Source organism: Camelina sativa, chromosome 16, assembly GCF_030686135.1.
Source record: "Camelina sativa cultivar CO46 ecotype springtype chromosome 16, ASM3068613v1".
Lineage (NCBI taxonomy): Eukaryota > Viridiplantae > Streptophyta > Magnoliopsida > Brassicales > Brassicaceae > Camelina > Camelina sativa.
Window position 1 is genome coordinate 17,419,284 of NC_141895.1, and position 138,590 is coordinate 17,557,873.

The following is a 138,590-nucleotide window of genomic DNA, read 5'->3' on the forward strand; positions in this document are numbered from 1 at the left end:
TTCTTTGTTTTATTAAAAAAATATAAACAAGATTTTTGAGAAAGAGAGAATTGAAGAGATGGTTTTGTGAGAGATACGGAACATCATTGCTGAGTACCAAAGCATCTCTTTTATAGGTGCTGCAGAGAGCAGTGGAGCAAAAAAAACAAAAACGATGATAATATAATATCTTTTACTTTTTCAAAAATGTATAGTACTTTTCAAAAACTACATATTTATTAGTTTTTTTTTGTTCTCGACTTCATTTTTTCATAGATATAAACACGTAAGGAGAAGAAATTCGCCGACTAGTCGTCGCAGATCTAATTTCAATTTTAATTATTATAACTGATATTGTGGCTGGTGCTATATATAGCTTTTCGATTATAATTTAAAGATTTTGGCTGTAAGTAATCCTTCAAGTTTTGTTTATGATAACTAATATAAGTATGATAGTTGAAAGTTAGTTGTTAATATTAGTTTATTTGTAGTTAGATTTTTTTTTTATAAAGAGGGGTATACACTTTATAATTATTAATCACTACTAATCAAAAAATTTCTCCATTCCAAATTGGACCAGTGCTAATATTTAACATAATTCGATAACATAATAAAATTATTATTTTGTAGAAAACTTTACTTAAATGTATGATCACAGTATCACACCAATACTATAAATTAGATTAATAACTGTATAAACTTATATTTATATTTTTTTCAAAATAAATTAATACTTACTTTAGTCCGCACATTATTAATTTCTAGAGGTTAGTTACTATAGTTGAGAAACTGGGTTTTTAATAATATTTTTAAAAATACTTTATATATATATAGAAAAACTTTGCAACATAAGTATATAAAGATATACATAATAAATTAATCCATTAAAAATGTTGGGGAAAATGTTTTTGGTTCACAAGTGGGGTCACTCTGATACAAAACACTAATCCTAACCGTAGACAAAGAGAAAATCAAAGATAGAAACATAATTGAATTACAATTTGAAATAGAATAAAGCTTAGAAATCTTCATTAAGTGATTAATGAAGATGAAGAGAGATTTTCCCCAAAAAGTTACGAATATGAGAACAATGTTAAGAACTGAGTAGAGAGATTGTCCTTTTTAGTTTTTACTGATCGATGTATTTTAGCCGAAATACATTTCAAGGTGATAAGGCAATGCCTCTTGTGTCTAGAAACGTTGGGTATGGCTCTTTTGTTTAGTCATCTAAATAAACATGAACTACGTACCGTGGATTATTTGGAATGAATATTCCCGGTTCCTGAATGATGACGGGTCATTTTTGATGATCATAATGTCGTCAAAATGTGCTAGTGAAACAACTGAACATAGCTTCGATTAAAAATATATTATATACGTATAATTAAATTGGGTCTATAACATGGATTTTTTTAAAAAAAAAAATCCTATTTTACCAAATACATATATTTTTCACAAAATTTTGAAAATGAAATACATAAAAATAAAACAGTTATATAGATTTTGCCACTAATTGTATTTGTAACTTATACAGTTATACTCATTACTTTGTATCAGTCCTGCTTTGTATATATGTATTATTGATGTTCTAACTTAATTATAAACTTTATTGCTGCTTATCAAGTGTCAACAAGTAGATAATTGTAAAACACTAAGATTTCTGAATATATTATAATCCTAATTTATTCTTTTAAAGTTTGTCTAAAGAATTGTTGTTTTTATAGGTATGTCGATTTACATACTTTTATGATTAGAAAGAAGATTTTCCGTCAAATGAGAAAAGCAAAAGCAGTGATGGGTAAAGATTGCGTATCTTGGGAAATTAATATGAAAAGCAAATAATAACTTGTATACATCATAATAATCTCGAGAAACCTAGCTAACCAGATTTATACAATCCACAGGAAAAAAAAAAAAAAAAAAGAACATATCTGTATATTCTTTCCAATATTATCTTACACTGTTTTAGTTAACTTTTCACGTCACTTTCTTTTCGGAAGAACATGTTTGACACAACCCTTAAATCAAGGATACACATATCGAGCTTAATTCGTGCTATCTTATATAACAAGATAACGTTTTTTCTAACATTACCTAACAGACATTTGACACTCTACTTTTGTGACACATATCATTTTTATTAATTTCAAATTTAACATTCTATTTTTTGTTTAACTTCATTTTATTTTTATCTTATATAGTGTATAGTTTGTTAAAAAAAAATTATTGTATAGTTTGCTTTTTGAATTTCAACATTGTTACAAAAATATATTCCTTCCGTTTTTTTGTTTTAGCATCTAATATATTTCATAATGAAAACACCCACCATAGAGCCTAAAAAAATATTGATCAACCCAACTAAAAAGATATAAACAGATTGAAACCTAATAAAAATAGAAAATGGTTTCATACTTTTAAAGTAAAAACTGAAACCAAATTAATTTATGATAGACTAATTTAAGAATATAAAAGATTTTCAAATATATAAACTAATTTAAGAATATAAAAGATTTTCAAATATATAGACTAATTTAAGAATAGAAAAGATTTTCAAAAATTTATATATATAAAAATCATATTATATTCAGTAATCATATATAATGTATTAAAGACACAACTCAAATTTGTATTTAATAGTATTCTATAAGTTACAGTTTGACTGTCTTTAAAACATATACACTAAAAAATGGTCTTATAACTTAATTGTTTTATCTCCCTCAAGAAATAATAGAAAACAATAGTTTCAAAATTAATTTATTGTTAAATATACTATTTATATTAAAATGATTAGAAAGAGAGACAATTTATAGAAGAAAAAAAGATGTATATTAAATTTGACACACTTTTATTTTCATGAATTATTATAAAAAATTAGTTAGACTTAGAGTATATATAAAATATATGTTTTGTGATATCGTTTTAAAAAAATATTTTAAAATTGACTTATCATATTATAAAATTATTTGTTGTTAACTATTACTTTTAGATATGAATATGAAATTAATATCTAGGACAACATAATTTATCTATAAAGTAAGGTATTACACTTTCTTTCCTTAGAACACTTATCAATGGAAAAAAAAAACTTAAAATAAATTAATTTATCATAATTATTTAATGAACATACAAAAATTAATTAACTTTGCTGTAACTAATTGTCTATTACTATAAAATGGTTCCATACATTTCAAAGTAAAAACTGAAACCAAATTAGTTTACGATAGACAAATTTAATATAAAAGTTTTTCTAATATATAAAAAACTCACATTACATTCAATAATCATATATATTGTATTAAAGACACAACTCAAATTTGTATTTAATAGTAGTTTATAAGTTACATTTTGATTGTGTTTAAATTATATGTACTAAAAAAACATAATAATATCATAACAAAATTAAAGACATATATAAAAGTTTTTCTAATATATAAAAAAACTCACATTACATTCAATAATCATATATATTGTATTAAAGACAACTCAAATTTGTATTTAATAGTAGTTTATAAGTTACATTTTGATTGTGTTTAAATTATATGTACTAAAAAAACATAATAATATCATAACAAAATTAAAGACATATATAAAATTTTTTCTAATATATAAAAAAACTCACATTACATTCAATAATCATATATATTGTATTAAAGACACAACTCAAATTTGTATTTAATAGTAGTTTATAAGTTACATTTTGATTGTGTTTAAATTATATGTACTAAAAAAACATAATAATATCATAACAAAATTGCTTTATCACCCTATGATATAACAGAAAACAATAATTTCAAAATTCAATTTATTGTAATCATGCTATTTATATTCAAATGATTAGAAATAGAGACAATATATAGAAAATAAAAATTATATTAAATTTCACACATAAAATTATTTTTTGTTAACTATTACTTTTAGATGATGATAAGAAAATTAATATATAGGACAACATAAAATTATTTATCAAAAGAATTAAATAAGATCTTACACTTTTCTTTCTAGACTATTTAAATAATTTCAACAATACATTGGAATAAAGTAACATACTGTTTAAATAATTTCAACAATACATTAGAATAAAAAATATTTAATAATATTTACTTTAACTTTTCTCTTTTTTATGATCCTTCTATGAAACACTATATAACATATATAAATTATAAATTATAGTTGAACCGTCGTATTATGAATATTATATTTTAAGACATATATTAACAATTACCTGTACATTTCATATATAATTGAATAAAAAATTTATTTAATATTTCAAGTTAATATTATATATATACACCACGCATCGTGGGCTACTTTCTAGTATATAATATACTAACCAATGTTGTAAAAAATCGTTTGTCTTGAGTTTGTGTAGAAGTTGCCTAAATTCTACTAGTAATTTAGTAAGCTATGGACCTACGGTGATGTGTTTTTTTTTTTTCTTCTTATTTGATGTTAAAAAAATGAGTACATAATTTTCTTAAAAGTTTCCTACGTTATTCAGTATGATCTCTATCATCATAACCTAAACAGAATATATATTTTTCTCATGTTCAATAACTCATCGTGTGGAAGAAACTTCTATAAACAATCCACTAAAAGATACTATACAGTACTATGATATATCACAAGGGTAAATCAATGTCATATAATTTATCAAATGGACATATCAGATAAAGATCTAGCGGATCATTATCGTAGTGACATCCAAATAGATTATATCTTTAGATTAGATACATCAACATTCCATTAAGAAGAAAAAAAAGATCTGTGTAATTAATATATAATTAGTGTTATATTTAGTCAAAGATTGCAGAATCAACAAAGATGATCACAAAAAAAAAACCTTATTTCTAATTCGAAGTGAGACTGAAAATTCCTTTCCCACAACGTGCAACACAATCCCATTCCCATCGCATGCCAGCCAAGTTTCAAAAGATACCTCATAATCTTCTTTGATATAAATACATAAACCCATTTTATTTGGTCAAATCAACAAATGATCATTATTCATTCTCTTTCTTTGCCATGATAAAAATTCGTCGGTAAGTACTTTAGTCCCCCAATTAGTGTACCAACAACCATACTAATCAATAAAAATTAAAAACTTAATTCCGATTAATGTTTCCACTACTACATAATTTGCCGACTGTTTTCATAGACCTCTACTTGTTTAGGTTTTGTAAGAACTTTAACAACTTCAAACTTTTTCTTTTATTGCATTGCTAGCTAATAGATTTTGCCTTGCTCATATTCTTGGAAGGCATTTTTTGCGTTATATTGCATTACCGTAATCGAATTCATATCCGGATAATAACACATATCACTACTAGGCTACTACATATATTGCATTAAATCGTATTTGTAAAACTTTTAACTCAGGAAAAAAACTCTTGACGGAAAGTATCAAGAAGAGTCATATGTATACAGTGAGTTGATGAACCTAAAAAAGTGATCCATGTGACTTAAGTATTATATATATATATATTTTATATTAGTGAAGTTGCTTCTTCTCTGGTCAAAAGAAAAATAAAGCTATGTGAATAAGAGAAACAGAATATGATTGTTGGAAAAAAAAACTGAAGTAAATATTGGACTTTTTGTGTGTGAGATTTCCCTCCCTATCATTACGGTTCAATCTTTACTTATAGCGAGTTATACATTCGAATCAATTACGATAATGTGCAAGAAAAAAATTGTGTACTTAAGCAGGTTGTAAAAAATACGAATACCTAATTGCAGGTGAATCTAATATAATAACAGTTGCGAGAAGCTGAAAGAGAAGAGAATGGGGCCTTTTTCATATATGTAAAGATAGTGTAGCAATAACAGCCAGCATTTTATGGTCTGATGTGTGATTAACTAAGGTTATACAATGTTATACAAGTGTAGAGTACTTCACAAACTAAGTTAAGTTACGTTTTTACAGGTCCTCGACCCTTTTCTCTTCCACCAAGTGTTGTTCAGTCCCGCGAGTTTTGCATCAGCTCGAACCACTGCAAAAGCAATAACAGAAGTTGTCAGATTTTAAGTATGTATTTGACATTGTTTTCCCTTTCTCCCTAAAAAAATCAAACAGAGAATGGAAAAGTTACCTGTCTCAACACATCACCAAGTGTTCTGGGTAGGGCTTCAATGTCTTTTAGCACAATGTAGTATGGGAAGGGGAAGGAATCCAAGTAACACTTCTTATAAGGTCTCATTTCACTATCAAATCCATAGTCCTGATTGGATTAAAATAGAAAAAAAAAAAAAAAAAAGGCAGTCTTTAGTATCTTGACAACTTCTAATTTCAATCTTACAGATGAGTAATAACATAGCAAGTAATGGAATTGGACATACCTTTAAATCCATAACCGATTGCTCAGCGTCATCGAGAAGCAGATAGACCACCATACGTTTCTTCTGTAGAAAGCTTCTGACGGATCGTTTCAATTTCTCCCGCTCATGGAATTTCCCATCGCCGATTATTAGTACAAGCTGTTGAAGCGGGTTGCTACCGTAAGACTGTCGTCTTGTGCTGGCCAAATTCTCTAGCATTTCATTCATGTTTCTTAGCAGATTGACAACTGGTTGATCTTCAATGAGATTTTCTTGGTTAAATGTTAAACCTGAGATCATCTGGCATCACAGAAACGAGAAAAGAGGTGTTTTATAAGCACTCAGAAGACAATTCACAGTGCAACACATGGGAAATAAAAGATTTGAGGTCACTAACCTTAATGCCGGATTCTGTGGTGAAAGACTGACCAAAATCATGTAACATCTTTATGCTCCCTTGCTTCCCGAAACTTGCAACAGCCACACTTCCCATCTCAAGCTGTGACATAGCTCGGCATACAGTTGCCAAGGCTCTAATTGCAAAATCACCACATCCACTTTCTGACATGCTACGCGAATCATCCACAGCAATAACAACTTGGTAATCACGCTTGTTTGGTTTCGTCCTCCTCAACCAGATTTTATCTTTCCGATAGTGACTTGCTATGTACGGAATAACCTTTTTCATGTTTATCCTTTTGCCCGTTCTGTAGTCACCACTGAGCTTGCTAGCAAGCGTGGGTTCTAATACAAGGCGTAGTTGCTCAGCCAGTTCCTGAGATGGTTTTGCAGTAAGCAATTCGCATTTCCTCCAAAGAATAACAGCATTATTTTTGGCATTTGGATTTTCTTGATTATCCTGATTGCTTTCCGAATCATTATCAGTCAATTGCATCCGTTCCAGATTATATGCATCATCCCCCAAGAAAGTGTTGTCAACAGAGACCACAGAATCCATTCTGCTGTAACCATCACCAGAATTATGAAAAGGCGAGTTCTCTTGGTGGGTCCTGTCTGTCTCTGGTTTTTGGACCTGTTCAGTGATGCTATTACTGATCAATGGTTTCGATCGGCTAGCAGGTTTGTTTTCGGGGTTCAAGTCATCAATATCCATTGGAGAGACTTCATCCTGATTAGCTGCGAGTTTTTCTTCTTCGGATTCCCCTTCTCTCATATCTGTGTTCACTTGCTCAGGCAACGCAGGTCCTAGAGCTTGGGAAGTTCCTGCATCAAACTGAGACGCAAATCCATATTCACCAGTATCAGGGTCTTCCATCTCGTTTTCAGCCTCTTGATTTTCTCCAAGGTCCGAGGAGACTCTAACTCTTTCTTTCCACTCCTTCAATGCATCACCAACATTCCTATAAGGATTCACCTTGGTTTGTTGAGCAGTAGATGACTGGTTTTGAGGAAATTCCATCTTTGGTATGTTGTCCGTCAATGTCTCACCACTAGCCAAGCTAGACATCATGAGGTTCATCTCAGTGTTACTCCCTGAAGGCACATCCATTGAATCCGTGAGTTCATCCGTAACATCAGTAGCAGACAAATTTTCTTGTGGTGCTGTACTTCCTGCACCCGACACATTAGATCCATGGGGATTTTGTGAACCAGACTCTACGCCAGAATTATTCTCATTACGGCAGTTCGGGTTCTTCATGTCTTCTGACATAGCTTCTTTTCCTTCTATTGGTTCTGTTTCTGGTTTCTGTTCAAGATCATTGCCAGGTTCTTCTTTTTGAGGTGATTCACACACATCTTCAGCCCCATCCTCCATTTTTTCCTCAGCTGGCACTTGAGTTTCTTGATCATTTTCACCTTCTTCAGGGTGATTTTGATCTTCTGGACAAGGTTCTTCCTGCTGATCTCCATCTTCCTCCTCTGTTTCATCAATCTCCATGTCATCGTCGACCTGTTCATTGCCCACATCAGGAGTTAGTCCCGGTGTATCTGCAAGTGCTTCTTCCTTGGTCTGGATTTTATCTTCTAAATTTTCTGTATCACCAACACTATCCTGATCCACATCCTCATCTTTTCCTTCTCCCGGGTTGTCAGACTCCTCAGGCTCATCGGCAGTGTCAACACCATCATCCTTAGCTCCTAGCTCCCTTGATCTCGTGTCCTTGTCGACTATCGACGGTCCAGATTCATTCTTCTCATTCAAGTTTTCTTCTTCATCCTCTTCATCCTTGTTCCATGGCTTTTCATCAGCCTTTTCAGCATCAGATCCCGCATCTCCCATTGCAGAGTCCAATTGCTCATCCTCACTTTCCTCGTTCTCCTTGTCTTCTTCTTCATCCTCGCTGACGCTGTATTCTTTGCCATCAAAATCATCACTCATCTCAATGCCTTTGTTTTTTCCCAGCACATCATCTGGAGTATCTTGCTCTTTCTCTTCCTCTTCCTGCAGAGACAACGAGAGAAAACTATATTGGTAAAAATCCCATGCAAAAATTCAAGATGAGTGGAAAAAGAAAAGCGACGATATAAACCTTCTTGTCTGTGCCACGCAGTTGATCTTCATCTTCTATTTGGTCACTTACATCTTTCGCCCCCACGCCATCTCCCATGCCAGTACCTCCTGCAGCTTCTGATTTGTCATCTTTAGAGCCATCATCTTCATCATTTTTAGAGATGCCAAATCCGTTTGTAAATAGATCGGCAAGAACACTTGCAAGAACATGGGTTATCAATGACACCTACAGACCAAAAGCAAAAAGTACCAAATAATTGTAAAATATCCAGTAAACGAAGTCATGATGTTGGTCCTATTGTCTCGACAGCAGGTGAGCAAATGCCGAGATCTCGTCACACTAATTAAGATGCTTGACATTAAGGAGGTCGTTGAAACATAATATATTTAATTAACAGGATCAGTGTAGAGCCCAGGCGAGTATATTGTCCTGAATGTCTCTCAAAGAACAACATAAGATAAAAACATACCGTTTTACTTATCGCCAAAAACTCTTTGAGGTAACAATCCCCGAAACTCAATAAAAGATCCAAAAATGCTTGAAGTTGCTTCAACTGGTCTCCAACACAAGCTGAAAGGACACCTGACGAGTTCAACAGTTTTTCCTGTGAAGAAACAGCCTCAGATCAACTCACGCTTGAAAATAAAAGGAAATAGCATCCCCGTAATTCAAAAGGCAATTCAACTTACGATGGAACCAAATGTTTCTGACAGCATTTTACATAGGTTATCAAGGTTCAGGTCATTTTCTGCCTTCTTCACCAGATCATCCCATGTAGTAATATTCCCTTCCGCTTCCTGTGAAACACTTCCGTCTTTATACGTGCAAAGCTTTCCAATCACATCCTTGACATTTGCAAATATACTTGAAAGATTTTCTTCAAGGAAAAATTGTTCCTTCGGTTCCATTACAGTTGGTAGGTCTCCCACGTTAAGCAAACAGTTCAGATTTCCAGCCAGCAATTTCCCCTGCATTAAGTACATTTCTTAAATCAGACTCTAAGGACCCTAAACACAATCTATTTGCTAGGCTTGCATCTGAAAAAAGGTAAACAGAATCCACAAAGCTTAGATAAAGACAGGAATACCTCTTTAAACACAGGGGAAAATTGTCTGAGAAGTACTTCTCTAGCATAGCTTTTTTCATTGTCTTCACAGAAAGTCGAAATTTGATTCTCAAGGTCTGTAAGTTGATCAAAGTTCTGGCGTAGCAGCTGCACCATATGCTGTGTGACAAACTGATTAAGGCAGCTACTTGGTGTGACGATATAACCGTTGCAATCAAGTAGAAGCCTATCCAGTGAAGCCTGATGACAAAGACATATTAAGACTCCTACAAAAGAAAATAGAAAAAAAAAACAGACAAGAAAAATTTAGAAGAATTTGCACCTTCGAATTTTGAGCGATGGGAATTAGCTTTTCTATAAAGCTGAGCAAACACTGTGATGAGGTTTTGAAAGCTTGACAAGAGTCCAGGTGTGTACTTGCAACTGTTCTCAGTAAGGCGGACTCCTCAAGAAGCATTGCAGTAATGTTATCAAAGAGTTGCTGTCATATCACAAAAAAAAAGTAACAGCTTAACTGAGTGTTAATGCAGAAGACGTTTAAATGCGCACCATTCAAGTTAGAAAGCTTCAGTACCTTCTGTAGCCACAAACAATTAAAGATGGCATGCTGATTTGTGGGAAAACTGAACACAGAATTATCCTTCTCATCCACACCAACTGAATCCCCCAATAATTTTGCTAAAGACAAAACACACTGGCGAAAGCGGTTTAGAAGTCCAGCAAAGCCATAAGCAGATTTTCTTTGCTGCCGTTGTATTTCCACAAGATGGTTGAGAAATGAGACTGACCGCTTAACCTGTTCACATAGGATATTTAGTGCGAGGACTCTAAAATTTTAAAACAGCTGGTTTAAAAATGAGACTCAGAAAAGCCCAGATTACAAGCTCCAAAGTCTACCTGCTCAGATGTAACATCCGAGTGTTTTCGGTCAACATTCAGCATTAGTTGCACTGAAGCCAAGCTCTTAAAATAAAACTCATTCGCCACCCTCCACTCAACTAGAGAATTCTCCTTGTTTTCCTCTTCTACTGCCTTGGAAGAATGCATGCTACTTTTGGTATGTGTTAACAGCAACAGATGCTTTGGATCATATGCTGGCTGATATAGCAACCCTTTAAAGTGATTTGACATCTATAAAAGAAGATCATCAGAGAATATACATTTGATCAATAAATAAAGTATAAATAGAAATATAAACAGAAATATCGACAAGCAATAATATACCTCTACATTTTCAAACTTGTGTTTCTGCAAACCACTAATTTCTAATAACTTGAGAAGTTCAATCAGGCCCCTCTTCTTTCCAAAATCTCTATCACTGTTTCTCCATAGATTTGAACAGTCAGCTACGGTTTCACCAATCCTTGAAACTGTACTCCACAGAGTTTTCCAATCACCCTGATAGACAGGGGAAGAAAACTGATGCTCTGCAAAGATATTATGCACGCTTAAGAATATGTGGACTCCCCAAACATAATGGAAAACAATGAAATAGAACCAAGAGTAAATGGAGCTAGTGTACAAACGAACCTTCACCCGTCAGCAATGTTTTAAAGTGCATTTCTTGGTGGAACCTTCCGACCGATTCCTTTAATTTATCCCACCAGACAGCATACCAAGAAGACCTAACAAGAAAAGTGTAAAGCATAAATGATGGAGACTTCAGCTTCCATATACTTCTAACAAGTAACAATTCATGCAGACAGGTACATGATGCAAATGTATACCTGTCATTCAATTGTTCTGCATCTAAAGCACTAACTAGAACCTCGATCCTCATGTCAGATGCTCCATTCAAAAGATCCGGACATAGTAGAGGGAGAAATTGAGCTCGCTCCTTCGCTAGGTCTGGCCTAACAAGCATTACAGGGACCCGCAGCATGTCCTGCTCAAGAAAAAAGATGCCATTTAGAAAACTCTGAAATCAGGTTCTGTCATTTCAACTTAAGGCAACAGATATAACTTACAGTAAATTTCCCAATGAGTTTCTTGACCTTCTGCCTGGTTCTCTTAGTGGTCTCATTGAACAGATAATTATCTGGCCTCTCCCACCGACAAAGTTTTAGAACCTCCTTTAACTCAGCTTCAACATTTTTTCTATTTAACTCTAACTGCTCCATTACACTGGTAAGAGAAATTTAAATTGAGAACACTACTGTGGCAAAACAATCTTGAAATGATAAACTCCAGAGAGAACTGGAAAAGAGCTTACAGAGGCAGGAACTGAATATAGAATCCAAAAATATTGTAGCAAATTTCCAACTTTCTCTTGTGTGAATCACTGTCAACAAAAGCGCGAGTTAAAGCAAAAGACAAACACAGTTGAGTTAGAATTCAACTGTTAAAAATAGTGGAGGAGCAACCAACTGTGATAATGAAGTAAATAATACTGAAGCCCCTTTAAATCCTTCAAGAATAAAACCGAAGAGGAATCAGGCGATTATTCATACAAAGCTAACCTTGAATATATTCCCAACGAGCTACCCAGATATAATTGAAGAAGGAAGCAAAAGAGAAGCTGAAGACGTCTCTTAAATTCACCAACATTTGACGTTTCAATGAACTCCACCAAACTGCAACAAAGATATCTTTTAGATGACCAGATACTTGCAAGAATGAATGTTATGTTGTGGTGCCCACCTTTCAGAAATGGACTCGTTTTCATGTGCTGAAATTTCAACACCATCTTTCTGAAACAGAACTGAAAACAAAGGAAGCCACAACTGCAACGAAAAAATAAGTGTTACCCTTAACAGTCCTTTTGTTCATAACAACAAATTTTTCTAACTATACCGACCTTCCTAGCGTTTAGTTCATACTGATCCTGAACTTCATCAAGCAGTGTAGGCCAACGCTCAAATTCCACCTTCTGCCAAGAGCTTGCGAGGGAAATAATTGGCTCCAAAAGATCTGTAGGATACAAAAAAGAAGAACACAATATAACACCTAAGATTGGTATTACTGAGAGAGGCCATAATCAACCCATTGTACAAAGATTAAAATCCATACCAGAGATGGGCAATTTACATCCCTCTTCCTGTAACTTGTGAACCTTGCAGAGCAGAAATTGCAATCCTGAAAGAGCCTTTACAAACAATGGCAAACAAGAGCATAATGGTTCAGTTAATTAATGCTTATGATGAACCAACAAAATATAAGATCAAACAGTGACAGCAATGCCCAGCCATTTCCGTGGGTATAAGTTGCCATTGCATTAATACTTTCCATAACATTGTTACCACAGAGTTGCTTAGTTACGAACTGATACAGTACCTTTTATTACTGAATTGAGTATATAAATAAATAGTAATACCTTTGCCAGAGGAGTACTTGACGAAATATCCAAGAGCATCCGAAGTACATCAGAAAGCTTCTGAAGACCAGAATGGTCCTCCCGTTCTTGCAAGAGCGAATTAATTCTCCGTTGAAAAGCAGTGAGAAACTTGACCATTTTCCCCAACTCAGGACCATCGAAGTCCTATAAAAGACAGTCAGAACAAAGCCGGACGTAAAATTAAGAGCAGATGAAATTCTTCAGGAAGTAAAAGCTTTGCAGACCTTATAAAAGTTATATTTACTGGCAGACTGATAGTTTGAAGTGAAGGTTTTTTTGTTCTCCAAGCAAAGACGAAGAAGGTGTTCTGGAACAAGTTTTGCATCCAAACTCGATGTAAATAAACCCCTTAGCCCTGGAATCAAGATATAATCCAGTAACAAAATTAACAAAAGATGTTAACAACGTTAAACAATAACGACAAATAGTGTCAATTGGTCACCTTTGATCATGTGGACTCCAAGTTCATAGGAATCAGTAAATGAATCCAGCCTTCTACTGTCAGTAATACATAATCTTCCAGACTGAATAGAATAAATTGTCGTGTCAGATACAATGGAATTGTAACAGGACCTGATGCAACAACTGCAGATTTGAATAATGTTTCCATTACCTTTTCAGAAAGATCACAGAAACCAAATAACTCGTTATGTGTGCTATATATATTATCCAAATGCTCCTGTATCAAGTTCCAGTCATCCTCCAAATTTTCCTCATCCTGGTCCATATGTGTCTGTTGAGGGCAAAACAAAAACATAAGCGATAAACAAGAGAATTTACATTTTTTAGTAGAACATAGGACTTAAGAGTTTACCATTTCCTTCATATCATCATCAGCCAGATACTCTTGCCACTCTGAGAAACTATCATTTGGGAAATATTTGCCAAGGGCGGATATATCTACTTCCATGACACTCTCAATTTTGAAGTCTCGGGAACGGAATTTGTACAGCCCAGAAAGATTATCAGCCTTTGTTTTTGATTGTAACTTCATCTCCATCCAAATTCTCGCCAATTCAAAATATATTTTATCCAGTAACTGCGAATCGAACTCTTGTGACATTAGATAACTTATATTAACGTATTCAAATGCATACAAATAAGCAAATATTTTACCTCAAAAGAAGCTTCATCCATTAGCCCAGCGTTTGCAACAAATTGCAAAACACGAGCATGCAGGTTTTTATATAGAGCAACTTTTAGTTGCAATTCAGATGCCTACAATAATCAACCAAAACATAAAGATTTTGACAATCTTTTCATTATGTGAACGGGAATCATAACTCTAAAATTGGAAATTATATGAAACATTACTTTTCTTGTATCTTCGGCACTTGAGACAGAGATAAGTTTGTGCAGCAAGCCAACATCCAAACCTAAGGACTTGGCACGAGAATCGGCACCATGAGAAAGGTGCAGAGGTGGCAAACATTCGATGTAGGTAGTTGAAGCTAAGGAGGACCCCCTCGGAAATTTCATTAAGGCATAAACAGTTTCCTGCCAGGCGGATGAAGTAATTAAATTTTACAACACGAAATGACAAATTAAAACATTTCTGAAAAAAAGAAGAGGTAAAATACCATGACTGAGTCAACCATGTCTATGCCAAATTTGTTGAGAAGTTTTCCCAAGAGAGCCCCAGATACAAAGAGGGATAAACCCAATTTCATCTCATATACTGAAACTTGGATTGGCTGAGTTATATCAACATATTCGGAATAGTCACTGGACAGCCGATCAATAAAAGATGTTGCTGTCTCCTGCAGAATCCAAGGATTATAAATGAAGCCACTAAAATACAATTGATAGTCATGAGGGAATACAATTGACAGTCATGAGGAGAAACATACCTGCCAGTTGAAAACCTGCTCAACAGTCTGATTCCAATCAAGCATTTCAATTTCGTTGACGAGACTTATGGGACGTGTGAGAAATCCAGCAAACTCATCCAGCGCTCTTCTTAAATCCTGGTACTTTTTAGGATCAGACCGAAAAATAACCTGTTTCAGAAGGGGTAAAAAAGGTGAACATGGAAAAATGAGATACGTCACATACTAATCACACTGCCAAGAGGGGGAAAATGTACAGTAGCTGCTATATACCTTTCTTTGCAATCGTTTATGCTCAGTTTTGAGCTTATATAATGTACGTTCACTTTTTTCGTCATTGTTTTCAGAATAAAGTATTCCAGACAAATACTCGCATTCTCCCCGGACCTGGTAATAAATTGATATAGGCCTATCAACAAAACAAACACAGACAATATGCAACTGCTATTGTGAATCTACATAATGCGAAAGAGAAACCACCTTGATGTTTAGCTCAAGCGATGAAATTTTCTTTTCTAGTTCTAACAGCTTGCAAGTTATCTTCATTGCGGGATCTATAACATCTAAGCTATTTAAAAGATGGAAGCGTATTCCTCCAAGATAAAGCCACGCCAAGCCAAGATTGGAGTAGAATTCTATAAAAGTTGAGGATAAAGCTGTAAAATATAATTACAACAGTCGAGGAAGGTTTACCTTGTCAGGACTCAAACTATTATAGTTTATATATAACAGTTAATATAGAATAGATGCACTTGATGTAACCAAGGTTTTTTTGATCATTAAAAAAAAAAAAAATTATATATATATATATATATATAACAGTACCATTCGATGCGCACTCAGAATAGAGATATTTAGCTAGTGGTCCGACAAATGAGTGAGTAACGGATTTTAATTTCTCATGGGTTGATGTGCCAATCAGTGAGATGAGAGACCGTATGCCATCCACCTGCATAAAAGAAAGAGAAGCGTAAACTGATGTAGATATGATCACAAAGAACCTAAACTGTTGAGAAGATTCCAATCTTTTTTACAGGAAAGAGGAAAAGAAGAATTGAAGAATCATACCATGTTCTGCTTCTTCTCAATTGCAAAAAATGCAGACTTAATTGCCATATACATTTCTGGCTCAAATGACTTTTGGTGCGCATATATCATCTACAAAGGTTGAAATTAAGATTAAAAATTGCACAGTTGGCAAAAAAAAAACAAAATAGACTAATCAAATTTATCACAATTTCAGTACCTGTTGGAAAAGGGAACGTGCTATTGGCATTAAAGAAGCAGGCATCTCCTGATAGGGTTGTAAACTTTTCCATAGATGTCTTGAAGCAGAAAAAAGTTTCATTGATTGAACAGAGTAATCCTTAACAGAAAATACATTTTCCCTGCATAAAACATTAATAAAAAAGAGCTTTATCATACTGTTGATGGAACCACAGTTTCCATCGTCAAACATTTTTAGTATTATCCTGGAGAGCAAGCATTGCAGTCTTGGTGGTACAATGTATCAATGTGGCATATGAATGTTAGAAATATCAAACTGGAAGCAAAAGTATTCAACGTGTGACAAAACAAAATAAAGAGATCTCTTACAGAATCTGAGCAACAGTAGCTGTTTTCACAGGCTGAATCAGCATAGAAGGTGACAGAAACCGGCAGTTGTCAGTGTCTGAGATATTCTGTAGGCCCCGGGAACATTGAAAGAAAGATGTTATAAATTGAGCAATCTAAGTAACGTTGTGAACAGAAGTTATATAGTTTAGTATCTAATACCATGAGACCGATTTGACTATCTTTCCACAAAAAAGAATGCCACCAGTACCACATCTCGAGAACAAAACTAGTAATTTTAGCGTCCACTGCAACATAGCCAAAGTTAATCAGCCAGTTCACCTAAGTACACAGAAAAGTAATGGAATATCCAACTTTGTTTACCTCCTAGTTGAGAGGCACGTGCATCAATTGCCCACATGATTTTTTGATGAGCTACAAGAGTCTGTGGAGGCCTTGTTGAAGATAAAGAATATTCGATACTCGGTTTAAGCAGTTTTCGAATGTCCACAAAATCCTTCAACTCAAAAAAGTTATAAGAGTAGTCTTAAGAGTAGTTTCACATACATGTTTTTTCCACTAAATAACATAGAATTAAGAAAAAAAAAAAAAAAAAAAAAAAGCATATTCCAACTTCCACTAACCTGATGTTCCGTAGGTTGAGCCACCAAGAGGTGCTGAAGTGCACCAAGTAACTCTACATCTAAAGAACAACTTTCACTGCTAGCTATAAAACATATTTCCACCCAACTGCTGAAGCCAGACTTTGTAGCCACAATTTCAGGGCTAAAACCGCAGCAGCTGGCAGATTTATTTTCAGTATTCTCATTCTCACTGAAACACATTCTATCCTCAAGTCTCTTCTTCTCTAGTTTAAGCCTCTCCAAAAACGTCTGACGATGATGATTAATTGTGAGTAGCAAATCGAGAAATCTCATTAGTCATTACACATAGCATAATAAAGAAAACAAACCTGATAGATCTCATCAAGCTGAACAGCAGCTACATAATCTACATCATCTTCGTCAGCAATGTATGATGAAATGCAAAGACCTGCATATTTTGGACGACATAAGTAGAAAAATACAACAATATGAATCACATAACAATCAGACAATCAGAAAAAAGTGGGTTTCCTTTCAGCTAAGACTTTTAATAAATTTCTTAAGCTACTTGTTCACAAATTCCAAAAGGATATCAAACAATCACTATTTCTTGGTATGCTATACAGTCAATGAATTCTAATTCAGTTCCATATAGTTCTACATAAAACCACAACAGTCAATTAAGCCTTGCTTGAAGACAACAATATATGTAGGGTTCAGAACATATTGATTTATCTAGGTTTTATTGTACTTGTATTAGAGAAGCTACGTAAAATGAAACAAAGATGAGCAAATAAACATTAGGCATAATTACCTTCCAAGGCAAGCCGACATAATTCAGGGCCAGAAAATGCAATGGCTTTGGTAAGATGATTATCTGTCAATACGCAACAACTATCAGACAAGAGTTGACGTTGTTTAACAAATCAAACGTGTAGTATCTAAACGTTTCAGATATCAGACCTTGTTCATCCGATTCTGATTTCAGTGGCCAAACTGTGCTGCAGAGCCGTAGAAATTCCTGCTGCTTATGGAACAACTCTGCAGATATAGGCAAGGAAGGATGCCCCCCATAAGCCCATAGCAAAGACTTTTCCGGGTGACCATGCAAGACTATATTGTTAATATTTTTGCTTTCCTCCTACAGAAGAAAGGCAATGTTATTTTCGAGCAACCAGTATGATAATTTTAGAAAAAGAAAATGGAATAAATGAAAGTTAGGCTTACCAGAACCACTTGAACTTCTTCAGGAAAAGAACTGTGCAACTTTTTTATAGCTTTTATCAGTGACCAAAAGGAAAACAATAGATACTCATCTGAAGATGAGACCAAACTAGACCAAAAGAATGAATGTTTTTCAATAACTTCGGTGTACAACTGAATCAACACACTGAACGAAGGTGCTCCAACAATTTCGCGAAGAATTTTTTTCTCCAGTACGCAAAGCGAATCCAAAAACCGAGTAAAGGGGGATACATGGGTGCGGTTGTTGTTACTCTCTGCAAGCCACTGCTGATAGGAAAGCCGAAGAACGCCAATTGAGTTGAGAGACTCAAAAAGGGATTCACTGTAAGGTTTTGACTGGTCATTTGATGCAGCTACATTAATCAATTTGGAAGACAACATAGGAATTGGAACAGCATCTGGATCCAATTTGCAGAGGGATTTCAGATTTTTCCGACAACTAGATATATGCTTCCAAATTGGATGCTTAAACTCATCTTTCAACATATTGAGAAAACACAGCAAAAACGGACAGTATTGTTGTAGTCTAGAACCAAACCAACTAAACCATGCAAGATAGAGTTGAATATCCTCTTCGGTTGCCTGTTCTATTGTCCAGTTGGCAGCAAAAAATAGCATTTTTGTGGGCAAATCATCTTCAAATTTGGCTGCATTCGGTGCACAGCTTGACCCAATTAAAGCTTTAGGAAACAAGACTTTTTTTAACCTCCAAGAATCAATCGTATAAATAATTCTTGGTTCCTCAGCAGCCCACTTCATATCTCTCAATTTGACATTGTAGCTTATTTTAGACTGATGTGATGCATACTGAGCTCCTAAGAACTCCAGATACATGCAATTCTGTCTAACTGTTGTTTCTCTCGAGTACCATGTCAAGTCTCTCAAGTTGAAAGGCTTTGGCCATCCTCCAGGCAGGCACAGACCCCCACCAATAAATGTATCAAGCTCAGAATGTTCAACATCTGACAAATATGTATCACGCACAAAATCAACAACTTCTTTTCCATCACTTACCCCAAGCGAAGAGAGATAGATGTGTTCCCAACTTAGCTGTAAGCTCCACAGAAGTTGATTGCCATTCATGAGCAACAGTTGGAAGAGGTGAACCCACTGTTCAAGCTCAAGATATGTTATCCGTACACCAAATGTTTGACCATTTACCCATGCATGAACATGTGCTTTCGCCATGGAAGTAACCAGCTTATAACCTGGTATACCTGACAGAGAAAGAAACCTTTCCACACCTTTCAATACAAACTCTTCACAGTTTGAGCCTTCCTCATTGAGCTGCCAATGTGGCCCCATCATAAATACCTCAACGCCTCTATTCCTCATTGCTCTTGATACTTCCCCAAATTTTGGATTTACAGACAGGAACAAACGAAAGTTTGGGTGCGGAACAACAGTGACAGGTTCACCATTAATAATCCCACATTCATTTATAGTGATCGATCCACACGGTTCCACCAAAGAGTTGATCCTATCGAGTACCTGAAATTTAAGTTAATGATGGATATTAGCTACAAGGGAAATTAACGGAATTGTTTCCAACTGGTAACAAATTTTGCATGCAAACCCATGCGAGATTATAATATTACCGTGGGATTGCAGAGATTAGCATTTTTGAGGACAACCCACTCTCCTTTCTCTATTGCTTTTATCAGCATTCCTGTCACCCATTCAAACTTTGTAGACTGCTTTTTCACATGATTTTGCAGCTGCAATATCGTCTTCAAGATTTGGTCTAGATACTTTTTTGACAAACTAACGGGTAAAACACCTTCCTCCAAGACCTGTTGCAGATTTTTTACAATGTCTTCTAATTCAGAGAGTGTTTTAGAATCGTTCAAGAAGAATGAAGGGTTCTCCACGAGAGAGGAATCAATCTTGTTTAAATAGGAAAGCCAACTCGAAACTAAGGTACTCCTATTGTTCAAAAGGGCATCCTGAGAAGACTGTGATAACAAACTGTTATACTCATCGACAAGATGTTCAACTCTAGTAACCACCAATCTGAAATTACGGAAGGCATTGTACTGCTCAAAGCATCCGAGTAGATCAGAGCTGTCAGTCGCAGACGAAAGATTTATTTCATTAAGAGGAAATCCTGTTAGCTGAGCCAATATTCTGATTACCGAAGTCTTTCCAGATGACGATGGTCCAACTAGGATGCACAGCCATTGATTCTGCACACAATGTGCAACAGCTTCCAGATTTTGACGGATTTCAGGCAGAATCTTCAACTTCTCACCGGCAATATTAGACTGAGTCAAATTTCGTTTAATGGCAGCAGTTCCAACAACTAAGTACCCAGGATTTAGCTGAACCCGAGGATAGGGATTTATAGAAGGGTTTTTATCAAAAATAGCCTTGTAGATACTCAGAACTTCTTTACGGTCGGTTGCAGTACGCATTCTTTGAACATACAGAACATTGAGAAAGCTTTCAACTTCTAAGTCATGTATTGCCTCTGGAACGACACGATAACTCAAATTAGTCGAAGCTAAAATGCTATTATGAAAATTTTATATGAATCTAGCTACTACCTTGCATAAACTGGCATGATCTGATCACATCGCGTAGATTGAATTCCCATGGTGAGCCATCCTGACCAAACTTTCGATGTAGCATAGTACCATCATGTAACTGTCTGTTAAGAGCAATAAACTTTGAAAGCAATGGACTAGGAATAGATGGGTAAAGTGAGCGACAGATGAAGAGGTAATCCTCTTCCACTAACTCGTCCACATAAACCTGAAAACATTTGAGGCGGATTAGATGAAATTTTCAATTGGAAATATAATAAAAATTAGACATCATGAGCATCCATAACCATAAAACGAACAGTGGAGCATACTTTTGTAAATCGGTTAAGGAAAGACTTGGGAAGACCTTTCCTGCCACCACCTTGAGAAGAAGGATTCTGACATGCAAAAACTCTAAATGTTGGAGGGCATTCAAAGGTACAGCCAAGTTCTGGGATGAAGACTTGAGCACGATGATCCAAAATCGCATTCAAACCCTGGAAAGATATATATTCTTAACACTTACCAGAAGAAAAAATGTGGAAAGGTGACAGAATTTAACATGTTCTACCGCAAGAAAAGTTTTACTGAAATATATTTAGTGGCTTGTTGCTCACCTCTAGAACAGATTGTGGGGCAAGGTTCAGTTCATCTAACAAAACCCAAGAGCCTTCTTTTAGAGCCTGTAGGAATTACATAATTAAGGGTCTGCAGTTTTTAAATTGATACATACTTTAACATCAAATAATCTTTAACCTGCAAGAGAATTCCATCAGACCACGCAAACTTCATGTCTGCATCGCTTTCAACAGGTAAATCTGATCCCAGCAAATCCATCATGTCAGTCTGCATCAGAAGAACCAAAGTTATAGTACCCAACAGACGCCCAGCAGACGAAGTAGCACACACAGTATTGATGTCTGGTGAAGAAATTAACCTGCTCCGATAGATTTATGCGCACAACCTTGTGGCCAGAATATTTTCCCAACGCCAATATCAGACTTGTTTTTCCAACACCAGGACTACCTTCTAATAAAACTGCAACAGTAATACTCCAATATTAAAGCCAAACATCAATCTCCAATAACTACCATGATAACCAAATTTAATGAGACATACTTGGTTTTGACAGCTGCATTGCACGCAATACTCTCAAGACATTCCTGTGGGTGGTTGGTGCTAAAAACTCGAATCCACCAATCTCAGGATTTTCATCACCTGACCAGGTAAGTTGTAGGTTCCAAACAAGATATCATAAATGTCTATAATCATGTTTGCTATACTTTGACGATATAAACATAACCTTTGCTAACCTTTGCCTATAAAAAAAGGATCAATGCCAAACATGTCCTCATGTCGAACACTATTACTTTCTTGACAAATTGTTTTGGTATCCCCCCAGCCATATAGCTCCATTCGTGAAAGCTCCAAAGGGAGTGTATCGCTACCAAAAAGCTGAACCAGAAAAGTCAAGTGAACGAGTATCACTATCAATTGGAGAACTAAACACAGTATAAGTAACACGGTTTAAGAATTTAAAGATGCTAAGAAAACGTTTTTGACCTATAGCAAAACAGAACTGTTTTACTAGAATATAAGTGAAGCGACACATTGTGATATCATGATGGAATTTACCTGAAGTTGTTGTAAAAGAAAAGCGAAGCATTTTTCTCTCAGATCTTGACCATCTCTTCCAGAGAAACCAGTTCCTAACAAAACATAAAATAAAAAATAGGTGAACAAATACACTCTGGGTAAAAAAAAAATATAAAAGCATGACCACTCTAACTCAGTTAATGAACATGAAATCTCAATAAAGTTGAATACCCTAACATCAGTAAATCCAACGACATATTCAGCCAATCAAGATGGAATACCAATATATTTGAATACCCAAATTCAGCAAAGCACATACCAAACACAAGTACATAACATTGTTTGTATGTACAAGTGTTCCCGTCATTGCCATGAGTTTAGATTACAAAGATATATATCGCAAACAATCTAGGTAGGCCTATTTATTTTTTTAGATGTTAAACATATTCCAGTGTACTTATATTCATTACATCAAAGAAAGAGATGTCAATAAAATGTAAAACTGTAGATGACAAAGGCATTTGATAGAGCAATCAATCTAAGAAGCGGCTAGAGAAACATAAAGAATATGTTTTAACGGAACACCAGGCAATAATCATCTTTCTGTAGGGATGTGAGGGATTCACTATAGCCTAAGCTAAAATTAAACACCCAGCCACAGATATCAATGACTAATCTTATTGACAAATTCAAAAGTCAGCTTGTTCATACAAAAATGCAATCAAATAAACATAAAGCTCCCAAGAGCAGATAAAACTTGGCTACAAAAGGGAAGAATAAGAGCTGAATAAGTGAGTATAGCAATCAATCTTCACAAATATAAGAATTTGGGAAAGACCTACCAAGACTTAGACCATCAAGTAACACTAGAAATGCTCCATGAAGAATAGCATATGCTGGTCCTATACTCTCATTTATCATGTTGACAAACGCAACCCAGGAGAGGAGATCTCTGACAGTAAGAGTTCTTCCAGTCTGCAACCTGTTGAACCACTGTAGCAAAGAAAACTAAACTGAATCTATGTACAAAACATATAATACAGTACAGTTAAATAATATCACGTATCATTGACAAGATTATAAATGATAATTACAAAGCGCATAACATTTTGTGCCTGACGAGAGAGGAAAGAGATGCCTGGAGTAATCAAAGCAAAGCAATCAAATTGTTTTCCAACAGCACAAATATGTGGTCGTGTTCATGTTGGTTAACCGCAAACCATTGATTACTTTTAGGGTTACAGAATTTAAGGACATATTGAGTAAAAGGATAGGGAAACTACCTCCCAGAAGTTGATAATGGGATCTACAATATTAGATTCCTTGGAACCGGAAAGGCTACGAAAAGAGAAAATCAGGAATTAGCAACAAGATAACTATTGACTTGTATCCTTTTGAGTAATTCAAGGAGAACACATACCAAGAAAAGGCAATACGTCTGAGCTCCTCAGTATCTGTAATAGGAGGGACCCATATCTCAGTAAAACGATTGCGAAGGGCAGGTGACAATTCCTTCTTTCCATAATCACCACCCGGGTTCATGGTGGCAAGAACAAAAAAATGTTCATGAGCTACAACGTCCTCCAAGACGGGACCACCTTTCTCAGCTAAGGACTACAAAGATAAAGTGAAAGTAATAATAAGATATGAGAGGAAAATTAGACAGACATAAAAAAAATTCTAACAAGAGAAAGAAAACCAGCGTGGAGAACTAATGAAAATGATAAAGAGTGGCTAGCTGATGGACGTGAAGGTAGGGTAGCTTTAATGAATTGGTCAAGTACTAATAGCAGTGAACTAATACTCACCAATTTCCTGTCTGTCTCCAACACACTATTCATTCTTTCTAATACACTGTCATCAGCCAAAGATATCTCATCCACAAGAACGATATTTCCAGCTCTCATCGCTTCCACAAGGGGCCCATCTTGCCAAACAAAAATTGAACTCCACTTTTGATACAGCATCACCATATTGTTCCTTATCTTCTCAAGAACATCAACATCCTGTTGTGTGACGGCCGCTCCTACGACTGAATCATTTTTGTATTTCTCCAGAGCTGCCTCTATAGATTTGATCAACAATTCAGCTCCACTAATATCTGCACAAATACCCTGTACATAACATGTTCAAGAAAATATAGTATCAACGTTAAAAGAAATACGGGTGAAATACCAACATCAATGGTGGGTATTAGGATACTAACAATATCTTGGCCAGAAGGCGCCAATGCCTGAGAGAGCTCCAACTGTTTGACTTGATTCTCGTATTCAGTGACTAATTTTGATCTGTCTCTCACAGGAAAGAATCCCTAAGAAAGAGGCTGACATTAGAAATTGCAAATGAAAGAAGTAACAGTGTAGCATTGGAGTTCGGAAATATAAGATGAAAAAAAGATAAGCCTACACCAAGGAAATCAGATGTTTCTGTGTATTGATGACAGTTAAGGATGTGCAATCTTTTCTTCTTTAAGTCGCTTAGTATTTGGCAGATTGTTGTTTTGCCTCCTCCAGTGTCACCAACAAGAAGAACAGGCTCGTGCAGTTCATAAGAACGGTTGATGAGAAAAAATAGTCTCCGCATACTTTGAGTCCATGTGAATTTTCTGTTTTGTCTATATAAAAATTGAAAATAATAGCACCATAAAATTTAAATCAGACTGTTCAAGGATTAAACAAACAAGCTCGAAAAAAAATGATTCAATTATAGAAAAATTAGGAGGGGAAAAGAATTTACATGTAATCCAAACTTGGAAGCTCCTGGGGTAAGACAACAAAGGCAAAAAACAAAAAAATACAGAAACCATTATTTATATCAGAATAATGTAAGAATAGCAAAACTTTGTACTGATTGAGTAATAGTAAAACTTAATAATAATGCAGTGAGACCTACAGCTTCCTTTAAAAATAATCTATCGGAATGAAGGTAAGTGGCTCTATAAGTGTAAAACAACAGATCAAGAACAAGAAATTTTCATGAAACAGGCAGTTCACAATTGATATATAAAGTTAAAAGACCTACAATATAAACTAATTTCAGGAAACCTAAAATGAACTAGTTCCAAGAAGAAAAGACAACTTAGCTAGATGCATGACATGCTGTTACATCATCAATTATCTGAAAACAATTTTAAGAAACGTTTCAAACTAGACAACATAACTTACCATTTTGTACAAATCATCTTTGGTAAGACTGACACGGAAATGTCTCTCCAGCACCTCTTGAACAACTACCTTCTCAGTGTCATCACGCAGCCTCTCTGCAAGAATGTAATACCCTTCTCTGGCTAGTTCTTCATAAGATATACCGTCTCTATAAGTCCTGGAACGATATGCCCACCGAAATAAATCTCTTGGAGTTATATATCCATGTTTTCCAGCAAAAGCTTTGCTAGTCTGCCTACTGCGTTGCAGGTCTTTCATCACTTCAACCATTTTCGAAGCATGACTGTTGGGAATAATACACTTCCTAGAAAGAATTTCAGTAAGTTCATCTTCTGGAATTTCATCAACATGAATCTCCACAAACCGATTGCGAAAAGCTCGGGACAGTATTTTTCGCCCACCATATAAAGTTGGAGGGTTCTGCGTAGCGAAGAGCATAAAATTAGGATGCGCTGAGATTGTTTCACTCAGCTCAGGCACAAAAAGCTCCCTATTGTCATCAAGCAGTCTGTTTAGTGCCTCTAAGACATCAGATGGAGCCAAATTAAGTTCATCTAATACAATCCAATGCCCACCCCTGACAGCCTTCACCAACGCTCCTTCGTGAAATACAAGCTTCCCTGAAGAATCAGTCATATAGGAACCTAAATACTCTTGGATATCAGTCTGCTCATGATTATTGATTCGAACAAATTTGTTTCCACTTATTGCTGCAAGATATTTGACAAGGCTTGTTTTTCCACTGGATGTTGGTCCTTGTAAGAGAACAGGATATCTTTTGATAAAAATGGCATGCGCCAAATGATTGAGATGCTCTATTATACTCTTCGTCTGAACATAACTCTCAACAAATTTATCAGAACTGCCCTTTAATTCTCCCAAGTATCTTTGAAGTGGTTGGCTTCGGATATTTCCCCCAGAGATACGTTTTATTATTGGTTCCATGATCTTAGCACTGGAAGCATCCAATAGGGAGAGAAAAAACATGGAAAATCCATCGTATAATGCTTTCTGAAATCCACCAATACCTTCTGCTTTTATCGCATATTCTAGCGCACGGTAAAGAGACCTTAAGCTATACTGTGGCTTCTGATTAGCACCATCTTGTAAGGTTTCTTCAGATAACCTTTTAGCTTCTTTGTAAAAGCAAACGATGCTGCCAACTAACTTACTGTCAGATTCACGTCCACCTAAAAACCGCCTCACGAATATCTCCAGGTCAGCATCAGATAAGTTCTCATCCACAGCATACTCTGTAAATCTGCTTCGGAAGGAGAATGGCAAGTCTCGCTTACCAGCATCTGTGGCTGGATTCATACAGGCAAACAAACGGAAATTCAAATGTCTGGGAATGCCCATTACATCCCCTCTCTCAGCTAAACAAAGTGATCCCCTCACTCCTTCAAGAACACCAATTAGCCTGCCCAATATCTCCGGTGGGGCTAAGTTCACTTCATCTAGTAAAACCCAATGCCCCTCCCTGAGGGCAGTCACAAACGCACCTTCAACAAAGGTAAAAACCATTCCACCTGAAGATATCTGGTGACGAATCTTCTTCACTTTCTTCGACAAATGCGCCCAGTTCACAATCTCTTCGGGTTTCTTTCTCTTTCTACCAGACCTTTCTTCCCTACAATAACCTTCAATGCCATCAGTAGCTTCCATTAACCGTTCTAAAAACTTATCCCACTTCTTGGCTCTAAAATGTTTTTGCAGATATTTCATAATGCTTGCATCATCCTGGATACCAAAAATGAAGAGGACTAATTACTCGAGCAACATGCTAAATTTCTTCCAAAACATATCTCGTTAAGAATGAGTGAAGGAGGAAATCAATGCGTGACTAAGTTTGAAATGTAAAGCTACCTTAATCTTCGAACTTCTTGCCAATTCATTGAATTCATTGTACAGCATTGTGCACATAATCTTTGCATCAATAGGCTTAAAACCTCCCAATAGATCAACTATATCACTTTGCTGGCTCAAATTCTGCAGAAAAGTAAAATAGAAATTATAGAAAACACTACGATAACTAAAAGAATAAACTATAAATTATAGAAAACCACTATGATAACTACTACAAAACTCTATGTCAAAACATACCAAAACAGTGAGTTTCTGTCCGATCCAGTGTGCAAGATTTTGAACTAGTGTTGTTTTCCCAGTCCCTGTTTCTCCTACTAAGAGAACTGGCTCGTTGTACTCGACAGAGCGAGCTATTTTCTCAAGTAACCGTGTAGATGTGCTTGTTTCAACAAACCTAGACCGATCAGGTGACTGGAAAACAAAAGTAGATCAACAAGAGGCTGTAATAGATAAATAATTGTATCAGGAAGAAGGAGATGCTTATAAACTAACCGCAGTTTGACCAAGTGGAAGAGAAACTCTGCCAATTTTTAGAATCCCAGAATATTCCTGCAGTTCATTGAAATATTAGAAAACAATCTCAAAGCATCAAGCTAAGACATTGGGTTCAAGGATCTAAGATACCTGAATTGGGGGCTTATGCTGAGTTTCTGGAACGGCGACATTCCAAATGTTAGCCACAATGTTACTTACTGTCACTTGGTTTTTAGTTGACATATAAGACGCAGAGAATATATCAGCTGCCTGAGGAAAAAGCACAAATGGCAAGTTTAATAAAGAAATATTAAAATAAGAGACTAATCCAAGCAAATTAAAGAAACAGACCTCCTGAAAAATTGCCTGGCCATCGAAGGAGGACATGCCATGAACCCGCTCACACCACTTGAGCAGATCTCTGGAAACGATGACCATTTAGAAAGAAAAGAATGACCAATCATTAATAAGAAGAATTTTCAAACATAGATATATGCCTACCTCAGTGAAAATCTACTTGGAGAACTGAAAGTAGCTGAGTTTTCAGTTGTTGAACCAGAATACTGGGGACGAAGAGCAGAGTTGACAGTTTCAAATGTTTCTGCAAAGATGGAATAGTTTCACAGTTAGTACAGATTCCATGTATAGAGGCGTATGTGCAAGAGGAACTTACCAATAAGTTTCTCTGCAACAGGAACCAGGTTTTGATACCGAGCGCTGAGGATACTTTGCAAGCTTTCACGATCTGGTGGATATACAACTATTCTCCTCCATAAAGGACTTAACGAATTTCCAGCTACATCCAAGATAAGCAGACATAAAAATAATAAGGTTTCTTGAACTGAATCTAATTTGCAAATAGTAAAAGATGGGTTTTTCTCAGGCTCTAATGCAACGTAATAATACAGATAGTATACCTCATAAGAGATTTAGTGTTGCAAACATCAATAAAATTGGATATTTAATCTATCATGCACTTTGAGCTAGATTGGTTAGGCAAATTGGCCATGTTAATCAATCCCTATATCAGTTTTGTTAATTAGGAAAAATAGCAAGCATGAATATTCATTATAACACCAGTTAATTGAGCCTCTAATCCCACTGGCATTTGATTTGATGCTTCAAGCAATAAACTCCATACAAGTTTCAGGTTTCAAGCTAAGCATACGAAAATACCCTTCAACCTATTTTGCAACCACGTCACCCCTAGATGACATTAAATGTAGCAAGATCATAGTTATCATGCCCTTAGAAATGCTGAATGGTTCTATTGCGAAAATAAGCCAACGAAAATGAAACAGTAAGGCTGTCAAACCAATCAGTGTCTGCAAGACATACCTTCCCTGATGTGTGACACACTACATTCGGGTGTTGATATAGTTGAAAACAGTTGGAAACTCTCCGCTATCCGTATCTCCTGCAAGCAGATTTAAAGTTAAGAAGCTCCGAAACTTGAATCATTCTCTCAAGGAAACAATACAAGTACCTACAACTGGAGTTATTCAAAAGGTGTGGGTCCTACAATATTTCCCCATATAGGATAAGTAACGGAGCAGCAAAAAGAGTGTTTACCTCTCCTTGACTGGTCAAGAATGAGCCAGACCCTCCCAGCAAAGGTGACAAGACGAGGGGAACATCTGATGGAGCTTTGTCTATGTCTTCAAGAACGACCCAGAAACCATTCATAATCGCCTGCCAAGATGGAAAACATAAAAAATATTGATGCAATTGTAGGAGGATGGATAAATAAATAGGCTGCCATCTGAATTTAATTACACAAACCTGGGTAAGTGAGCCAGGCTGCCATTTGAATTCGCCAGGTTGATCGGTACACACATAAGTGCCAACCAACGTTTTCCCATCAAGTTGATCATCCATGTGGATAAACACAACTATCAAAATTAAAAGAGACAAAAAAAAACAATATATAGTGAGAAATAATTTAGTTTAAGGCCTTAATTTTAACAGTGGAAACATAGTATGCACAGCATCATCTCCAGATAGTTATTTTTCCCTTCCAGTAACGTACAAAGTTGCTTGAACCTAGCCAACTAAAAAATTATTTGAGACCAATATACGTAGATATTAAAATTATAACATACCATGGGTACCACTTTCATCAGCCAACTTCCTAATGAGGGCAGACTTTCCAGATCCCGAGGGACCATACAGAAGAACAGGTCGCTTTTGACTAACAGCCAATGAGACCATTTCAAAAGATTTCTCCACCCTAGAGTGTATTTCAAATGGTTCAGAGAAAGATTTGACATCCCTGAATTGAAGAGAAAGGTGGAATTCAACCCGAATAAGAGAAAATTAACATTAATTACAAGTGGCATTAGTGTTGAAAATTATTTCGAAAGAAACATAAAGAGAACAGACCAGGTGTCCAGCCTCCGAATCTTCATCAATGGCTCATTTGTTTCTAAGCCTGCTGATTGTCGCTTGTGAATCCCAGGTGCAAGTGTGTTAAATTGTTGCAAAGACTTCACAGCTGTGTATGTAGGCAACTGAATGTATAATCCAGCCTTTTCTATTTCTATATCCTGACAAAATTCCTCCCAGCTGGATGTATCAAAGAAAACAAATCATTAGAAACAAAACTTCAGATGAAAAGCGAATTAAAAATCTTGAGTATAGCTAAGACTGGATTACCGTAGCAAGCACGAAAGTGCTTCTTCCACTTCAAAACCAAAACATCCAGCTACTCTGTCACTGCATCTTAAAACAACAGAAAGAATTTGAATCCCACACCACACAGCGTCTCGATGCTTTTCCGAGAAATGCCTTTTTTGTGTAGGACATTCTGAGAGCCTTTTCATGGAGTCCAAGTAACAAGACCAATCCCACAACTTAGAGAAAATCTCAGGTCTAATGACGAGAAAACGATATGATACACGAAGACAAAGCATGTACGCCGTTGTAGCCTGGTTCAGGGGAAAAAATAATCAACATAACTGGCCAAATACTAGGAAGTAGATAAGAATAACAACAATGTCATATACTTTGCATATGATGCTCTGACATCAGTAAACGTCAAATCTAACAACCATACCTCCATGTGCAACTGATAAATTGTTTCTTTCACAAGAATTCGCTGGTATGGTGGTGGAGCTTCCTTAAAATAATTAAGAATAGACCTAAAAATTTAAGAAATCTTCTGTTAGTAAACTAGTCTCGAGCTGTTTTTACTAAACCAAAGTAACTTCTTTTCACATTTCTCAGCTTTATCGCTGGTTCAGATGACTGATCTCATCTTATATACTCTTTCAAGCTTCAAAAACATAAGCGATAAAGTAAATAGTCATCTTACCCTAGCAAAGACGAATTCAAATGAAGTGCACGACTGAAGGCCAAGCAAGCACACTCATGAAGCTCCAACCTTTGTCCACGCCGAACATAAAACTCAGTCACACTAGTACCTTCCTTCATGGCATTATCCAAAACTGATGACACATCGTCTGAGTAGTCAGTGCTTGACTTCAGATCACCCACTAGATGAAGAAGACCCACCACTTTATCTACAACCCTTCTTATAATAGGAAGGAAGCAATGAACCAACGGAATTGTACACTCCGGGTGAAGAAACACATCCGACAAAGCATGAATCACCTCTTTGTTAACCACCATTTCTCCTCCCTAAACAAACCCATCACCCAAAAAGACCAAAAGATAAAAAAAAATTGTTCAAAACAAACTCAAACCCACCTTGGGGTAACGTTTGATTAACAATTACAAGACTTTACCTTGCTGAGAACCGAACTGAAAAATGGAAAAGCTTCCACCTTGGGGCAACGTTCAGAAAAAGTCTCCAAGGCAAGTTTAAGGTTGAAACTCCCATCAATAGCCATCGATACCTGTTGATGGATGAAACCACAGACACTAAAAGTAGGGTTTCTAGGCAATCCAGGGATTAATTTTGTCACAAACACAAAACAAAGGGGGAAAATTTAGGTTTAATCGTGCCTACACTCAAATCCTCCGAAGACGATCGAAACTTGAAATCGACACAAGAGCTGGAAAGGAAGTACCTTTAGTAGCAAATCTTACGTTTTGAGAGAACGGAAGGCTATGGAGAGAGAATTGGGAGGATGAAGGACGAAGAGAACGCGGCGCAGTCACAGGTTTAAGGGTTTAAGCTAAGCGCCTTTTTAAGGTTTTTATTGCAGTCGAAAAGGCGGTTTGGGTTTTTAGGAGAGAGTCGGAAAAAATGGAAAGAATAATTACAAAATGAACCCTTTCATTTACCCAATATTGCATACCTAATCACTTTATTTTGTTTGTTTCTATTTTCCCCAGAAAAGATGAAAACGTAACGTTTCGATGATAACAAATAGTTTTTCGGTAACCAATATAGCCTAGGCTGATGAATGAATGTTCGATGCAGTTTGTCTAGTAATTCGAGTTGAATTTGGAGATGGGATACTAAGTCATTGCATAATAAACAATTTAATTATAGTTTTTGGTTACTAAAATTATGTTTTACATATGAAAAAAGTAGTAAAATTTTTGGTTACATAGCCTTGGTAAATTTTAGATAGTGACAAGATGATACTAAGTTACTAACACAAATTAACTGCTCTCTCTCTTCCAATATATAAAAAACATTTTAGGCTTTTTTTCTTTGTTCTATTTTATAGATTTTTTCAAGTTTCTATGTAATTTTAATATTAATTTAATAGTTTTTAACTATTTAAATTGTATTGTATTTTTCTCTAATGGTTGAATTTTGTTAAGTAATACAATATCTATTGTTTCTTAATTTTTATGCTTTTACCCAAAAACTTTTTATATTTAGGAACAGAAGAAGTACTATATTTAGAAGTTGTAATAATTCAAGGGAAGTCAAAGTTATTTGAAGTAATGTTTATCTCACATAATATACATTGTCAATTACTCAATTGGTAATGGTGTAAAACAGCTTGGCACTTTCGATGGTTAAAAGTTAGAAACTTTTTTTTTTTTTTGACAACAGGGTACAAGATTGGCTCAAATGAGCCAATACGAAGGAACATTGTTTACATAGGTAACTAGGTGCGGAACAGTGCGAATACGTCGCGCCAGATTATCCGCTTTACCACTTTGAGAGCGAGAGACATAGACTAGGGAGAAGGAGACAAACTCCTCTCTATCCGCCTGGATGTCCTCCAAATAGGGTGTAAAAACTGGCCACTCAGAAGGCGAAGACACCATCTTCACTAAGTCAGAGCAGTCGGTGAGGAAAACGACAGATTGATTATCCGCTCCAATCATGCATCGCATAGCCCAGATAAGGGCTTCAACCTCGGCATGAAGAGGAGAGAGACTGCGGCGAAAGTTGGCAGCACCCATGGTGGGGGCATCGTCCCAAGGCGACGTGCAAAACCATCCTCTTCCCGCAAAAAAATCTGTTGCTTTCCACGAACCATCAACATAACTTGAGAAAGGCTGAGAAACCCCAAAACTCATCCTCCCACAGGGGACCGCCGTACCAACAATAGCCGGTGCTAAGACCACATCATCCGTCTGAGCCAGAGCCCATGCTTTGCTTCATCCGCAAGATGGCTAGGGGATTGGAGTCCATATTACTAAAAAGCTTATCATTTCGGGCTATCCAGACATACCACAAAATCCATGGAAAATATTCCTGATTTTGAACATTTGGGAATCTCCAAAAAAGAAAATCCATATTTGTGAAAATTGATTCCGAGGGGATAACACCCTGAGCCGTCGGAAACTGCGACAAGGCCCAAACCTGACAAGCTGGGGGACATTCAAAGAGGGTATGATTAATCGTCTCCTCCCCAATACCACAGAGCCCACAGGTAGCATCACAACTCAAACCATGTTTTCGTAGATTAGTAGTAACCGCCATACAATCCGAAAGCACTTGCCACATGAAGTGCCAAAGTTTTGGAGGACACCGAATTTTCCACACAAAGGCTTGAAGGGGTACAAAAGTCGGTCCAAAAATCTTCGGACCGGCTGAAGCGATCGAGTGATTTTCTAAATATCTCTCTAATAGAGATTTTCATTAGAGAGGAAAGAGAAATGCGGACTTCTCAAATTTGTTTTCAAATTACTTGTTAAAAAAACTGTCCACTTTACCAATTATGTCATATGTTAATTCTTGATATTTTATATATATATATATATATATATATATATATATATATATATTTTTAACGAAAGAGATGTCTTTTTTCTTCTTAAAACGACATTTACAATAAATGAGCAGATGAGTCTGTAGAGTTTGTCAGTATGTGCGGAGCTTACTGCTTACACAATGGATTTCCTTGGTTTAGTGAAGATCAAAATGGTTCCGGTTTATCTTATATATTATACATCCTCAATAAAAAACCTGAATCTACTATCCAAACGATGAAAGAAAGAAAGAAAAAATTTCGATAAAATGAGAAATTAAGGTCACAGATACAAACACCACTGTTGGCAGAGATCCCCTTCCGTGCCTATGATGATGTACAAAACAAAACTCTGGTGGTTTCCAAAAAGTTGAACGGATTGACATTCTAGATTTGGCAGACAGAAGCAACATGTAGGTGGTTTCAGTCTGATTTTATGCCTGACTGAACCAATCAAAGATATGAGCATCATCATATCACAATAAGACCCAAAACAAAGATGAGGACTTTTCATCAGTTACCTGTTTGTCAACTTTTTTTGGTGTGTACTTCGATCAAATCATGATCCTCCATATCAAGTTCAGCAGGAGTGGTCGATGGATCAATCTTATCACCGTCAAAAATAAATACAAGATTTTGCAGGTTAAGCTCAGCTTTCTCTGCATACATTTTGAAAACCTGCTCAAACTTCTCATCCTACAAGAAAACGGGAAAGTACCAATTCTACATCAGCACACAAAGGCATCTCATAATTTACACATTGTTAAGGACAGGGACACTACTCAAAAACTCAACCCCTTTCAATATTTAAAGTGATCTCATCAATCCCCAATCTATATTCATGCTTTCCTAGAACGCTCTGTAAATATCTAGCTATCCGGATGTTAGGGAGGGTGACATAACAACTAACTCTTATGCCTACTTATCCCACATACAAATTTTTCCTAGCAAGCTACATGTTGATGGCAGGTTGGGTAGTGAGCCGCAAGCAGCAAAAAAAGACTTACCGCAAACACACGGCATTGCTTCTTTTCATCTTTGTCCTGAATTGTAATGACAATCTTGACCCCGTCATCCGTAGGCTCTGGTGGTGCCTTATCAGCAGCCTCTAAAGGTGGATTGAGTGATAATTCAGAAGCCATCGCTCAAAGGTACGTTGCATTGAGCGAGACGAAACAACGCAAAAGAAGCGTTGATCTTGGCGGGTCTCTCGCAAATTCCAACAAGAAGAAGAAACTGGTGAGACCGAGATGTGTATCCAAGTTTCCAGTTTGGGACCCTAGGTTTGATAATTACTCGGGTGAGCAACTCACGGGACTGGTTCAGTCTTTGGAACGTAACCTAACCAGATTACAAGATAGGTTCCGGGATCTTGTTGAAGTTCAGAAACAGAGGAACATGAATCAAGGACCGAGTAGTAGTACTAGGAATACGATCAATCAATATCTGCTTCCACAACAACAACAACAACCAAACCAGTTTTCTATGTTTCTGCTTAACCATGAGAACGGGAATGTCGCGCAAATCCCATTAGGTTTGATGAACCAAGGGCGGCAATCTGTGCCGATGATTCCGCCTGAACTACTGATGAATCCTGATGTGGGAAACTACAATTCGGGCTCACTTGGAGCTTTTGGTCCTCCTCTTTATGATCTCTCACAACCCCTCTTTTCTTGATTTGATTTCATTAGTGCAAATTATCTAGTGTGTTGTAATATGATTTTTTTTGTTGGATTATGACTCTGTCTAGTGTGTTGTAATATGATTCATTATTTGTTTGGTGACTTGCTTGTAAAGCCTTAACTGGCTATTTTTAATCAATCGATTTAATCAAATCTTGAGCTAATTCATCTTGTTTCTAGATAAGTCTAATATGATTTTCTTTGGATTATGTCGGTCTGTCTAGTGTGCAATAGATTCATTGTTTGGTCACTTGCTGCAATCTGTACTCTCTCTACTGCTATCATCTACAATTGTAAAGCCTTAACTGGCTATTTTTAATCAATCGATTAACAGCTAATTCATCTTGTTTCTAGTTTACCTGCAACAAGTTACAGTGAGCAAAGTTACAAGGGATCGTCAAGTCGCCCATACGAATATACGATACGAGAATTAAAACCTGGTTTGGTTCAAGTTAGAGAAATTTTGTTGGTAAAGTTTCTTTCCACATTCATGCTACAGAGCGACCAATGATCTTTTTTTTTTTTTTTTTTTTTTTTTTTTTTTGCAGGCAAGAAACCTCACCAAATCCATTTCTATCTTTCTTAAAATAAAGTATTGAATTTTAATTTAACTTTCTCTACACTGTCGCTAGTAAATTACATGTTTACTTGTATATTCTCTACACTGTCGCGAATTAGCACTTGCGCAGAGATTGAGAGGAGTTTTTTTACAAAAAATCACAGTAGAAAAACCAAACAATGTAATAAACCAATTTCAAGGTTTATCCCCAAACCAGAGCGCATTCACAGCAACTGAAATGACGCATAAAGACAAACACAAATGAATCATAAAAATGTTTACAGTTAAATTTTGTATCACCAGTCTCCTAAAATATTTAATCCTCCTCGCTCTTATTTTCAGCCATTGTCTGTTCCGTCGTTACGATAACATCAGCCCCAACATGTTCCTTGCTAGATTCATCCTCGAGTGACGTTTGAATTTGTTCAAGATCATCATCTGGTGCCGGTGAATCTAACTCAGTTGAAGCAAGTTTGATATCAGTTCCAATATCTTCAGATTCCAAATTCTTACTTTCAACTGATTGTTCCATCATTTCAAGAGGATGTTCATCAGATAAGGTTTTGTCATTCTGGTTTGTAAGAGCTTCTTCTATGAGACATGGCTCTACTGTTTCCTCTTCAACCTCTTTGCTTTTGTCAACCGAGTCTTCTCTTGTCGTGAAACATGACTCCACTGTTTCCTCTTCAACCGCGTTGCTTTTGTCAACCGAGTCTTCTCTTGTCGTGAAACATGGCTCTACTGTTTCCTCTTCAACCTCTTTGCTTGTGTCAACTGAGTCTTCTCTTGTCGTGAAACATGGCTCTACTGTTTCCTCTTCAACCTCTTTGCTTGTGTCAACTGAGTCTTCTCTTGTCGTAAAACATGACTTTACTGTTTCCTCTTCAACCTCGTTGCTTTTGTCAACCGAGTCTTCTCTTGTCGTAAAACATTGCTCTACTGTTTCCTCTTCAACCTCTTTGCTTTTGTCATTTGAATCTTCTCTTGTGGTGTCTGTGGCATGGTGGTCAGATGCAAGATTTTGATCAGCAGCTTCTTCTGCTAGTAGTGAAGTATTTGATTCATTATCCTGTATAGAAGAACTCCCAGGAAGATCTGGCTCCTCTACAGCGACATTTTCTGTCTTAGACTCTGGCCCTTCAAGATTTGTGGAAGCAGGAAAAGACTGGAAAGTGTCCCAATCATCATCATCATCTTCTTCATACTCCTCGTCATTTTCTTCGCCAATTCCACTTTCTATTGTGCTAACCTGATTGAATGATGTTGGCACAGTGGGCAATACTTCTGCTTTAACCATATCAGCAGTAGAGCTAACTTTTTCAGGTGTTGCTACCATAGGTGCTGGTAATCTGATATCCATGGGTGGAACCAAGGATTTTGGCTTTGGAAGGGCACTATCTTTAGAGACGGAAGCACGGATGATATCCTAAAAATCAGAAGAACAAGGACATAAATTAGATAGTTCAATTTTTGCATACAAAAAGCTTACAACACATCAAAGGAAAATAAAGAAAAAAGTTAAGTTGATTAAAAGGATGGGGGATTTGGGATCCATTAAAACTTTCGAACACAATGTTTTCAGGTGAGTAAATCAAATTGAATGCATTCACGAACCTGAAGCTGCTGCCGGTGTGTTGCTGGCAGCGACAGCAAAACTTCCTTAAAGTGAACAGCCGACAAAGGTAACTGAGCTAGATGGGAAACAAGCCGCACAGCTACATTTCTTAACTCAAGGACTTCCTGGTATTATCCATGAAACAATAAAAAAGACGTTTAACACTGGAGCAGAAAATTTGTAACATAAACTTCACCGGTCGGGCAAGGAATGTAACCTGAGAAACACCATCTGAAGTCTTGGAGAAAACCACAAGAACCACTTCAAGAAAAAGGCTCATGAATCCCCTCTGAATTTCATCAGTAATTGAGAGTGTCTGAAGTAGCATTATGAACCGCAAGCATTCACCAGCTATGACCACTGATTCCTTATTCATAGGTTTCTATCCAAAAAAATAAGAACGAAGTCAGTTATCATAATTTTTATCTAAGAAGACGTCAAAATTGCTCTTTTCTTCTAAAATATAAACTCTGTTGAAATTGGAAGGAAGAAACGAGAAAACAACCAGAAGCGCCCTCTGCATTAGACTGCCAACATCTCCAATAAGTTCGCCGACAAAGAAAACCGCAAAACTTTTCTCCTCTGGGTTTTTGTAACGCTGAACCAAGCTTTTTAGCACTTGTAAAACAGTAGCTTGAACCTACAGATATTTGAACTTATACTGTTAAGAGCTTGATAACTAATGATAGAACTAGCATATGACAAGAGGGCAAGTCTCAGATACCTGAACATTAGAATCTTTCATTACTGCTGCTATACTAATTTGGCAACTCTTCAACATGGCAATACAGATAGAATTGGTATTAGTTTCATCTACTGGACAGTCAAACTCGTAGGCAAGCTTAGCCAGTGAGAAAAGTTGTTCCAGACAGAATACAAGCTTCAATTGAAGAAGCTTGCGTAACCCTGATCTCTTGTTGTCCACAAGATGGATACCATTGATACAATCTTTAGTCAGATCACCAACCATGTGCAGACAAGCACCAAAAATTGCTCTTATATGGACACTACTATCGGCAGCAAAATTAGGGTCATCTGCAATAAAACGTTTTGATTAAGAAGCTTCAACAAGCTTTTCAATGTCCCAATAAAGGAAGCAAAAGCTTTCAGTTGCAGAAAATCAACTTCACAATTCTGCATTTGCAACTTCGGGGCTTACATAAGACAGACAGAAAGCATACATGATCTACACTGAATGTACCATCAAGCAAGTCCAACCTTTCACAGAACTTTGACACCATCTAATAACCACCCCTAAACAGCCTGGTCGACCAAAGATTAACCCAGTTCCAATTCTATATAAACTTACTATCTGTTCCTCCTATACAAACTCCTGTCATTTTAGCTTATTTTAGGAAGCTAAAATGACAGCGTCCTTTACTTTATCATATTATCACATTAAATGTGAATACAATTATCATACCAGTTAAAGGTTTTTGTGATGAGGCTCTGGTAAGCTCAAGCAATAACTCATTGGTGGACTTCACAATCTCAAGAGCTTTTGATAGGTATGCGTCAGTGGGGACTTCCCGGATGCACTTGTAGCCACTTAATAACAATGCCAGAGATGCAGAATTTAAATGATGCTGCATCAACCAACAATCATCAGTTAGATGTAAGGAGTGCAATGAATAAAACAGAGATCCAAAACTGCAACATATAAAGCAAAGATCCGTCAAAATTTACACGTTACCTTTAACTCAAAACGTGTCACTAGAGTCTTTATGGAGATAAATAAAGGAGAAAGCAAATTATCCCAAATGTCATCATCTGGTGAAATTTCATTATGCCTGAAATAGAAAAGAAGTGATCTTTGTTACGGTTGTTTCCAGATGTAGTCAGTATATTTCTCTCTAGAATTATCAGGTTCAAAATAAACAAAAATGAACACAGCTTCCAAAAATCTCCTGGTAAAGTGCACACCTGTGGAGAATTTTGGAAAGGTACCCCAGGCAGAGTTCAATGGTCGAATAGGCAAACTGATCACTTTCAAGAAAATCTTTTGGACAGTTTTGTGAAATCTGTTAAAACGTAAATAAAAACTTCGTCAGAACTAGCATCTTTGCTAACGCATAAGGACTATATACTCCTGGTAAATGAATCAGAAATCAGTTGTTACGAGGAAACTCATCTAACAGAGTTTAAACCATTCCTACAAGGAATAGTATGGCATTGTTCCAATTTCCAACTTAATAAAGGTAAACAAGAACACAGAAAGAATACATATATACAAATGTTCTTGAACCTCATTTCCAATCTTAGGGAAAGGTGAGTATATGCAAGCCAAAGATAATGTTTAGGACCTAAAACGATGGTTTCAATAAAATCAACAACTCTTGTACCTACCTCTTGCACTACTGATACTGCAAGAATATCCCAGGAACTGTCCATATGAAAGGAATACGAGAAAACCTGGATGAGTTACAAAAGGAAAGTGAATCCAATCAGAGTAGTGAATGACTAATTAAAGCTTACAGTCTATTGCGCTTGGACATGGCTAAATCATAAGCCAGTTAGGAAAAATATGAAAAATGTGGGGTTGAGTAGATGTGCAGAAAATATGTGCCAAAGAAGAAGCATGTGGTTACTCAAAACCTATATTAAATTCTTTTAGTAGCTGATGATAATAAGAACTAAAATAGAATTGCATGATAAATATTTCAAACGAAAGAAATATTTTTAAGTGGATTTACCTGCAAAAGTTCTTGGCAGAGATCTACGCTGACAAAGCCACTGGTGAAAAATCTTTCAGCAGAAAGAGACTGGAAAATTGGTAATACAATTTCATATAACTCTAGGCCTTGGAATGAAGATTCATTGATGGTGGAGTTCCCACTACATTTGATTTTAGCTGAGCTAAAAGGTATTACTTGCGTATTAGAGGCTGGATGCATCCCCTGAAATAAGACAAGTACAGCAAATCCCCATAGAAACTGATAATCTTCAACCTCTAGAGTAACCATGCGATGTCTAGATATTAAGGAGCTATCAGAAAATTCTTCCACACTATGATAAACAGGCATAGCATCCAGGACTAAAGCTTGCAGGATGACAGGCCATGCCTCTTCCAGACAAGGCCGTAGCCTTCTTGACACAGTATGTGGCGGGATTTCGTCTAAGAATGAGCACTGCTGCGACAAATCAAAGATCTTATTAGAAGATAGGGGAGCAGAAGGATGGAAGTGTTCAGCTAAAGAGAGACAACAGGACTATTAAGTGTTGACTCACACTTCTTTTCAGATTCTGACATAAGCAACCATAACTGTAGCCCCTTAGGACCTGAATCCAGTACCTCCCAAGCAGATCCGAACTCTTGGAAAACAATGGCAACAGTGCTTCAAATTCTACTGGCATCTCACCATGGTGTTTCCTCAAGAACGTAAATATATAACACTTAAGCGAGGCATGTGCAGCAAGAAGCCTGATCTTGATCTACGTTGCAAGAATAAGTCTAGTCAGTGAAAGCCAAATAAAATTAGAAAATTAAAACTTTTGTTGCTTATGCACCTTGCTTGTGACCCATTCAGCAAACGAAGGATAATATAATTCGTTGAAGTCAGTGAGTGGACGTGAAAGCAGAGAAAATATGCGTTTGACTGCAACTTGATCACTGCTTATTATTCCACTGGTCATTATCTGGTTTTAAACACATTAATTTAGTAACATAATGGCACAAAATCTGAAGGAAGAAACGAATGTCATGCTCACCTTTGTGGCCAATTGTAACCCAGCTTCCAGAAGAGCAGGGCCAGAATTTGCATCCAAGGCAGTACGAACAGCAGACACAAGTTGAGCCTAAGTTTGAAAATTGTCAGTAACTATTATGTTCATTAAAAATTTAAATTAGTCTTCGTTGAGAAATGATTTTGCATGGGGAGCACCTGATATTGTTCCAGAAGAAGATGTCCAGGAAGTTCAGGGTCGGCTACCAATTTAAACTGCACAAGTATCACAAAATAATAGATTATTTTTTAATGTAAACTACCACACCAGATCAACAAGGTGAATATGACGAGGAAGCTAGCAAAATATTGGTCAAAAACACATGTTGTGAGGAAAAGAATCGGGTGGTGGTGAAGAACAATCAAATAGACAACTTTTGAAGAAAGAAATAAACAAACATATAAAAGTGGTGGGAACCACATGTAACTACAATTCAGAAATCTTCTACTACCAGAAAGTCTCACCTTTTCAAGAATAGTACTAAGAAGTCCAACTCCAATTGGCCTCATGTTTTCAAACTGAATAGTGCTTATCTGAATAATTTGGTAGATCATGTCAAAATTCTCTCAGAACATTTTTCAGATTTCTGAATATATACAAATGGTTCTTTACAAAGTTAATTTCTTTTCTTTACCTGATAAGCAAGAGATATCAGCTCTTGTAGTTGAAGGACTAACCAGTCACCTGAGCTTTGTCTATCGGCATCAAGTTTCCTCGCCAATAAAATATCAAAATGAGCAGCATCATTTCCTACAGCCTCTGGCAAAAGACTCAAACACCTACAGTCGAAAATCAATTGGGATGATTTAGCTAAAAAGGACATGCTTTAGAACACAGAATATATATAAACTCTTATGCAGTTTGACTAGAATTGCAACCATTACGCTATTAACTGCTCAGGATTAACCAACAGTTCAGATTTCTATTATCATTGAGCCAATGATGAAACATTTCACATACACTTTTGAAATCTCAGGTGGAATATTATTTTCCATCAATTTTAGTTATATGGTTCCAGAGCATTAATTGAAAATATTGATGTCAACGATATTCCGTAGAGAGGTAGGGTAAAAAACAAAGAAACATTTCCCACTTACTCAGCTGCAAAAACTCTGGTTCGATATCTCAAGGTTTTGTCTTTATCAGGATTGGCACGTCTAGATTTCCCAGTAGAGCTAGAAACCATGTCTTCATCATCATCTCCAATGTTCTCTCTTGTGTTAGCAGGATCGCTTTCTGCAATGTTCGTTTCAGCACTCCTTCCAGCGGATGCTGCAAGGGCCTGTTAGCAGAGTAAAAAAAAAAATCAATTGATTTTGGGGACAAGAAGGCAGATCTGGATATATAATAACACAAAAAAACAAAACTGACAGTAACATTTTGAGCAAAATGGAAGCAATCATGAGAAACAAATAAATTGACCTGGTCCCATTTCAGATTCATACTGCATCAATGAAAAGTCCATAAAAAACCAAGAAATTTGTATGAAAAAGTTCATTGCTATTACCATGTTCCGGCATATTGACATCCATCGAGATGGGCGTGATGGGCATGTTGCATAAAGCAGGCGTATCAAGGTACTTCGGATCAGATTCCCAATCCTACAAGAGCACAACATTTCCAGAGTCCATAAATAAATCAAGTTAATCATAAGCTTACATAAGAACTTAACATTCAATAAGACGAGAACATTTACAGAAAAAACAATTTCTTACTCCGAATCAGTTTCTTCATCCAACATCTGAAATAAGTTGTCCTCTATCTGCTCGTCAATGACAGAAACCTAAAATCACAAGAATGCGATAAATTTCAAGGATGCCATTAATTCCAAGATTTTAGGAGTCTGGAAATTAAAATTTGGATCAAAGCATGCTGTTTACCGGGTCCTTCTCAATCAAATGCCGAAGAGTTGACACAGATAAACGTCTAATTATCGGCTGTTTCACAAAAGATGTAACTAATGTTCATCAGGGGAAGCCCTTGTAGACTTACCTACGAAACGAGAGAGAGCAAAAAAGAAAAACCTGTCTTGATGCCAGCGTCATTAGAAGATTCGTCACATGTAAATGTACTGAAACTGCTTGTGGAGCAAAAAGAATAAGCTGCTGGGTAAAACAGACGCTCCTGAAATTGTTAAGATGTAGAATAACAATTAAGCTTGACACAGGATATAAATAATTAATATAGTGGTAACAATGGATAAAAATGATGGTGGCAACGAGAAAGGCGTTCACATACTCAAGTAGTGTTGGAATTTCTTGCCAAGAACTAATCTCTGCGATAACAGACTGCAAAAACTTTTAATTAGAACAAGCAAAACAGACTACCTTACATACAAATGCATGCATTACTGTGATGCAAGGTTGGAAGTTTGGGGTGTACTAAATCCCCTTAAAAATGCGTGCATCTCTTTTTTTTCGAAAGACAAGGTTGGAAGTTCCAGAATAGTACCTTGCATCGTGAAAACAGAATACTTCCAGGAGAAAGCTCAGGGCCAAGGACAGCAACAATAGCGTTAATAAGGCGTCCAATACCTTGAGAAAGGTCGATCCATCCACTTTCTTCAGTCAACAAAATGTCCAAGGCAAGTCCTAATGCTGCCTAATAATGAATAACGAATGGGAATGATAAGACATAATGGATGGAGATATCAAATCAAGCTGGGGGAATGAAGCCTTATGAACAGTAAGCAATTATAATCATGCACCTAATATAAGGATGATAAACTTTATCAAACATCTTGAGTTGCAGCTATTGAACTGTACCAGAGAATTATTCTCTCTGTCAAGCATTATCACGTTCCGGTGATAACCAAGTAACTAATTTAGCCAAATTTATAGATGCGCTGGATTTCATTTTAGTTTGATGAACCAACAGCCCGAACACCAAAATGAGATCTTTTGAATCGAAAAAGGTAGATATGAAAACTGTGCAGTCTAAGCTTTTAATGAGCTATGATACTGTTTACCTGAACATGAGATACGAATGATAAACCAGCAGCTTCAATGGTCAAAAGAAGCCCATGCAGGGCCCAGATCTTAAGACCAAGAACAGAAGTTTTGGCCAGAGATGAGACTGAACTAACAGTAGCAGGTACTAAGGACGACAATGCCATTCCTCCTGCACTGCACACCATGTAGAAATAAATTCAAAATATAACAGATCAACATGTCGAAGTAGCTTTCAATATGTAAATCAATACATATCTGCAAAGATGGATAGTATCTGTTAACTGCCGTTAAAGTATCAGAACCAGACACATATTAACCTACTTTACAATTTTATATATATTTACAACATATGAAACAAGTTAGAAGCCAACTCCACCTGTGATGAATGCAACCAAGTGCAAGAGCAATTGATCCACCATAATTTGGATCTGTTATTCCACTTAGATCGCCAAGAAGCCCTCTGGTCTATTTATCACCATACAAAAACAAATGTGAGAAACAAAGGAAATGTTTTGTCATACATCCTACCGCTAAAGATTTAGAAACAAAAAATTTAGGAAACAAGTGAATAAAGCAAAAGCAGAGACATGGTATAGGGTCCCATAAGCATCCAATTTTAAGGAACATAAAGAAGGTCACGAACGAATTTTATGTAGAGAACTGCATCGTGGACAAACCATTCTTGCTGTAAAGATGTCATTTCCAAGACGAGCTAGAAGACCTAGACCCTCACAAGCTGCCCTGCGTTGCGACGCACAAATGTCTCCCTCTGTTAAAATATTCTACAGCAACAGAAACATCAAAAGATATATAAAAGAAAACACGAGAATCAATTCTGAGATTAGATTCATAATTCTGAACTACCATCTGTATTGACATAAATACCTGAAAAATGGCTTGCCCTGAGCTTAATACTTCCGTTGTTAGTTGCTGGGGACGTAGAGCATGCAAAGCCTGAGAGATAAAGAAACATTAAGTTCTGAACGTAGCAGAATCATATTTTGTTCATTTAACAGAAAATGATCTGAACTCAGATAGAGATGATTTATGCAGCACAATAGTCTTTACATTGCCTAGGCTAGTGCTGGTTTGAGCTCAGATACAATGATCTGAACGGTAGCACAACCGTTCCATACTAAAAGAATAGTGCTGGTTTCATTCTTTAATGAAACAAAACTCATTAGCTCTACATATAGACCACAGATGTTTATGATCCTTGATATAATGTCATGCTATATGTGTATATTCTAGCTTTCCAACACCACCTGAGTTCAGCCCTAAGTACACTCATACACGAGGTAGACCCAGAACATGGTTGTACTTTTACCATACTACTATCTTGACCAATTATTCTACTACGGTTTGTAAAAATGCACAAAAATCATATACAAGTATTGGAAGCACCTTTAAACCGGCAAGAAGTCCAGCACAAATGTTAGTCAAACTGGCTGTACGCCAATGTTGCTTCTTTCCAGCTTTCATACACTGTTGTATGACCGAAAGAAGTGAGAGCATCCCTTGGCTATCCTGCGAAGAAAAGGTTACAATCATTTTAGACTACCAAAATAGCAAATGTCATAGCAAAACAAGAACCTATCTGGACATATAGTAATCCCAAACCTGAGAAGCAAACATGATACCAAAGCAGAGAACCATCTGATTCACCAATGTCTTTTTCACAGTCTCTGGCTTCATGATTACAGAAATTTTGCATAAGAGTTGAGAATAAATATAAAAAAAGACAAGTCTGTAGCCAGAAAAACAAAAACAGCTCAACCACTAAGAACAAATTCCACCAAGAAGCCATTGCGCTTACCAGCGGGAAACTAGAAACTTTACTTTCCCATACACTTGGTGCTAGACCATTTTCCCCACCTTGAAAATAGCGAAGCTCATCTTCAAACCAATCCCTGGATAAAAAATTCATAAGAAGTTACATCTCCTTGCATGAAACATGTGAGGAAACAAATACCGAAAAAATCTGTAGGGAATGCAAACTAATAAATACAGATGATCATATAGGCACCTGCCAGGAATCCAAGGACCAAGCCATGCATCTCTTTTGTCAAGGAGCGCCTTCAAGCACGAGCTTTCCTCACATCCAGAAGGTTCCCTTTCAATTAACAAACATGAAGGAATCACTAGTTCAGTGATTAACAAACATGAAGGAATCACTAGCTATGTCCTTAGCATTTATTTATAAAGGGAAGTTAGAAAGACAAACAGTTTGGGATGACATTTCTTTTACCTATATGGTGTTGTGCATAGCTGAATAATTTGTTGATGCTCACTTTTATAGGCCAAGGGATCTGGGATAGACTGATAAGCTATCAATATTCTTATGATGAGTATGTCGACGAAAGTTTTGACATCAGAAAACCGTTTGTTGGCCATTGTCGATACACTAGACAAAGCGCTGTTTAGAATAAGGTACTGTCAATTAACTCATCATACAGGTAAAGGATATGAGAACTTATTCTCAAATAAAAATAGCCGAATTATTAAATTGGCATTTACATGTAGACAGAAACTGTAGGAAAAATCAGTAGTAATGCCATACCTACGGAGGTTTGCCAGTACAGGTTGGAGCAGGATACCATCATTAAAAGATACAAAACGTCGTACAAAAGCTGTGAGTGCGTCAATTGCAGCGGACCACACACTACCAAAAGGAAAACACTGATCATTTACTTGTTATCAAGAATAAAAATATTTGAGTCATCACTTTCGTTCCTTTTAGACATGAAGTTCAGAGAGAAGTGAGGACTAAGCCCTCTCAAACCAGCCACTAATGTGTCAAAAATAAACTAAGAAAATAAACACGGTTCGCTTCCAGGAGCTTAGATAAACTAAGACAATAAACACGGTTCGCTTCCAGGAGCTTAGATAAAATATACAGCATAGGGAAAGAATATTGAAACCTTCGCGCTTAAAGAAAGGCTTGATGTATCAAGAGCCAGTTACCTTAACGTAGATTTTAAGTCTCCCTGTTGTTTGATCAAGTGTTCTGGATTTCCAGTAAAGACGTCAGTCCACAAGATTAGAATATCAAAATCTTGGTCCCCGAACTCCTATATAATCAAATAGAATTGCATAAGACAATGCATGCCATGGACACCGCAGTTAAAGACATGCGGATTATAGATTACCTCTTTTGGCATAGAATTTAATAGTGATGATAGCAATAACCATCCTGCTTCCTTTTCACTTGAGGCAACTGTAACATTTCTCCTTGATTCTGTTAGCATCTTCTTTGAAACTTCAAGCACCGACTTTGGCAATCTATGAACAAAAAATTACAGAAAAGTATTGCAACTGGATAAAATGGAAGTTCTATATTGGCAATTATACAAAGTCGTGGCAGATTGAGAACTTTTTTGACTATCTAGCACAAAGTATCCTCCGAATTTTTCATGATACGCAAAAAGGTATGACCAGGAACTAGTTTGATTAGGAAAAATAGCAAATAACAAACGCCCAGAAACTATTAATCGTACTAAGAGTTTGAAGGTTTCATCTATTTGTCTAAGGCAATGAGAAAGGTAGCAATATACAGGATTAGTGGGAAGATTTCTTCATCGGCTCACAGAGACAATAAAAACTATCCGCCTAAATGTATGAATTAAATGCCTAGTAACTAATTTATCGAAAACGAGTATTAACATTGAGTTTGAAGTGCTGAAACAGTGAATATGATGTGACCATAAGGAGTTATTAAGACTATTACCTAGCAGGATAACCAAGAGATAGTCCAGGAGAAATGGAGACTAGAGCTGCCAACGTTGCTGCTTGCCCATGCAAAGAAGCAAGATCAGTTTTCAATTTTTCTCCCTACAGAAAACAACAATGGTTACTTATTAAGTCATTCCCCGTCATGAAGTTGCTGCAGCTCACAATAGATAATGTCTATTTATAGAGACTTGAAGATGAAGAATTTCAATTATATGAAAGCCAAAGATGTCATAAGCATAAAAAGGGGAACTATGATGTCTTTCATGATATTTTTCGATCTTCAGTTTCACCATATGGTGTTCTACATTCGGATCAGAATGACCCTTCACATTTTCATTAATATTGACGTTTTTGTTGCCACACCTCAGTATCATCGTACTGAAAGAAGAAAACCCAACTCAGTTGAGATGAATTCGAAGCACTAGTATTACCTTTTCAAAAGATAAACTTTCCCGTAAAGCATTAAGAGTGGTTACAGCAAAAGATGTCAACCCACCAACGCACGTAGGATCAACCTCAGCCAAAGCACGTAAAGTTAAAGCGGCCTCAACACGTACCTGAAAAAATCAAGTTTACGTCTATAAATTATGCATTTACAATTACCATTGGGTTGTCATTTGACCCAATGTACCCAGACATAGATGTTGCATGACAGGTAAAATTAATAAACACATAACCAAATGTGAAAATTTCGATATATCAAGCTACTACATCCAGAAAAGCAATCACAAATTACTGTCTAACAGCTTCTTCCAACCCTCTATTTCTATGCATCAAGGTTTTGTTGACCTACCTATAGATTACTGTGATAACGCCATTACTGCTTATTCCAACCCTCTACTTCTTTTTATAAAAGTTTTGTTTACCTAACTTTTAAAGCAGATGAAACAGTTTTACATCCAGTGGTAGCAAGAAGTTCAAACGAACATGTCTTTCAGTGCAATTATTGGTACTAAACAAGATCACGTAGATAAGGAATATCAGAGTCTAGAATTTCTGAATTTCTGAATGCTGGAAAGAAATTTATTTCTCTGACAAATATTGCCAGGAAAAAAATATAAGGGATGAAAAGCACTCGTGTTGAGAGTAACTGTCAAAAGAAGATATGTGAAAGCTTACAAGGTCCAAAAAATGTGATAATGCTGCACCCACTGTATCATCGAAAAATTCCTTGAATTCATGGGGAACCTGCAGGCACGCAAATAAAAATCGAGCTTAAAAGATTAATTAGTAAATTTAACTAACAGCAGTTTCATGAAAAATATTTAATCAGAAGGGTTTACGCCAGTAGCAGCCTCACCTCTCCCAATGTTTTCAGCGTGAATGACAAAGCCCGCAAAGCAACTATTTTCATTGATGGACTAGCATTTGAAGACTGAAGCTGCATTTATTTCGGAAAATACATAACTTGTTTGATTATGATGTAGGACCAAAAATTAGTTTTTTTGAATATGTAGATCTGACTTGCAGGGAAAAAGAGTGATTCAGTAAAACTGCAAAACCTGCTTTCCGAGAAACACGGAAAAGCTTCTTTGGCTTGGTTCCATCATTTGATCAATTACGCCAACCCGTAGGATGTAAAGAACACATGCCTTCAAAAACAAGAATACATATTTTAAAATATAGAAGTATGTATGAAGAACTTATGCAAGACAAAAATGACAAGGTTGGAATTGCAAGGAAATGAAACAAGTGTGACTTACAAGTGCATGGGCATCAATTGAGGAGCCACCCCGCAACATGTCCATGACGTGCAAAGAATAGTCTTGAAGCTCACTATCTGAATCCAAATACCTTATCCGGTTGGCCTGCAAAGTATATTCAAGACTTTGTAAGTTTACAAGGCCATGGTGCCGATCTGAAGAAATGTATGTATAAAAAATATAATCACTGGAATCTACAAATAGATTCACATTCACTACTAGAAGAAAACTGCAGGTCTTATGATATGGCAATATAGGCAGTATAACAATTGGTTTGATTGTTCATGATAATATGTCTCAATGTCAAGTCAGAAATGCAAAATCTAATCACACAAGGACAACACAAAAACTGAAAAGATTCCAGCAATTGTTTACCTGTAAAAAGAACACCCATGACAGAGCCAAACCGAACCGTGTATTCTTTGCCCGAGATCCAATCGCTGCGATTATTAAGTATTTTTGTATAACGGAATTAGTGCTTCGCAAAACGAAAGAAAGCTCTACTGCGAACCTTTTTTAAAAAGATGTATATATATCCCAAGTCTGAAGATTTAACGAACCAAAAATTTACACACAGAGATCTTGTCTTAAGACTACCTTTTGTAAAGGGCAAAATTAAATGCCTCTGCAGACCACCTTCCAGTTTCTTTGCTGGTGGAAATGGACCTTTACCTCTAGGTTGGACCTAACAAAAAAAACAAAAGTTCATAACCACCAAATTATGACGACAAGAAGCACGCAAATTACTAGTAAAATAAGCCTACATGCACTTCAGGATGCATTCCTAGTGCAAGCAATGAGCCCAAAGCCTCCGCAAATGCATCTCGGACAGATGATTCTGGATCTTCAATACCCTACGTTAACATAGGCATATATACATATTCAGAGATAGACATCAGCCCAACAAGAAATTGGAAGAAGAACGGGCTAAAAACATACAAGTTTTACTAGCACATCAAACTGACCTTGACACAGTAAGAGGCTAAAGTATCAAATTCGCTAGTACCAAGACCTGGTCCCCCAATGTTGGAAAAAGCCTTCAAACAACGAGCAACAGCAATTCTCACAACGAATGATTTGTCCGAAGTGGAGAATCTTGTGAGGAGACGGTATGCTTCTGAGTATGCAGTGGCCGCAGCTGTACCACCGCAGCCTTCCAAAGCACTTTGAAGCAAGATAAAGGCTTCTTGTCTCACAAAATCCTGAAACAAGGGAAACAACACAGAGTTAATCAAGAATTAATAGCTGTAGTGACACAGGTCAGTTTTCTTTGATAGCCCAAGTTTCTTCACAAATTCTATATAATAATGGCTGAGTGGAAATAAAATCAATAACTGGAAAAATCGAAGCAGCAGACTTAAAGACTAGGAATAGTTAAATTAGTTTATACCAAACCATATTCCCCAATAAATATCAGGACACAATAGCAATAGTTGCAGAGCTTTAATTCCTCCCTTCACGGTCAACAAATCAGATACCTATTTGATATTTTCATACCATATAGTTCTTTCTAAATATTACAACTGGGGAACTGATAAAAAGACATGACCCACTGAAGTAGATTAAACCAATCAAATTACTTTTCCGCATGACAGAAAGAACTTAAAGTGTAAAGTTGAACTGTGATACCTCATTAAACTTCACTAATTTTGTTACAATAACTGTTGTTTCGAACAAGCCAGACGTAATTTTTCTCCCAAAATGACGATACAGTTCTCCCAAGCATTGGGCAGCACCTAGAAAAAAATTGTATCTATTAACTTTGGAGGATAAGACCAAATAATCATAAAAGAAAAAAACTTCCACATGGATGAACTTTATGAAATGTATGGTTACTTAATGTGCTCGACAGAATACCAAACAGCAGATCAAAACTGATAATTATTATTTTGCTAAGGAGGGTGACGAATATAAATCTTTATTCCAAATCAACACTAAAACCTACACTATTTGAAAGTATTATATGAAAATAGCAGCTGAATAACAGTTTGCCAGTAATCTTAACAAAAAAAATAGACCTTACCTGCAACTCGCTGAGGATCACTCTTCTTCCCATCGGAAAGAAACCCTTGTAAACTGCTAGCTCTAGAGTATATCGAAATACTATCACCACTTGAAATTATTTTAGCCATAGCCACAGACGCAAGATGACGTACTGGTCTTCGAGCACCAAGAGTAACCAGAGAATACAAGGCATCTTCGCATTTTCTTTGCGGGACTAACAAAGACTCCTGATATACACATGATCGTTGATAACCCCATCAGAAGTATCACAAAAAAAAATGCCAAAAATATTTATACACAAAGAAAGGTACTTGAATCAATGTAGTGTTCCCTAGTTATAATAAACTCATTCTCAACATGAATCTAGAACGAATCCGACGCTAAATAAAAGAACAAAGCAATGGCCGCCTGTGAAAGTAACTAAGAAGACTACTAGTAGTTGATCACACAGATCAAAGTCTATGACTATAACAAAGACTTAATCATCGTTGTTCCAGATAAATTCTTCAGATGCAAAAACAGACGACACTGAGCATGATTCGAGAAAAAAAATATTAAGAAAGGATCGATCGAAAAAGGGAAAGGAGACCTTGGGCTCTTTATCGATGGCGGAAATAAGATCAGAAAGGATCTCGAAACAGAGGAGAGGGTCAGGGTTTTTCTGTGAAGCTGACGCCACAATCGACTCAAGCTGGGCGACGAGAACGCCGAATCGCGACAGAGGAACGTTGTCGATGGCATTATTCTTCGCCATTATCACTGTAGAAGAAACATAGAGCGAAGAGAGCAAGCCCAGACAGAGTTGAGGAGAGGAAAAACAAAAAGAGTTGTGTGAGAGAGAGAGAGAGAAAGAGTCGGAGGAATCAGATCTATTGGGGTCGGAGGAGGAGAGAAGCCGGATTTAGTTTCCGGGTCGGGTTTATTTAGTTTCCGGGTCGAATTAATTAAAATTATTAAAATTCTTCTGTTAACCATTGAGGTGGTAAACTATCATCAAAATAAATAAAATAAAAACAGAGTTTATGCATCCATATTTATTTAACTAGTAGGTGGGCTGAGTTTTTACAATGGCGCCTAACAAAAAACGAATTGTGTCAAGAAGATCCCAAGACGTGATGTCGTGTTGTTGTTGTTGCTGCTTCTATTGTTGCATTGTTGTTGTTTCAAAACTTGTATTGTTGTTGAAAGTCTTAGTATTTCCTTGATCATGTACAAAAGATCTTCCTAAAATGTTGTAGAAAATATCTAACTTGTATTGATTAAGTTGAGAACAGAGTTTTGAAGACCAAATATTCTATATTCGATCACCCGGACGGTTAAACTGGACCGGAAATCATTGAACAGCATAGTTGGAAGGCCCTTAGTGAATATGTCGGCAAACTGCAGTGAAGAAGGAACATGCATAACTTTCACCTGACCCAGAGCCATTTTCTCACGAACAAAATGCAGGTCTATCTCTATATGTTTAGTCCTTTGATGTTGAACAGGATTGTTAGAGAGATAGACTGCACTTACATTATCGCAATAAACCAACGTTGCTGTCCGAATTGGTATATGCATTTCAAGGAGAAGATTTCGTATCCAACAAGTTTCAACGACAATGTTAGCTACCCCTTTGTACTCTGATTCACCAGAACGTGACACTGTTTGTTGACGTTTTGATGACCATGAGATTAAATTCTCCCTGAAATAGACACAATATCCTGAGGTAGAGCGTCTAGTGTCCGAGCAGCCTGTCCAATCTGAGTCAGTATAAGCAGTGAGGGAGCCTATACGACCGCGAAACAGTTGAAGACCATGGTCGATGGTGCCTTGAAGATAGCGAATGATTCATTTTAAGGCTTGAAAATGTGGTACCCTTGGATCATGCATAACAGGCAAACTTGTTGAACGTCATAAGTGATGTCAGGCCTTGTAAACGTAAGATACTGCAGAGCACCTGCTAAGCTTCGATATTTTGTGGGATACGAGATTATCTCTCCAGATTCACCCGTGAGCTTTGAGTTGACATCAACCGGAGTATTAATAGGCTTGGAGTCTTGCATTTTAGCTTTGGCTTTGATCTGCTTTGTGTAATGCGACTGAGAAAGGAGAATCCCCGCCTTGTTGTACTCTGCTTTTACACCTAGAAAGTAACTTAAGCGACCTCCATCTGTGATTGGGAATTCACTCTTCAGTGCATTGGTGAGCTTCTCAATGAGCGACTGTCGCGATGCTGTAAGAATAATGTCGTTGACATATAAAAGGAGATAAGCCATATCGTTACCTTGCTTGAACACAAACAGAGAATTATCACTCTTGCTCATACTGAATCCTAGCTTCGACACAAACCCTTTAAATCTGGCATTCCAAGCCCTTGAAGCTTGTTTGAGACCATAGATAGCCTTGTTCAACTTGCAAACATAATGAGGAGTTTGTTTGTCAACAAATCCCGAAGGTTGATGCATATATATAGTTTCTTCAAGGTCTCCATGCAAGAAAGCATTTTTCACATCTAGTTGTTTAGTTCCCCATCCTTTCGCGACTGCTACATGAAGTACATCACGAATTGTTATAGGTTTAACCACTAGGGCAAACGTTTCAAAGTAATCGACCCCTTCTTCTTGTGTTTTGCCATTAGCCACTAATCGAGCTTTGTACCTGGCTAAATTGTCATCTGCATCATATTTATGCTTAAACAACCACATAGAGTTAACAATGTTTGCTTCTCTTGGTGGAGGTACCAAATTCCAGGTCGTATTCTTAATTTGAGCATCATATTCATCAGTCACTGCAGGGTTTCAGTTAGGATCTGATAAAGCATGTTTGTGAGATTTTGGAAGTGGTGATATAGTTGTCGTAGTGAGGAGGGAGAGAGGTTGTTTTGTTTTTCGAGTTCCGGCTTTACTTCTAGTAGTCATTGAATGACTAGGAGGATTCTGAACCGGAACCGAGACTGCAAGAGAGGGTTGAGCTTGAGAGATAGCAGGATCAATAGATTGTGGAGGTGGTGTTTGGGAGATAGGTGATTGTAGGATATCTTTGAACATGGCTGAAGGCTCATCAATCTGCTTTAGAAAATCGTAAGCAGTATGGTTTCGAGACATCTCTGCTTTTGCTAGGAAAATGTTTTCATCAAAGATAACATGCCTTGATATAACAATTTTATTTGTTTGAATATCAAGACATCTATATCCTCGATGTTGAAGGGGATAACCTAGAAATATACAAGCAGTAGATCTAGGAGAGATTTTGTGTATGGTTGAATTGTTTAAGTGCGGATAACATAAGCAACCACATACTCTTAGATGATCATATTTTGGTGCTTTGTTGAACAGAACAGAGAAAGGAGTTTGAAGACCAGTAGAAGAGCTAGGGAGGATGTTCAACAAGTGAGCAGCTGTATGTAGAGCTTCAGCCAGAAGGAAAGTGAGAGATGAGCTTGAAAGAGAAGAGTTCTAATAGTATTCTTTATTGTTCGTATCATCCGTTCTGACTTGCCATTTTGTTGGGAAGTGTATGGACAAGAAAAACGAACTTTAATACCATTAGTATCAAAATGATTTGTGAAGGAAGTATTAGGGTATTCACCCCCATTATCACATTGAAAGGATTGAATGGATGCATCGAATTGTGTTTTCACATAAGACGAAAAGTGGAGAAACTTTGTGAATACTTCACTCTTTCGACGTATGGGATACACCCACGGAAAATGTGAAAAATCATCAAGAAATATGACATAGTATCGAAGATCACTGATACTTGGAACAGGAGATGTCCAAACATCAAAGTGAATGAACTCAAAAGGTTTTGTGGTAACAGAATTTGATTTATGAAAAAGAAGTTTAACATGTTTCCCCAATTGACAAGCATTACATGATGATGGTAAGCTAGTCTTATTACAAAGAAGATTATTAGAAGAAAGCAAATATTTTAAAGTCTCGGTATTGGTGTGTCTGAGCCTCATGTGCCATAGGGATGGAGAAACTGCTAGACAAGTAGATTCAGAACTTGTTTTATTGATGGAAGGTTGATAGGGATAAAGGTCTCCAGTACTGTCACTGCGGAGCAGAGGCGTCCTTGTGAGAAGATCCTTCACAAGAAAACCAAATGGATCAAGTTCGACAAAACAAGCATTATCTTTTGTGAACTTTCATACTGAGATCAGATTCTTGATAATACTTGAGGTAATAAGGATATTTTGGAGTTTAAAAGGAGGAGAATTAGACGGAAGGAATGTGTGGGCAAAAAGAGAGACAGGAATAGAAGAACTGTTCCCAACAATGACTGATTTAGTGTTGTTCAAGTTAAAAACAGAGTGGAGTGTACCTGGTGAGGAAGCCAAATGTGTCGTAGCTCATGTGTCCATGTACCAGTCTCCTGCAGATGGCTCTGTGAGAGTCATAGTGTTGAACACTTCCGCAAAGTCTCGTGTTGGTTGCAGTTCTGCAGCGTGTGCTTCAGCATTGTTCGCCCCAGCTGGTTTAGGTCCTGGTCCTAGCAAGCCACGGTTCTGGAAATTTGAAGGATACTGTCCTCACGGTGCAAACTGAGGATTCGGCCAAGGGTTGTATGGACTTGGCCAATAGTTTCCCCAAGTTGGAAACTGATGTCGCTGCTGTTGGAAAGGAACATTGTTTTGTGGGTGAAAAGCGTTGCGACCTTTGTTGTTGAAATGATTGTTGCGACGCCCTTGACAATTGTTCCTCTGCTATGCGGTGTGATTTGATTGACTCTGATGAGTGTTATGTGTCATGACCAACGCTTTACGGGAGGAAGCATGAGCCGAATGAGCAGCAACAGTCTTGTGAGCCTTCTTTAAGCGAACCTCTTCATCTTCAAGCATGGACTTGGCATCATCAAAGGATGGAAAAGGCTTATGGTGTTTGATAACATTGATGATGTTATCAAATTTCTCATTGAGTCCATTCAACATATACATCACGAGATTACGATCATTGACTGGAGCATCCAGGTTGGAGAGTAGGTATGCCAATGACTTGAGTGATTGACAATATGCTTGAATGGATTGGTCACCAATCTCCAAGGTTTGTAGCTCATTGTCGATCTTCATAGCCCTCGCATCTTTGTTGTTGCGGAATTGGTTCTCGATGCGGAGCCAATTATCACGAGCAGTGCCACCGGTCTTGAACGATGACTTGAAGAGCAGTGGGGCAAGAGTTCCATAGATCCACAGCTTGACCAGTCCATCACGTTTCAGCCACGTTTGATCATTTGCATTCGCCGGAGTAGAGGTGCCATCAACATGTCCTAAGACATCAAAGGTTAGGCAATGAGTGAGGAAGAGTTCTCTCCAGGCATCATAGTTGTGATCATCCATGTCAAGAATTAACGGAATGTGTGATTTGATGTTGGTGACACCAAATGCACGCTCATTAGGGACAGCCATTGAAAGAAGGAAGAATAAGAAAAGCTAAAAGAGCTGAAGAAAATACGAAAGAACAGCAGAAGAGATTGAAAAGAGAAGAAAAATTTCGAGATATGGACTAACTACAAAGTTCTTCCTAAAATGTTGCAGAAAATATCTAACTTGTATTGACTAAGTTGAGAACAGAGTTTTTAGGACCAAATATTCTATATTCGATCAGTAGTTGCATTTGATGTATGGTTTCATGGGACGCTTCAAGATTGAGTCGTCACTTGTCGGTTTGTGTAACTTCTTGTGAATCATTTCTTCTTGGTGATCTAGTGTTCATGCAGCCATTCGTGAACATCCGCATGTGCTTTGTGAACCACTAGTGTGGGACTATTGTGGGAGATTGTAAAGATTTGATAGTCTCCAAATCATAGTCGCAAAACTCCATTGATAGAAGCACCTGCGTCTCTTACTGGTGTTGTGGCACATATTGCGCCATACGTTCCAAAAACGCTTCATTTGATTCAACTTTCTTGTAGTATTATAGCAAAGTCGTATGGTAAATGTTCTTTAGCAGAGAAAGTAAGCAGTAATCACCTAAGCGGACGATACGAAAAAGGTGAGAATATCAAAGCAGTATAGGTATATCGCAGAAGTACGTGTTACCAATCAAACCCAAAAAGAAAATAATCCACCCTTACGAAAACGACAAAACTTTGATAGTTTTAACACAACCATTTTTCACGAAAAGTGCAAAAAAACCAACAACGAGGAAGCAGTTAGATGTTCAAACCGTTCGACCACACAAATACCGTTACCGTTACAACCATAGCATAGGCTAGTCCCATTGTATCTATGATACTGATCATTACTAAAATATTTGCAATTTCTCATAACTCCATCTTTGGCCGGAACCGTTATTCCTAAATCCAAAAGCAATGCTTCGCTTAATCGCTTGTCTACCGATGAACTTAAAGTTGTATGAGTCTTTTTGGCGGCCAAGGCATGTATGTCTTTTAGATAGCTCTGAAGTTCTAGAGGAATAATAGCCTTTTTAAGCGGTTTTCAACTTTTCATCAAATATATAGTGGTGATGAATCTCCACAGGAAGTAACATTTCGATAATTCAATTTCCTAATTTTGTGGAGAGGTTCTCTTAGGGCAATGGCTTCTGCTTCCAATATATATCTAAACTAAACTAACTTAGGGAAATCAATTGATGCAAAACCCTTAAAAATATATCTCCCACTTGAATCATGCAAAGTCCAACTAATACCCGCTCTACTATTTTGTTTTTTGTTTGGTTTATATAATTAAAAAAAATTATTAGGTTATAAATATATATATATTTTAAATTTAGGACACTTATTATAAATACCAAAACTAAAAAAAATATGTTTTACACCTTAAAATTTTAATTGGGGTACTTTGGAAAAATAAAATCTTTATAGTAGTTTCAAAAAATAAAATTTTTGTTGTAATTTTTTTGAAACAATAAAATATTGTATTTTGAGAAATTTTGCTAAAATTTAATACAGTAGTACTTAAAAAAAGAAAAAAACTATTAACACTAGTATATAAAATAAATAAAATCCCCTGGAACTAAAATATAAAAATAAAAAAATTCACGCCGGTTAAAAATAACAACAACTTCGCCGTCGTCGTTTGCTACTAGTCTTCCTCGCTTCTTTCGCAAACTCAATCAAATAATCCCAGTAAGCTTCTCCGATCCCCCTCTTACTCCATTCCAAGGTACGACTCGATCTCGTTCTATTGAATAGAATCTTTAAACCAAAACCTTTTCAGGATTTAATCGGGATTAGTCAGGATCTTAAATCATTGCTTCGTAGTTGATTTTGGTGATGTTAAAAACCCTAATTCCGATGATTGTTCTGTTCGCCTCTGAATAAGTTTGATTTGAATGTTTCTAGTTACGTGCTTTGATTTTACAGATAAAGGACTTTGAAGCTTTTGATTTGATGGAAAGCAACGGAAGAATCCATCCATCTCATCATATGAGGCGTCCTCTACCTCCAGGTCCCGGCAGTATTGCGCATCCGGAGGCTTTTGTTGGTCACGGTGCTATGCCGCCGCCTTCAGCTGCTCAGGGTGTGTATCCTTCTTACAACATGTTGCCACCACATGAAGTTATGGAGCAAAAATTCGTGGCACAACACGGGGAACTGCAGAGGCTTGCTATAGAGAATCAGAGACTTGGTGCAACTCATGGTAGTTTAAGACAGGAGCTAGTTGCAGCGCAGCACGAATTGCAGATGTTGCAAGGGCAAATTGGGTCGATGAAGTCCGAGAGAGAGCAACGGATGAGGGGTCTTGCTGAGAAAGTTGCGAAAATGGAGACTGAGCTTCAGAAGTCTGAGGCTGTGAAGTCGGAGTTGCAACAAGCACATGCTGAGGCACGTAGATTGGTTGTGGCTAGGGAGGAGCTTATGTCTAAAGTGCATCAGTTGACTCAGGAACTTCAGAAAGCTAGTTCAGATGTTCAGCAGATACCTGCTCTGATGTCTGAACTTGAGAGTTTAAGACAGGAGTACCAGCAGTGCAGGTATTTAATATGGTTGTAGAATTTGAAAAGTAACGCTTAGGATTATAGGAATGGAAGTTTCTAATATCCCAGGCCCTTGACACTCTTTCTATAGCTATTGAGTTTTTCAGCCATTGTATCTTCCTCTTATGAACTGTGGGATGAATTTTATTTCATCTGATTCTGCAGGGCAACATATGATTATGAGAAGAAATTTTACAACGACCATCTCGAGTCACTTCAGGCAATGGAGAAGAACTACATGACTATGGCTAGGGAAGTAGAAAAACTTCAAGCACAGTTAATGAACAGTGCAAATTCAGACAGAAGAGCCGGTATTAAGCTATTCATTTAGTTTCTATTCTATTTAGCTTTTTTTGGTCCACAAACTTTTTCAGTATTTTAAGATTTGTATCTGTCAATCAAATGAAGGTGGCCCGTATGGTAGCAACATAAATGCTGAAATGGACGCTTCTGGGCATCAGAGTGGAAACGGTTACTATGACGATGCTTATGGTCATCAGGTGCACTCGCGCATTGAGAATCCACTGTATTTTTCCAAATTTAACACTTAGGGACTCAAAATTTTTACGACAGTATAACTAGAAGGATGGGGCTCTAGATTCTATCAAAACTTTCCACTTTATTGACCTGCCTAGGAGAAGATCTACATGTGCTTGAGCTATATATGTTTTGTTACTTTTGCAGGGATATATTCCTCAACCAGTTGCTGGTAACGCAACTGGACCAAATCCAGTTGTTGCTGCATCTCAATACCCTTATCCAGGAGTAACTCAGCCAGGGTACTACCCTCCAAGACCCGGTTACAACTTCCCAAGAGGCCCCCCTCCTGGTTCATATGATCCAACAACAAGGTTACCCACAGGACCATACGGCGCTCCATTTCCACCTGGACCATCCAACAATACTCCGTACGGGTCAGCTGCAACAGCCGGTGCACACGGAAACCCTAGTCGCAGATGAAGCCATCAGTACATAATATATAATAACTCACCAGACTGGAATTGTTGCCGGTCTGGATAATTTATGGGTAAAGAGAAGTTGGTACAGTGGTGAACTTTTGAGTGCTATTATCTGTTTTCTTCAAGTTTTGGTGACGTTTGATTGTGATACTAAAGAGATGTAAAAATCGGAACAAAGAAGATACATTTTTTGTTCGTTCTTTCACCAATTCTCTTGTCTATATCTTTCAGTCAGATAAAAGAGTTTACACACTATTGCTTTATTTGGATGCAGTGGTCTCAAAACAAACAGATTTATTTGAGACCACTGCATCCATACTTTATTCTGAATGAAACACGAAGTACACACTATTGCTTTATTTGGATGCAGTGGTCTCAAAACAAACAGATTTATTAGTCTCAAGACTCTCAACCTTATAATGATTAAATAAAAACGGTCCAATTGACAAACAGATTTATTCGTCCCAACCGTCGCAATAATTCGAATTTTATACTCGAAAAATTGTATGATAATTTCTAACAATATTTATGATTACAACAGAATTATGCATATCTAAATTTATAAATGGTGGAGGCTGACAAAATTATGCACACCTAAGAATTTATGAAATAGCTTCACAAACGACGTTATATCTTATGGATTTTTGATCTCTCTCTAGAATCTCTCTCTCCCTCTTTCCTTGGTCCCCGACGCCGGCCTCACACTGGTTGTCGGAAATTTCTTTCCTGGATGACAAAGAAAAAAAGGAAACCTTTTAGGGGAGCCGTTCCTGACTCATCTAAGTTTGCCACCGTCTACGCCCACGCTTCATCTTCCCTCTCCGGTAGGCTGCGAGTAAGTAACTCCTCTGGCGGGGGCATTGATGGCGGTGGACACTCTGAGGGATCTGTTATGATATCCTGCGCGGAATCCCCCGTCCCACACCCTCCCTTCGGCTTAGATCTGAAATCGAGAGCTACCTTGGGAACTGCGCCAATCCCAGATTCAAGCCCAGCGGCAAATCCTCTGCCTGCCTCCACTGTTGAGACTCCCGTCTCCGGTGTTGAGTCAACAGTAACACTGGACCATGAGTCGCCTTCTATAAATAATGCCCAATTGACGATCCCTGCGACTGTCTTGGCCATTCCGGGTCAGCAAAACCCTCCTGTCACCACCGATACAGCTACAAAGACTCCTCCTAAACCTGCTACTGCGGTTTCTGAGCTCTGGGTTGATCGGGTGAAGGGATCTTCAAAACGCCTCTCCAAGACAGACGATGGCTTCACTCTCCCGTCTGGAGAATTATGTGTTAGCATCCCTAACGAAGTCATCGAGAGGAACATACGCACTTGGGACTTCTTCATTCTTGGTCAGTTCTATTCTGATCCACCCTCTCAAGGGACCATCCACAACATTGCAAATGGTATCTGGAGCAGAAATTACAGAGACATCACTGTCTCGAAGTTGGAAGGAAACGCCTACCTGTTCAGGATTCCTAACTCCCACACCCGGCATCGAGTTCTAACCCAAAGATTGTGGCAGATCGAGGGTCAAACCATGTTCGTTGCTAAGTGGGAACCAGGGTTCACCCCTGAGAAACCCAAACTATCCTATGCCCCAATTTAGATTGAATTGAGGGATGTGCCGCTGCAGTTCTTCCATGAGGAAGGTCTGCAACGCATTGCCAGCCTCGTGGGAGATCCTAAGAGTCTCCATCCCGCAACAGCAAACAAAACCAACCTGGACGTGACTAAGGTGCTCATTGTCATTGATCCGAGGAAACCGCTACCGGAAGCTGTAAACGTGCAGTTTGAATCCGGCCAAATCAGTAGGATACTGGTCTCTAGCCCTTGGATGCCGCCAGTGTGTACTCATTGCAAAGAAATTGGACACAACATCAAACACTGCAGGTTAGCGCCAATCACATGTACATCCTGCTCCTCTTCATCCCACACCACTACAGCTTGCCCGAAATCCAAATCTGCACCTTCGAAGCAGCGACGGAAACAGCGAAGGAAGAGATCAAAGACTCCCGACTCTCGTATTCAGACAGAACAGAGTGGCATAGAACAGCGCTGGCAGATAAAACCAGCTCCGACAGAGCCTAGCTTACAATCACATGCTTGCGTTGTCAACACCGTCATGCGTCAAACAAAAGATCTGGTAGTGGTGTCTAATGGGCCGCCTGCTCAGAGTTTGGTTGCGGGGACATCTTACAAGCCCATTGTTGCCAGTTCATCTGCCGCGACTCAACCTGTTCCATCAGAGGAAACGGTATCTGCGGCCTCTTCTGACATCCCTTCATCGGACTCGGAGGAGGAAAAGTTTATCAAAATGCTTTCTAAGCGGAAGCAGAAACTCCTAAGGGGAAAGGGCCTCAATCTCTCTCTTTAAATATGTGTACAAAGGAAATTTTTTGTTGGAATGTCCGGGGATTTAATATAGCATCTCACCGGAGCGGATTTAAGAAGTGGTATAGGGCAAATAAGCCTCTTTTTGGTGGTCTAATAGAGACACACGTCAAGCAGCCAAAGGAAACGAAGTTCATTTCGAAGCTTCTTCCTGGCTGGTCTCTGGATTCTAATTATGCCTTCTCTGAGTTAGGGAAGATTTGGGTTGTCTGGGATCTTGCGGTCCAGGTTGTGATTGTTGCCAAATCCTTGCAAATGATTACGTGCGAGGTTCTTCTACCGGGTTCATGTAGATGGATTGTCGTCTCGATTGTCTACGCGGCGAATGAAGAGGACAAACGGAACGAGCTATGGACTGAGATTGTTGATTTGGGTGATTCTCAGGTTGTTGGTGTATGACCTTGGCTTGTACTCGGAGACTTTAACCAAACGCTTCATCCTCAGGAGCACTCCCAGCTGACATCTCCAAATGTTGATCGCAGAACAAGAAACCTCCGAACCTGTTTGCTTTCTGCAGAGTTGTCGGACCTGGTGTACAAAGGGAACAAGTTTACCTGGTGGAATAAAAGCAAAACTAGGCCAGTGGCAAAGAAGTTGGACCGTAATATGATCAACGAAAGTTGGTGTATAGAGTTTCCATCCTCATTGGAGATTTTTGGTGAACCTGATTTTTCTGATCATGCCTCTTGCGCAGTGGTACTGGAAAAGGACAAGATAAAGAAGAAAGGACCCTTTAGGTTCTTCAACTTCCTCGTCCAGAATCCAGATTTCCTAAATTTGGTTAGTGATAGTTGGTATTCGCTTAATGTTGTTGGCTCTGCCATGTACAAAGTTTCCAAGAAGCTGAAAGCCCTCAAAAAGCCGATCAAGGAGTTTAGTTGACTAAGGAGGTTCATGAACTGCTTCTGAGCTACCAAAACCTCACTCTAGCCGACCCCTCCATTACAAACGCAGAACTAGAATTGGAAGCACAACATAAGTGGAGCCTTCTTTCCACTGCTGAGGAGAGCTTTCTCCTACAAAAATCTAGAGTGCTATGGTTCGCAGAAGGTGATGGAAACTCAGCCTATTTCCACAGAATGGCAGAATCCAGGAAAGCTATAAACACGATTCATACTTTGTATGACGGTCAAGGAGTGAAGATTGAAACGCAAAAAGGGATCACTGACCATTGTGTGAAGTACTATGAGCAACTTCTTGGAGCTGAGGTAGGTCCTTTCCAACTCGAACAGGATGACATGAACCTGTTGTTGTCGTATCGCTGCTCTCCTCTCCAAATCAAAGATTTAGAACGTCTTTTCACAAAGGAGGAAGTCAAGGAAGCATTTTTCTCCCTGCCAAGGAATAAATCGTGCGGACCTGATGGCTACTCTGCAGAGTTTTTCAAAGCCTCGTGGAGCGTCATTGGTGTTGAGGTCACCGAAGCCATTGAAGAGTTCTTTAGCTCAGGAAGTCTGTTAAAGCAATGGAATGCGACTACTATTGTCCTCATCCCGAAGACCTTGAATGCCTCAACAACCGCTGACTTTAGACCTATCTCGTGTCTAAACACACTTTATAAGGTCATAGCAAAGTTACTTACGGGAAGACTTCAAAAGCTGCTTACCCTTGTCATATCTCCGGAGCAGTCTGCTTTCCTTCAGGGTAGGTCACTTGCTGAAATTGTCCTTCTAGCAATGGAGATGGTCCACGGATACAACTGGAGAAACATATCTCCCAGGGGAATGCTCAAGGTCGACCTGCGCAAAGCATTTGACATTGTACGTTGGGATTTTGTAATAGCTGCCTTGCGCGCCCTCGCTTTCCCCAAAAAGTTTATAAACTGGATTCATCAGTGCATATCCACAACAACTTTCTCAGTCGCAGTAAATGGCTGCAGCGGAGGTTTCTTTAAGAGCTCCCAAGGTTTAAGACAGGGAGACCCTCTTTCACCATACCTGTTCGTTCTTGCAATGGAGGTCTTCTCAAAGTTACTTCAATCTAGATTTGACAGTGGTTATGTTCACTATCATCCCAAAGCTATTGATCTTACCATCTCCCATCTCATGTTCGCCGATGACGTTATGATCTTCTTCGATGGTGGTTGCTCCTCCCTACATGGCATTTGTGAAACTTTAGACGACTTTGCTTCTTGGTCGGGGTTGAGAGTCAATAAGGATAACAGTCAGCTATTTCTTGCGGGACAAGACCAAACAGAAGCATCTGTTGCTACCTCCTATGGCTTCCCGCTAGGCTCCTTACCAATCTGATACCTTGGACTCCCTCTAATGTGTAGAAAGCTTCACATAGCGGAATACGAGCCTCTGCTTGACAAGATCACTAGAAGATTCCAATCATGGTCCATCAAAGCATGGGGACAGATGAGATCGTCTGAGTGTTGTCTATGTACGATCGAGACGGAGTCAAGGGATTACTTAATGCTCGTGTGTGAGTTCTCAGCCCAACTTTGGAGGATGATCTTCAGCAGACTGTGCCCCCGTCAACGGCTATTCTGTTCATGGAACGAACTCCTCTCTTGGACCGGACAATCTTCAAACTTTGCCCCTGCTCTGTTACGCAAAGTGGTCGCACATGCAGCTATCTATAACATTTGGAGGCAAAGGAACAACCTTCTCCATAACTCTTGCAAGCTCGCCCCGTCCATCATCTTCAAGATACTCGACAGGGAGGTACGTAACATCATCACAGCAAGAAGACTAAGGAAGCATTGGCAAAACTTAATGCTTCTTTGGATCTGTTAACAACCCAAATCTTTGTAACTCTATAGCAGTTTTGTTTTATTTTTTTGCCTAAGCTGTTGTTGTGTAGATATTACCTTTTGTAAAACCTTTATTTATTACTAATGATATTTACATGTTTAGAAAAAAAAAAAAAAAATTTATGAAACGATCAAAAATTACTTTTTTTTTCCTTCAAAAATTTGATATTTTAAATTCCCGCCAGACTCCCATCTAATTTTCGCCTCTCCTTTTAGCTATTTGGCTTCCACTGTTTACAGACCACAGAATAGAGAAAGAGTAAAATATTGAGGCAAACGAAGGAGACATAATTCCCAAGACAAGAGAGATAATTGCAGCAGATTCGTATCAAATTAGACCAGGTAATACAATTCTAGTCGAATTAAGAAAATTTTAATTTCTAGGGTTCCATTTCGATTTCTGTAAAAGGGATATTGATTTCTCGATACAATTGCCGTAATTTAAGTTTAGGGTTTCGCGATTCTGGCCCATTAGGTTAGTCTAATACAAAAAATGTTAGTTTTGATTCTCTCGGCGATGTTGGGGTTGCACTCCCAATTTTGGTTTCATGTCGAAAGTTTCAATTTTTTGTAGCTTTTGTTTATTGTAGGATATGGAAAATGTGGTCGCAACTGTGAGTGGTTACCATGGATCTGAGAGGTTCAAGCTCATCAAGCTTATCTCTCATTCTGGAGCAAGTTATGTTGGGGCAATGTCAAGATCCATTACGCATTTGGTTCGTGTGGATTGTTTCTCTGTCTTTTATGAGATTTTAACTACTATGTAGAAACAAAGTCACATACCCTTTTTTGTTGTATTGTGTATTTGTGTAGGTATGTTGGAGATTCGAGGGGAAAAAGTATGATCTTGCAAAGAAGTTCAATACAGTAGTAGTAGTAAATCATCAATGGGTGGAAGAATGTGTAAAGGAAGGGAGACGAGTTTCCGAGACTCCTTATATCTTTGAAAGGTTTTGCTTATTGTTGTTCTGTTTCCGTATATGAATTTGTGTAGGTGAGCTTCTCGGTTTACTAAATGATGATTGATAAAGCCTTAATTTTTCAGTGGGGAAGAGGTTGGACCTTTGATGATGGAACTTCCCGCGGTTTCAGGGGAAGCTAAAGTCACTAAGAAAGTGAAGAGGGCTACTGAAACTTTTGATAAATACTTTAATAATGGTGAAGAAAGCAGGAGGGGATCCACTTCTGAGCTTGCCACTTGGATGGATTCTGTCTTGTTGAAAGAGGTAATACTCGTTCTCTTCATATCTATTTGCATTAGATACAAGCAAAATCTAGAGCTCGACAGATTTTAATTCTTTATCTTCCATCTATCAGTTTAGTTTTATTGAATTTGAGTATTAGTACACTCGTTTTCTGTATGATTTAAGAGAGAGACAGGGTAATAATATATACTCATTAGGTTAGTTTCATATTGTGATATAGCTACCAAGATTAGCAATAGGTGGTCATTGTGGAATGTTTGAATTGCATCACTGTTCTGTGTATGGTATATAATAACTTTGATAGTTCCTGTCTTTAGAAAACTACAGAAGCAAACAGACAGTCAGTGCGATTAAGAACAAAGAGGCCGAGTAATATTTTTGAAGACAAGGAAAACACTGGCGTGGCTGAATCTTCAGGGAAAGGAAAGAGGCGGTTAGTACAGAAACGCTTGTGCAGCAACCTTATCGACCTTGAATCTGATAATAGTTGGCTTGACAATTCTGACGAGAACCGAAATAAGACTCAGGATACTAGAGAGCCTGATGATGAAAATGTGAGGGAGTGTGTTTTCGAACCAGGAGAAACATCAGCTCTTCGGCATCCTGGAGACTCTGCAACACAAAACTGGGACGTGGATGAAATAGAGGAGTCTGAAAATTGGAGTCATTCAGCTGTTTTTAAACGTCCGAGATCAAATAGTACAGAGAGAAAACTGCAAGAGGATGGGTCAAACTACAACAAAACTGATTCAAGAAGAGAAGAGACAGAAGGAACTGAGAAGGTTCCTCCTGCACAGGTTTCTTGTATCATATGCTGGACCGAGTTCAGTTCCAGTAGAGGCATTCTCCCTTGCGGCCATAGGTTTTGTTATTCGTGCATCCAGAAATGGGCAGACCGTTTGGTGAGTTTATCTTCTCCGCCTTTCAAATTAACACTCATACAATCCGATTAGTGTAATTAATGCAAACGCAATAATCAAATTACACCTGCAGGTTTCAGAGAGGAAGAAGACAACATGTCCATTATGCAAATCCAATTTCATCACCATCACAAAAATAGAAGACGCTGGATCATCTGACCAGAAGATATATTCACAAACAGTCCCTGACCTATCTTCAACAAATAACACTCTTGTAGTACTCCCTGAAGAAGAAGAAAGACGAGGCTTCAATGCACTGGTACTGCCATCTCCCTGACTCTGAGAGAGTCTTGATTTTCTGCATATGCGCTCTTGATCTTGACTACAGCCTTCTTCTTTCTTATGTTTATTGTTTTGTGTCTGCAGGCTCGAGCTTCAGGTTGCAGCAAATGCTTCTTGACTGAGCCGGAAGAGCTTCTCATAAGATGTCACCTCTGCAATTTCCGGCGCATCCACTCTTATTGTTTAGACCCTTACCTGCTTCCTTGGACCTGCAAGCATTGCAATGATCTTCAGATGATGTACCAGCGTCGTAACTATTAAATAAAAATATGACCATTATGTCTTGGATTTGAAATTATGAAATATGAATGTTAACAATATCTCCCGTTGTCGTTTACATGAAATAAACTGAATTTTAATACCATACACAATCCAAGTAACTTTGAATTTTTATACATAATATTTAAGAGATTTCTCCTTCATTTTTTTGGTGAAAAATTAAAATAAAATTGGTACTATGATATTAATTACACAGATCGAACCATATCAAATTAAAACAAAACAAAATAGGACTGTTGGAATCAATTTAATGAAAATTTCTTAAAATCCAATTGGTTAAACAAATGTATTCTAAGTGATTTGTATAAAATTTACAAATCTTATGTTATTCAATTATGAATTTTAAAAAGTTTATTAAAATTCGTTGTTATTAAACTGATGATTTAAAAATTTATTTTAAAATCCATTGTTATTCAAAACAGTTTGTGGATTTGGATTTTAATAAGTTTTAGGGATTCGAGAATTTGTTTAGTTAAAAAATACAGAATTCCAAATTTCATAGTTTTATGTGAGATTTAAAATATTTTTCTCATAAATCATATCAATTTCCCTAAAATCTATCAAAATTTTAAATTTCATAAATTCTATAAATTCCAAAATCATGATTTCAATATACACCTCTTTTTTAAGTCACTTTTTAACAATAAATTGCAAAAAGCAATTTTCCTGAAAAAAATAATTTAAAGCTTTGTTTTCAGTACGATGCCGTTTACTTTTCACCTCTCCTGTTTTCTTCTCCTTATAATAAACCAGATCGCCTCCTCCTCCAATCTCCTCTTCCTCCTCCTCGTAGATCCACCGTCGTCCTCCGTCAATCTCTTCACACCGAAGAACCAAAATCGGTAAACAGATGTTTGACCGTTGCTTCATTCATCATATCTGTTAAAATTTCGATTAAAATTGATTCAGATTCCGTCTCTCCCAAACCTGATTCTCTAGACTTCGATGCTTTCATTAAAACAAGGATCTATTTGTAATTTTGTTTGTTTAATGTAGTTTGATCGAAACGAGAGATTTCATCTTCTTGCTTGCTTGCTTTTGTAGCTGCCTTGTGGGATCCTTTTGTTTTTGGAGTTGTTATGGACTATCTTCCTGTAGAAGTTATTGGAAACATACTCTCACGTCTCGGTGGAGCTCGAGACGTGGTGATTGCTTCCGCCACCTGTAGAAAATGGCGTGAAGCTTATCGTAAACACCTCCAGTCCCTTACTTTCAATTCCGCTGATTGGCCGTTTTATCGAGACCTAACAACCAACCGTCTCGAGATCCTTATAACTCAAACCATTTTCCAAACCACGGGGTTACAAGGTCTCTCCATTGTGATGGACGATGCTAACAAGTTCTCGGCTGGTACTGTTATGGCTTGGCTTATGTATACTAGGGACACGTTGCGTCGTTTGTCTTATAACGTTCGAACCACTCCTAATGTTAACATTCTTGAGATCTGTGGGAGGCAAAAGCTTGAGGATTTGGTTTTGGCTCATAACTCGATTACTGGTGTTGAACCTAGTTTTCAGAGGTTTCCTTGTTTGAGATCTCTTTCGTTGAGTTATGTTAGTATTTCGGCTTTGGATTTGAATCTTTTGCTTAGTGCTTGTCCGTTGATTGAGAGTTTGGAGCTTGTGAGTCTTGAGATTGCGATGTCGGATGCTCAAGTGACGATTGAACTTAGTAGCCCGACGCTGAAGAGTGTTTATTTCGATGGGATTAGTTTGGATAAGTTCATCTTGGAAGCTGATAGTATTGAGTTCTTGCATATGAAAGACTGTGTTCTTGAGCTTTTTGAGCTTATAGGAAACGGGACTTTGAAGCATTTCAAGCTCGATGATGTTAGTGTGATTCATCTTGATATCATGGAAACTTCTGAAAGCCTTGAAGTTGTTGATGTTAATCACTTTACGATGGTTTGGCCAAAGTTTTACCAGATGATCTCAAGATCACAGAAACTTAGGAAACTCCGTCTGTGGGATGTGGTCTTTGATGATGACGATGAGATTATCGATCTTGAGTCCATTGCTGCTGGTTTCTCTCAACTGACCCATCTTTCTTTAAGCTACGACCTGAAAGATGGAGCTGCTCATTACAGTTTGCAAGGGACGACTCAGTTGGTGAACGTGACTGTGCTGGAGCTCGGATGGACCTTGATCAATGATGTTTTCTCAATCTGGGTCGAGGAGTTGCTGAGAAGATGTCCGAATCTGAAGAAGCTGATCATTTATGGGGTTGTCTCAGAAACCAAAACACAAGGAGATTGTCAAATTCTGGCTACATTCACATGGTCCATTGTTCAACTCATGAGGAAATACATTCATGTCGAGGTACAATTCGAGTACGAGTAAACGATTCTTCTTCTCGATGTTGTTATTGAAAACAAGTTGAAACATGTGTAAAAAGATTTGAATATTTGGATTTTTGAAGTCTTTTTGAACTTAATGTGAATATATCTTCATTCCCTGCTCCTTGCTTTGTTTTCAAAACTCGCTCGATGGAAAACTGGATTTTTTTAATGCACGGAACTGGATTTTAACCAGACTGACCCCGAACTAAAAACAGCTGTTCAGTGTACGTTGGTTTTCAATTTGCAACCCAACCCTACAAAAGTTTTGCAATTGAATTCTAAACCACCAAACTTTTAAAACTTACCGACACAAACATTTTAACTTCATCAGTTTGGTAAAATCCACGTGAACCGTTGTCTCATTTCTTACCAACACAAACATTTTAACTTCATCAGTTTGTCGATTAAAAAAAAAAATTTGTTCCAAGCTATAGACATTCATAAATTTAATCTGTAGTAAATATGTTAAGGACAGCGGTTAAAATATGAAGATTAAAATAATTTTTTTGGCTATATTATTATACGAGAATTCAGCCAAAAAAACCCAAACTTTTCAAATTTGCCAAAAAAAACACGAATTTATGGTCTAACCAAATAAACACTCAATTATTGTTGACTTTCAAAAATATTAACAGGCTTTTCGTTGACTTGCCAAATCAACACACCGTTTATAAGGTTAACAGAAAATTTTAACGCCATTAATAACATGTACGACGTCGTTTTGAAATTCTTATTTAAAAAAAAAAAATCTACATCATCAAGGCTCGAATTCGGGTTCTAGGAATGCATAAGAGAGAATTTTTACCACTGAACTAGTGGCAGCTTTCAAACATTAATATAATATACATGATTTTATATGCGTACACGGAATTAAAAAAAACTGCAATCTACGAAACTAAGAAAATTGAGAGAAAAATCCCCAAATATGGAAAAGAGTACAAAGCGAAAGAAATTAGTTTCAATAGAAAAATCAATTGAGTAGATTAAAATGAGAAACAAAGTGATCTATTTAATCTATGAATTGAAGGTTGAAAGGAAAAAGAAAAATCGATATGCTTGCTCTACGCCAAGGTCTTCTTCTCTCTCGACATCGGCAAAATCTGATTTTGGTAAAGTAGTTAAAGTCTGATTTTTTTCTTTTTTTAATTATGTGTACTCATATAATAAATGCTAGTATATTACATTAACTAGATTATGACCCGCGGTAAGTTTTTAATTTTTTTTTTTGTTAATTTACTATTTCAATACTAATTTTGCTAATATACTCTTTTGTTAATTTTAGTGATTTAATATATTGATATATCATGGTTTTTACGATTTTTAACCATGATATAAGTGTGCTTTTTGAGTTTTTTCATTTGTTTCTAGGTTGTGTTTGAGTCTTTACAAGTTATCAAGGATTTTGGCATGGATGGAGCGAAATGGAGCAATTTGGATCGTTTTGTAGCATTTAATCAAAGAAGTCAATTTGGAGTCTGATCAACTGACCAATGTCGATCGACACTGAAGGAGCATCAATCGACACCCAGTCCAAACCGACGAGAGAGCCAAAAATTGGAAGTTTTACAATTCTGCCCAAACTTTTCCACAATTGCAACACAAGTCCCTGACGTGTTTTTGGACATATTAATAGTATTTTTAGGTTTTAGAAAACCCTTAAGTTTTATTCTAGCAAGTTTTATTTTCTGCAACCCTGTGAGATTTTGAGAGCTTTTGGGAGAGAGAGATCTGAACTGCTTTGAGAGAAGAATTCATAAACTCCCTCTTTACTCTTTTAATCTCAATTGCTTATTATTCAGAATTATGTTTTGTTCTTCGTTGAATATGTCTGAGTAGTTTGCTTGTTAGGTTCAGGGTTTTTCACATGGATTTTATGATTTATTAGATCTGTTTATTTAGGATTCATTATCTTTCTAGATCTTCATCATAGGTTGTTCTTCATATTAATCCTTGATTGGCCATCTAGAATTAATAACCTAGGAAAATAAATTGATATGATAATATAATTGATTTTCCTGATAAAACCTTTTGATAAGCAAAATTACTTCTTGCAAAGAGATTTGATTTAGTAATTTTGTGAACAATCTAAACTTGTTTTTAAAGGTGATTTTTAACCTAGAATTTTACAAAGAGATTTGAATTTTCTGGTTTTAAATTTAGATAATATTTGCAGTGAGAATTGATTTATTTTACAAAAGAATTTAGAGTTCTAGATCTGATTTTTAATTGTTTGAATCCTATTTAATTATTGATTTAATATTTTGTAATTTCCTGAGAAACTCCATGTACCTAGCTTTTTTATATTCTGAATTTACAACAGTTTTATTTAATATTTTGCATTGCTTTTCTTTATTTAAAATAACTTGTTTAGCGTAATCATAAAACTCTATAATTTATTGTGTAATGTAGAGCCATTTTGGAATTCGACCCCTAAGTATTACAGTGACCTCTTAATTTGAGAGAGTAGCTCTAGGGTTTAATTTGAGCATATCAAATTTTGGCACCGTTGCCGGGGACTCTTTGATCTACCATTAAATTTGAGTTTTTAATTTCGTCTAAATTTTTCTTTTTATTTTCTACTTACACGTTTTTGTTTTTCCTCTCTTTGGTGTTTCAGGTGCATGCCTCCTAGACCTCACACAAGCAACAACAAGACTGATCCTACTATGAATCTTCAAACCAAGAGATGAGAAAACTTGAGCGTGAGAACAGAAAAGCATCAAAATCTTTGAAAATGGTTAACACAATCATTCTGGTTTGTGATGAGGATGGTGCTTTGAGAGATCAAGAAAATTCACTTGCGCAATGAGCAGGGCCAAAAGCTTGATGTAGAAGGCAATGTGATTGTTGAAGCTGTTGGCGACGAGCAGGCTAATGGTGTCGATCGACGCCAACTTGGCATCGATCGACACCCCCTTCCAGCAGACGGACGTGGAGCTGCCAACCACATCCACAACCCAGTTCGAAGACAGGATCCAAACCGGGATCTGATCAGGACTATTGCAGACTTCAACAAAGCTGATTTGATGTATGAAAACTGCACTGCAATTGTTCCACCTCCATTCCCAAGGAATGAATTTGAGCTGAAGCCTGCATACTTCCAGCTAGTTGGACAAAAACCCTTCTCTAACCTGCCAAATGAGAAGGCTCTGGACCATATTGAGCACTTTGAAGACCTGGTGACTAGTATCAAAGCCAATGGAGTGACTGAAGACTACATCTACTGCAAGCTTTTCCCATATTCACTTGCAGGAGAAGCATCGCAATGGTTGAAACAGTTGCCAGCCCGTTCTTTGACCTCTTGGCAACAAGTAAATGTGGCTTTCCTCAATTACTTTTATGATGATGCAATGTCAGATGAGCTGAGAGTCAAATTGTCCTCCTTCAAACAAAGACCAGATGAAGCTTTCAAGACAGTTTGGGTGAGATTCAAGGCTTATCAAAGGGACTGTCCACACCATGGATTTTCAAGAGTGCAACTGCTAAGCATCTTTTTCAGAGGAATTGACTGGGAATATCAACTAGCTTTGGATTTTGCAAGCCATGGAAACTTCAAGACAAGATACCGAGAAGATGCTGAAGTTTTGATTGAGAATTTGGCTTCCACCAATAGCACTAAGAGAGCAGATACTGAAAGGAAGAGATTACATGGATGATTTGATTCAAAACAGCTAGCTTCTGTTGATGCCAAACTGGATTCAGTTCATAATCTTCTAGTGGGTAAGAAGTCAGTCCAATTTGCTGCTGAAGTTGAGACATTTGAGCCAGAGCCAGAGAATACAAAGGAGAATGTCAACTATGTGTATGGAGCTGGGTATCAAGGTCAGAGATTCGGTAATCGACAAAGTAACAAGCCTTACAGTGGGAACTCTTCAGGCTACACTCCTAACCCAGATTACCAAAAGCAGCAACAAAACAATGGTCATACTAGAACCTATGGGAACTCTTCTTATCAGTCTCCTCCTCCATAGACTTCTTCTGAAAGCAGAATGGAAGCTATGCTAGAGCAACTTTTACAAGGTCAGGAACAATTATCAGTGACATTCAATGGGAAGATTGATAATGTCTACAATGAGCTTACTGGGAGGATTGATGCTTTGAACATTCATGTCAAGAAGCTGAAAAATCAGGTTGCCTAGACTGTTGGGTCTGTTAAAAGGCAAGAGGGTTTTTTTCCTGGAAGAACTGAATCAAACCCCAAGGATGCTTGCAATGCCATATCAGTGAGAGATGAAGATGATAGAGAAATTGCTTCTGCAGAACTGGGAGAGCAATCAGCCAATTTTTTTACTTCAGACGATGGTGTCGATCGACACCACCTGGGTGTCGGTCGACACCCCTCTCAGACAGAACCTAAAACTACAAAATCTCCAATTCCAGCAGCTGTTGAGAGGGTGTACAAGCCTAAAGTCCATTTTCCTAAGCCACGAAAGTCCAAGCAGGAGCTTGAGGAAGCTAGATGCAAGACAATGATGGATAAAGTAATGATTGAGATGCCTTTGATTAATGCAGTAAAGCTTTCACCACCACTTAAGCGGTATGTGAGGAGAATGGTATCCAATGGTTTGAGCCCTGAGGAAGGAGCACTACTTACCAAAGATGTCAGTGCAATTCTTTTGAACCAGCCCTCACAGAAAAAGAAAGGGAAGAAGCAAGAGGTGGTTGTCTCTATGGAAGTGAGTGCAATGATTCAGTGTAGGACTGCAGAGAAGTTACCAGACCCTGGAAGCTTTGTACTTGATTGCTCTATCTTTGCATAACGGTTTGCTCACTCACTTTGTGATCTAGGCTCTAGTATTAACTTGATGCCACATTCTGTTGCTGTGAAACTTGGGATGATATAATTCAAGCCAACTAGATTATCTCTTATCTTAGCTGATAGATCACAAAGAATTCCTGAAGGTGTCTTAGAGGATATTCCAATTAAGGTTGGAAACTTCATGATTCCCACTGACTTTGTGGTGCTGAAGTATGATAAAGAGCCTAAAGATCCTCTCATCTTAGGACGATCTTTCTTGGCTACAGTTGGTGTCGTCATAGATGTGCAGAAGGGACAAATAACACTGAATGTGGAGGGTTTAAGTATGAACTTTGAGATGCATAAGCTGAGGAGAGCTCCTACCATTGATGGACAGACATTTTCTGTTGAGAAGATTGCTGAGATAAGCTGCAAAGTTTCTGCTACACGAGCAACAGGCTCGGTGTCGACCGACACCCTATCAGCATCGGTCGACACTCCTCCACATCAGAAACTGAACTTGTCCACAACTGATGCTCCAAGTCATAAAGCTGTTCCCAAACAAAAAGCCCCCCACTCCACACTCCAGAGTCATCAGGTAAGGCAAAGGTACACCTCTTCTGCACCTAAACCACCTCCTATCATTAACAAGGCTTTCAAAGGTACAAAAACTGTTTTGCAGTTAACCAAGCCACGAGATTATCGTAGAGAGCTTGTTTCTTCTGTTGATGATTTTGCAGGATATTAAAGAAGCAAACCCATCCCAAAATCACGTCCTGGTCCTGTTCCTCATGTCCTTGGTAGACCTCACTCTTCTACTGCTTATACACCACCTTGGATGAAGAGGTCATGCTATGGGAGGCATTCACTGCCACGTTCTGATCCGCTGGATGACAGATCCGCTGCACAGTCAAGCTAATGACTGAAAACAAGCGCTTAGTGGGAGGCAACCCACTTCTAGGTTTTTTTTTTTCTTTTGAGTCATTTTTCTTTTTACATTGAGTTAGTTTTTGTTTGAAATTTGTTTGAAATCATGAATTGTCTATCTATCATGTTGATTTTAACTTGTGTTTGAGTGTTTCTTAACAAAATCATCATCTAAGGATTGATCCATCAACACAACTAACTGCAACTAACAAGGAGTTTCGGCCAACAAAACACCATTCGTGATGAGTGTCGATCGACACTGAAATGGTGTCGGTCGACACCAGCTGGTAACCCGAAAACAGTTCATCTTTTCCTTACAATTTTCAATACATTTTTGTTTCTTTTAGCTTTCCTCTTACTTGAAAACACTGGGGACACTGTCGTTTAAGTCTTGGGGAGGTTAGTACTAACTACTAACATAGTTTTTGTTCTTAGTGTGTCAAAACCGATTTTTGTTTTTATTGAGTCAAATTTTTCAAAATTGTATTGGGAACTATGATTTTTCTCTTTAGTGTATTGCCTTGTTGATTAATGCAGCAGATTGAATCCACTAATCTGACTAATAAAAAATCCAATGGCTGACCAGTAAACCAGAGACATCCAAATTTCCAACAGAATCCATAAAAGCCTGAGGTAACTTCTGCACTTTTCTTATATCTCATCAAGGAGATTGATGTTCATAGAGCTTGACTCTTTGTTCATGCCTAACAAGTAAGATTTTCAAAAGAAAATGGTACTCCTCTCCCTTGTTTAAGTTGAAGAGATTATTCCTGAGAGCTTTGTTTAGAAAAAAAAAGATAATAAAAGATGAGATGATTTTGATCAGTTTAGAGAGGGAGGTAAATTACCAGTGACCTCATTATTCTACTCTTGAGTCAAATGATCACACAAAGCTTGGAAGCGAGGGGTAGGTAAATTACCGATGACCTCATTATTCGCCTACATCTTTGCTTGTAAAAAAAAAATCAGTAAAAAAAAACAGCAAAGCAAAGCTCAAAGGAGGATAAGAGTAGAATAAGTCTGGGGGAGAGGAAGAATACCACATGTTGTAAAAATATATATCTTGCTTGTTATTGTATAGTACGGGAATGAGTCTAGAAGGTTCTTGACATTGATCAAATTGATGAGCCCCACCGATGAAGGCTTAATGGAGGAAGTAGTGGAATTTGGTTTGAATTTGGGATGCTACGAATGTCAACGGAGAAGTACATGGTGGTTTGATTTGGATTTATCTATTAGGCATATGGATTATGGTTTGAATGATCATGGTATTACCTTAGAAAGAACGTGAGTTTCTGTGTTTTCAAACCTCTTTCACAGGTCTAAGTTTCTGTTTTGCTTGAAGGCAAACAAATGCTAAGTCTGGAGGAATTGATATATCATAGTTTTTACGGTTTTTAACCATGATATAAGTGTGCTTTTTGAGTCTTTTCATTTGTTTCTAGGTTGTCTTTGAGTCTTTACAAGTTATCTAGGATTTTGGCACGGATGGAGCGAAATGGAGCAATTTGGATCGTTTTGGAGCATTTAATCAAAGAAGTCAATTTGGAGTCTGATCAACTGACCAGTGTCAATCGACACTGAAGGAGCATCGATCAACACCCAGTCCAAACCGACGAGAGAGCCAAAAATTGGAAGTTTTACAATTCTGCCCAAATTTTTCCACAATTGCAACACAAGTCCCTGACGTGTTTTTGGACATATAAATAGTATTTTTAGGTTTTAGAAAACCCTTAAGTTTTATTCTAGCAAGTTTTATTTTCTGCAACCCTGTGAGATTTTGAGAGCTTTTGGGAGAGAGAGATCTGAACTGCTTTGAGAGAAGAATTCATAAACTCTCTCTTTACTCTTTTAATCTCAATTGCTTATTATTCAGAATTATGTTTTGTTCTTCGTTGAATATGTCTGAGTAGTTTGCTTGTTAGGTTCAGGGTTTTTCACATGGATTTTATGATTTATTAGATGTTTATTTAGGATTCATTATCTTTCTAGATCTTCATCATAGGTTGTTCTTCATATCAATCCTTGATTGGCCATCTAGAATTAATAACCTAGGAAAATAAATTGATATGAGAATATAATTGATTTTCCTGATAAAACCTTTTGATGAGCAAAATTACTTCTTGCAAAGAGATTTGATTTAGTAATTTTGTGAACAATCTAAACTTGTTTTTAAAGGTGATTTTTAACCTAGAATTTTACAAAGAGATTTGGATTTTCTGGTTTTAAATTTAGATAATATTTGCAGTGAGAACTGGTTTATTTTACAAAAGAGTTTAGAGTTCTAGATCTGATTTTTAATTGTTTGAATCCTATTTAATTATTGATTTAATATTTTGTAATTTCCTGAGAAACTCCATGTACCTAGCTTTTTGATATTCTGAATTTACAACAGTTTTATTTAATATTTTGCATTACTTTTTGATATTCTGAATTTACAACAGTTTTATTTAATATTTAAATCAACTTGTTTAGCGTAATCATAAAACTCTATAATTTATTGTATAATCTAGAGTCCTTGTGGAATTCGATCCCTAAGTATTACAATGACCTCTTAATTTGAGAGAGTAGCTCTAGGGTTTAATTTGAGCATATCATATATAAACCGTGGTATACCGCACAATAATTTTTGTTTACTACAATCTTAATTAAATCAGTTTGATTCGACATATTTTATATTGGTGTTGTTAAAACATTAAAATGAGGATTTAACCTGTATTGAAATATCATATTAGTGATAGTTTATTTATTATTATTATTATTTCAATCATGTAATGTCATATAACCCGTCATGTAATATAATTCGTTTGTGTAATTTTGAAAATTTAATATGTTTAAATATTTATAATTTTAAACTTTTTATTAAATTTAGATATATGAGTTATAAATTATAAACTTCTTAAAATTTTCTAATTTACTATATACAGTAAATTCACTATACTATATATGTATGTTGACACACACTTTACTATATATGTATGTTGAACACACACTTTTTATATTAATTGAGTAATATATGTTTTAAAAAAAAAATTCAAATCACAATATATGCAAGAAAAATATACCTTTTTATTAACTTTATGTATTAGACGATGATTCACTATATTCAAATTTTAAAATCAAAATGAGATGATTGGAGAATATTTTTTTTTTAATCTGGAATAAATCTTCTAAATATCTATATTAATTATAGAACATTATATATATATATATAGATATTGTAAAATATTTTAATTGTGTTTGGTTATAAGGATAATAGAGAAAGTTAACTAAACTTGTTTGGATATTAAATAGCATTCAATGTAAAAACTTTCCAAAAAATATTTTTGAGCAAAACTGCTGCAAAAATACTAGTATAGATGTTAAAGTTGCCATTAGTTCAGTGGTAAAATCCGCTCATGTCGAGAACCAAATTTTCTGTTAACTTTATCAATGATGGGTTGATTTGGTAAGTGAACGAAAAATTTGTTATTATATTCGAAAGTCAACAAAAATTGAGTGTTTATTTGAGTAGACTTTAAATTCATGTTTTTTTTTGGTAAATTTTGAAAAGTTTGGGTTTTTTTTGGGCTCAATTCTCATTATTATACCTAATTAAGACTTTTGATTATTGTTTCCGGCAGATTTGCTGATAAAACATAAGAGACCACCTCAAAACCAAAAGTTAAGCGTGGTTCAATTGGGTAATAGAATAGTTACGGTGAACTTGGTCGCATTTTGGATGATTATGTTGTCATTGTTCTTGAGCGGACAAATATAAAGAAAAGCCTCTTGTTTTGAATCCCACAGACAGAGATCTAATTATTGTTTCCCGTTGATAAAGGTTAAGACTTTGTTCTCTCTCTCTCGCTTCTTCGAGTCGTTTCATATTCCCTTTCAATTTTTTTCAAGTTTTATGTAATACTATACGCTTTCTTGGTGTGAACTTGTAAACTCTCCAACCCGAAATGCTTCTTCTTGTCAAAATTTGATTGAGAAGGGTTTTAAAGTGAGACACTTTTGATGCTTTTTGCTTAAAGTTTTGATTTTTACTGTCAATTGGGTTTTTGGAGAAGCAATTTGAGCTGTGTGATTGAATTGATTTGCTCAATGAAGCTGGATTTTGTTTAAACGAGTTGTGTTCTTCTCTTTTGTGAGCTTCGTGTCGTTTCATATTCCCTTCAGTTTCATAGTTATATATATTGGGCTTTTCTCAGTTAGTCTATGCTGAACAGAATAATGCTTTTTTCACAGTTTAGTTGAATAGGGAATGACGGTGGGTTTTAAAGTGAGACACTATTGATTCTTGTTGCTTCAATGTCTTCATTTTGGTGAGAACAATATGAGCTGTGTGATTGAGTTGACTATCTTGAAGGAGCTGGATGTTGTTTGGATTGAGAATTGGTTTCTTGATAATTCCTAACAATTACATTAGCTCTACATCTGGAGTCTGAATGTTGTTTTGAGTTTTTGGGATTTGCAACTATCTATTGTTTAGTTTTTGGTTTCATTTTGTTTTGCAGGGTTATCTTTGGTGGATGATTTGTGAAACTTTGCTAGGAGATAATTTTTTACGTTTTATTTACAAATGGCAGCTTCAAGCGGCTCTGGTTTGGAAGGTCAGAAACATGACCTCAGTTCTGGTCCCCTGAGATCCACTCTTATGTTGATGATATATGTTTTCTTTGTGTTCACTGATTTTGGAAGTTTTATATAATTTCCATTTCTCTATTTCCCTTTCTTTGAGTGTTTTACTTTTACGTTTTAAGTATAAATAAGGATGAGGTCGAGTTTGTGAGACTCAAGTTAGAGAGAGCTTATCGGTTTACAACTTAGGGAAAGGCTTTGAGCTTTGTAAATCAGATTTTCCAAGGAGTTCTTTGTGTGATCGTTTTAATTTGAATAAGAAAGAGCTTTATCTCTATTTGTTATTCTTAAATTTATCAGCTGTGGATGGGGAGATGTGTATAGACATGGAGGAAGACATGGATCTAACGGAAGATGATTTCAGAAATGTGTCTGGCCAGTTTTCAGGGGAAACATCGAGAGTGGAAATTAAGGATGCTGTCAATGTGAGTGTTGAAACCGTGAAAGTGGATGTTAGTTGTATCCTTATTTTTCTTTTTATGTTGAAGGTTGCTATTGCTTGCGTGACTTAAACCTTTGCTTCGAGTATAGTTTCACTTTAGGATTGACATGGATTATGAACATGCTTCTATCATCATAAGCTATGAGATTTGAATGCATGTGATTATGTATTCTTTCTTTGTTTTCCATAATTACATGTCTCAGCTAAATCTGGTGTTAAAAGATCCAGAACAACCTTCGACGAACAGCAACCTTCAGTCCATGTTACTTATAAACACTTAACAAGGTTAGGTGAAAAGAAGACTCTTAACTTGACCAAAAGTAAACTTTAACATTTGAATGCTCAAACGTTGCTGTCATTATATAACTGTTACTTGTTTTGATTTTTGTTTCCTGCATCTTTCAGATCTAGTAAGCAGAAGCTGGAAAGTTTATTACAGCAATGGTCAGAATGGGAGGCAGAACAAAATTCTTTGTCCGAGGTAGCTACGATTTTTGAGGTCTTCAAAGTGATTTTTATAGCCAATATAGTGATTTTTTTTTGTTTTGCCAAAGTCAATCAGTTTCAAGTTATTGAAAGAATAATTGGAAATGAAATTTAGCAACTGTGTAAGAAATGATATGGACACTTGTTTGCTGACTATCTCATGTTATATGATCAGGATCAAGAACAACAAGTACTAGAATCTGGTGATGAGACATATTTTCCTGCTTTGCGTGTGGGATTGCAGAAGACATCATCTGTTGTAAGTGAAAATGTCTTTTCGAGCATATCAAAGCTTGACGATTGATGCAATCCTTACTGATAGATACATTATTGCTTGTGCAGTCATTTTGGTTCGACTACCAAAATGGTGACAATTCTTCGAAGAAGTTAGTTCCTGTGGAAAGTAGCACCACCCCTCTTTATAACCGTGGATTTACAATTGGTTTAGATTCAGCCGCTGGTTCAAATAACTTGGAAGGGTAACAAATCCTTATTTCTTATTTCGTTTTACTTGTGACAGTGAATGTGAGTGAGTGTGCTATTGATACTCTAGTATCTATCTTGTGCATTCGTTTATTTTATTATGTTGTTTTAATTGTTTCTAGAGGCTTGGAGATTATTGATGACCCTCCACGCTGCTTCAATTGCGGCGCATACAGTCATTCCATAAGAGAATGTCCAAAGCCTTTTGATCGAGTAGCAGTTAGTAATGCTCGGAGGCAACATAAAAGCAAAAGAAATCAGAATCCTGGAATCCGTCTACCGTCCCGATATTATGAGAGCCCTCAAGTTAGTAAATATGATGGCTTGAAGCCTGGCTCACTTGATCCAGAGACACGACAGCTTCTTGGTCTAAAGGTAAATTTTTAACCTTCTTCCATTGTATTTGGAATTAGACCAAAGAGAATGAGCTTCCTGGTTACGGCGATTCTTATCTTGTCCAGGAACTCGACCCTCCTCCATGGCTACACAGAATGCGAGAGATTGGATATCCACCAGGATATTTTGGTAAACTTTCTTAATCTCCCATCTCCATCATATATCATTATCATCATCATATCAAAGCATCTTTGTTCATGACTTGGTTGTATCTGCTTTTTGTTGTTTATGTCTTCTTAGCTGTAGAAGAAGATCATCTCTCAGGAATCACTATATTTGGTGAGGAAGAGACTAAAAAAGAAGAGGAAGAAGTTAAGATTGAGGACGGTGAAATCTTGGAAAATGCAAACCCTCCAGAGCCAAGAAAGATAATGACAGTTGGGTTTCCCGGGATTAACGCACCCATTCCAGAAAACGCAGATTCGTGGCTATGGGAACAGAGGAATAACACAGCACATACTTATTATCATGATCACCGTCGACCACAGGACTATAGAGACCAGAGAGGCCCTCCAGGTGTTGCACTGTCTTCGAGCTATCCTCCAAGGTATGGCATTAGATATGATCACGGGTTCGTTTCAGGTCTAAGAAGCCCGGGATCCGAAATATCGGAATCAGAAAGAGTTAAGAGCTATCATTACTCTTTCTATGATCCAAATTTCAAGTAGAGGGAGGCTAGTAGTGATCCATTTAGATCTAGCAGCAGAAGATGTATTAATTAGTGAGTGTGGGATGTAATGGTTGTTGTTTAGGGGATTAAGTTTTAGCATCAGTATCCAATTTTTGCTCGAAGTGATCCATTAGTTAAGAGCTACCCGCACTATAGGATGAAACATTCAGGCCGAAGCCAAGTGGTCTATGCACAATGTTTGTTCGAACCAAAAGCTATGTCCGTGGCCTTAAAATGGTTATGCTAGTTTGGTGTTGTAACATGTCCATCAATGTGTAAGCCTTTTTGTTTTGTTTTGTTTTGTTTTGTTTTGTCTCTACTAAAATATAGAATATTTCAGTGAATCTAGTTCGTACCGACGGCAATCATTAACAATCTATAAATAATTAAGTTCGTTTGGACATTCTTTTGTCTACCCTTAACTCCACTCAATCTATAATGACATTAAACACTTCCACTCAATACCTTTGTAATTTACCGAATAAACTTTAAAAAAAAAACAAATAATTTGGAAATCTAATAATTTTTGTAATTTCATTAAAACATTTCGACAGTCTTCATCACAATTCATTTTAATTAATTTGGTTTCCATAAATTTGTAAGATTTTATTCTTTATACTATTACTAATAAAGAAACACATGATGATTGGCCAGTTTTTTCGCCTCTATTGGAGGAGTTATTTTTGCTCAGATCACGCTTTCCTTCCTTTTCCCTCACCAGGATCAATCGAGAGCTCAACGTAAAGGCAGATTGTCTAGCCCATTCTTCGAGATTTTTACTTTTTGAAATTTTTTTTGTAAACTCTTTTCTTTCGGTTTAGGCAACTAATCTTGGAGTTATCTTTTAATTTAATTAATGTTTGGTTGGAAAAAAAAACACATTTCTATTCAACATCGAGTGCACTGGTCTAGTGGAGGATAAGTTTGTGGTAATTGTGGTCAAAAAAAAGTTGGTGGGAATTTATTAAATAAAATATTTTGCAAAACATTCAACAAGCTTCAAAAAAATATTTTGGAAGTCTAGTAATTGTTAGCTTCTTTATTCAAACTTTATCAAAAGTATTTATTACAAATCTAATCTACTAATTAATTCTTAATTTTTATTTTCTTTTCAGTTACAAATAAAAAAAAAAATGTTGATCTTATAAATAACGACATAACATCGAGATCTTATGACCAAGAATTTTTTTTTTATATAGATCTAACTTTTTTTCTTCTTTTTTATTTTTAAAGTCCTAAAAGAGTAAAAGCTTCGTTTTTAATATCATTATTACAAAAAAAAAAAAAATCTCTGACTAATTAAATTATTACATATAAATCTTTTTTTGGCTATATATATATATATATATCTAAACAAATCCTAAATAATCGTAAATTACCAAAACCCTAATTAAGGTAACAACGTAGACCAAACGAAGTCAGAGGCTTTTTCTTTTCTCTTTCAACTTATCTCTCTTCTTCGCTACTTGTTTACTCTGTTTAGGTCTTGTTTTTGTGTTCTTCTTCGATCAATTCGTGAATTTTCTTGATGACCCGTCGTTGAATTCTAGCTGAGGCAGCTGATTAAGGTTTTGCAACGTAGACCAGGTTCAAAACTCCAAAATTATGGGTTTTATTTTTTTTAATGGGGGTGATTTCGTAGCATAATCTTAAGCATAAATCCGACATTAATTGAAGGTTTTGTTTTGGAGATCGCATTGTTATATATATCTATAAGCTGTAGTTATGGAATCGAGTATTGTTGATTTTTTTTATTTGTAAGACTCTTTAATCCAATTACACTTAGTGTATACCTTGTGTAACAAGCTAAAATTACACAAGGTAAAATATTATCAATATTTTTTCGTTGTTATTTATGTTTGTACGTAGTGACAGTATTGCATGATCCTGACATGTTGATTGAATTGGTGTAGGGAATATTCGTAATCTGGATTAAGCTGCAGCAGCCATCGTGTAAAAGTAGAACGAGCTTGATGATGCCAAGGTTTCCTGAGAATGATGAGCCTGGTGATGACTCAGAGAATTACGATGAGCTCATTCGTAACTGGTTGAGTAGTCTAGGAAAGCCGAGTGGTACTGTTGTTGCATCTGATCATGATGATGACGTCCAGTATCTTGGAACTAGAAAAGCTCAGCCAGATCAAAGCCGAAACGAAGTGCGAAAGCGACGGAGGTCTGGTCCTGGTTCTTGGGGTGATTCGTTTAGACTTTCTGATCTTGTTCCCTTTCCCCGCTCGGCTTACCCTCCTGGACCTTATGGCGTAACGAAGCAAGATGTGATGAACAATCCTCCTTTGGATACTAGCAAACGTGTGAAGCTAGCGAAAAAGTTTGTACGTGTTTCTACTTTCGAGGATTTGTTTTCGCCCAACGAAGAAATGGTTGAGATCGAGGAGAGGAGGCTAGGAACTGATGTAGTTATTGTTGAGCCGATGAGACTTGATGAAGGGACCACATCTGAGGTTGAAGCTGACACTGACACAGTGCATCTGAACCATGAGAAGTTGGGAGTTGGTGCAGAGCCGATGAGACGTGATGAAGGGACCACGTCTGTGCTTAATGCTGACATTGACACAGTCTCTCTGAATCATGAGGAGCTGGGAGTTGGTGCTGATAATGTTGAGCCCAAGTCTCAGGTTAATTATGACACTGTTGAGCAGATGAAATGTGCTGAAGGGACCATGCCTGAAGTTAATGCTGACACTGACACAGTGTCTTTGAACCATGAGAAGTTGGATACTGTTGAGCCAATGAATTGTGATGAAGGGACCAAGTCTGAGGTCAAAGGTGACACTGACACAGTGTCTTTGAACCATGAGAAGATGGGAGGTGGTGCAGAGCCGATGACATGTGATGAAGGGACCAAGTCTGAGATTAATGCTGACACTGACACAGTGTCTTTAAACCATGAGAAGATGGGAGGTGGTGTAGAGCCGATGAAATACGATGAAGGGACCAGGTCTGAGATTAATGCTGACACTGACACAGTGTCTTTGAACCATGAGAAGATGGGAGTTGGTGCAGTGCTTATGAAATGTGATGAAGGGACCAAGTCTGAGGTCGAAGCTGACACGACGTCTCTGCAAAAGCATAACAAGAGAGGTGTCTCAGTGATCGAACATTTCACAGATGAAGAGATAAAGTTGCATGTAATGAATCTTCCGAAGCAAATTAGTATTAGTCAGGTAACTTATTTGAGCCTTATCATTGCTTTATGCTTTTTTTTTTGTTTTGTGTGTCTTTAAAATTTTGTTTAGTTATTTGTCCCACAGAGCACAATGCGTTACCTCAAGGAGGAGTATGTGGAGGATGCAGATGGGGAATTATGCCAGTTGTGTGGCAATGACAGACTCCCGTTACCACCACCGCCAATATATTGCTTAGTATGCAGCCGTCGTATCAAAGACGACGCTTCCTATTACACCCCCGGGGAAGAAGAGATAAAGGATGCGAACCTTAACTTCTGCAGTCCTTGTCGCACTGTCTGTGCAACCAAGTTCAAGTTAACATCTGGAATCACTATCTCAAAAGCCAATATGCTTATATCGAATAACCTTCGAAACCAATCTTTGGAGAAGGTAAAAAAACTTTATCTCTCTCTCTCTCCCTCTCTGTCTTAAATAATCGTCTCATTTATTCATTGAAATATTATTACTAATTACATGTTGTTTGAGCAGTGGGTTCAGTGTGAATCTTGTTACAAATGGCAACATGAAGTTTGTGGTCTCTACAATAAGGACAAGGACAAAGACAACACCAGAGAGTATATTTGTCCCATATGTTTACTAGAGGAGCGTAAAAGTAACAACAACAACAACATGCCAGTCAATGACAATACTAATATGGGAGCAAAAGATTTGCCTGAAACCATCCTTAGTTTCTTTCTAGAGCAAAGGCTAGCCAAGCGCCTTAAGGAAGAGAGACGCGAAACGGCAAAGGCTTTAGGGAAGGACGTTACGGATGTAAGAATTGATGTGGTTAATTTCTGCCATTTTGAGTTTTTTAGATTCTTATTAATTTATAACTCAAACTTGTTACATTTTTCTTTACAAGGTATCTGCACCAGAGGGTCTTACTCTCAGAGTTGTGTATTCCGCTGACAAAATTTCAACCGTCAACAAACCCTTAGCCGATTTGCTCCATAGAAAAAACTATCCTACTGAGTTTCCTTACAGATCAAAGGTGAGATGAGGATTGAATATTTTTAACGTTTTTGATTTATGTATTTTTCAAACCTTAGATACAGTTTTGTCATTAATGTTTTTGATATGTTTTCAGGTTATACTTCTGTTTCAGAAAGTGGAAGGAGTTGATATATGCATCTTTGCATTGTTTGTACAAGAGTTTGGTTCAGAATGTAGCCAACCTAACCAACGCAGCACATACATCGTATATCTCGATTCGGTCAAGTACTTTAGACCTGAGAGAGTAACATTAGCAGGAGAAGCTCTGAGAACTTTCGTTTATCATGAAATCTTGGTAATTAACAATCTCTTTTTTAAGTCATCATCTGTGCTTTAAATGCTTAATTAAAAAACCTAACTATATATTATTGACATTTACATGCTTATGTCTCTTTGATAGATTGGATATCTTGAGTTCTGTAAGATTCGGGGTTTCACAACGAGTTATATATGGGCATGTCCACCTGAAAAAGGAGTAGACTACATTATGTACTCTCATCCTAAGACTCAGCAAACCCCCAACACTAAGAAGCTTCGCCAATGGTAAGTTCTCTTTTCACCACTTGATTCCTGGTTTGATTCCTGGTTTGGTCATTTGTGAGGAAATTGCATTTGATATAAACAACATTAATGTCAGGTATGCGTCAATGCTTGAAAAAGTAGTTGAGCAGAAGGTGGTTGTGAAGACTACAAACTTGTATGACCGGTTCTTCGTTTCGAGAGAGGATCAATCTACCTGCGATATGAAAGCTGCGCGGTTGCCTTACTTTGAAGGATCTTTGTGGTCCAATAAAGCTGAGGCTATCCTTGAAGAAATCGAGAAACAAGGCAATAACGGTTTGCACAATATGTTTAAATCGCTTACTAGAAGAAAAATAAAGAGCTTCAAAAGTACAACTTGTGATTATGTTGATTCTGATGATTGCAAAAACATTCTCCTGATAGAAAAGGTATTTATAAACTTTTTAACGTTTTGAATCTTTCTTCTTGTTTTGGTAACTTTTAGGCATGTTTAATTAATCTTCTAACAATTCTGTTTTTTTTTTTGTTTTGTGTAGCTTGAAAAGGATGTACTCAAAAATAAGGAAGACTTGATGGTGGTAGAATTAAACTATTCATGCACGCGTTGTTTGAAAGCCATAGTATCAGGATTGAGATGGTATTGCGGCAAATGCAAGAATCTTCAACTGTGTGAAAGCTGCTATGATTCAAAACAAGAGCTTCCTGGTGAACACATATATGATGATACCAATAACAAAGAGAAGAAGCATCAACTCTCAAAGGTTATTTATTACTTACCCTTCTTTAAATCATATAACGATTCTCTTGTTTAGTTAAAATTTTGTACTAACGTTAGGTTTGGTTTTCTTTACTTCCACAGCAACAGGTGAATGTCACAACTGTTGATAATGATATTATTCAAGAAAACGAAATGTTCGATAGCAGACAAGCGTTCTTAGCTATTTCCCAAAAGAATAATTACATCTTCCACACGCTTCGACATGCTAAGTATTCTTCGATGATGATACTTTACAATCTTCACACCTCAACTAAGCTTCATCATCACTCTCAAAACTCTAGCGGTCTCATCTGCACGGACTGCAAGAAAGATGTTTCGACAAGTATCTACTTGCCTTGTTTGCTCTGTCCGGATTACCGAGCTTGCACTGGATGTTATACCGATAAAGAAACCGTTCGTCATCTTCATATTTTCCCAACACTCGCTTCAGCTAATGGAGTTCCCCCTAAAACCGTAATGGTAAGTAACATCTTGAGAGCAAATCTGTTTCTTTTGGTTTTTACTTTTTGACTTGTTTACCAACTTGTTACTCTCTCTCTCTCTCTAGTAGGTTCTTGAGATACTGAAAGCATTGCAGCACGCATCTCTGTGCCAACCAACGGCCTCTAAGTCGTGCTCATACCCGAAATGCAGAGAAGTTCAAGTATTGTTCATTCACAATGAACGATGCAAAATCCAAATGATGGGAGTTCCTTGTAACATTTGCCGAGGCAAAACCAAAGAGATGGGATTTTCTTGTAAGATTTGCGGTTGTAAGACTTGCAATAGTTTGTCACAGATAGTAAAGATCCATGCGTACCATTGCCGAGATCTCAATTGCCCTGTACCAGGCTGCAGGTATTTTTCCATTGCTCTGTTTATGATTTTTTTTCTTGTTAATCTTCTCTGCAACTTCAGCTTTTTAACTTTGTATCTCTCATGTTCTCAGAGATATGAAGGAGCTGTTGATTAAGAAGTATGGTGTAAAGTACTAAAGTGGAGTGAGTCAAAGGGACGAATTTGTACATTGCATAGGTGTGCTAATGTGCTATGATAGTGTCTAGACTAAAGAAGAAACTGTACTGATTAAAACCTGTCCTTAGATGAAAACTATTCGTTGTCAAGAGTGCTCAGACTCAGTTGTTGTTTATTTTTTGCGAAGTGTTCAATAGAGAGAAAATAAGTTTGGTGTTGATAGGTTTTTTCCTATTTGTGTAATATAACATTTGTTGTCAGTCAACATATATATATCATTCCTTTTGTGTAACATATGTTATTCTTCAGTTATAATACCGCATATTTAAATGCAGAAAGTTGCATTCTCGTTTCAGTCTACCTATTTTCATATTCACTTGATCCTCAGTTACTGCAAATCTTCCATCTATCTAGACTAAGTGACGAGTCTTAAATCGTTTTAATAGGTAAGATGCCGTAGATAGCAAAGGACTTGGCTTTCATTTCATTTGAACGTTTTCTCGCAAGTCACAAACAAAAACACATAATCAAAGGATCAGATGCAAACACTTTGTTGTTACAAGTAGAACCACTCTCATAAAAATAATTAAATCATCATCTAAAACATACCAAAAGAATTGAGAATTCTTGAAGCTAGAAAGAAAACACTACATTTTGGTGGAAAATATCCAAACAGAATTAACACAAACCTTCTACGTAGCTAAAGATAACAAAGCAAAACACTAATATTGTAACAGAAGAAGATTAGCTCTTCATCATCATAGGCGGAACTACATCCAGATTGGGCTACGTCGTCAGGAAAGTCCAAAGCTTCTTACCAATGGAGACTTTCCCGGGATGTTCTGCATCTGATTCATCATCTTCACCATCCGAGTCAACCCTTTGGGGTGTTTTGTTCACATCTTCTTCGCTCATCGCCTCACTCTCACATGTTTTTTTGGGCGAACCAGCATCCGTATCTTGAGAGTCTGCTGTGGCTTCATGCTATTGAAACATACAATTGAAAGAAACAGATTTGTCAAGAAAGCAAATATCGAAAGAAGGGGTAAAAAAACAAAAAATCCAGCTAAGTTGTGAGAGCATATTATTACCTGCACCACATTTGTGCTTACTCCATTGTCACTAACAGCAACGTCTAATGATGCTGTGGCGGTTGTTTGAGCACAGTAAACCACCTCGTCTTGTTGCACTCCACTAGTCTCTTCGTTCTTCTTACTAAGTGTGGTTTCTCCAGTTACCCTAATAACCCAAAGTGTAACATTTATTAAACAGCCTGAATAAAGAGACGAACAAACAGCTGCAACACATTATCCCCAGCAACTGTTTTTGGGATTTGAAATTACCTTCTAGGTCGCCTGAGATTATATCTTTGTCCCACCACTTCTCCTTGCTGTTCTGATACAACCTTTTGCCGCCTCTTCCGCTGATGTGCTCCTCCGGTGACACTATCTGATTTTCCATCACTCTCGTTACCATCCTGCTCAGTAGTACAAGTTCTCAAAGAACCCACACGCCCACGTTTCCGTCCGTTCATTGAAGTTGCTTTATCAGCACGACCAGGTTCACCCGTGCTTCCATCAATTTCTTTAGCAGAGTCGTCAACATTTTCTGATGAAACATTGGGTTCACATAGGTTTATAGATTCTCCATATATGGCTTTAGCTTCTCCTACAACATCTTTGACAGAGCGTGTTCTTCTGGTTCTGGCTTTCGCTTTCCCTCTCATGCGTGATTGACCCTCGACATTTTGATTGGAAAAAGAATCTGCAGCAACTTCTTGAGCCTTGCTGTTGATGTTGCTTTGATCACCGTCTGAGTTTACATTGGAGACTTCAACTTCTTTTGTGCCAGTTTCAGATTCGGACTTTTCAACATCAAAGGAATAGTTGGCCGCTGCATGAGGCGTAGTTGATGGCCCACTGTTCAAGTTAGCTTGGTCCGTAGGTTGAGGCTCTTGATCAGCCAAATTCCAAGTAACAGAAGGTTCTGCCATTTTTATTGGGGACAGCTTAAGAATCTTTGAAGTACATTTCCGGAACCATGACACCGTCCCACCAGCAACTGGCAATCCTAAGCCAGCAGCAGTTGGGGATATATCCCTAATCTCCTCCTGCCTTGGTGCTTCGTTATCAAGAATATTGGCCAGTTTTGACATATTAGGCATTTCCACGTTATCAATTTCAGGAAGTACGAGCTCAGAAAGAAGTTCGCCGCACGGATTGCAGTTCCTGTTACTTTCCATGGAAGAAAGAAAACGACTTCTCTCACTAATGAATTGCTCCCTCTGTTCCTTCAGTTTCTTGGTCAAGGCAACAAGGTCATCAACATCTTTCCGGATTTCTGTCTGCTGCTCTTCAAGATAATTTTTACTAGCATCTACTTCTAGCTTTTCTTTCTTTATTCTGTCTCTTTCATTCTGCATGTCCGCCATTTCTCTTCTGGCTACGTCTCTTAGGTAGTTAATATTGTTCAATTCGTGCTCCTTCTCTTCCTCAAATAGCTTCTCTTTTGCTTGCAGCTCCCTTTCCCTTTCTTCCAGTTTAGTCTGCATATCAGACTCAAGTTTCCTTTTACGCATTTCAATCTCATGAAGCAATTGACTTCTATCGCTCTCAGCTTTATTGGAGAGCACTGAACGCTCATGCTCCATAGTCTCTGCAAATGAAGCTTTTGCTACTTCAAGCGCTTCTAGCTCCCTTTGCATGTTTTCATAAGCTGCCTGCTTTTCTTTTATAAGCCTTTCTTCTTCCAAGTGACTGTCTCTCTCTAATTTTTCCTTCTGATCAGTTATATTCTTTAGTTCGTTCTCAATCTTAGCTTTCCTCTCATCAAGTTCTTCCCATTCTTTCTCAAAACTTTCCCTTTGGGTCTTTAGATCCTCAGCCTCCTTAATAAGAAGCTCCTGTTGAGACCTGCACTTTTCTATTTGCTCTTTTAATTCGGCTTGCAGACGATGATACTCAGACCTCTCCTCCTCAGTAACTCTAAGCCCTTCCTTCTCTTTGTGAATTTCTGATAGCTGTACTTCATTTTCAGCCCTTATCTTCTCGACTTCAGCTTTACGACTAAGAATAATTTCCTTATCCTCAAGCAGTTTTCTCTTCTCAGTTTCCAATTCCTTCTCCTCGCTTTTCAAGACTTTCTCTCTGCCATTTATGCCTTTCAGTCTTAAATCAAAATCTTTTTCTTTCTCTTTATGCTTCTCAAGTTTCTTGTCTAATGCCTGTTCACGTTTAACAACTTTCTCCTCCATGTGCTTCCACTCGGCCTCCCTCTTTTCCAGTTCTACAACCTTGCTCTTCAAGCTGTCATCAACAGATTTTCTTTTCTGTTCTATTTCCAACTCAAACTCACGCTGTGTTGCATCCAACTTAGCTTGGTGTTCATCAATTAGTTGTTGAACTGCCATCTGCCAATCAGCAAACATTAGACAGTTAACACCCAAAATGCACACATGTGATATTCAGAATAAAATAGTTTACTAATAATACAGAAAACGAAAAATGATTCAAAATGTGAAACAATAGCGCATAAGAAAAATTGTGATGGAAATTGAAATATTTTCCTGCCCAAAGAACTAAGCTCAGAATGGGACCCAATATACGTAATCAACTGCACAAAGAGGATAACCCTCTGGCTATAGTCAGCAAGCAATTTATTCTACCAAATACCAAAGCTCGAGACATACGTAACATCAGATTTTTATCCACAGAAGGGGGTGACACAGAAATACATATATATTTGTAGTGAAGGAGAAAGGACTTGCCTTTTCTCTGGCTTCCAGTTTCTCTTGCAGAGCTTGTAGCTCTCGCGCTTTTTTCTCTATGGATTTCTTCAACACATCAGTTTCCTAGATACAGAGAAAACATGTAAATGAACAAGGTTTCAAAACACTTAGATAATAAAAAATACCACAAGGAAACACGAGCTGCTTACTTGCTCCCTTAAAGCAAGATCTTTTATCCTCAAGCTGATATCATCTTCTAATTTCTTCACAGCAAGGTTAGCAGCATCGATCTTCTTTTGTGCCTCTTCTAGTTCTTTTCCCTTTTGCTTGATAATCTTATCGTTTTCATTTGCCCTATCCTCTCTCTGTTTTACTATCATTTGAGATTTAGCAACCCTTTCTTCTCCTTCTTGCAACTTTCTTTCCCATTCACGCAAGTCCTCCCTCTGCTTTGACAAAGTTGCCTCGGCAGCTTCTCGTCTGAGAAATTAAAAAGAAAAAAAAAAACAAGTTGAGTGGGTCAGCCCTCAATAAGAAACAAAGAAACGGCATAAAGATAAATGGTTCAACATACAAAAAAGATACAAGGCAAGAAGTCTAATACGTACTCAGCAATGTAGGAAAATCGCTCCCTTTGAAGAGAACTTTCTCGAGCTTCCACTTCCTTTGCCTTCCTCTCCACCTCTGAGCTCTTTCTACTAACTTCAGCAAGTCTTGCATCAACAGCACGCAGCTTTGCCTCAACTTCAAGAGATTTTTCTTCGACACTTCTTACCAATGCATTTGCCTCAGTCAACTTTGAGTCAGCTGTAAATTTGATCTCTGCGTTTTCAGAGAGTAGTTCCCGCAGAGCCTTCTCCAGCTGCAACAGTTTAATAAGAGTGTCATATGTGCTAAAAAAAAATATGCTTATGGCCGAAAAAAAGAATCAGAAAGAAACTTACATCATGTGAACATTGCTTCTCAATCCCCAAAGCTTTCCTCAACCCTTCTTCCCTCTTCTCAACATCTGCTATAGCAACCATATGGGCATTACGTTCCCGCTTAAGACACTCACTAGCCTCTTCAAAATCCTGTTGAAGCTTTTCATATTCCGAACTCCACTCCTTTTTCTCAATCAGAAGAAGACCCATACTGTGTTGGTATTCAAAAAGCTGTGTTTTTTTTTTTACCAGAACAACACAAACATTAGTTGTGTGTAAACTCAAAAGATCCAAACAGTAAGAATCACTACTATTCACAATTAAACAATTCCATTTCCATATAACACATTCTTAAAGATTCTTGAACTAAATTGGCAAAGCGACAAAGTACAATTAGAGGAAAACATTGCCATTGAACACAAAAAAGATAAAAGTAGCGAACAAGCTCACCTCTTTTTCAAGCTCTGAAATCTTCTCAGGCAAAATTCTTGGATCATCGAATTGGATCTGACTAACCCGACCCGAAACAGGGGTCACCATGTCTAAACCCTTTCCGTGCCTAGACCCGTTCGAATCTGGATTCCTAGCTTTCGTTGGTGTAGACCAACGTTGCCACAAAGGCGTGGTCATCCTTTCCAATTTCGCCCCAAAAACAAAAAAAAAAACCCTAACTTTGTGACCTAATTCGGAAATTGAACTCGAGAAATCAAAACCCAGATACCCAAAATCCGAAACCCTCTTGACTTTTTCTCGACTTCTTCAGTCTCTCTCTCTCTCTGTGAGAAATCTCCAATTAATGGATAAAGTTTGAAGCTTTATCTTGTTCTTCTAAAGATGGCTCCGGATTTGAACGGAGTTCCTAAATTCCGGTATCGAAACTGATTTGAAGTCCGACAACGTCTCTTAAGCAAATCTCTCTCTCCTCTCTCTCCCTTGTCTGTGCTGGAACCTTTTTTGTGTGGCTCTCGCACGGATCCGTTTCACGTTCTTCCCTTTTTTTTCATATGTTAATTATAAAAGTGGACCCTAATTTTTTACTTTATTTACATTTATGGCCGCCGTCTTAAAGATTTGCTCGAAGGTTCCGTAAGGGTATATTTGGTATTTAATGGGGTGATTACAACGGTTATGCGTTGTGCAAGTGTGAAACTTTTTTTAAGACGAAACTATCCTTTTAAAGTAGTAGTAGTTAATAAGACTCTTTGACCCCGGCGTGGTGGTTTAGGAGTGCTTGACTGGGTTTATTTGCAATAGTATGCGTGTTATTTGCAATAGTATGCAATAGTTAAATGTTTTTGTACTATTGATACGATTGGTATAGGCAAAAAATCTAATACTTAAAATCCACAACTTTTTTTTCAAAATCCACAAAATTATAATATTAAAAAAATTTGAAAATTTTATATTTTTAATTTGGACAAAAAAAATATGAATTTGGATAATTAACATAAATGTTACCAAACAAATTACATTAAAAGTTAGACTATTAGATTTTACAAATGTTTGTGTGTGCTGTTACTTTCACTTTTGATAGTCAATTATGGTGTCATTAAAAAACCAGGTAGCATATATGAAAAAAATAAAATCATGTACAATTTGGAATGTGGATAATACGGAAAAAAGGAATAAAATATATAAAAGAAATAAAAAGAAAGGCCAAGCTGGCTAAGAGCTGTTGAGTTGCAGGTTGTGACTTGTGCATATGGCTGCTGTTGTGTTGGACGCAAGCATATGTTGTGTCTCCACGTGCTCCCATCATTGTGCTGTCTTGTTCTCTTTTTTTTTTGGATTCATTTTTGGCTTCCTAGTATTAAATGTCTTAATGATATACAGTATATGATTAGTATATTTTGATATTTTAAACTTAAATTTTGGCAGTAGACACAATAGACTGATGTGTATTTTTTTTGGGAAAATATTGTAAAAAGCTGAACTTTGCAAAAGTGGTGAAAAAAGTATCAACTTTGAATGTGTTGAAATAAATCTCTAATTTTTATTAACTTTCTTGTTTAATCATAAATTTTTGTTGACTTTGCCAAATAAGAAACGTCGTTAAATCATCAAACAGAAGAAATTAACTGAATTAAATATTTGTTATGTGATTCTGTTAAATCTAAAACGACGTCGTTTTGAATTTAAAAAAAAATTACAAAGATGTGAATCGAACCACTTACCTCTGTAACGTCCGCGAACCAAAACCTAGCGTTTTGGGGTGGGTGTCGATCGACACTCATGGTTGTGTCGGTCGACACCACTTATTCTGGTTCGACCAGATTAATTTAATTATCGATTTGAACCGGCTTGGTTTAGGAAAAACCATTGGACCAAATTATAAAAGGGAATTGTTGACCAGAAGGGTTTTGGGAGTATTATTTTGTCTGCCGCTTTGTGTTTTTTTGAGAGAATAAGGAGAGAAACTGTTCTTGAGGTTTTAGATAGAGTTTGTGAGATTTGAAGGTGTTTTTGGAGAGATCTTGCTGTGAGAGTGAAGATCCAAGGCTATGAACGTGGTGGGAAGGTTTCTGTGGTGTTAGCTTCGTCTTTTGGGCTTAGATCTCTCTGTTGGCTAAGGTGAGTGCATGACCATGGCTTATCTAAGCTAAAATCTTTGTTTCTGTGATATTGTGTGTTGTTTGGTTGTTTGTTTTGGTTGTTTGTGAGTTTTTCGTAGCTCCTGAGGCTTGGATTCGTTCCTGGGATTGTGTGGGACGAAGAGGAGAAGTTTGGAGGCGAGATTCGGAGGTTCCGTTCGAAGGAAATCACTGCTCGACACCAACGCGAGGACAGCTCGGAAACTTGGCGAGTGTCGGTCGACACCATGTGGAGGTGTCGGTCGACACCGTTAGGGTTTTGGGGGTGTCGAGCAGGTGTCGGTCGACACCCAAGTGGTGTAGACACCAGATGTCCAGTGTCGGTCGACACCCTCTGACAGTAACCGGATCGTGTCTGGTCACTTGTGCATGTTCCTGGTTTGTTTTATTGTTGTTATTTGTGGCATGAGAGATCTTATTGCTTGTGTGTATAACACAGTAGATGGGAGGATTGTCTCACTGAGTATTTATCAAATACTCATGCATCTCAATTTGTGTTTGTGGTGCAGGTAAAGGCAAAGTGTGATCGTGGAATCAAGGCAATGAAGAGGAAGATGTTCTAGGGACTCGATTGTATGTTGTCTGGCATTGCTAGGTTGCTAGAGTTGGGTCATTAGAAACATTGCTAGGTTTCTGGTTCTATGTTTCCTGTTGGTTGAAATTATTGAAGATTGGTTTTGTTATATTAATGGTTTATTAGTGGATATTTATTGGTTATTGATATTGGTTATTTCTGTTGTTGGTTGTGGTTGTGGTTAGGTGGCTAGTGGGTATGGGACCACTAGTTGTAGTTTATATATATTATTATTATTTCTTATTATTATTTATTATTAAAAAAAACGGGTCAGGTCATTTCAGTTTGGTATCAGAGCTCTTACGGTTCTAGGTTTGGGTTCACTAGGTTTCTGTTGTGATGTATGGGATTGCATGTCTTGATTGATTATGTGAGTTAATCAATTGTGTGTGGCATGGAGTCCTAGAACATCTTCTTCGAGCCTACAGTGTGATTCCACAATGAGTTTTTGTGTTTTTGTGTTTTTGTGTTATGTTAAGATTGCTTGTTAGCCTCTGTTCTTGGAAGTGCAGTGGTTTAAGGTGTTTGAGTTGTTGGTCGTGGACGTGGGCGTTATCGTGGTCATGGTCGGACGAGTTTCCGAGGCCAGCGAGTGTGTGGTCCAGAGTTCCACGAGGAGGTACGTCGTAGGATCGCAAGCGTATCAGGAGTGACTAGGGGGGTTAGCCGGTGAGCGTTCCGGGGGTGCTGGGAACCCAAATGTGGGGTTGCAGCAATTGGAGCCCAGGGTCGAGATGATCGCTTAGCGGATCTGTTGGCGTGATGTGGGAGCGGTTACCGAGAGGAGTACCAGTGCAGGCTCCAGTGTACCACATTAGGCGGGGTGCAGCCAAGGGTTGCGGATGTTGAGGACTATCCATCTTTTGTTAGGAGAATGGAGCAGTTGTAGATGACTGGTACGAGATTCTTCTCGAGAGGTATCGAGCCTAGAGGGGCAGATAGGTGGTCTTATGCAGTTGGATCAAATACTTCTCTGTTTGGTGGGTAATCCATGTTTATATGAGAAGTTGAGTGGACAGGTGTAACATTGCAATGTTATACTTGGACCACAGGAGGTACTTTTGGTCGGGAGATGTTTATAGTCGTTAAGGATTGTTGCTCATGTGGGGATGGTGATAGTCCTGAATACCGATAGCTCGAGGGGCTGGGGGCTCCGAGAGTGGCAGAGGGGATTATGTTTCCCTGAGGGGATGAGTAAATCCCCTGATACCGAGATCTTGAGGATTGTGTTCCAAGAGTGAGACGGTATAACTCGAAGACGCTGGTCTGAGAGTGAGATCGGTATGGCTCGAAGGTTGTGACCTAAGAGTGGAGGAGTTGGGAGCAAGCAATACCTAGGACGTGAGTATACACAAACCGATTGAATGTAGACCTCGAGAGATTGACGGTGGTTTAATCTCGGGTTTTGGATGTGTTGACCAATGGTTCAGGGTTCTATTGACCGGAGCGGTTGTGAATGTGTGGCTGTTGTGCCAAGATTATGAGGCTGGTGGTGTTGGAGTCCCGGGAAGGGGAATTGCAGCAGGTTTGAGCCAAGAAAGGCATGTTTACCAGATATATAAGTTCACGAGAAGCCTTTATGGTAGGATAATCTAATCGTTGCGACGATTTTGGTTTACGTTCATTAGAGATGGACAGGGTTGCTAGATTCAAGGTTTTGGTAATCATGTTGAGGGAAACCAAGGCAAGTGGTTTGAGTTGGCAGTTTGCAAAGCATTCGATGCGGTGAATCAGAATATGCGAACATATGGTACTTGTTTGTTTTATTACGCTCGTATTGATGATTTGTTGTGGAGAATTGCTAAACGGGAAGCTAATTTTGTAATAAGCTATCTTGTGGAAGTTTCCTTAAGAGACAAGTTACTAGAACTTCTTGGATGGACAAGAGGTGTTGATATCCGGGTGGTGGTGAATTGATGTCAGCATACTTGATTATTAGTCTAGTAGAACTGAGGAAGAAAATTGGGGATTCTTACGTCTTATCACTTCACCGTGGGGAGCATCGGTGTAGTTTGTCAAGTAAAAGGACGTGGTATGGGTATGAGTTCGTGGCGATGCCGTTTGGGTCGACTACCGCACCAGCTGCGTTTATGAGATTGATGAACAGCGAGTTTCAGGAGTTTCTGGACGTGTCTGTCATCATTTTCATCGACGACATCCTGGTTTATTCTAAGAGTCTTGAAGAGCATGTAGTGCATTTGAGGGCAGTTTGGGAGAAGCTGCGGGAGCAGAAGTTGTTTGCTAAGTTGAGCAAGTGTAGTTTCTGGTAGTGGGAGATGGGTTTTCTGGGTCACATTGTGTCTGCAGATGGAATTTCTGTGGATCCGGAGAAGATTCAGGCTATAAGGGATTGGCCTAGACCACAGAATGCCACGGAGATCAGGAGTTTTCTCGGGTTGGCAGGGTATTACAGGAGATTTGTGCAGGGGTTTGTGAGCAGAGCACGTCCTATGACTAAGTTGACCGGGAAGAATGTTCATTTTGTCTGGTCACAGGAGTGTGAGGAGGGCTTTGCAAGCCTGAAAGAGATGTTGAATACTGCTCCAGTGTTGGCTTTGCCCGAGCAGGGAGAACCCTATGTGGTTTATACAGATGCATCGAGAGTGGGTTTGGGATGTGTGTTGATGCAGCATGGGAAGGTGATTGCCTATGCTTCGCGGCAGTTGTGGAAGCATGAGGACAACTATCCTACTCATGACTTGGAGATGGGTGCTGTAGTTTTTGCCCAGAAGATTTGGAGATTTTATCTTTATGGTGCAAACGTACAGGTGTTTACAGATCATAAGAGCCTAACGTATATATTCACTCAGCCCGAGCTGAACTTGAGGCAGAGGCGGTGGATAGAGCTGGTGACGGATTATGATCTTGATATAGCCTATCATCCCGGTAAGGCTAACTTGGTTGCAGATGCTTTGAGTCGGAAGCGGGCGGCTTCGGCTCAGGAGCAGGATATGGATTCTCTGGTATGAGAGATCAGCGCGTTGAGTTTGTGTGCGGTTTTTTAGGAGCCGTTGGGTTTGATTGCAGCTGATAGAGCAGATTTGTTGAACAGAGTGCGGTTGGCTCAGGAGTCGGATTTGGGGCTGGTGAATGCCTCAAAAGATGTTGACTCAAAGTATCAGGTTTCGGCTAATGGTAATATTCTGGTGCATGGGCGGATCTGTGTGCCCAAAGATGAGGAGTTGAGGCAGGAGATTCTGAGATAGGCTCATGCGAGCATGTTCTCTATTCATACAGGAGCGACTAAGATGTACCGTGATCTCAAGAGGTACTATCACTTGGTCGGGATGAAGAAGGACGTGGCTAGTTGGGTTGCGAGGTGCGATGTGTATCAGCTAGTGAAGGCTGAGCATCAGGTACCAGGTGGATTACTGAAGAGTCTTCCCATTCTAGAGTGGAAGTGGGATATGATTACTATGGACTTCGTGATGGGTTTGCCAGTGTCCTGGACGTTTGATGCTATTTGGGTTATTGTGGACCGGTTGACTAAGTCGGCACATTTTCTGGCCATTAAGAAGACTGATGGAGCAGCAGTCTTGGCTAAGAAGTATGTGAAGGAGATAGTCAGGTTGCATTGGGTGCCAGCGAGTATTGTGTCAGATAGGGATTCCAAGTTCACTTCGGTGTTCTGGAGGGCATTTCAGGCAGAGATGGGCATTAAGGTGCATATGAGTACAACTTATCATCCCCAGACAGATGGACAGTCACAGAGGACGATCCAGACGTTGGAGGATTTTCTGAAGATGTGTGTGTTGGATTGGGGTGGCCATTGGGCAGATCACTTGAGCTTGGTAGAGTTTGCTTATAACAACAGTTACCATGCGAGTATTAGCATGGCTCCTTATAAGGCTTTGTATGGGAGGTCGTGTCGTACACCGTTATGCTGGACTCAGGTAGAAGAGCATGTACGGGGCAGATTTTGTTCAGGAGACCACGGAGAAGATTCGGGTTCTCAAGATGAACATGAAGGAAGCTCAGGATCGGCAGAGGAGTTATGCCAATAGGAGGAGGAGAGATCTTGACTTTCAGGTTGGAGATAGAGTGTACCTCAAGATGGCCATATTGCGGGGTGCGAACAGGTCATTGACTGAGACTAAGTTGAGTCCGAGGTATATGGGTCCGTTCAGAGTGATTGAGCGATTTGGACCAGTGGCATATAGGCTGGAGTTACCTGAGGTTATGCGTGCATTCCATAAGGTTTTCCATGTGTCTGTGTTGCGGAAGTGTCTCCGTGAGGTTGACCAGTTGTTGGCTAAGATCCCTGAGGATCTTCAACCCAACATGACTTTGGAGGAGAGACCAGTGAGGGTTCTCGAGAGGAGGATCAAGGAACTTTGGAAGAAGAAGATTCCTTTGATGATAGTCCTGTGGGACTGTGATGGTGTGGAGGAGCAGACGTGGGAGCCTAAGGCGAGGATGAAGACAAGGTTTAAGAAGTGGTATGAGAAGCAAGCCACGACTTGAGCTTGCCTAGCCTGGCCCCATCTGTAGTCCGTAGCTGGAGCGGGAATGGAGTATTCCAGCCCATCTCTCTTGTTACTCGGTCGCTTGGGGTGGTTGGTTGTTCGACTCAATAACAAGATGAGGTGGTGTTTGGGGTACAAAATTTCCGCAAGGCAGTCTTTTGGAGGAAAGTTTCCTGAATTAGAAGTTTCTATAAGTGGAAAGTTTCCAGATGTGGTAAGTGCTAAAAAATGGAAAGTTTTATGTGAGTTAGAATTTGTCCATTTTTGGTGGGGGAGAGCCTGGGAGAGGGCTTGCGTGGCCTTTGTGGCGGGCTGTTTAGCCGTTGTGTGGCCTTTGTGGCTGGCTGTTTAGCCATTGTGTGGCCTTCGTGGCGGGCCTTTTAGGCATTGTGTGGCCTTCGTGGCGGGCCTTTTAGGCATTGTGTGGCCTTCGTGGCGGGCTGTTTAGCCATTGTGTGGCCTTTGTGGTGGGCTGTTTAGCCATTTTGTGGCCTTCGTGACGGGCTGCTTAGCCATTGTGTGGCCTTCGTGGCGGGCTATTTAGCCATTGTGTGGCTTTCGTGGCGGGCTGTTTAGCCAGAGTGCATGTTGAGGCGACCCTTCGGGACAGATGGTCTTCGTGACGGTCCTTCGGGACGAGTGGCCTTGGTGGCGGACCTGTTGAGGACATTTGTTTGGTCTTTGTGGCGGTCCTGTTTAGGACATTTGTTTGGCCTTGGTGGCTGTCTTGATTAGGACATTTGTATGGCCTTTGTGGCGGTCCTGTTTAGGACATTTATATGGCCTTCGTGGCGGCCCGTGGGGCAGTGAGATGATCCTTAGCTGGTCATGGGGTATTCCAGTGAGGGGATATGTGGTTGGTAGGATATTGTGTTGTCTTACGCGAGCCACGGGAAGGGAACCTGGTTAGGGATAAGACTCAGACGTTTTCAGAATTGTATGCTTGCGACTCTTGGGGGACTTCGGTTCTCCTAGTACCGCCATATTCCAAAACTTTGTGGCTTGGGAGTGTAGTTTGTATATCGACTTCGGATGACGATCCAAAGGCGCGCTGTAGGGTGACGACCCGAGAGACGAATATTGGATTTCTCCTTATACATTATGGCATGCGGGTTTAGGCCCGATGAGGAGCCAACATTATGGCATGCAGACGTAGGTCTTATGAAGAGCCAATAAAAAATCAAGGTTTTGGCCTATGAGACAAGGAGAGTCCAAAAGTCGAGAGCAAATAACGCCTCGAGCGTGAGTCTATCACATAGAGGTGACCTTTCTTATATCGTTCGGAGGAGTGTGGGCCGTGGAGTCGGTAGCACATGAGTCCTTGGCTGAGTGTTTATCGAGATTCGAGGACGAATCTATTTTGGTGGGGGAGAATTGTAACGCCCGCTAACCAAAACGTAGCGTTTTGGGGGTGGGTTTCGATCAACACTCATGGTTGTGTCGGTCGACACCACTTATTCTGGTTTGACCATATCGATTTAATTATCGATTTGAACCAGTTAGGTTTAGGAAAAACCATTGGACCGGATTATATAAGGGAATTGTTGACCAGAAGGGTTTTGGGAGTATTATTTAGTCTACCGCTTTGTGTTTTTTTTGAGAGAAGAAGGAGAGAAACTGTTCTTGAGGTTTTAGAGAGATTTTGTGAGATTTGAAGGTGTTTTTGGAGAGATCTTGCTGTGAGAGTGAAGATCCAAGGCTAGGAACGTGGTGGGAAGGTTTCTGTGGTGTTAGCTTCGTCTTTTGGGCTTAGATCTCTCTGTTGGCTAAGGTGAGTGCATGATCATGGCTTATCTAAGCTAAGATCTCTGTTTCTGTGATATTGTGTGTTGTTTGGTTGTTTTGTTTTGGTTGTTTGTGAGTTTTTCGTATCTCCTGAGGCTTGGATTCGTTCCTGGGATTGTGTGGGACGAAGAGGAGAAGTTTGGAGGCGAGATTCGGAGGTTCCGTTCGAAGGAAATCACTGCTCGACAGAGGTGTCGGTCGACATTAATGTGGTGTCGGTTGACACCAACGCGAGGACGGCTCGGAAACTTGGCGAGTGCCGGTTGACACCATGTGGAGGTGTCGGTCGACACCATTGGGGTTTTGGGGGTGTCGAGCAGGTGTCGGTCGACACCCAAGTGGTTTTGGTCGACACCAGATGTCCAGTGTCGGTTGACACCTTCTGGTATTGGTCGACACCCTCTGACAGTAACCGGATCGTGTCGGGTCACTTATGCATGTTCCCGGTTTGTCTTATTGTTGTTGTTTGTGGCATGAGAGATCTTATTGTTTGTGTGTATAGCCCAATAGATGGGAGGATTGCCTCACTGAGTATTTATCAAATACTCATGCATCACAATTTGTGTTTGTGGTGCAGGTAAAGGCAAAGTGTGATCGTGGAATCAAGGCAATGAAGAGGAAGATGTTCTAGGGACTCGATTGTATGTTGTCTGGCATTGCTAGGTTGCTAGAGTTGGGTCATTAGAAACATTGCTAGGTTGCTGGTTCTATGTTTTCTGTTGGTTGAAATTATTGAAGATTGGTTTTGTTATTGCCAATCTGCTCCGGGAAGTAATCGTTTGGTTGTTGTATATTTTATCAGTCTGGGTTTTTTCCCCTTAGTTTACCTCTTTTGGTTTTAGCCTCCGGGAGTGTTTTTGTACTCGCCGGCTTAAGTCTCCAGAAGGATTGATTTCCTTGCCAGCCTTTGTATTTTACCTTGAAGTTTATCAATGAATCATTGAGACGAAAAAAAAAAAAGATTAGATTAGAAATGACATCTAGTATTTTTTTAAAACTAGCACTATATGAAGGATAATCAAGTCAAATAAAATTATTATAGGTAAATTTTTTATTTAGAATCGATATTTTGTTTATGTAAAACAATATATATATATATATATCACTTTTTATTTTATTCAAATTTGTATTCATTTTATGTAATAATACGTTTTACTTGTTAAATATTTATAAAAGGTGATGGTGAAATTTTTGATACAATGTAACCATTAATGGCAATATGATTTTTTTTGCTATTAGAAATCAAAGTCATATCTTTTATGTTTAACGTTATTATTCACAGAGATGAAAATTATTAAAAAAAATTAGTCTTTAACAATATATAATAATCTCCAATTAATAACAAAGATGCAATACAAAAATGTAAATTATGCTGACATACTATATATTATACTTCTTTATAAAACAACAAACTAAATTCATTTTTTTAAAAATTAATAATTTCTCTTGGTGTATTAAAAGTATTAAAAGTATTAAAACTCTAAGATATAGTTGTATATAAAATGCCAAGAAGTATAATATACATTAAAAAATATAATTACTTTTTATTATTTTAAAGAATATGTTTTTGTTTTTTTAATGTAAATATATGAGTATTTTTACCAATTAAAGTAGACACTAGATTTTATATGTTAATTTTGAAATATTAATAAAATTATGTTAGGAAAAGAGGTGGAAGTTATTTAATTTGGAAAATAACAAATTGTTTAATTTATTTTTAAATAAAATATAAAATGGATTGAATTGTAAATAATATTAACTAATGAGGACAAATTGCAAAAATGTGTGTGGAGCTCTCTGTCGATAACACCTCAGCTTTTTTCACAAAATGCTTCCTTATTAATATATAGGTGATACCATATTTAATTGAGATTCAATTACTTTTTGTTTTTTCTTAATCGAGTTTAAGTTGAATATAATTAGTGTGACAAATAACATATAATTTCAAAACTTCAGAGGGGAATAATTTCATAAGTTTACCAAACAACAAGCAGTGATGTAAAGGCTAGCGAGTTTTGGTAAGGTTTATGTGATATTCGGGCTGCTATTGGAGATGTGATTCTAAATCCATATAGAATTGTAAATTCTAAAAATCAAAACACATGTATATTGAAATAACATGTTTTATACTTGAATTTGAATTCTTCTATTTTACACTTTTAAATCCATTCAAAACATAATATGAATTTTGAAATCCAAAAACAAATCATTAAATGAATAATATGAGATTTTAACAAGTATTTGTAAATCATATAACCAATAACACATAATTTTGATAAATATTTTAAAATCAATGATTGAATAACAAATGATTTTTGTTTGGATTTCTAAATCCATTAAAATCATAGAACGAATAACCCACTTTGCCACAAAAAAAAGGAAAAAAAAAGAACCAATAATTTACTCTAAATTGAATTGCATTTCATATAATAATTCTCAATTTATTTTTTATTTTACTTATAAATGTTTCCTTTCCATTAGTATAGAAGTAACTATAGATACATCAAAGTTAGATCGGTTAATTCAACGCTATTGCTAGCCTACAAACTTGAAATTTTTATGAAGACGCAAATAAAGATGATAAAGTAAGTGGGTCGTTTGGCTGCCGCCGTCTTTCTCCCACATTTTTATTAGACTCTCACCTCCACAAAATTTTGCAATAAATATAGATGTCATTTTAGGATGACCACTATAAGACGTGGATAATTTTAGATGTTTTCCTTTTTGAAAGCAAAAATGAAAATGAATAAATTTGGTAATAAATAAACAGAAACTAGACAATCTTTTTTTTTTTCAGAATTTTTTGTTAGTCATTTTGATTATTCACATTTAAAAACGATTGAACATGTTGGTTATAGTGGTGGTTTGCACTTTTTTATAATAATAATAATAATATTTCTATTTTATTTGAGTCTAATCGAATTATTGATGTGGAAGTCACTTACAAAGGCAAACCAATTTATCTTTCCTTTATTTATGGTGATCCGGTTCCAAAGAACCGTGACATAGTTTGGGAACGGTTAACAAGAATCGGGTTGAATAGAGATGCTCCATGGTTTTTAATTGGAGACTTTAATGAGTTAAAAGGAAATCATGAGAAATGAGATGGTACTTTGCGTCATGCCTCTTCTTTTGTCCCTTTTAATACAATGATCCGACATTGTGGCTTACTCGAGTTTCCTGCTTTTGGAGATAGTCTCTCTTGGAGAGGGTGGCGGGATAAGAAGCCGATACGGTGTCGCTTGGATCGGGCCTTGGCGAATGAGGAGTGGCATGATTTGTTTAAAGACTCCTTTATGGACTATTTACCAATGATTGCATCGGATCACAAACCCGTGTTAGCGGTTATTGAGGATAAAAGTCGACGAGGTCGGGGTGGTTTTCGATTTGATAGACGGTGGTTGGATAAGGAGGGTTTCTTTGATGCGGTTGCTGAGGGCTGGGAGGGTCCGACGGGGGCTGATACCTCTTCCTCTCTGGTAGACAAAATTGCCAAATGTCGTCGTGCTATCACTCGGTGGAGGAAAGAACAATTACCCTTTGGGCGGGAGACAATTGATGATATTAAGACCAAATTAGCGATAGCTCAGGAAGATGATGCAACCTCGGTTGATGAGCTGGTAGAGCTTATAGGGACGAGGAGGTGTATTGGTATCAGAAACGCAGAAGTCGGTGGATGCGCCTTGGGGACCAGAATACCGGTTATTTTCATGCTCAAACAAAGCAAAGACGTGTTCGGAACCGGATTGTTGGTCTCCATGATCAGCACAGTATTTGGATGACGGAAGAGAGAGATATCCAACATATTGTGGTTTCTTATTTTCAGGACCTTTTTACATCCTCGGAACCTTTGGATTTTGAGGAAATGTTAGATGAGATTCAACCATCTATTTCGTTAGAGACAAATGAGTTTTTAACTCAAGAGGTTACAGAACTTGAGATTAAACAGGCACTTTTCATGATGCATCCGGACAAGGCTCCAGGCCCAGATGGGATGACTGCACTTTTTTACCAAAAGGCATGGGCTACGGTTAAAGCAGATCTAGTGCTTTTGGTCATTTCTTTCCTGAGGAATGGGGATTTTGATAAGAGGCTTAATGTGACAAATATATGTCTCATCCCAAAGGTGGACAAGCCAACAAGGATGACAGAGTTACGACCTATTAGTCTATGCAACGTTGGTTATAAAATCATATCAAAGGTTCTGTCCCAGCGACTTTGCACTGTTTTACCATCTCTCGTCTTGGAAACACAATCGACATTTGTAGAGGGTCGTCTAAGTTTAGATAATATATTGATTGCCCAAGAAATGTTTCACGACCTACGAACAAATCCCTCTTGTAAGGGGAAGTTCATGGCTATTAAAACGTATATGAGTAAGGCCTACGACCAGGTTGAATGGTCTTTCATAGAACATTTACTCAGGCAGTTTGGTTTTGTGAGAGGTGGATAACATGTGTTATGTGCTGTGTCAAGTCGGTTCAATACAAGTTTTTACTTAATGGGCAAGCATATGGGTCTATTATTCCCTGTAGGGGTCTGCGCCAAGGGGACCCTCTATCCCCTTACCTTTTTATTCTTTGTACGGAGGTGCTTATTGCACATTTTTGGAAAGCAGAACAATTGAAACTCCTTACCGGCATCAAGGTTTCGACTGCTAGTCCTGCTATCTCACATCTCTTATTTGCGGATGATAGTCTCTTTTTCTGTTGGACCAGAAAGGAGCAATGTGATGTGGTTTTGGGGATCCTGAGGAGGTATGAACGAGTTTCTGGCCAACAGATCAATTTTCAGAAGTCTTCCGTCCAGTTTGGCCATACAGTGGATTTTGGGATTAGGGAAGAATTAAAAGGGGTTCTGGGGATCACAAATTTGGGTGGCATGGCTTCTTATTTAGGTATCCCGGAAAGCCTGGGTGGGGCAAAAATAAAAATTTTCTCTTTTTTCCAGGACAAATTGCAAGCCCGGGCAAGCGGGTGGCCGGCTAGGCTTTTATCAAAAGGGGGCAAGGAGGTAATGATTAAGTCTGTTGCTATGGTTGTCCCTACTTTCGTGATGTCCTGCTTCCGCTTACCTAAGACGGTTACGCGGAAGTTAACCAGTGCAATTTCTAATTTTTGGTGGAGCTCATCGGGGCAATCACGAGGGCTTCATTGGGTGTCATGGGATAAACTTTGTAGTGGTAAGGATGTCGAGGGTTTTGGTTTCCGATGCTTGGATGATTATAATACTGCTCTACTGGCAAAGCAGCTCTGGCGTTTGACCACGGTACCGAAATCGCTTTTTGCACGGGTTTTTAAAGGACGATATTATCGGCATTCTGATCCCTTGGATCCAATTAAATCTTACTCGCCATCCTATGGGTGGCGGAGTATAATTTTTGCTCGCTCTCTGGTTAATAAAGGACTTATTACACGGGTAGGATCTGGGGTTTCCATCTCTGCATGGACTGACCCTTGGATCCCTGCTTAATCCCCGAGACCAGCATTGAGTACAGGATCGCCTTCTGATCCTCTGCTTCGAGTTGCAAATTTCATTGAGAGGAGTTCTAATTCCTTGGATATGGCTCAGCTTACGGCTACGTTTGTACCGGAAGATGTTGCTATAATTTCTGCCTTACCGTTGCGGCAACCGGATAAGCCGGATTTGCCGGGATAGCACTTTACTAAGTGTGGTCAAGATTCGGTTAAATCAGGATATCACTGTCTGCGTCCTCAACGGACGGTCTCCTCTAGGTAGAACGCTTTTGGGCCGGATATTACACCTCTTCAGGCCTTTGTGTGGAAAATTAGGTGCCCACCAAAACTTCGTCATTTCATATGGCAAGTTCTTTCGGGTTGTGTGGCGAGTACAGCTAATCTACGAAAACATGGGATGACTTGTGATGCCATGTGCGGTCTCTGTGGTTCCAGAGGAGACAATTAATCATACCCTCTTCGAATGTCCGCCTGTTAGACAGGTTTGGGCTATGTCGCAGTTCCCGACAGCCTTGGGGGGTTTTCCATCGGCTTCAATTTTCATAAACATGGATTTTCTTTTTGGCGATTTACAAATGTTCCGACAGAGGAATTTTTTCCCTGGATCCTATGGTATATATGGAAAGCGCGTAATGATAAACTTTTCAGTAATCTGGATTCCAATCCCCTAGCCATTTTGCGGCTAGCGGAGGATGAGGCAAAAGCATGGGCTTTGGCTCAAACAGAGGACATAGTGGTCCCATCGACTATTCCTATCGAGGTTGTTCCCCGGGGAAGTAAGGGTTTCGGGGTTCCTAGTTCTTTGGCTAGTTATATTTGTTTTGTATATGGTTCCTGGAAAGCAACAGACCGTTATGCAGGAAGAGGGTGGTTCTGCACGTCGCCATATGGTGACGTTCCCACAATGGGAGCTTCCAATATTCGCCGTAGTCTGACTCCCATTCATACTGAGATTGAGGCCATTGTCTGGGCTATGCGATGTATGATTTGGGCGATAACCAATCTGTTGTTTTTCTCACCGACTGCTCAGACTTAGTGAAAATGGTGTCTTCGTCTTCCGAGTGGCCAGTTTTTACACCTCTATTTGGAGGACATCCAGGCGGATAAGGAGGAGTTTGCCTCTTTCTCATTAGTCTACATCCCGCGTTCACAGAATGGTAAAGCGGATAATTTTGCGCTTCACGTTCGTATAGTTCCGCATCTAGTTACTTATATAAACAATGTTTATTCGTATTGACTTACTTGAGCCAATCTTGTATCTGTTGTCAAAAAAAATAGAACTGAAAAAAGGGTTCAATATTGGTGATAAATTGCGATAAAATAGTAAGCATGATAAGAAATTAAGGAGAAGTAATGGAGTGTTAGTGGGCCTACGTGAGAAGAACGTTCGAGTTAAAAGAGTCATGATGGAGGAGGGGGGGCCTCTTACATTATGCAATCGTGTTTGTGACCGTTGCTTATATTCTTTTCTTTACTTCTTTGGGAATCAATTTTTTTTAATTGCAAAAAAAAAAAAGACGTTAGCAAAAAGCATCTTTTTTAAATGGAGAAATTAATAATCAAATATTTTGGGAATCCAATTTTGTCAGCTGAATGAAGAAAAGTAGAAACATGTTTCCGTATCTTTCCCTCTAAGAAATCACCGGTTGAGTTGAGAAGAGTTTTCCTCTAAGTTACTCTCATAAAAAATACAATAGAACCTTTATAAATTAATAAGAGTTTTCCTCTAAGTTACTCTCATAAAAAATACAATAGAACCTTTATAAATTAATAAGGTGAGGGCATAAAATATTATTAATTTGTAGAGGTTTTAATTTATCGATAAATTAATAATTATTAATTTATCGATAAATTAATAAAATATTAATTAATAAAAGAATTTTTTATTAGAAATTTAGAGTTTAGAAGAAATTGCTGCTACTATTTTTCAAGGTGGTGATGAAATTGAAGAAGATATGACGGTAGCTTTAGAACCAGTTACACGTAAAGAAACAATTATCGCGTCAAGAACTTTCTACAATTTTTGGATGCGATTTGAGAAGACAAAACCAAAATTTTTTGATGCAGTCAGAAAGATTAGAGATGCTCTCCAACAAGAATGCAAATTCAAGAACAACCAAAAAACAATAGATTGATATTTTACTAGATTTTCTTAGATATATATATATATATATTAGTTTATTTAATTATTAATTTATGATATTGATGAAACTTTATTTTTACATGAAATTTTTAAAAAAGTTTTCATGCTCGCTCCAAATAGTAAAATGGAAAAAAGATGAAATGAGATAAACTATGAATGAGATAATGATGTGAAGAATTGTAAAAATTTGACTCGGTTAATAAAAAAAATGCAAAAAGAATCCGTCTTAACAAGTCTCACCGGATTGAACTGAGAGGGATTCAAGTGAGAAACCGAGAGGAATATAAAATAATGAAATTGATATTTTGTATTTTCATTTTCTTCTCTATGTTTTTTTTTTTGGCTTGAAAGTTAGTATAACATTTTCAGAGAAATGACTAGAGTTTTTTTTCACGAGTTAGATGAAGAAGCTCGTCGAGACAACTCCAATCCGAAACCACAAACTCAAAGGCACGAAAGAGGGTCATCAGTCATCAGAGTTGCTGAGTTGGTATTGGTATTCCTTGTATCGGTATTCGGTAGGACGGGTTTACTATAGCCAGAGATGAAGGAAAGCCCACCAGAACGCCTCTGATTTGGAGAGTTCAAGTTCATAATCTTTTTTTTTTTTTAAGTTCCTCTCGATATATCTCAATCCCATATTTTCTCAGTTCAGTTACTAGTTGATTGGCTGTGGAAAAACATGACATACTATAGAACTGATCATGTTGTCTCATCTGATTTCAAACTTGGGTCAAGAGAGAATATAAGGTCTATGGTTGAAAAAAGTTCATACACGATCTCACTTGATTCCATGATTCAAAAGCTAAAACATAGCAACCAATAAAAACCACCCATGATGTCACCTTACATGAAACTTGGGTCAACAGGGCCCTTTGAGATGCCAAGACGAACTTCCATCCCGTGGTGAAAGTCTACAGGCTTGAATGTCTCGGATTCACGAGGATCTGCAAGGGAAGAAGATTACTAGAGTCAGATGAGCGATACCAAGTTTAAAATCAATATGTTTGGACCCTTCATAAAAAAAAAAATCTAGCCAATTGGTGTTAAGAGAAGCATACTAATGAACTATAGAAATACTAGCAATATGATGCTATGAAGAAAGTTCAGTATCTTGTAAGCAGCAAAGAAGTCACATCGAATGAATTTTATCGAATTGTTTTCTCCTAGCGCATACTTGAATAACATCAATTTGGTGTCCACTGATCTAAACAAGTGAATGTAGAGCATTGACACACACATAATAGGAGTAAAGGACAATTACCATTCAAGTAATCCTCAAAACCAAAGTCATCCACGGCTCCTGTGTAAACTTCTAAACCGAGCATTGACGATGGAATTGGTCCAGGAGGTCTCTGAAACCTAAATATATAAGAGAAAATAAAAAGATAGAATGAGAACAGTACAACCATATGTTACTTTTCAGAGTACTATTAACAAACCAGCAGATCATTCAGCAAACACTTTTAAAACCCTATGCTCCCCCAAAACACACATAGATAGTTTCAAGTAACAGACAAAGAAAGAACTTAAATACTTTTACATCACTAGCTTCCCAACGCATTGATTCACACATAGCTAAACAACAGTCTGATCTATCAGTGTTCCAGCATCAACAAAAACACATACCGTGAGAGGATTTGCCTATCCATATCCATCTTCAATGGAAGTGCAGTCCCATAGGTATGTCCAATGACCATCCTCTTCATTGTCTCTCTCGATTTCTTTTCCTGTGATGGATCAAAAGAGACTCAAGATGAACAAAACCCTAACAAATTTTTATAAAACCTGTAAGATTGCAATTTATACTCAAGAAATCTCTAATTAAACCCCAAAATAGCGAATTGCAAAAGCAAAGTAATCAACTAATTTAGGCGATAGAAGAGAGATTACAGGATCCAAATCAAACCACAACTAAGTTCCTTTCTTAAGCTAATTTTCTCACTTTCCCAAGAGAAAACAAACAGATCGATATAGAATCGATTTCAACCCTAAGGAACAAAGTAAAAAAAAAAAAAAAAAAAAAAAAACTCAATCGGGGAAGAGAGTGTTTACAGATTCGTAAGAGGATTCGAGTGGGTGAGATCCGATGATGTCGCTCTTAACGCCGTGGAGACCAAATCTAAGAGCATCATTCTTAACACCACCGATCTCATGAGCTATCTTCTTCTGAGACTCCATTTTTTTCCTTTCTTACTTCCTTCTTCGTTCTTCTTCTTCTCTTCCTCTTGCTTTCTTCTTCTTGTAGCTTCCTCTGCGGCTTTTGCAACAAGAAAAGTATGGAAAAAAATAAAGACGAAGTTTGATATAATGGGCTCTCATGAGTAAACCCACATGTAAGGCCCATTAAGATTATATTAATGCTCGTTTATGTTGGCTAACGATTTTTTTTTTTTTTTTGTCGGCGGCTAACGATTAGTTTCTGTGTGTGTTGTTGTTGTTGTTAAAGGGCTGATATGAGTTTGTTAAAGATTATTTTCACAGTAATAAGTTAACTTTTTTTTTTTTTTTTTTTTTTTTTTTTTTGTAATAACTTTTTTTACAAGATGGTATAAAATGTAAAACCGGTAAATATTTTACGGTAACAAGAGAGATCCACCCCTTAAAGACTGGGAAGCAGTGAAGGTCATGTTGAAAAGATGTTATGTGAATATTAAAATTAAGCTATTCCGGCGAGTTTACTTCATAGGATCTGACAAATGAAATTTTATATAATAAATTTTTACTTTTCACTTTGCTACAAAATCTTGAAGGCAAATCACTTTCCCAGTCAGTAATGTTGATTAAATATTGTAGATTATTCATAGGTACTTAACTAATCCAGAGCGACCTAGGCAAAGTCTACATATTAATGTCAGTACACTTCTTACATGCTTTGAAGAAGAACAGAACAAAAAATGATAAAACAATGAGGCAAGTCTAGATAGATAATATACAAAGGTCAGTACAGTTCTTACTTAAACTGAAATAGAAGACGTGAGGATAAACAACAAAAACGAAATGAAAAAGCAAGACGAAAGCAAAATTTGAGACTCCTAACAAATATATTATATTATCAATAGAGGTGGTAATCAGAAAGTAAAAAAGTATCATTCATATATGTTCTTTATTTTTTTCTTGAACAACATTCAAATCTATTAAAGTCCCTGTTGAGATTAGATTGCTTCCAAGGTTAGGAACCAACGTTTTATCTTTAAACTTAAATATTCACCACTCTAAGATGTTAGCTAGAGTCATTTTCATTTAAATACGGGTATACTCGAAACTTTTAGCCATGTATGGATGAAAAATATGAAATTATCAAATCCTCGTTTATGTATTATATCTTAGATATCTAATGGTTTTTCTAGTCATTCATTTATACAAACCCAGTTACCGATTAATATGTGTCAGAGTAATCGAGCAACTATAGGTTGGATCAATATCGGTTCATGCCAGCGTGTTTTTGGACCATACTCAACTTTCCATGAACCAGTTCAATAAATTGACAATGGCTAAATTGATCTATTCAGTTGATATATTATCTAAGGGAATATCTAATTAGTAGCTACAATTAGTTCACTTCCAAATATTGAATTTTCTTTCAGTAATTCTCAAAATTAAATACGAGTTCTTTGACATCTTGAGGCAGACGAGTTTTAAACTACCAAGAACTTACAACCCTCTTTTCCAAAAAGCCAAACTTTAGTCCCCATACACTAATGTTCAGTTTCACTTTTTTTTTTTTTTTGTCAAACATGTTCAGTTTCACTTCAGTTTGCAATGTAATTAATCAAGCATTACACATGTGTACATATAGTTTCTGGATGATCATAGTCCATCTCTTTGTTCTCTCTTTTACTTTTTCCTCAATATTTCATCATAACGCATATTCGTTTTGTGGCTCTTAATAGAATTTAAGGTTAGAGGAACAACTCTAAAATGGGAACAATACCACTTGTACACTTACGGAATTTACAAAAATATATATAATTGATCACTGGCTGAGAAGATAAAATAACATATGTATTTTACAAATAACACATATATAACTACAGAATTAATATACATTCAAGAGGAATGAAGTATTATTCTGGCTTACATGTTTAAATTTGATGCCCAGTCCTTGGAAAATATCAAGATTATGGGAGCCCTGCCAGAAGAAAAAGAGAAAGAAACACACGTCATCAAATGCATAAACATATGAATCATAATAATTTAGGCAAGAACCGGATCTTGAACTCCAAACTGTACCTCCGGGGAAACTGGTGTCGGTGACTGCACAAAAGGTTTGGTCAACAAAAGGGTTTTGCTCATAATTATAATCCAAAAGAGGCAGATCAATGGTACTATAGTTGCTGCTTGAACCCTGATCTATTAACATAAATGCTCCAGTATCTTGATTGTAACTTTGATCCATATTGGTCGGCATGTTAATCTTCATCTTGGTTGAGATAGATTCTTGATTACCAAACTCTCCAATTGTTTCTTTGTAGAAAAAATGTGTCATTTCTTCTCCTTCGTTAGAGAATATAGACCTCTTGAATAAGTCCAAGGTTTCAGATTGTGTGATATCGGAGATGGTTTCTAGATTATTTCTTGATCCCTTTGATGAGATGTTGCTCAGCTCGTTGTTCTTCTTTCTCTTATCTGCCTTCTTGACCTCGCATACCACTTTTTTCCCGCAAGACTCGGGGCTCGAACCATACACCAAGCTGTTATCGCCATCCTCATCCTCCTCCTCCTCCACCTCTTCTTCTACATCGCCTCTGTTGTCTACAAAATCTTCATTACCATTGTTGAGATTTTTTTCCTGTACAACCTCTTTGATGGCTTTTCTCGATTTTTTGAGCAGCCAGTCTAGCGTTTTGCTGGCTTTATCAAACCCCAACATATCCTGGAGATCAAAGAATTGGCGAGCAACACCAATAGAAAGCCTTACCCTCCTGTCTCTAAGACCTTGTGCCGTGTGAATCTTGCTGTGCCGGTCCTTCTTCACTGCCTTCTTGATTTCTCTCGACAACTCAGGAAGCATGAAACCTTGCTGATTCACAGCATCGTTTGAGTTAAAGGGCATGTAATCAATAAGAGACTTAGGAACTGATGATACCATTTGTCTAGGAGATGCTGTTAACTGTTGGTTGTAAGGATTACGGATGATGTCTTGATGGCTAGGTAGTGAAGAAAGGTAAAACGAGAGAGGGTATACTCCATTGTTACTACCATCATTCTTGGAAGACGACATCATCACCGACCTCAAGAACCTTCAAGAATCAAGAATCAAGAATCAAGAATATGATTTTTTTTTTCTTAGAAACAAAACAATAACTTTCACATCATCAAAAAGAAAGATCAGAGAGAGACAGAGACTAAGCGTACGGTTTCTCACATCAAGAAAAAAAGAAGCTAAAGAGATATTAATGGTGAAAACTAACAAAAATGGTTAAGTGTACGGTGATGAAGACATGATTTTGTAAACTCTTAACTGAAGATCTGCCTGGAAAGATGAATTTTGGGTCTGATATAGAAATATCTCTTCTTCCTTTCTCACTCAATTACAGGTTTAGGGTTTACAACTTTTTTCTAGGGCTTCCAATTCCAGATCTAATATCTAGTTATGAGCTTATATATATTGGGGATATGATGATTGACCTCAAACTCAACTATTTTTAGCATCATCACAGAAATTTACTTTTACTACGTATACATACATATAGTAGCTAGGTACGCGCGTACCTTCGTATGAGTGCTCCGTAAAGGCAAATATCTAATAAACATGGCCCATAACAAGTTTAGAAATGGTCCAAAAACTAATAATTCAACAACAGAAAACGACATCTGAAGGGATTTGCTTCCATTTACATAATAAAAATCAGGCTTTCGAGAGTCAGGATTGAAGGCCATCGATGTTTGTTTATCGAGAGAGAAAAAACAAAAAAAAGGCGATCGATGTTCTTGAATCAGTAATCTCACTGTTTTTTTTCTTTAATCTGGATTTTAGACAAGATCTGCTATTGTTTTGTCCAGCGGGTTTTTAATTTTAAATGATTCAGAAAGAAAGGAAATTGAAAACATAAACATTATAATTATCCCTTTATTTAGGGTTTAGTTAAAAGGAAAAAAAAAAAGCTTTAATGTGACCTGAGTTGTTTTCCCGTACGATTGAAGATGGTGAAAAGATATGTCGTTTTCAAATTTTCTTTTGACGTCCCAATCTATTAGTCAAGGGTTGTTCTTATGACATGGGCACAACCTAATAATATATTGTAACAATAAAAAAACCATTGAAACCATAACAATAGTATTTTAGTAGATTAATTAGGAAATATTAATCTCAATACGCTGGTTTTTTTTTTGTAGGTGAAATCAATACGCTGGTTTTAAAGGATAAAAAGGTTGAGAAATCTTTTTATTTTAATTCAATTTAAGTTAAAAAACATAAAGTTGATTTTTTTTTATAAAGGAAATTAAATAGATATTTTTAATGGTTTTTAACTTTCAAAGTTAAAAAATTTAGGGTTGATGACATGTCCTTGTACAAGTAGGGTTTAGATTTTAGTTTTTGGATTTAGTATTTAATTTTTAGAATTTGGAGTTTTGCATTAGAGTTTATATATACATTTTATGTTGTTTTGTTAATTTATATACTATTTTATATTTTACTTGATTAATTTGTGTTTTGTGGTTTTGTGTAGAACTATCAGAAGTATACACCGGATTGTTAAAACAAGCCATCCACAAACATAAAACTCTAAAAAAAGAATTGAAACTCAGATTGAAAACTTCGACTGAAAACTGGGGAATTGTAGAATAATCTCTCAAAAGGATGACTGATTTGAAAAGTACTAAGTAGCGAATAACAAATTGAGGAATTGTGAACCAAGTGTATTAATTAAGGAGATTAGCATATAGAAAAGAAAGGAAGACATATATAGTGAAGAAAGATTGTGTAGAAACATAGTGAAGTGATCCCAATGTGTGTAAATATAGAACACTTCCTGTAGTTGGATGGAATTAGTTCAAAAAAAAAAAAAAGCTGTAGTTGGATGGAGAAGAGCCTTTTAATGGTGGACTAGTTTTTGAAACTAATTTGTAGCAAACTTAAAATTTTGACAAAAATATATAAATAGCTACAATATTTTCCATAGCTATACAAACTATAAACTGTAGTGGTTGTTGCCTTTTTTGTTTGTTTTTGTTTTACATTGTTTCCTGTTTAATGGAAAAAATCATTTTTTAATTATTTTTTTTCTCTTAAAACTTATGTGGGGTTGTTTATATGAAAGAAAGAAAGATGTATATGTACCTAGATCTCTTATAATCTTCGTTTATTAAGGTGTTGATTGCCATTTGCGAAAGGTAACAATTGCTAGTAATTGGTACCAATCACACAAACCGTTTCCAATCGCTCCCAATCGCTTGAAATTACTTGCTGTAGATGAAAGATTGGAGAATGAGCCTTTTTAACAGTGGACTAGAAACGAGAGAGTATCAATAGAGAGGGGGTGTTGCCTTTTTGTTGTTTTTGTTTTCTTTTATTTCCTATTTAATGGAAAAAATTCATATTTTATTATTATTATTTAGTTAAGTCTCTGCCAATTCAATGTAATAACATGTGGGGATTTTTTTTTTATATAACAAATATGTGGGGTTGTTTATTAAAAAAAAGAAGTACATGCATGTACTAAGGTGTTTAGAGGCATGGGTGCATTTCACCCAAAATCTATAGCTCTTATGCTACTAATTTTATTTCAGATTAATTTATTTTTATTTATTTTTTCTTTTCAGAACAATCATCTTAAGACTTTTGATATTAATTATAAATTTACATCACCAAAAGGTCCAAAAACATTCAAGATTGACATTTGGCTTTTAATGCAAAAAAAAAAAAAAACGATCTCTTCTAAAACCAAACTATTAATTAAGTGAAATCTATTTTTTTTTTCTAAAATCTTTTACAAAATATTGGTGTTATATTTCATAGAATTTGATGGTCATCAATTAAGTAAATGTAATATTGATAACAAAGATGTAAAAGATGACTTCCTTTAATTACATCTTAATGTCGTTTATGAACTCGTCAATTAAATAAATATAATATGTATAACAAACATATACCTTATTATTACGAGGATGAAATTAGGAAGAAAAAAGTGTTTGAGATTATGGATAGAGCCCGATGATCCTTCAAGCGGTGCTTTATTTCTTTATTTGAAAAAAAATCTTGAGACTTCTCTGAACTTACACCAGTCTATCTTGAATTTGTGTGAAATGGAATTGGTGTAGCGGATACGTAACGAGAGTAAATTGAAGATAGTGTGATACTCTAACAGAAACATCACTATCTCCTCAAAATTGAATTTGAGCTACAAGGGATTGTTGCAACAGTTCGAGTGGAATCAAACGGCTCATGATTTGCACATGTTATGGTACATGCCAAAGGAGAAATGTGCTGAGTACAATGAATGTGGGAGGTACGGATATTGTGATCCACTCACTTCGCCAATCTACAATTGCGTCAGAGGTTTCGAGTCGAGATTTGAAAAGGTGACATATGAAAGATGGTTGGGCGGGGTGTGTGAAGAACACCAATCTGAGTTGTGGCAGTGATGAATTTTCTTAAAACAGACCTTGATCAAGTTAGCTGAAACTAGTACAGCCTGTTGCCATTAAATGAATGAGACTCAAGGATTGCCAAGAGCGTTGCTTGAGGGACTGCAAATGTTTGGCGTTTGCTTCTGTTACAAATATTCAATGTTACAAATATCCAAACGAGTGGGATTGCATATATAGGTTAATATGAAGATAACATCTCATTGCCTGTACACAAATTTTCATCTAAGTAACATTTAATTTGACCCAAAAAAAAAAAAAAAAAAAGCAAAAACAAAGTAAAACATAAACAAAGACAATGCATGTTTCATTTTATTCTTATGTTTGTATTTTATAACCTGATATATTAGTTACTTATTATTACTTTTGAAAATAATGTAATAAAAACAACACTGCGATACAAACTCTCGTGTATAAGCATATATTTGTCTAGTAAACTGCACAATAAGTAACTACAGTATATATATACAGTAATAAAATATAAAATTTTCTTATACTATCTTGAGTTTCTATCTTCTAAATGTTTTAAAATATTTTCTGTAAAATTATTATATGTTTCTGTAATCAATTTAGAAAATGGTTTAAAAGGGAAAGGGGAGAAATGAAACAGTCGAAGATGGGCTGTTTGGATATAATGATGGGCTGCTAAAACGATTTGAGGAGTAATTTTGTCAGTACTTTTAATGACCCATTAACGAATATTTTGTGATCTGATTCCACAATGATGGACATTATGTGGAAGAGCCACACCCATTTTAGATCTGTCTCGAATTTTTAAATGTCCATGATGAATAACATATGTATGGGATATGACTATTTAACTTTGATTACTCGAATCTCCTGACCTTAAAACATATATTACTAATTTTCCATACAATGACGAAAACATACCGTTTAAGATCACATTTTGAAGTCCATGCTTTCCTAATAGATCCTAAAAATTGATAATTCTCAATGTATGATTCGAATTACTGGATTTAGTAGAATCGATACATTCTTTATATTGTATAAACTGGTTTCACACAATCAATTTGTTTATTAAGAAAAACAAATTCACTTAATATTGTTTTGTAGAAAAAATTGGATCAAAGCTTGAATTACCAAGGGGATCCTCTGATTTAATTGATCTTTGAAATTAATCGGTTTACCTTCGGTCTAGGTCGGTATATTGATGATGCTGAATCCCGCACCAACATTTACTAGATCTAAAAAAGTATAAATAGTATAGGTATTTATTATATAGTTATTAGAAACTTTAATTATCCTTGACTAATTCAATATTCAATATTTTTGTACTATTATAGATTTTTTCTGATAGTAATTCAATATATAAACTGTTTATCTAATTGTGGTAGCACTACAAGAAAACCTGTGATATGTGACAATTGGTTGTGACCAAAATTGTAGTCGCAAATATTAGCGACTACTTTGTAACGTATTTGTGACCAATTAACGACCAGCACCAATACCAAGACAAATGAGTCGCAAATTAACGACGATGCTGGGAAGTCGGCGAATAGTCGCAAATTGCGGATCCTTTTGCTACGCTTTTAAGACTGGTCCCAAAAAGGTCGTAGTTTGCGACTAATTTGGGACGGAAAGAACGGGGTTGCAAAAAGCCGTCACTAAATCGTCACAAAATAAGACTTATTTGTAACTCTCTTAAAGTTTTGTTGTTCCGTCACAAATCAATCGCAAAATAAATTTAGAAAACGTTGGAAACATTAGTATCTAACTCACCTAATGTTTGAGACGCCCAAAATGTAGTCGCAAAATCGTCACAAATATTCACCCGTCATAGTTTGTGACCACTTTGAGACGCAAAAAACTGATAAATGGGTAAAAACGTAATTTACACACGATTCATCTTCTTCTCTACAAACCCTAAGCGCCGCCTGTGCTTGCTGCGAGTTTCAATCTGAAATTTTGGTGTTTTTCTGTTTTGTTGGGCATTTTCTTATGTGTTTTCATCAAAATGGAAAAAATCTATGGTTAATATATCGATTTGTAACCAAAAAATGAAGTTTTAGAGAGTTCTTTTTTTGGACTTATGAGCATCACCGCGTAGACCAAAATCGTCGCCGCCAACCACTTTCTAGTGCCTCCACGGCGCCTATTCAGCCGCCGTGGCCAATTTTTACAACCCCGTGACCGATTTTTACAACCTTGTGTTAGCCTAACTCAACTACTTCGTGGTGCGATCCCATAAATTTAGTCACAAAAGCATCACAAATATTTGCCTATATACCAAGCTCCCCTCACTCTTTGCTACTTTGGTTTGCGTAAGAAAAAAAAAATAGAGAGAACGAAAAAAAAAAGACAAAAAAAAAAAATGTGGAATTCTAGATCAAGAGAGTGGATGTACAACCGGATTGATCCAAGGATAAACAATATCTAGAGAGAATATTCGGCGGGTGTTGATGAGTTTATCGAATTTGCTTGTTCTCAGCTGCCAATGGCCAAAAGAGGTAAAGGTAAAATCCCGTTCCCTTGCATAATTTGTGAGAACGAGAAGTCTTTGAAAGCAGATATTGTTTCGACGCATCTGCATGGTAGATGATTTATGCCACATTATTATGTTTGGTCTGAACATGGTGAAGATTATGATGTTACTGGGGCAGGAACAAATAGTCATTATGATACTGCAGATTATGCTAGCGGTAGTCAATTAGTAGAGCATGATATAGGGAATGTATATGCTGGGATGGCGAATGATGCATTTCAGGGTTCGACGACATTTAATGCAACTGATGGAAGTGGATATTATGTTCAGGAAGAACCGACTCATGAGGCAAAAAAGTTTTATGACATGTTAGATGCTGCGAATATTCCTATTTATGAAGGTTGTCGTGAAGGTCAATCGAAATTATCATTGGCTGCTCGATTCATTAATTTGAAAGTAGACCATAACATGTCCGAAAGTTGCGTGGATGGATGGGCTTAGTTGTTCAGGGAGTATTTACCAAAGGGTAACCAAGCAACTGGTTCATATTACAACACAAATTCTTTGTTTCGGAAGTTAGGATTGTCGTACTATACATATGATGTATGTATAGACAATTGTATGTTGTATTGGAAAGCAGACGAGAATTTGGAGCATTATAAGTTCTGCGCAAAACTGAGATACAAGACTAGTGATGGACGAACTAGAATACCATTCAGCCGTATGTGGTATTTACCTATTGGTGACAGATTGAAGAGGATGTATCAATCACAGAAAACTGCAGCAGCGATGAGATGGCAAGCTGAGCATGAGTCACAAGATGGAGTAATGTGTCATCCATCTGATGCAGCAGAGTGGAAGAATTTCCAAAAGCTTCATCCTTCATTTGCAGAAGAAAAGAGAAACATTTATCTTGGATTATGTACAGACGGATTTAATCCTTTTGGGATGTCGAAAAATCATTCGATGTGGCCCGTGATCATCACACCATACAACTTGCCTCCAGACATGTGCATGGGAAGTGAGTATCTGTTTCTTACGATACTAAATTCTGGACCAAATCATCCGCGAGCAGGTATTGATGTTTTTCTCCAACCACTAATCGAGGAGTTAAAGGAATTGTGGAGTAATGGAGTGGAAGCGTATGACATTTCATTAGATCAGAATTTCAACCTTAGAGCTGCTCTTTTATGGACAATCAATGTTTTTCCTGCATATGGTATGTTGTCGGGATGGACTACACATGGAAGAATATCGTGTCCGATTTGCATGGATGATACAAAGGCGTTTCAGTTACCGGCTGGTAGAAAGACATTTTGGTTTGACTGCCATAGAAGATTTCTTCTTGCAGGGCATTCACTACGAAAAAATAAAAAAGATTTTCTGAAAGGTAAGCATGCTTTAAACGACAATCCACCTCAATCTTTGACTGGTGAGCAAGTTCTATATGAGCGTATACGGCATGTGCGACCTCCTAAAACTTCTGAAGTTGGTGGAAATGGTCATGAAGTCAAGGTCGACGGCTATGCTACATGGCATAATTGGCATAAAGAAAGTATCCTTTGGGAGTTATCATATTGGCCGGATTTGACGCTACGACACAATCTTGACATGATGCATATCGAGAAGAATGTCCATAATAACATCATGTATACTGCTATGAATGTTAAAGACAGATCAAAAGACAATGTGAGGTCAAGAGTAGATATTGCACGATTTTGTGATCGGCCCAAATTGCATATGGATGATCGAGGAAAAGCTCCATTTCCTATTTGGAGATTGACGGCCAAAGCGAAACAATGTTTACTAGAATGGGTGAAAAACGATGTTAGATTCCCTGACGAATATGTAGCAGATTTAGTTAATTGTGTAGACGAAGAACAAAAGATATCCAGCAGGTTCAATAGTTCAATCATACCTAAATGATGAGATATCTTTCTTCTCAGAACACTACTTTGCTTCAAACATTTCTACAGCTAGGATTCGAAGGTAAAATCAATTTATGTATATTTATTACATTATCTTATTATTTATATGTAAATGCTAAAATTGTTCTTCTTTCAGGGCAAAACAATATGATGCAGGTGAAGTGCCCAGATATCCTATACCGGTACCGGATATATTCACACAAGCTGGACGTCCTAGTGGAGTAAGTAGTGAAATTTGGTTAAGTGAAAAAGTTTACAAATGCGCACATGCATATGTTCTACGGATTTGTGATTACTTCCGGCCGCATGAGAGGTAATTATTAAGTCAATGCTTATAAATAGTTTGTGCAACGATATTGTCTTGATATTTGTTTCTCTCTTATTTGTATTACTTAGATTGTTAGAAGCGCAAATTCAATATGAATATCCAGAATTGTCTGATGAAGAAGTCACATCAAAAAGAGATGAAGATTTTGCTTCCTGGATTCGACAATATGTAAGTCATTAATATCTATATTGCCTACTTAATATTTTCTTTTATTTGTCTTAAATATGATGTTAATATGGTGGATTATGTAATATAGGTTAATACAATGAGAGATCATGAGTCTTTTCCTCCATGGGTTTATGATATAGTCGAAGGTCCTGAAAATTGTGTCATCTCGTGGCCCGTTTATTTTACAAGAGGTTACCTGTTTCACATCCAAGATCACGGACGTACGAAAAAGACAATGCATTATGGTGTATGTGTCAAAAGACAAAACTATTCAGAAGATTCAGAAGAGGATGATTTTTATGGAATCTTGGAAAATATCATTGAACTTCAATATCCAGGTTTTTTAGGATTAAAGATCACCCTCTTCTACTATAAATGGTGTGATCCTACTATTGGTAAAGGCACTCGAATAAGAGATGGAGGCATTGTTGACGTGCTCGAATCAGGGAAATATCATAACCATGAACCATTTATTTTAGGTAAAGTTCTGTTAACCAAACGTTGGTGTTTATATGCAGCAAACACTTATGAATTAATTTTACTTTGCAGGGTCTCAAGCTGATTAAGTTTGTTATCTTCCATACCCGTACATTAAACGACCCCGAAAAGTGTGGCTCTCAGTTCTCAAAGTCAATCCTAGGAATGTTGTTCAAGGAAAATTCATCAACGCGAATGAGTTAGTTATATTGCAGCAAACAACTGATGATGGATTGACGGGTTTGATTGAAGAATTCGTCGTTGACAGTTTGGTTGTCGACCATCTTCCCGATGAATTCAACGATTTTGAAATCGAAGACGCAGAAGCAGAAGACGAATTCCAATGTAATGCTTCAACATATGAAGAAGAAGATGATGATGATGATGATGATGTCAATGAGGATGATGAGAATTAAGAATTTTCTTAACATTTAATGTGTGTTTGTGAAACAAAACTAATGTATGATATTTATTAGATTGTAATATCATGTTCAAATGGTGAAACATAACTAATTAATGTATGCAATTTTTAAAAACAATATAAGCTATATATAGTAGATATATATTGGTTAATGTTAACAATACTCGAATTGTTACAATGGCTCAATGGTAATCAACCCTCATTTATATATATAAAAGACCAAGTTTCGAACCAGGGTAAGAACCTTTTCATATATATGTTTTAATTGTGACAACACAACAGGCGTCGCAAATTAGTCGTTAACGCGTCACCTATTTGTGACTTATTTGCGACTAACACCTGAGTTCGGGACAACTTTGTAACGACTTTACGACGCTCATATTTTTCTTGGACATTTCTCTATTCAAATTTATACCATTGTCAATATTAGATGTCTTCTAATATTACAACAACCTTAGACATGGAAAATATAATCAATGGCATACAAATATTATAGAATTCTAAACATTTATAAGAATTTCTTAAAAATCTTAAACATTGCTTAATATATTGGGTAATGTTTACTAATGCATTGTAATGATCATAACTTAAATGCATTTCATGATTATAGTCATGTAAAGGATTAATCTTGCTCTATTTTTGTAATTTCATTGATTCTAACAGTTTAGATGGACTGTAGATCGATCAAAAGCTTTAAAATTCATTAGAAATTTCGTGACTCTTTAGAATAGTCACAATAAGGTATCATTTTTTTGACTGTTTCTTGACGCAGTTACAAAGCGGTCGTAAATTAGCTACAAAACGACGACGACTTTGCGACCACCGCCTAAGTTCGGGACCATTTTACGACTAACACCTGAGTTCGGGACGACTTTGTAACGCTTTTGCGACGCTCGTATTTTACTTGGACATTTATCTATTCATATTTTTACAATTGTCAATATTATAAGTCTTATAATGACTCCAACAACATTATACTTGCAAAATATAATCAGTGGCATACAAATATTATAGAATTCTAAACATTTGTAAGAATTTCTTAAAAATCTTAAACATTGCTTAATATATTAGATAATGTTTAGTAATGCTTTGTAATGATCATAACTTAAATGCATTTCATGATTATTGTCATGTAAAGGATTAATCTTGCTCTATTGTTGTAATTTCATTGATTCTAACAGATTAGATGGACTGTAGATCAATCAAAAGCTTTAAAATTCATTAGAAATTTCGTGACTCTTTAGATTGGTCACAATAAGGTAGCGTTTTTGAGTCTGTTTCTTGAAGCAGTTATAAAGTGGTCGTAAATCAGCTACAAAAAGACGACGACTTTGCAACCACCGCCTGAGTTCGGCACCACTTTGCGACTAACACCTGAGTTCGGGACGACTTTGTAACGCTTTTGCGACGCTCGTATTTTACTTGGACATTTATCTATTCATCTTTTGACAATTGTCAATATTATAAGTCTTATAATGACTCCAACAACATTAGACTTGGAAAAATAAGCAATGCTATAGTCAACTTATGGTTTTGTATTTTTTTATAATTAATCAAACCATAACATGTAACATATGTAATGTTAAGTAATGAGTTTGCAATTTCATAACTTACAAGCATTGCATGTGTTTTTACTAATTTAACTTGCTAGACTTTTAATTATTCTAATATCATCCTTACATCACAATAGATAGGTGTTATTTCGATCATAAGTTAAGAAATTCGTTACAAACATTTTGTGACTCTTAGATGTTAGTCACAAATTCGTCTCTCTTTGCTACACTTTGCGACTTATTAGCGACCATTTCAAACTTCTTTGCGACTGTATTGCGACATAATTGCGACGGATGATTTTCAGATTAAAATTTCGGGTTTTCTTTTAGCGGCAAAACCTCCCTCCTAATATTTGATTATAATTAATATTTTTGAGATCCTTTTGTGACTACGTAAGATTTCTAAAGTTAAAACAAAACCCATTCGACACTTAGTAAATATCGACATAACGTTTTAGATCTATGGTTTTGCTCTCTTGCTCTCAACCCGAAACTCTCTCTTCAATCTCTAACCAAATCTCTCTATTTCGATCGATTTCTCTCATACTCTAAACCCAATCTCTCTGTATTCTCTTTGATTGCTCCTAATGGCTGGTAAATCGACCAAAGGACGAGGAGGGAAGTCTGTTGCTCCCCGAACTAACAAGGCGCCAAGAATTTCAGGCAAATCGGCCCAGATTTCAGGCAAGTTGCCCCACACGCGGCGGTTCAAGTCAGCGTTTCAAGTGCTCCCACACGCGGCGGTTCAAGCTATTCGAAACGTCCTCTCACACAAGGCGGTGGAAAAGTATACGTAGGTAGAAAGTCATCTTCTTAGTCGTCTACCCTCTCTTCAAACGCCACACCTTCCGGTTCTCCGTCTCCGTCATCTCATCCACCGCGTCAGACCGTTTTTCCGCCGGTGCATCTTCAAGCGTCTACTTCTGCTCCACAAGCTTTTCCGACAAACCTGCCATCTCTTTCTCCTCCACAACAGACCCAGAGAGAACTGTCAGATACTAATCCTCCACAATTTCCCCCGAGACAACGACCATGGAATGAAGCAAATCTTCCGCAACACGACCAAGCACCTCCACCTTGTCAGCCACTGTTCGATGAGGATGAGTATATGGAAGAGGAACAACCTGAGAGTGATGAAGATTCTAGTGATGGCGAATGGGAATGTCCACCAGAAGCTCGAGAACCACCGATGCCGCTAGACTATGAAGCTTTGATTGACGGTTTGTTGCAGCTTCCTGGGCGAAATCATCTACCAGTCTTGAGTAAGGACCTTATTGAAGGCGTTGAGACCATCTGGTAAGGAATCTTGGCTTCTCGTTTGAGTAATTTCTGTTTGAGCTTTTGAATTTGTGTTTGACTTTATGATATTTGTGTTGAAGTTTGCATTTGGATAGAGTTAGCTTTTGATTCTTTGACTGGTTAGAGTTAGCTTTCCATTCTCTCTAATGTCGATTTGTGATTCTGATTCTAGCTTGGATTTTGTAAGTTTTTCGGTTTTTGATTTAGATTTAGATTTCATTTGATTTAGATTTCTCTGATTCTAGCTTCAGCTTGTATAATGTGTTGTGTTTCATGATCGTCCAAGTAGCAGGTTAAAGATAAATTTGTACTTAGTTTTGTTTGGGAACAAAACTGTTTCTGTAATTTTGTTTATCTACTTTATATTTCCTTTCTTACAGGTTTACCAGGGACAAGGGTAAATTGTCTAGAGTGATTTCCACAATATTCAGAAGGAAGTTTGATGGTCCTTACTATAGCTGGAGTGTTACTCCTCTCCATATTCAAGAGAGATATTTCAGGAAATTTGCGGTAAGTATTGTATCTCTTACCATTGTTTGCTGTCCAATCAGATTACTAGTGTATTAACAATTTTCAATTTTTTGTTTGTAGAAAAAGTATACTTGGGATGGAGCTATTACTGATCTTGTCAAGCAAGGATTCTTAAAGATCGCCAAGAAACGCATGAAAGGAATTGTCAGTCAAGCTAAAACGGGAGGCGTCAAACCTATTTGGATTACCAAAAAGCTTTGGAAACACATGTGGAGGCATTGGGTCACCCCTGATGCAGTGGAGAAGAGTGAAAATGCATCGCTCTCTCGTAACTCTGATCGTGGCGGTCTTGGTGTTCACAAACACTTATCGGGCCAGAAGTCTTACTTGCAAGTTCAGCAAGAATTGGTAACATACTTTCCTATTAGTTTTGCTGATTCAAATCACCAACCTAACATTTACTTTATATGATTTCTTTCTTTAACCTTTGCTATTTTTGTAGGAGGAGGAATTGGGTTGGCCAGTTTCTCTTGGAGAAGTATTCCTGAGAACACATACAAGGCCTGATGGAACATTTGTCGATCAAAAAGCAAAACAAGTAGTTGAAGCATACTAGAAAAACTTGGGAGAAATCATGACTCAAATGGATGGGGATGGGCCAGCAAATTCTGAGAACTCATCTGAAACCTCAACTCATCGGAATCTCTCTATTGATCAACATAATGAGATCTTTCTAAAGGTAATTTATGTCTAACTCTTCTGAACATTGTCTCTGCCTATGACCTGTGACTGGTTGTCATTATTTTACACCTAGAGCTTGATGCTACTTTCAGATTTTTTGGCTTTTTAAGCATTTTCTGTTCATGTTTTCAGTGTACTCAAACAGATGACAAAGGAAATCCTTTTGGGCTTGGACGACTTGCTGAAACCATGGCCAAAGGGAAAAGAAAAGAGAGTTGTGAAAGCTTTCTTCCTCATCTATGTTGGAGTTGCATCAGAAACTTGAAGATGCTCGTCGTAAGCTCATGAAACAAAATGAAGAACACCAACAAGCCCTTTCTCGACTCTCAACCTTGGAGCACCTTTTCTCATTCATGAAGAAAAAAGATCCAGAATCAGCTGACTATATGGATGCTCACCAACCACCACCAGCAATTACACCTGTAACTGCCGCAGACACTGCACCAGCAACCGGAGAAGGCACTACACCAGCCACCGGAGAAGGCACTACACCAGCCTCCATACCTGCCAATGAACAAACCGTCAATGAAAACAGTTCAGTCATTCGCTCTACCTCTCAGAATTAATCTTCTTCTACTCTTCTAAACTTGTTGTTTATGTTTGTGTTCTCTTTTGGAATTATCTCTTTTGTTGGAAATTGAATTATCTCTTCTGAGACATGAATGTTGTTTGGAACATGAATGTTGTTAATGTTTTGGTTATGGATTTTGTTTTTTGGTCAATATGGTGTTTTAGGTTTCAAATTTCAATTGTCAGGATTTTTAGCGTTTGATTTCAGCTTTCTAAATTGGTAAAACAATAATAGTAGTGACTACCTGGTTACAAATAAGTCTCAAAATTGTGACTAATTTCAGACCAAAACAATTACACAAGCTAACAAAATCGTTGCCAATACGTTACAAATTTCTGACCACCCAATGTCTCTCACACATTAGTCGCAAAATTTTCACACTCTTTTCTCACTGTTTTGCGACTAATGACACGCTCATTTCTCTCCAAACCAGGAGTCTCTAATTCGTCTCAAATACACATGAATCACAAAAGCGTCACAAATACGTCGTCAAATTTACCACTATCTTGCGATTAAATTGAGACGATCTTTATCACTTATTTGCGACCACATTTTCGTCATGATTCCCCGACGCACAACTCGTCCTAACGTAGTCGTATATACGCGTTTCCAAATTCAGTCACGTTTTGGTCTTTAATTTACGACTAAAAGTTATAGTCTTAAAGGAGTCGCTTATAAATGACCAAATTTAGTAGTCACCAAATCGTTGCAAAATTGCGACACTTTCGCGACGCTTGTCATTTTGCGTCGAGAAATTTGTGACTACTAGAGGTCATCGCTCAAAACGTCGTAAACAGGTGTTTTGCGACCCATTTGTGACGATTACCGGTGTCACAAAACGCAGGTTTTCTTGTAGTGTAGGTTGCTCGACATGAGATATGACATTCGGGAGCCGGATTGTCATAGTTCTAATTAAGCATTATGGGATATTTGTAACGGGTCTGGTGAAACGTCGGAAAGTGAGTGAACTTGAAAACCAAATGCTTTTGACGAGGGTTCCAATCCAACGTCTCTGCCACAAAGCCATGGGTCTAGCATTCGTTGGGATTACTGCTTAGATTTTAACGATGACGATTAGATTTTAGTTTTCTCATTTTTGTATATGTTAATGATGTGTAATAGTTTAAGGCTTTTGTCTAGTTTTTATTTGGGAGGCCCATTGATATAGTAGAAATTAAAATATATATTATGGGAAAATCACATTTTAAACTTTTAACGTGTCATTGAGTAGCACTTTAAACCTTGAGATATTTTCACTAACACTATAAACCTTTAAAATGATTTCACTAACACTTTAAACCTTAAAATTAACTTTCCTGTTTGTACCGCCACGAAAGATTATGGAATAGTAATATCCGTCAACGTGAAATAGTTAAACTATGCTGGTTTTATTTAAATACTTATTTAAATTTTTTAATTTAATTTAATTATTTATAACAATTGATAAAATATAAAAATATATCAAAGCAAAAAAATGAAGAATCAGAGATAAGGTTAAAACATTTGACAAATGTAAAATTGAAGACGACAATAGATTTAAAAGATTCACTGGTTTCCTGTGAGAAGTCAATCGATTTGAATCAGAATCCAGTGGAGATATATTTATTAAAAAAATTAATAATGTGAAAATAACATCGTAAAAGTTATGTTTACAATGAAGATGAACACAATTTGTTTTTTATCTTTTTTTTTATTCATAAAACTAAATATAATTAAAAATTAAATTAAACCAACATAGTTTAACTATTTCGCGTTGACGGATATTATTATTCCGTTATTTTTTATGGCGGTACAAAAATGAAAATTAGTTTTAAGGTTTAAAGTGTTAGTAAAATCAGTTTAAAGGGTTAAAATATTAGTAGAATCATTTTAAAGGTTTATAGTATTAACAAAATTCTCTCGAGGTTTAAAGTGGTATCTGATACTTTGAAGGTTTAAAACGTGATTTTCCCTATATATTATTGGTATCTACCTACCCTTTAGTACTTGATCATATATATACAAAATGCTAAAGCGACGACGAAATAGTAGGTAGTATCAGTCCGATAAGAATATACACTATAGTTGCCGAAAGAAATATAGGACGAGTTAATCCCGTGGACATATACAATTTATTAATAGTATTGTTGTCTTTCACTAAAATGGAGTATAACGTTTTTACATTTGCAACTCAAACGAGTATGGAGATATCGCTGCTTCATAAAAAGGTTGTGTGAGATATCGTTTTCATTTTCAGCATCTGGCTCTATTTGGGAATAAGGAATATGTTATAGTTTTTAATCAGTTTAAGAAGATAAACTAGTATTATCATCATTACAGATTGTAATTTTTGTTCAATTTTGCTTTCTACTTACAATGACAATACATAATTTATATGCATTCAAAAATACATTTTATGTAAAATATATTCATTACAAAAGTTGATTCCAAATCTGTCCTTCAAAACTAGTATGTCATTCGTATACACTTGCAGCACAAGTCTTTCTTGAAGAAGTAAATTCATCTTAATGTATATGTGCAGCAACAACAAAACTTAATGTGCATGAACAATAGCATCTATCAAAACAAACGGCGCCAATATCATATACCCAACGATAGTAATCAAACCCTTCAAATTATATAACCTTATAGAAAAACAAATGGTAATTGGATCAAGAACAAATAAGTAAGCTAATTAGCTCCTTTGATGCATGTATTTTCTTCTCTATGATTAGGTGTATCTCACTATAGGAGTAGGAGGCACCAATGGTTGTAAAATGGGTTCCAACCCTTTTGGAAACATGAATGACAAACGTATGTGTTGTTGGAAAAACAAAAAAAAAAAGCTAAACTCAAGATCAAGTTTACCTTTAAAATAATTTTGTACTGAGTCTATCTTTTGAGTCCGAATATTCTCTTTTTATTGATTATTTTTTTTTTAGAAAATTTTGTGTATGAATATGTGCACACACAACACAACCGGAATATCATTACAAAGTAAGATCCATTTCATAAGAAAACAAAAACAGAGAGAAGAAAGAAAGTAAAAATTGGAAATCAAACTTTGAGAAGTGTTGTGTAGAAGTTTCTTTATAAAACTTTTTTTGCTTTCAACAGCCTAGAATTATAACTAAAAGAATATCTAATTGTATATAATTACAAGAACAGAATCTAGTTGTACTAAAAGTTAAACCACCGGCCTGATCGAAATATATCGATTCTAATCGTCCTTTTGTGTCCAAGACTAATGAGTAATGACCAAGGGTGACTAAAATGTCTAATTTATCGCAAGGTGATGGGTCCTATCGAAAACACAAAACAAGAGATGATGTGGCGATCCGATCTGATGGTATGTGGGTCTCAGCCTCAGGACATTGGCCTTTGCCCGTGGGCAGACATAAAAGCTGTCATCACTAAGAGTATCCTTTGGCACGTTCTCATTGGTAAGGCTTGAATATCTTGTCAGTTCTTCTGAATATGATAGTAATGCATTATTTCATTACATATCACCCAAACTCGGTAATAAGACACAATGCAAAACAGTAATGACCAGTGACTCATTTCTCTTTTTTACTTCTTATACAAATCAAGACTTGTTATTTTCATGAAATGCCTTTTTCTAATTCTGTCAATGATCTATGGTCATTTTTACGTAGGGGGAAAACTATGAATACACAAATGAAAACAGTGTCCTTTAATCATTTTGCCATCGAATTTAAGTCACTGGGTCCAAACAAACACATGTGCATGAAGGTTCAAAAATAGGAGCAAGATATGAAAAAGTTTGATCTGATTGATATGGGATTTCTTTCATATTCGTAAATGCCAAATTAAATTCTATTCAAAATTTGGTAATTTTACGTATAAATTTTAAATTTGCACCCAAAAAAAAACGTATATATTTTAAATATCAAAATGGTTATTGAATACTATCATTTAGAACTGGTGTACATGGATACATGCTATAAACACTTTATTTCTTTTTTTAAAATGTTTTAAATCATTTTAGGATGAAACTACACATCAAATTATTAATTTTTGGTTTTATAATTTATACTTGTAATTAATGTTTATAACATATTATTGTTAAATGCCACAACAACATGAAAGACTTGAGTTAGAGACGAGGAAATCCCTCTCACAACTACACTCTGTAAGCATTTACAAACTTTGATTATAACTTGTCTCTCCTTACTCTAGCTATATCATACACTAACAATATTAAAGAAGATTCTACTTGTAACTTTTCATACTAACTCAAAAGTTATTATCCTAACTGATAATCGAGTAACAACTCAGGAAATACATCTCCAGCTTGCGAACTCCGCTCACATCACAAATCGCCACAACCACAAAGATCCGATCCCTTTCTTCAATCAAACTGTTGTACTACCAACATTGATATTGTCTATATGCATGTGCACATATACATATGCGTGAAAATATAACGGCATATAAGTTGCAAGTTAGTCATGCCAGCAAATGAGCATGACCACACATCTTCTGATGATGTAAAGCCTTCCCTTCTGCTCTTTCAAGTATCCTCCGAGCTTTTTGCTGCATGGCGTCTTCTTCTTGGTTTCTTTCATGATTAAAATAACTCTAGAGACAGAGATATATAGAGGTATATAGAAAATGAGAGAGAGAGTTCGGGGGAGAGAGAGTCTGTGAATGAGAGGGAGAAAGAGATGCCTTAGCAGTAGCACAGAGAGAGATGTTGTGCAAATGAGTAGGACTTAACTTATATATACTCACATCACATACATGCATATCTACTATGTAGGTAGGCAGATATATGTATATATATACGTAATACCAATTATAGATGAAAAGAAATAGAAATAAGTAACAAGAAGACTGTATCCCATACTTTCTCTCATCATGCATTGAATATTATTATTCTATTTTTATTTTTTATAAAAGCATTTGAGATGTAAAGTGGAATCTACAAAAAAGGCTCTCTCTCTATTAATTAAGGGTATGCCATATCAATATTTCTAAGAAGTAACAAGATTACAAAGGAATCAAAGCAACCCCACGCGCATTATGTTCTTTTGCTCTTGTAAATTGATAACTTCGGTAGCTGTCAATGTCATTGTGTGTTGGGTCCATCATGAATGACACTTCCAACCCTTAATTAACCAAAGATCTGAAGACTCTGGTTCTCAAAATAGCAACTGTTGATTCATTAAATAGAAGACTTACTTGCCGGCCAAACACAATAAATTTACAATCAGCCGGTTATTAAGATGGGGTATTGAACCTAACATTTAAAGGATTTTAAAGTATTCTTATTCAATTGAGAATTTTAAAAAATTTTATGAAATCTTATGTTATTCAATTAAGATTTATATAAATTTTTTTAAAATAATTCAAAATCTCTTGTTATTCAATTAATTGTTTATAAATCCAACTTTAAATCTCTTGTTATTCAAAATATCACAACTTTCTTTTAAAATGCTACTTTGAATGATTTTAAGGGATTTTTTTTTGCTTTTGAGTTAAAAAACATTTCTCTCAAATCAAAACAACAAAACACAGTCATAAAACCACCACAATCTCTTGTTCTGTAAGCTTTTTCCGCATATCAACTCCAACAACTCTAATCAACGCAGATCAACTCTTTGTAAATACTAGATTAGGACCAAATCGATGTGCGAGTTTTTAAAATGTCTACTAATTAAAAGAATATATTAATATTTATTGTAAATGAAATATATTTTGCAGAAATAAATATATAGATATTCTTAGTTATAGATAAGGTTTTACTTTAATACACTAATTTATATTTTTATATTTTCATATTTACAAGTTTTTTTTTGTCAACCATTGGGCCACAACAGACCAGCCCATTAGCCTAATCTCTACATTCGTAGGGAGCTGGAATCGATCCCTGATGTTCTTACATCCAAAAATATTTTATTGTAAAGTTTGCTCTTTATCACCACCTATAAAATGACTTTGTGAACAAATTAAACTAATTTTTGTTTATTTACTTTCAATTTGACGCGGATTCTTTTCACCACTTTAATTTGTTTGTGACAGTTTGTATAATCCCCAAAATATTTCTTTAAATTGTTTACTCAAAAAATATTGTGGATAAAAAGAAAAAAATATCTACAAAATTGCAATGAGTTTATGACCAATCCAATAAAATTTGAGAAATTGAAAGATAGTTAATCTAAAAATACTTAAACATATTTAAATTAAAATAATAAAAAGAAAGAATAAACAAATATTGACAGTTAGTAGATTTCCTTTTTACAATAAGTTTAGAAATATTACTTTTTAATGTTTAGTTCTTTTTAATGTTTTAGTAAATTTAGATGCATGTCAACATGTTATCGATACAATCTTGTTAATGAGTAACTTTGAGTAACTTTAACATTAAGCTTTATATAATAAAATGTTTTGATACTGATTGTTATTTTAAAGTGTTCGAATTTTGTTAATGTCCAAATTTTGTTAACAAATACCAAAAAGATAGATATCCAATATATCCTGTTAATTAACAAAAAAATAAGAGTAAATATAGTGAATTATATTACACACATTGTGTATAATCTGTATTAATGATTTGGAAATATGGATTAGATACGACGCACGTGATTAGGGTGGCGTGGGCCAACAAGCTAGTTTCCAAAGGTTCTAAAGTTGATAATATCTATGTTAACATTTTATATTAACATTTTTGAAATACATTTTGGTTTATGTCTTTTAAGTTTTAATTATTTAATTTTTTTTTACAACATTAACCCCTAAAATAATTCTATAAATAACATTGCAGAGAAACTCAAATACTAAACTTTTTAAAATTGACCAACATTTGTTACATTTATTGCCATAAAATCTTAACAACATCTATACATTCCGATTTTTCCAAAAACAACTCTATCCATTAAAGTTTTAACCCATTAAATCTCCAAAACTATTTTTATGGATGCTAAAATCTCTCAAATTTAAATGATATACAACATATTTTCCTTAACAAAAGTTTACAATATCCATAATTATATTAACATTAATAAATTTCCTAAACCGAAAATCCAATTATAAAATGTCACATTAAATATGTTGAAAACCCCCATATAATTTGGTTTATTTTTTTATTTTTTGAGGAATTACCAAAAAAATTAAAATTCTATTAATTATTATAAACTATATATATTGACATGGAAAAATTATAAACTATATAAGTATGCTAATTTGATAAAACAATTAACATAATTAAACTTGAAAAAAACTTATTTTGATTATTTTTTCTTATGCAAAAATTTATTTTGATTTTGGTGAGACGGGTTGGCATTAATCTTATATAGGGAGTTAAGTGGAATTGTTTTTTTTTAAACACTTTTAGATGTGTACCAGGAGATAAATGTATTACTAGACTATACATATACTACAGAGGTTAAAGCCTTGAAAACACCACAAAAATCCTATACTTTGAATATCAAATACCAGTAAAATTTTATATTTTTTAAATCAATAAAACAATAATAAAATAACAAATAAATACAATATAAATTTTAAATTTTTAAAATTAAAAATATTGTCCA

General features: G+C 36.9%; 15 protein-coding genes and 3 pseudogenes across 45 annotated transcripts in view; 9 read left to right on the top strand and 9 right to left on the bottom strand.

Moving 5' to 3' along the window:
* The window catches only part of LOC104750507 (cytokinin hydroxylase), a 3,717-nt gene extending 3,584 nt beyond the window's left edge, over nucleotides 1–133 (bottom strand). The window contains exon 1 of the mRNA XM_087491492.1: nucleotides 1–133. This exon is cut by the window's left edge and continues 290 nt beyond it. The gene's annotated coding sequence lies outside the window, so the exon portion shown is untranslated.
* A 5,619-nt stretch (nucleotides 134–5,752) lies between these two features.
* Nucleotides 5,753–32,235, bottom strand: LOC104750509 (midasin). 4 transcript variants are annotated; one of them, XM_087491496.1, is made up of 75 exons: nucleotides 31,773–32,235; nucleotides 31,340–31,665; nucleotides 31,082–31,166; nucleotides 30,682–30,953; nucleotides 30,409–30,591; nucleotides 30,129–30,298; nucleotides 29,809–29,918; nucleotides 29,599–29,718; nucleotides 29,365–29,443; nucleotides 28,700–28,822; nucleotides 28,528–28,627; nucleotides 28,378–28,447; nucleotides 28,177–28,296; nucleotides 28,045–28,101; nucleotides 27,790–27,963; nucleotides 27,553–27,675; nucleotides 25,687–27,426; nucleotides 25,259–25,281; nucleotides 24,929–25,136; nucleotides 24,729–24,833; nucleotides 24,331–24,636; nucleotides 23,943–24,136; nucleotides 23,806–23,860; nucleotides 23,365–23,515; nucleotides 22,562–22,635; nucleotides 22,240–22,381; nucleotides 22,046–22,144; nucleotides 21,864–21,964; nucleotides 21,683–21,772; nucleotides 21,544–21,609; nucleotides 21,259–21,423; nucleotides 20,948–21,155; nucleotides 20,000–20,871; nucleotides 18,384–19,892; nucleotides 18,120–18,297; nucleotides 17,971–18,033; nucleotides 17,525–17,604; nucleotides 17,196–17,444; nucleotides 16,936–17,068; nucleotides 16,774–16,859; nucleotides 16,594–16,679; nucleotides 16,244–16,385; nucleotides 16,066–16,155; nucleotides 15,823–15,946; nucleotides 15,478–15,632; nucleotides 15,271–15,384; nucleotides 15,019–15,168; nucleotides 14,749–14,928; nucleotides 14,483–14,665; nucleotides 14,285–14,386; nucleotides 13,983–14,207; nucleotides 13,782–13,901; nucleotides 13,611–13,692; nucleotides 13,393–13,523; nucleotides 13,148–13,312; nucleotides 12,844–12,919; nucleotides 12,632–12,744; nucleotides 12,475–12,557; nucleotides 12,294–12,407; nucleotides 12,047–12,115; nucleotides 11,802–11,958; nucleotides 11,562–11,719; nucleotides 11,365–11,459; nucleotides 11,059–11,261; nucleotides 10,732–10,965; nucleotides 10,409–10,630; nucleotides 10,157–10,315; nucleotides 9,856–10,074; nucleotides 9,458–9,736; nucleotides 9,238–9,372; nucleotides 8,787–8,993; nucleotides 6,692–8,698; nucleotides 6,316–6,594; nucleotides 6,069–6,197; nucleotides 5,753–5,969 (listed from the first exon to the last, which is right to left on the bottom strand). In XM_087491496.1, exons 1-75 carry the CDS (start codon nucleotides 31,875–31,877, stop codon nucleotides 5,937–5,939), a joined length of 16,134 nt encoding a protein of 5,377 aa, XP_087347622.1. In that variant the 5' UTR covers nucleotides 31,878–32,235; the 3' UTR covers nucleotides 5,753–5,936. The 4 variants fall into 4 exon arrangements, with proteins under 4 accessions (XP_087347622.1, XP_087347620.1, XP_087347621.1 ...); XM_087491494.1 differs by having other exon boundaries at nucleotides 15,478–15,653; XM_087491495.1 differs by having other exon boundaries at nucleotides 16,936–17,074.
* Nucleotides 32,236–33,015: 780 nt separating this feature from the next.
* Nucleotides 33,016–33,904, bottom strand: LOC147925661 (uncharacterized). Its single transcript, XM_087492711.1, has 2 exons — nucleotides 33,630–33,904; nucleotides 33,016–33,553 (listed from the first exon to the last, which is right to left on the bottom strand). The coding sequence occupies exons 1-2, from the start codon at nucleotides 33,902–33,904 to the stop codon at nucleotides 33,016–33,018; spliced, it is 813 nt and encodes a 270-aa protein (XP_087348837.1).
* Nucleotides 33,905–35,201: 1,297 nt separating this feature from the next.
* On the top strand, nucleotides 35,202–35,825 carry LOC147925662 (agamous-like MADS-box protein AGL103 pseudogene; annotated as a pseudogene).
* Nucleotides 35,826–36,408: 583 nt separating this feature from the next.
* Nucleotides 36,409–53,059, bottom strand: LOC104750510 (protein SWEETIE). Of its 18 annotated transcripts, none has more exons than XM_087491501.1 (49): nucleotides 52,707–52,968; nucleotides 52,137–52,344; nucleotides 51,743–51,849; nucleotides 51,079–51,315; nucleotides 50,878–50,967; nucleotides 50,711–50,798; nucleotides 50,489–50,553; nucleotides 50,114–50,218; nucleotides 49,913–50,002; nucleotides 49,711–49,791; nucleotides 49,530–49,598; nucleotides 48,842–48,967; nucleotides 48,406–48,509; nucleotides 47,828–47,960; nucleotides 47,643–47,749; nucleotides 47,239–47,340; nucleotides 46,927–47,094; nucleotides 46,705–46,791; nucleotides 46,495–46,588; nucleotides 46,299–46,367; nucleotides 46,083–46,205; nucleotides 45,564–45,632; nucleotides 45,356–45,460; nucleotides 45,055–45,143; nucleotides 44,696–44,852; nucleotides 44,179–44,328; nucleotides 43,966–44,015; nucleotides 43,752–43,851; nucleotides 43,608–43,664; nucleotides 43,443–43,510; nucleotides 43,235–43,328; nucleotides 42,825–43,009; nucleotides 42,362–42,506; nucleotides 42,192–42,260; nucleotides 41,886–41,942; nucleotides 41,713–41,799; nucleotides 41,512–41,640; nucleotides 41,233–41,436; nucleotides 40,875–41,135; nucleotides 40,698–40,766; nucleotides 40,351–40,416; nucleotides 39,928–40,025; nucleotides 39,698–39,794; nucleotides 39,428–39,590; nucleotides 38,729–39,039; nucleotides 38,510–38,644; nucleotides 38,222–38,386; nucleotides 38,004–38,129; nucleotides 36,409–37,815 (listed from the first exon to the last, which is right to left on the bottom strand). In XM_087491501.1, the coding sequence occupies exons 1-49, from the start codon at nucleotides 52,869–52,871 to the stop codon at nucleotides 36,706–36,708; spliced, it is 6,834 nt and encodes a 2,277-aa protein (XP_087347627.1). In that variant the 5' UTR covers nucleotides 52,872–52,968; the 3' UTR covers nucleotides 36,409–36,705. The 18 variants fall into 18 exon arrangements, with proteins under 18 accessions (XP_087347627.1, XP_087347640.1, XP_087347626.1 ...); XM_087491514.1 differs by having other exon boundaries at nucleotides 40,875–41,132; nucleotides 44,696–44,847; nucleotides 46,083–46,200; nucleotides 52,707–52,950; XM_087491500.1 differs by having other exon boundaries at nucleotides 40,698–41,132; nucleotides 52,707–53,059.
* Nucleotides 53,060–56,807: 3,748 nt separating this feature from the next.
* LOC104753651 (uncharacterized) lies at nucleotides 56,808–57,506 on the bottom strand. The gene has a single exon (XM_010475872.2). It carries the CDS (start codon nucleotides 57,504–57,506, stop codon nucleotides 56,808–56,810), a length of 699 nt encoding a protein of 232 aa, XP_010474174.2.
* Nucleotides 57,507–59,078: 1,572 nt separating this feature from the next.
* LOC104750512 (protein FLX-like 2) lies at nucleotides 59,079–61,207 on the top strand. Of its 3 annotated transcripts, none has more exons than XM_019237546.2 (5): nucleotides 59,079–59,225; nucleotides 59,426–60,036; nucleotides 60,205–60,350; nucleotides 60,448–60,539; nucleotides 60,724–61,207. In XM_019237546.2, exons 2-5 carry the CDS (start codon nucleotides 59,453–59,455, stop codon nucleotides 60,997–60,999), a joined length of 1,098 nt encoding a protein of 365 aa, XP_019093091.2. In that variant the 5' UTR covers nucleotides 59,079–59,225; nucleotides 59,426–59,452; the 3' UTR covers nucleotides 61,000–61,207. The 3 variants fall into 3 exon arrangements, with proteins under 3 accessions (XP_019093091.2, XP_019093090.2, XP_087349377.1); XM_019237545.2 differs by having other exon boundaries at nucleotides 59,080–59,225; nucleotides 60,448–60,565; XM_087493251.1 differs by having other exon boundaries at nucleotides 59,121–59,188; nucleotides 59,280–60,036.
* A 2,167-nt stretch (nucleotides 61,208–63,374) lies between these two features.
* LOC147925663 (uncharacterized) lies at nucleotides 63,375–64,271 on the top strand. Its single transcript, XM_087492712.1, has 2 exons — nucleotides 63,375–63,773; nucleotides 63,834–64,271. The coding sequence occupies exons 1-2, from the start codon at nucleotides 63,375–63,377 to the stop codon at nucleotides 64,269–64,271; spliced, it is 837 nt and encodes a 278-aa protein (XP_087348838.1).
* A 1,385-nt stretch (nucleotides 64,272–65,656) lies between these two features.
* Nucleotides 65,657–66,130, top strand: LOC147925664 (uncharacterized). The gene has a single exon (XM_087492713.1). It carries the CDS (start codon nucleotides 65,657–65,659, stop codon nucleotides 66,128–66,130), a length of 474 nt encoding a protein of 157 aa, XP_087348839.1.
* A 4-nt stretch (nucleotides 66,131–66,134) lies between these two features.
* LOC104750513 (uncharacterized) lies at nucleotides 66,135–68,976 on the top strand. Of its 3 annotated transcripts, none has more exons than XM_010472313.3 (7): nucleotides 66,135–66,489; nucleotides 66,738–66,863; nucleotides 66,961–67,097; nucleotides 67,193–67,373; nucleotides 67,670–68,254; nucleotides 68,346–68,531; nucleotides 68,639–68,976. In XM_010472313.3, exons 2-7 carry the CDS (start codon nucleotides 66,741–66,743, stop codon nucleotides 68,813–68,815), a joined length of 1,389 nt encoding a protein of 462 aa, XP_010470615.1. In that variant the 5' UTR covers nucleotides 66,135–66,489; nucleotides 66,738–66,740; the 3' UTR covers nucleotides 68,816–68,976. The 3 variants fall into 3 exon arrangements, with proteins under 3 accessions (XP_010470615.1, XP_087349378.1, XP_087349379.1); XM_087493252.1 differs by having other exon boundaries at nucleotides 66,350–66,489; nucleotides 66,722–66,863; XM_087493253.1 differs by having other exon boundaries at nucleotides 66,464–66,622.
* Nucleotides 68,977–69,540: 564 nt separating this feature from the next.
* Nucleotides 69,541–71,292, top strand: LOC104750514 (F-box/LRR-repeat protein At1g67190 pseudogene; annotated as a pseudogene). Of its 2 annotated transcripts, none has more exons than XR_015585277.1 (2): nucleotides 69,541–69,675; nucleotides 69,878–71,292. The product of XR_015585277.1 is annotated as an F-box/LRR-repeat protein At1g67190 pseudogene, transcript variant X1 (transcript). The 2 variants fall into 2 exon arrangements; XR_015585278.1 differs by having other exon boundaries at nucleotides 69,552–69,675; nucleotides 69,830–71,292.
* A 9,140-nt stretch (nucleotides 71,293–80,432) lies between these two features.
* Nucleotides 80,433–84,342, top strand: LOC104750515 (uncharacterized). The gene is made up of 10 exons (XM_010472316.2): nucleotides 80,433–80,659; nucleotides 81,339–81,434; nucleotides 81,763–81,921; nucleotides 82,108–82,189; nucleotides 82,310–82,385; nucleotides 82,566–82,649; nucleotides 82,733–82,869; nucleotides 82,996–83,248; nucleotides 83,335–83,398; nucleotides 83,510–84,342. The coding sequence occupies exons 2-10, from the start codon at nucleotides 81,404–81,406 to the stop codon at nucleotides 83,935–83,937; spliced, it is 1,314 nt and encodes a 437-aa protein (XP_010470618.2). The 5' UTR covers nucleotides 80,433–80,659; nucleotides 81,339–81,403; the 3' UTR covers nucleotides 83,938–84,342.
* Nucleotides 84,343–85,299: 957 nt separating this feature from the next.
* LOC104753652 (histone acetyltransferase HAC2-like) lies at nucleotides 85,300–90,671 on the top strand. 2 transcript variants are annotated; one of them, XM_087493255.1, is made up of 13 exons: nucleotides 85,300–85,334; nucleotides 85,423–85,526; nucleotides 85,853–87,124; nucleotides 87,212–87,517; nucleotides 87,617–87,901; nucleotides 87,993–88,121; nucleotides 88,218–88,418; nucleotides 88,524–88,666; nucleotides 88,761–89,073; nucleotides 89,182–89,406; nucleotides 89,505–89,882; nucleotides 89,974–90,260; nucleotides 90,352–90,671. In XM_087493255.1, exons 3-13 carry the CDS (start codon nucleotides 85,913–85,915, stop codon nucleotides 90,395–90,397), a joined length of 3,525 nt encoding a protein of 1,174 aa, XP_087349381.1. In that variant the 5' UTR covers nucleotides 85,300–85,334; nucleotides 85,423–85,526; nucleotides 85,853–85,912; the 3' UTR covers nucleotides 90,398–90,671. The 2 variants fall into 2 exon arrangements, 1 of the variants encoding a protein (XP_087349381.1); XR_015585279.1 differs by having other exon boundaries at nucleotides 85,332–85,526; nucleotides 89,971–90,260.
* Nucleotides 90,672–90,926: 255 nt separating this feature from the next.
* LOC104750516 (protein CROWDED NUCLEI 1) lies at nucleotides 90,927–96,104 on the bottom strand. The gene is made up of 8 exons (XM_087493256.1): nucleotides 95,478–96,104; nucleotides 95,049–95,258; nucleotides 94,713–94,966; nucleotides 94,314–94,584; nucleotides 94,144–94,227; nucleotides 91,721–93,786; nucleotides 91,469–91,616; nucleotides 90,927–91,361 (listed from the first exon to the last, which is right to left on the bottom strand). Exons 1-8 carry the CDS (start codon nucleotides 95,655–95,657, stop codon nucleotides 91,164–91,166), a joined length of 3,411 nt encoding a protein of 1,136 aa, XP_087349382.1. The 5' UTR covers nucleotides 95,658–96,104; the 3' UTR covers nucleotides 90,927–91,163.
* A 16,647-nt stretch (nucleotides 96,105–112,751) lies between these two features.
* LOC104750518 (cyclin-B1-2) lies at nucleotides 112,752–114,381 on the bottom strand. Its single transcript, XM_010472322.3, has 4 exons — nucleotides 114,119–114,381; nucleotides 113,693–113,793; nucleotides 113,328–113,425; nucleotides 112,752–113,010 (listed from the first exon to the last, which is right to left on the bottom strand). The coding sequence occupies exons 1-4, from the start codon at nucleotides 114,242–114,244 to the stop codon at nucleotides 112,910–112,912; spliced, it is 426 nt and encodes a 141-aa protein (XP_010470624.1). The 5' UTR covers nucleotides 114,245–114,381; the 3' UTR covers nucleotides 112,752–112,909.
* A 1,635-nt stretch (nucleotides 114,382–116,016) lies between these two features.
* Nucleotides 116,017–117,724, bottom strand: LOC104750519 (transcription factor TCP1-like). 4 transcript variants are annotated; one of them, XM_087493260.1, is made up of 4 exons: nucleotides 117,529–117,724; nucleotides 117,153–117,306; nucleotides 116,297–117,086; nucleotides 116,017–116,195 (listed from the first exon to the last, which is right to left on the bottom strand). In XM_087493260.1, exons 2-4 carry the CDS (start codon nucleotides 117,288–117,290, stop codon nucleotides 116,185–116,187), a joined length of 939 nt encoding a protein of 312 aa, XP_087349386.1. In that variant the 5' UTR covers nucleotides 117,291–117,306; nucleotides 117,529–117,724; the 3' UTR covers nucleotides 116,017–116,184. The 4 variants fall into 4 exon arrangements, with proteins under 4 accessions (XP_087349386.1, XP_087349385.1, XP_087349384.1 ...); XM_087493259.1 differs by having other exon boundaries at nucleotides 117,478–117,642; XM_087493258.1 differs by having other exon boundaries at nucleotides 116,297–117,306; nucleotides 117,529–117,722.
* A 6,218-nt stretch (nucleotides 117,725–123,942) lies between these two features.
* Nucleotides 123,943–126,415, top strand: LOC104753654 (uncharacterized; annotated as a pseudogene).
* An 8,654-nt stretch (nucleotides 126,416–135,069) lies between these two features.
* LOC109129503 (small polypeptide DEVIL 3) lies at nucleotides 135,070–136,235 on the bottom strand. The gene has a single exon (XM_087490423.1). It carries the CDS (start codon nucleotides 135,621–135,623, stop codon nucleotides 135,501–135,503), a length of 123 nt encoding a protein of 40 aa, XP_087346549.1. The 5' UTR covers nucleotides 135,624–136,235; the 3' UTR covers nucleotides 135,070–135,500.
* Nucleotides 136,236–138,590: the final 2,355 nt, after the last annotated feature.

Excerpts from the sequence above, each read along its gene's own strand:
- LOC104753651 (XM_010475872.2), bottom strand. The coding sequence starts at position 57,506 with ATGGCTGTCCCTAATGAGCGTGCATTTGGTGTCACCAACATCAAATCA.
- LOC104750512 (XM_019237546.2), top strand. The coding sequence starts at position 59,453 with ATGGAAAGCAACGGAAGAATCCATCCATCTCATCATATGAGGCGTCCT. Across the intron at positions 60,037-60,204 it reads CAGGAGTACCAGCAGTGCAG|GGCAACATATGATTATGAGA; the intron begins GTATTTAATATG and ends CTGATTCTGCAG. Across the intron at positions 60,540-60,723 it reads ACGATGCTTATGGTCATCAG|GGATATATTCCTCAACCAGT; the intron begins GTGCACTCGCGC and ends TTACTTTTGCAG.
- LOC147925663 (XM_087492712.1), top strand. The coding sequence starts at position 63,375 with ATGTGTACAAAGGAAATTTTTTGTTGGAATGTCCGGGGATTTAATATA. Across the intron at positions 63,774-63,833 it reads TTGATTTGGGTGATTCTCAG|GAGCACTCCCAGCTGACATC; the intron begins GTTGTTGGTGTA and ends CTTCATCCTCAG.
- LOC104750513 (XM_010472313.3), top strand. The coding sequence starts at position 66,741 with ATGGAAAATGTGGTCGCAACTGTGAGTGGTTACCATGGATCTGAGAGG. Across the intron at positions 67,374-67,669 it reads ATTCTGTCTTGTTGAAAGAG|AAAACTACAGAAGCAAACAG; the intron begins GTAATACTCGTT and ends TCCTGTCTTTAG. Across the intron at positions 68,532-68,638 it reads GACGAGGCTTCAATGCACTG|GCTCGAGCTTCAGGTTGCAG; the intron begins GTACTGCCATCT and ends TTGTGTCTGCAG.
- LOC109129503 (XM_087490423.1), bottom strand. The coding sequence starts at position 135,623 with ATGAAAGAAACCAAGAAGAAGACGCCATGCAGCAAAAAGCTCGGAGGA.
- LOC104750509 (XM_087491493.1), bottom strand. The coding sequence starts at position 31,877 with ATGGCTATTGATGGGAGTTTCAACCTTAAACTTGCCTTGGAGACTTTT. Across the intron at positions 23,516-23,805 it reads CCATTATCAACTTCTGGGAG|TGGTTCAACAGGTTGCAGAC; the intron begins GTAGTTTCCCTA and ends TCTTTGCTACAG. Across the intron at positions 8,994-9,237 it reads TTTTGGCGATAAGTAAAACG|GTGTCATTGATAACCCATGT; the intron begins GTATGTTTTTAT and ends TTTGGTCTGTAG.
- LOC104750518 (XM_010472322.3), bottom strand. The coding sequence starts at position 114,244 with ATGGAGTCTCAGAAGAAGATAGCTCATGAGATCGGTGGTGTTAAGAAT. Across the intron at positions 113,794-114,118 it reads TCGAATCCTCTTACGAATCT|GAAAAGAAATCGAGAGAGAC; the intron begins GTAAACACTCTC and ends GATCCATCACAG. Across the intron at positions 113,426-113,692 it reads GATAGGCAAATCCTCTCACG|GTTTCAGAGACCTCCTGGAC; the intron begins GTATGTGTTTTT and ends TTATATATTTAG.
- LOC104750516 (XM_087493256.1), bottom strand. The coding sequence starts at position 95,657 with ATGACCACGCCTTTGTGGCAACGTTGGTCTACACCAACGAAAGCTAGG. Across the intron at positions 94,967-95,048 it reads AGAAGCAATGTTCACATGAT|CTGGAGAAGGCTCTGCGGGA; the intron begins GTAAGTTTCTTT and ends AAACTGTTGCAG. Across the intron at positions 91,362-91,468 it reads TAAGCACAAATGTGGTGCAG|CATGAAGCCACAGCAGACTC; the intron begins GTAATAATATGC and ends ATGTTTCAATAG.
- LOC104753652 (XM_087493255.1), top strand. The coding sequence starts at position 85,913 with ATGATGCCAAGGTTTCCTGAGAATGATGAGCCTGGTGATGACTCAGAG. Across the intron at positions 88,667-88,760 it reads ACTAAGAAGCTTCGCCAATG|GTATGCGTCAATGCTTGAAA; the intron begins GTAAGTTCTCTT and ends CATTAATGTCAG. Across the intron at positions 89,074-89,181 it reads ACATTCTCCTGATAGAAAAG|CTTGAAAAGGATGTACTCAA; the intron begins GTATTTATAAAC and ends TGTTTTGTGTAG.
- LOC147925664 (XM_087492713.1), top strand. The coding sequence starts at position 65,657 with ATGTGTAGAAAGCTTCACATAGCGGAATACGAGCCTCTGCTTGACAAG.
- LOC104750519 (XM_087493258.1), bottom strand. The coding sequence starts at position 117,290 with ATGATGTCGTCTTCCAAGAATGATGGTAGTAACAATGGAGTATACCCT.
- LOC104750510 (XM_087491497.1), bottom strand. The coding sequence starts at position 52,871 with ATGGCGAAGAATAATGCCATCGACAACGTTCCTCTGTCGCGATTCGGC. Across the intron at positions 48,510-48,841 it reads AAAGTTTATCTTTTGAAAAG|GGAGAAAAATTGAAAACTGA; the intron begins GTAATACTAGTG and ends TGTTTTCTGTAG. Across the intron at positions 47,341-47,642 it reads GACTTAAAATCTACGTTAAG|TGTGTGGTCCGCTGCAATTG; the intron begins GTAACTGGCTCT and ends TCCTTTTGGTAG.
- LOC147925661 (XM_087492711.1), bottom strand. The coding sequence starts at position 33,904 with ATGTGGCAAGTGCTTTCGGATTGTATGGCGGTTACTACTAATCTACGA. Across the intron at positions 33,554-33,629 it reads TATTTTCCATGGATTTTGTG|CAAAGCATGGGCTCTGGCTC; the intron begins GTATGTCTGGAT and ends TTGCGGATGAAG.
- LOC104750515 (XM_010472316.2), top strand. The coding sequence starts at position 81,404 with ATGGCAGCTTCAAGCGGCTCTGGTTTGGAAG. Across the intron at positions 81,435-81,762 it reads AAGCGGCTCTGGTTTGGAAG|CTGTGGATGGGGAGATGTGT; the intron begins GTCAGAAACATG and ends TAAATTTATCAG. Across the intron at positions 83,249-83,334 it reads GACAGCTTCTTGGTCTAAAG|GAACTCGACCCTCCTCCATG; the intron begins GTAAATTTTTAA and ends TATCTTGTCCAG.